This window comes from Muntiacus reevesi, chromosome 5 (assembly GCF_963930625.1).
Source record: "Muntiacus reevesi chromosome 5, mMunRee1.1, whole genome shotgun sequence".
Classification (NCBI taxonomy): domain Eukaryota; kingdom Metazoa; phylum Chordata; class Mammalia; order Artiodactyla; family Cervidae; genus Muntiacus; species Muntiacus reevesi.
The window spans coordinates 44,029,594-44,168,379 of NC_089253.1; the positions used below are offsets into that span (position 1 = coordinate 44,029,594).

General features: G+C 56.8%; 3 protein-coding genes and 1 long non-coding RNA gene across 10 annotated transcripts; 2 read left to right on the forward strand and 2 right to left on the reverse strand.

Moving 5' to 3' along the window:
* Nucleotides 1-13,891: 13,891 nt before the first annotated feature.
* MRGPRF (MAS related GPR family member F) lies at nucleotides 13,892-23,451 on the reverse strand. Of its 2 annotated transcripts, none has more exons than XM_065936601.1 (3): nucleotides 23,233-23,451; nucleotides 20,001-20,113; nucleotides 13,892-15,748 (listed from the first exon to the last, which is right to left on the reverse strand). In XM_065936601.1, exons 2-3 carry the CDS (start codon nucleotides 20,046-20,048, stop codon nucleotides 14,765-14,767), a joined length of 1,032 nt encoding a protein of 343 aa, XP_065792673.1. In that variant the 5' UTR covers nucleotides 20,049-20,113; nucleotides 23,233-23,451; the 3' UTR covers nucleotides 13,892-14,764. The 2 variants fall into 2 exon arrangements, with proteins under 2 accessions (XP_065792673.1, XP_065792674.1); XM_065936602.1 differs by lacking the exon at nucleotides 23,233-23,451 and adding an exon at nucleotides 22,423-22,444.
* Nucleotides 23,452-45,825: 22,374 nt separating this feature from the next.
* Nucleotides 45,826-76,174, forward strand: TPCN2 (two pore segment channel 2). Of its 6 annotated transcripts, none has more exons than XR_010663440.1 (26): nucleotides 45,826-46,002; nucleotides 49,389-49,469; nucleotides 50,174-50,238; nucleotides 50,970-51,046; nucleotides 51,422-51,599; nucleotides 52,783-52,899; nucleotides 57,109-57,215; nucleotides 58,729-58,801; nucleotides 59,977-60,076; nucleotides 60,912-60,977; nucleotides 61,292-61,356; nucleotides 61,901-62,001; nucleotides 62,564-62,645; nucleotides 62,813-62,899; nucleotides 66,729-66,848; nucleotides 66,934-66,993; nucleotides 68,078-68,206; nucleotides 68,968-69,017; nucleotides 70,194-70,293; nucleotides 72,033-72,104; nucleotides 73,230-73,303; nucleotides 73,787-73,868; nucleotides 73,954-74,036; nucleotides 74,344-74,479; nucleotides 74,750-74,844; nucleotides 75,394-75,435. XR_010663440.1 is itself a non-coding variant. In XM_065937955.1 (26 exons), exons 1-26 carry the CDS (start codon nucleotides 45,891-45,893, stop codon nucleotides 75,470-75,472), a joined length of 2,337 nt encoding a protein of 778 aa, XP_065794027.1. In that variant the 5' UTR covers nucleotides 45,826-45,890; the 3' UTR covers nucleotides 75,473-76,174. The 6 variants fall into 6 exon arrangements, 3 of the variants coding, with proteins under 3 accessions (XP_065794027.1, XP_065794028.1, XP_065794029.1); XM_065937955.1 differs by having other exon boundaries at nucleotides 74,344-74,425; nucleotides 75,394-76,174; XR_010663441.1 differs by lacking the exon at nucleotides 75,394-75,435 and having other exon boundaries at nucleotides 73,954-74,080; nucleotides 74,344-74,425; nucleotides 74,750-74,768.
* A 26,102-nt stretch (nucleotides 76,175-102,276) lies between these two features.
* On the reverse strand, nucleotides 102,277-110,341 carry LOC136169187 (uncharacterized). Its single transcript, XR_010663395.1, has 4 exons — nucleotides 110,103-110,341; nucleotides 106,140-106,319; nucleotides 104,033-104,130; nucleotides 102,277-102,962 (listed from the first exon to the last, which is right to left on the reverse strand). It is a non-coding gene; the product is annotated as an uncharacterized lncRNA (long non-coding RNA).
* A 22,087-nt stretch (nucleotides 110,342-132,428) lies between these two features.
* SMIM38 (small integral membrane protein 38) lies at nucleotides 132,429-132,584 on the forward strand. Its single transcript, XM_065936729.1, has one exon. It carries the CDS (start codon nucleotides 132,429-132,431, stop codon nucleotides 132,582-132,584), a length of 156 nt encoding a protein of 51 aa, XP_065792801.1.
* The last annotated feature ends 6,202 nt before the right edge of the window (nucleotides 132,585-138,786 follow it).

Here is a 138,786-nt window from a genome sequence, read left to right on the forward strand (position 1 = left end):
AGCTGGCTTCCCATAAGTATTTTTAATTTACACAAATGCTGTGATTTAGAATCTGTGCTGTTTTTTTTTTTTTTTTCCACTCAGCAGTATGTTTTTAGGATATCCCTATTTACCAGTGGGGCTGTTTTTGAGCTCTCCATTCTCTATCATTGGTTTGTCTGTCTCTACAACATTAACACACTGTTACTGTTTTTGAAGTGTACAGGGCTAGAGTCTCTTCGCTATTTACCTGAAACTACCACAGGAATGTTAATCAGTTATGTCCCAATACAAAATACAAAGTTTAAAGTTTGGGAAAAAATAAATACTGCTTTTGATAGAGAAAAACAACAACAACAACAAAAACTAAAGAATACTTGGCTTTGTGTGATCCCTGAGAGTTTCACCTGATAGCTGCCAGGTTCATGGGGCTTCATCCTACTCTCCCCAGTCAAGTTTTTAGCTAAGGACTCAAGGGGATTTTTGGAGTTCTTTCTCTGAGTAGCTGGTTTTCTTCTCTCTGGTACTCCATCTCACAAATTGCAGCCGCTTCCATCTCCCCAAAGTCTGACTTCTGTATCTTTAACTCAGGGAGACCACCACGCTCTGTCTGGTTTTCCCCATGTCCTACACCACTTTCCAGAGAGGAGCTCCAGGCAGAAAACTGGGCTGATACTAATTTTTTATTAGTCATACAAATGACCTCATTTAGTTCATCATACTTATCACTTGGTTGAATATTTTGATTGTCTATGCATCTCTCCTCATACCGCTAATTTCTTTTTCTTGTCTTATAGCATAGCCCAGACCCCTAGTATTATGTTTAACAAAGACTGGAATCAGGCACACTTCGCTTCTTCCTAATCTTAAAGATAATGTGTCTAAAGTTTCTCCATTAGATACGATGTTTGTTCTACGTTTTTGGTACTGTCTTTTTCCAAGGTGAGAAAGTTCTCCTCTAGTTGTTAAAAAGTTGTTTTTTTTTTTTTATAAATGAGTGATGGAATTTACCACAATTTTTTCTGTGATATGTACTTAATAATTTTCTCTTTTTTCTCCTTTAGTCTATTTATGTGGTGAATATGTATTGATACATTTTCTGGTGTTCACTCATCCTTATGTTTCTAGGATAAACTGTTTCTACTTTGCTCTGTTTTTTAAATTTTTTTTTCCCTTCTTGGTGCTCTGATTTTACTTAGAAAATATTCGCCCATGTTCATAAGTAAAATTGGCCCGTAATTTTCCCTTCTGGTACTACTATCCTTGTCTGTTTTTTATTTCAAAGATGTAAGATTATACAGGCTTCATAAAATGACTTGGAGAAAGAACTCTTTTTCTCTACCCTCTAGAACAATTTGTATCATGTAAGGATTATCCTTCTTTGAAGACTTGGCAGAAGGTAAAACCATCTGGTCTGGTGATTTTTATATGAGTGTTAGTGGATACACATGGCTTTAGGAAAAAAAAACCTACAACTACAATTTATTTAATGTTTTAGGTTTATTTAGATTTTTAAGCTCTTCTTGAGTTAGGGTAAGTTATGTTATTTTTCTAGAAAATTGTTCATAGTTTCTGGTTCCACATTTATTGGTATAATACTTTTCACAGTAATCTTTTAGTATTTTTAAAAACCTTGATTCTATTCGCCATTTAAAATTAGTGACTTGTTCTTTTTTTCTTTATCAGTTTGCCAGAGGTCTGTTTTTGGGAACTACTTAAAAACAAATTAACTCTGTCGTTTCTTTTCTTCCTATTCCCTTAGTTTATCCTTTTATTTCTTCCACTTTCTTTGGATTTACCTTGTGATTTTTTTCAGCTTCTTGCGTTGAATTCTTTGGTTATTAATTTTCAAATATTATTCTTTTTCTAACAGATATCCAGGGTTATAAACATGCTAGTGAGTATGTCCTTAGATGTTTCATGACTTATGTAGTGTTTTCATTGTTGTTAATGTCTAAATATTTTGCAATTTAAAACATTTAAAATTTAAGATTCCATGAATTATTTAGAAATACATTTTACAATGCATACTCTGACTATCTTTTGATATTAATTTCTAATATCATGGTCAGATAATGTGGGCAGTTATTTGATATTTGTTGAGACTCATTTGGTAGCATGGCCAGTTTTGTTTACTCATTTAGTTTAGTACTTTATATGCTCATTTGATAAAGCTTTCAAAATTGCATTGTTTAAATGATCTGTACCCCAATTAATTTATCTTCTACAAATATTTACCAATTATGATTGTAGTTTTGTCGTTTGTCTCTTTTCTTCACCTGTTTTGAAATGTTAAGTGTATGTAAATCCAAGATTATTATATTATCCTGGTGAATTGTACCTTTTATGTAATGACCCTCTGCATCCTTATTACCTTTTTAGTCTTAAAGTCTATTTGATCCGATATCATTTTTTAATGAACGTTTCCTGATCTCTCTATTCGTCCCACATGTGCTTTGTAATTACAGATTTTATTCTACAGGTATACTGTGACTTCTCACGGGAGACCCCCTGAGTTGCCAAACTTTTGCTGCCCAGATGTTTGGCGTTGGCTTTTGTTGGGCTTACAAAGGATTTCTCTGGTCCAAGATTGGTTTTTGTTGGATTTCTTGGCTTGGAGATTTGGTGTAAATTCAGATTCTATGCCTGTAAATGGTAACAATTTGGGGCTTGGTTACTCAAATTGGTGCCCAGCTCTACTCACTGCCTGCCCCCTGCTGAACCTTAGGCAGCAAGAAGGTGCTAACCGCATCTGGGTAAACTTTGCTTTTGTTAAGCAGCAGTGTCCTCCCAGGTTCTGGCCTCATGGAGGTCCCCTGATCAAGTTGTTTCTCTACTTATGCAGCTCCAAGACTAACCTTCCACCCCTCTCCCCTTCCTTGCCCCAGCCACACCTAACCTCTGCCCCCAGAGCCTCTATCCATCGAATGTATCGTGGGCATCGGCTCTAGTTGCAAGTCTCCTGGGGCACCTGGAGATTTCCCTTCCTGTCCTCCATCTTTCAGCTCTGTATATCATTTGGGCGAGAGGGAGGGAATTATGTTTTCTCCCAGGTTTCTTTGTATCCAGGGTAAGCAGATGGTACCACATCACATAGACACCAGCTTCCACAGATTCCCTGTGGCTACAGTCAGAAGTCTTTCCTTTAGGTTCAACAGAAGTTTAAATAACTTTTATCAAATTTATACTGTGTACTGCACATATACAATAGCATATATACGTGTATATGCACACAAAACCTATGCCTACATCTAACACACACAGTTTATATATATATGACATATGTGTGTGTGCGCTTAGTCACTGAGTCGTGTCTGACTCTTGCGACCCCATAGACTGCATGTCACCTGCCAGGCTCCTCTGTCCATGGACTTCTTCAGGCAAGAATACTGGAGTGGGTCGCCATTCCCTTCTCCAGGGGATCTTCCTGATCCAGAGATCCAGGATGCAGGTCTTCTGCGTTGTAGGCAGATTCTTTACCATCTGAGCCTCCAGGGAAGCCCAATATAGCACATATATAGGCACATATATATATGTAATAGCATATGTACATATAGACAGAGTAAAGATACAGAGGTAAACGTGGACACATACACAGCACATGTGCATCTACACACACGCACACACGTGTATTTAAGTGTACACAAGTGCACAAGCGGAGTCCATCTACAGCAGTGACTGACAGACAGAGCCCATCCTCACAGAACTCACAGTCGATTGGCAGAGGGGAAAACACTCAGTCAGACAATTGCCCCCGCCCGCCGGGCGTGGGGGTGGAACAGGGGTGGGGGTGACTAACAAGATGTGGGCTCGGAGCGTGGGTGGGGCTGGGAGGTTCTGAGGTCCAAGGGGCGGCCGGGAGAGGCCTGGTGAAGAGGGCTCAGATCCCACCAGCCCGGCCCCTCCCCAGTCGGCGGGACCCCTCCTCCATGCCGCCCGCCTAGGGGGCTCCGTGAACGCACTTTCATTCAAGCCGCACTGCATGAGCTGGGTTGGGCTGCTCTCCCAGGACCACATCCTCCCCGCTGCTGAGCGGGGAGGTGGGGGGGAAATGCACACAGAGGGCAGACCCCCACCCCACTTCCCCTGCCTGATCCGGGTCAGGGGCCCTCAGAGCACCTGCTCCTTCCTAACAAACTCTGCGAACGCTGATGGAGAGCAGACGGGGCAAGCTGCTGGGGTGCAGGGACAAGAAGACAGACAGGCGCTGCCCTCCTGGGAGGCGGCTCTGAGGGCAACTGGTGGGTCAGCAAGGAGAACGCAGCTCCCAGTGGGCTGGCTGTCCCCGAGCCGGTGGCAGCGGTGACCCGGGAGCTTAGAACTCCCAGCTAACAGAGCAGCAGGAACGGCTGGAATGGGCAGGGGTGGGAGGGGCTGCTGCCCCCAGAAGACCCCTCCCCGGGGGCAACACTCAGCCCCAGAGACCCCCAGGTGCACTGGGGGGCTGGCTGTGGGTCCAGGGAGTGTGAGTGGCCTTCTGAAGGAGTTTGTCCTATTGGGTGAGGGGGTGGGGAGAAGGCGGAGAAATGAGATCTAGAGGCAGAGGTTGTATTTATTTTAAAAGAAAGATATCGCTGCTTGGTAGTATGTGGATGGGAGTGATTCAGCAGGCAGGGGACAGCGGCAGGGGGGCGCTGATGGCCAGGAAAGCTGCAGGAGGGCCCCTGGGGGCTGAGAGGCCACGGGACCGGGCTCTGCCCAGGGGCTGGCCTGGCCCGTCTGGGAGCGGGGGCGTCAGCTCAGAGAGAAGCAGAGACTCCAGCCACGGGCAGGACACGAATGGGAAGACGCCGTTGCTCTTTTTCAGGCATCTTCTTTTTCAGTGAAAATGGTGGAGGTGGTGGTTTAGTTACTAAGTGGTGGCCGACTCTTTAGTGACCCTACGGACTGTAGCCTGCCAGGCCCCTCTGTCCATGGGATTTCCCAGCCGAGAATACCGGAGTGGATTGCCACTTCCATCTCCAGGGGATCTTCTGAATCCGGGGATCCAACCCAGGTCTCCTGCACTGCCCTGGCCTCAGCCACCTTTACCCACTGAGCCAGCTGGGAAGCCCCTTAGTGAAACTGGAAGGGAGGTCAAATACTGAGAGTGAGGGAAAGCAGAGGGATTTGGAGAGAGGAGGGGCCCTTATTCCCACTGATTACGGATGGAGTTGTGTCTCCCTCAAACTCATCTGTTGAAACCCTATCCCCAGCGTGACTGTGTTTGGAGCTGGGCCTTTAACGAGGTAATTAAGGTGAAAGGAGACCTCGATCCAATACGGCTGGTGTCCTTTTTAACAAAAGATCGATTTTATTTTTTGGTTGCACTACTTGGCATTTGGGATCTTAGTCCCCAGACCAAGAACTGAATCTGCTCCCCTGTGTTGGGAGCACAGAATCTTAACCGCTACCACTTAACTAAGGAAGTCCCATGACTCATGTCCTCTTAAGAAGCGATGCCAGAGTTCTCTCTCCCTCCCTCGCCCCCTGCCCTCCTGTCTCTCTCTCTCTCTCTCTCTCTCCCGCTCCCCCACGCCATGTAGGACACGCAGCAGCGTGCCTTTTGGCAAGTCAGGAGGAGAGCTCTCACCAAGCACCCAACTGGCTGGCGTCTTGATCTCAGACTTCCAGCCTCCAGAACGGTTAGAAAGTAGAGCTGTTCCTTCATGCCCTCTGCTTGAGGGACTTGGTTACGGCAGACAAGCAGACTCATGCCCCAGTGAAAGGAAGTACTGAACTGTGACTACTTCCTAATAAAAGGAAACAACACACACACACGGCTCGAAAATGGGCCGCGCGGTGCCCACGCCTGGCTTCTCCGCAGTGAGGTTCCCAGTACAGCGGGGGGAGGTTTGGCCACCCCTGAGTCAGATCCCGGCACGCAGTGTGAGCTCAGTAAGTGTGAGCCTCACACACTAGGTCAGCAGGTGTATCTGCTCCCCCAGGCTCGCCTTGGTCTGACTGGTCCCTCTCCACAGCCTCCTGGTCCCCAACACAATGCCTGCGGGACCAAATGCTCACTCGCGGCTTGTTGATGGATGATGGTTTAAACTATAGAACGGGACCACCCAGGCGGTCCCGTGGTTAAGACTCTGAGCTTCCACTGCAAGGGGCATGGGTTCCATCCCTGACCAGCAAACTATGACCCTGCATGGCATGCAGCAAGACCAAAAATTAAATAAAATAAAGCACAAAATCTACCGAGCTAGCTGTGGTCTTCCTGTTCTTGAAAGCCTTGTTTGATTTTTTGTCTCTTCCATGAAAGCCTTACGGAAATATATTATTTCCCACAACTGTCATGGCATTGTCTATTTCTCACTGCACTTTAAACATTTTTTAAAAAAATTACATAGATTAGATACCAAAGCAGTCTTACTTTTAAAAGATTCACATGGTAAAGAAAAAATAAGGTGTTGCCCCGTCCTTACCCCGGGTAATACCGTTTGCTGTGTGATTGTATCCTTGAAGGTTTCTTTCCAGTGCCTAATACACTACCAGGTGGTTTCATAAGCTGATTCTTCAAAAATCAATTGTATGTTTTCTCTTTAAGTTGGGTTTCCCCAGCATCGGCTGGTCTCACCTTTGTCCTGATCTTGCCATTACTATTGACGGGGCATCCCGGAGGGTGACAAGAACCCGTCACCTGTTTAAATATTTTGAAGGGAGGCTTCACGAGGTCATTTTGTTTAGAAGATGAGGGCTCAGAGGGGCAGCCTGTCCTTCTGCCTCCACCCAGAGAGGAGAAACCAGGGGCCTCTCACCTGCTCCCCGTCGTGGTGCTCAGTCCTCTGGGGAAGGCGGTGGCCCCCTCCTCGCTCCGCAGGTGCTTGGAGTCTCAGCAGTCCCCCTTGGGCCCAGCCCCCAGGGTTCGCCTGCCCCCATCCTGGCTCAGCGGGGATGCTCTGAACCGTCCGCTGCTCCCCACCCTGGCCTCAGAGGCGCCTGGCCCCTGGAGCCCCAGGAGAACCTTCTCCCGGCTCCCTCCAACGAGCAGGAAGGGGAGCTTGAGGCATAAATGCAGAAAGGGTGCTGCCCCACCCAGTGGGTGGCCTGCAGAAGAGCTGTCTGGGGGCTAATGGGCCTGGCTGGGCGTGGCTGCCCTGGCTCCCTGTCTGGGGGAAATGGAACACAAATCTGGGGGCCCACAAAGACTGATGGGGGCGTCACCCCTCTCCTCCACCGTCCCAGCCATGTTCCCCTTCCTGGAGGCTTTTTGGGACAGCCACGATGATCTCAGGGTATCAGCCAGACACTTGGGGGGGCGGTTAGGGCGGGGCTGTGGAAGGAAGAGGGCCCTTGTGGGCTGAGAGCATGGAGAGAGCCCATTACGTCCGCGTGGAGATGCTCTGGTTGATGGGCTCGCCCAGCGCTCTCTGTGTGGAGGGCGGGGTGGGGGAGAAGGTGTGCGGGGCCTGGGCTCCAGGACCTTGTTTTCAAGTCTGAGTTCTACCGCCTGTCAGCTGGAGATGTGTGCGGTTTTAGGGGACCTCTCTGGGCGTCCTGGGGGTTGACCATGAGGGAGCCCCATGCTCTGTCCTGGGAGGCAGGTCAGCTCTGCTCCCCAGGGCTCTGAGGTCTCACGGAGGCCACTCAACTGAGGCCAGAGGGCTGGCTGGGCCTCCGGACGGTGCCCGAGGGCTAGAGCATTGTGGACCTGGGTTTGGATTCAAGGAGCATGATTCAACTCAGAAGAATCTGCTTCTGGTTTCCAGCTCATGGAACTGACCAAGAGCAAAGAAACCAAACACCCTGAGGGTGTTCAGAGGGCAACCTCGACCAAACCAGGCAGCACTGGCTTGTCCTGGGGGCCATCCGGAAGTGGTCTCTGGAAGTGTCTCATCTGAAGGCTCAGTTGGGGAATGACCGACTTCCAAACTGCCACAGGTGTTGGTGGGACTGAGTTCCTTGCAAACCGCTGGACTGTTGCTGACCGTTAGCCAGAAGCTGCCCACAGCTCCTCACCATCGAGGTCTCCCCAGCATGGCAGCTCCCAACATAGCAGCTTGCGTCCTCAAAGCTAGCAAGGGGGAGAGTCTGCTGGCAAGGTGGGAATCACCAGCTCATGCCCTCCACTCCATTTTGTTGGTCAGAACTGAGTTACCTGGTCCAGCCCACACTCAGGGGATGGGATCACACAAGCGTGTGGATACCAGAGGTGGGCTGCCAGGGGCACCTTGGATTCTGGTGGCCATGCTTATTGGCTGACCAAGAACCTCTTCCGTTGCCAGTCCTTAATACTTCCTGTCCAGTGCAGAATATGCTATGGACCAGGACCATTGTGTGTTGTTTCTGTTTCCTCCTTTCCAGTTCAGTTCAGTCGCTCAGTCGTGTCCGACTCTTTGCAACCCCATGGACTGCAGCACGCCAGGCCTCCCTGTCCATCACCAACTCCCGGAGATTACTCAAACTCATGTCCATTGAGTTGGTGATGCCATCCAACCATCTCATCCTCTGTCGTCCCCTTCTCCTTTCCAAATGGGATTTAAAAAAAAAAAATCATAGTCATTCCCTTTGTCCTGTCCACCGTGAGTTGTGTGTCTTTTTTTCATATATTTACAAACACATATTTATTTGGCTGCATTGGGTCTTAGTTGCATCATGTAGGCTTAGCTGTCCTGAGGCATATGGGATCTTAGTTCTTTGACCAGGGATTGAACCTTTGTCATCTACATTGCAAGGCGGATTCTTAACCACTGGACAACCAGGGAAGTCCCTGAATTGTGTGTCTTGAGAGTGGTCACCATCATTTGGACGGGATGCATGGTACCCATCACTAGGTCTGGGTACCAGTCCTAGAGGAAGTGCCTCTGGACCTAATGGAGAGAGATGCAGAGGGTCTCTCTCCCAGATCCTGGGCTTGGTGCCGGGCAGGCGTCTCTGGGATTGACTTTAGATTGTCTCTCCTCTGGAGGGGGGAGGGGAGTGCACTTTCTGCTATGAATAATAGAGGTAGAGACCTGTGATAGGAACATTATAAAACCTTATGTGGGAGAGAAGTGGGTGTGTGGGTGGTGGGATGCGGTCTGCCTTTGGCAGCTTACCTGCTGGCATCTCCTGTCCATGCTTTCTGTTTGAGCTCACCTTTTCCCCGGGCTTCCCTTGTGGCTCAGCTGGTAAAGAACACGCCTGAAAAAAAAAAAAAAAGAACACGCCTGTAGTTCGGGAGACCTGGGTTCGATCCTTGGGTTGGGAAGATCCCCTGGAGAAGGGAAAGGTCCCCCACTAAAGTATTCTAGCCTGGAGAAGTCCATGGACTATACACAAAGAGTCGCAAAGAGTCGGACACAACTGAGCGACTTTCACTCACCTCTTCCCCACTCTCAGTCTGTTGGGTTTCAGCGAGTAGGTAGGCACCCCCTTACTCCCCAGGGCCTCCCACCCAAGGGGAGGACACGCGAACGGGGCCTGCCCGGGGAGCACGAGGGTCGGGATTTCATCAGAATTACCAGCAAAGGGATGCTCTCTTTCTGCTGAGATTGCTGAACTTGTCAAATGTTAACTCCGAACCTCTAGTTACTGGCCGTTTCGTTGATTCATTGAGGACAAAGGCCACATAGACCAAAGCAAAGGTGAGAAGCAGAGGAGAAGGGAAGTAACCTCAGGAACATCATTTAAGGCCCGGATCCAGCTATGTCTGAATTGAAAATCACTGTGGACCTTTGCTGGTATGTGAGTCAGTGAGTTCCTTTAACACAAGCACATGCCCCACCTATACCACCCACCCTCCCCCTCAGCTGATTAAACTGGGGGGTTTCTGGTGCATGCGTTCTCAGCTGCCAAGTCGTGTCCGACTCTTTGTGACCCCATGGACTGTAGCCCGCCAGGCTCCTCTGTCCATGGGATTTCCCAGGCAAGAATACCGGAGCAGGTTGCTATTTTCTTCTCCAGGGATCTTTCCAGTCCAGGGATTGAACCCACATCTCCTCTATTGGAAGGTGGATTCTTTACCACTGAGATACCTGGGAAGCCGGGGTTCCTATTACCTGTCACCGAAAGTTCTGGCTGATAAAAATTCTACTTATGAAACTAGTCATAATCTAGAACCTACAGCTGCATAAGGCAGAGATGAGTGGTTGCCTCAGGATTGGGGCAGAGGCCGGGGATGATGGGCTGGGTGCCCTAGGTAAATTTGAGGGGCTGGTGATGGAAATGTTCTTTTGGGGGGATGGAAACATTCTGTATATTGATTTGGTGATGACGTGAGCATACACACATGTGTCAAAGATTACTGAACTCTACATTAAATGGATGCAACTTATTGTATTAATGCATCCATTAGACTGCCATTAAATAATTATGAAGATAAAAAAAAAATCTGCCTGAGTAGGGAAGCCTTCTCCTGCATTGCCAGGAAACTTCGAGCTGGCATTCTGACTCACTGAAGCAGAGTTTTCCATGAGTTTTAGTTTTGTGGACTGTGTCCTGTTGTTTTCACCAAACCCCTACTGGCTACTCTCCAGCCCCAACTGGCTGAGAATGTGATATTTTTGTACTCATGTTCTCGATTGTCTTGGTTCTGGAAGATTCTGCAATAGGTTTGCAGAGCTGCCTGACCTTGTAGCCAGGCCACTGAGGGATAGGCTTCCTTGGGCCGGGGCTTCTTCCCAAACATTGAGAGGCTGGATCCTGAATGGACTCATATCTCCATCTTGCCTTCTAAAGGGAGCTCTTGGTTCTCAGGACAGAGGAATCCTCTTGGCTGAGACTTCTGAACCAAGCTTTGCAGAAAAGCTCTTGGGCTTCAGAAAATTCTGGCATAAAATACAAACCCCAAATTATCTCAAAACCACACTGGCAGGAGATAGGGGAAAGCTGGGCGGATGCTAGAGAGGCATTCCATTTCCTCTTCTTAGGATGGAAGATGAGACAGAGGAGATGTTAGCTTCCAGGCCGTTCACTGCCCCATCTGCTAAACACGCACGCCTTCGCATCCCCCACTTCATTCCGAACATCTGCAGCCTGAAATTGAGCTGAAATCCCCGCCTTTGGTAACTAGTGACCGTGGAATCCAAAAAAGCTGGTCCGGGTGTCCTTGGGTTGCGATGGGCTTGCTATGTCTTGCCATCACCCCTAAACCTCAACTCCCAGTGCTTGGCTGATGGAAAACACAGAGGTTCAGAGGTCTGAGCTTCCAGGGAAACAAGAAAGCCACTGTGCCGGACAGTTACTGGGGCTCCAGACAGGCTATCCAGCTGGCAGGACGGACCTTCAACAGGTGACCCCGTTTCTGAGCCCCGGCGTCTACAATGGCTGCGAATAGTCTATGCCGCGGAGTCCTGTCCTGAAGACTGATGGCGACTGATTCATGGAGCTCTCAGCCCAGGGCCAGCTGCACACAGTAGGTCCTCAATAAATGGTGGGATACGATGAGGGGTGGGAAGGAGCCTCAAGAGGGAGGGGATATAGGTGTACTTATAGCTGATTCACACTGACGTACAGCAGAAATTAATACATCACTGTGAAGTAGTTATCCTCCAATTAGAACTATAAAGAAATAAACAGCAGTCATCGCCCTGACCAGCAGGGCTGGGATTGGCTGTTCCCACGAATGTCCCTCCTTCAGTGGCCGCTGCCCTCCCCTCTGAAGTCCGTCAGTAATGCGGGGAAACCAGGGCACCACCCACCGAGGTCCAGCGGTTCGTGGAGGCGGCCCCCTGCTCATGTGTGTAGAGACAGCGGCGACAGGCAGTACGGAAAAGTGGAGAGGTCTGTCCTGCCCTAGGCCACTCCTCCCCCTCCCTTACGGGGTGGGGGGCTTGCGGGGGTGGGCGCAGAGAGACAAGGGTTCTTGCTTTGTCCTGCCACCAAGAGGCTGCCTAGTGGGTATGGAGACCGCACTCCCCAATTCTATGACTCTGTTGACAGCAGTTGTCAGGGGAGACCCAGCAGACCTCTTGCCCCAGGCAGTTTCAGGGTGGAAATCTGTGATGCTGGGTGGACCCTCGGCTTCCTGCCTTTATGGGACACCCAGAAAGGAGGAGGCTTGGGAGGGGACTGCTGGGGGCTGGGTTGGGCTGTTTCGGGGATGAGGATGGCTGAGGCATATCGCCCCACTGATGCAGTGGACTCTGGAGGCCCCTTTAATAATTAAACACCAAAGGAGGTAGGAGGAGCGTGGTCCAGGGCTGAGGCGTCTGCTAGAGGGCGTCCGTGCCTTTACCCACCATTAGCACAGACCCATTAGCACAGAAGCGAGGTGGTCGGGGTGTGGGCAGGTTATGCACGAAAGCTTTCCAGGGTGGGGTGGCAGGGGGCTGGGGCGGCAGCGGGGCAGAGAGGCCTGGGTCCTTGGCAAGATTGTGGGGAGAAGGGGCTAGGGGCTGGGAGAGGCCTCAGTTCTGGAATTTGCACCCCACCCCCCGCACTTTTTGGCTTAGCAGCTGCTAAGGGCACATGTGTGTTCAAATATATAGTTGCAGCCCTGCCCTGACCTCCAGGCCCTGCTGTGGGCCAAGGTCACCTACCCACCCACCAGGCCTGGGTTCTGAACCGAGGCAGCCGGCAGGGAGGCCCCGGTTGAGCTCCTGGGTGGGTTGCGGACAGCTTCCTACGGGGGACTCAGGGCTGGAGGCCTGGGGTGGGGGCTCCTGAGAAGAGGTGAACTCCAGGGATGCACTGCGCCCTGAGGAGCCAGTCCTGGTCGGCCTCCTTGGGCACCTGTAGGCCTGGAGGCCTTCCTGCCGTGTGGGGGCCTGAGCTTTCCAAGTGAAGGGTCCAAGTCCCGGCCCCGGTCCCCCAGTGCGTGTTGTCAGGACCCCGTCTGGTTTCTCCGGGTCCCCAGGAATGTCAGTGGCGCTGGTCCCCAGCTCTGCTCTCCGGGGGTTCCGTCTGGTGTGTGGAGGGGGTGCTGGGAAGGGTGCACCCCCGGGGCTGGGGCAGGGGATGCGGGCACCGGCCCCAACACCAGAGCTCCCGGAACCCTGGCCTCTGGGCCACACGGAGCAGGGGCCTTGCTGGAGAGGCAGCCGGGGCGGTGAGAACAGGGAGGTCAGGAGTGGGGGCCTGAGGGGGCCTGTCCTCGGGGCCATGCACTTGAGGGTCAGCCGGCCTGAGGGGGTGTTGCGGCCTGAGCTCCGGGATCGCCCGGGTGAGGCAGGAGGGCATCCAGGGTCTCCGGACAGAAGGCCAGCCGCCGGGCGGAACCACTCCCTTGGAGGGCAGTTCCCTCCATCGGCCGCCCTGCCCACCCCCACCCCCGTCTCCACAGAAGGGGGCGCTCTGCTCCAAGGGCCCCCGATGCCTCTGCCCTAGGTCTCTCCCTGGGGCCTGTGCGGTCAGCGGTTTCCTCAGATCTTCCCACAAAGGGGCGGGGGTCTCAGGTTGGATCCACGGGCTGTCAGGGGCGAGGGGCGGTCAGGGAGTCGGCCGGCCCGGCCCGAGTGGAGGCCGTCCCCTGGGAGGGGCTCGAGGCTCTGGTTGGGAAGTCGGGAGGTGCCGGGCACAGGGTCGCCAGCCCGCCCCAGAGACCTCAGGACAGAGAGTTCTGGAAGGCGGGAGGGGCACACAGCAGGAGATGCAGCGGCCCCCGGGGGCGGGGGTTGTGGGGGACCCCACGTGGACACGCTGTGTTCTTCCCGGGCTGGACTGTATCAGCCAGCACAGAGCCCGGAACTCAGGAGGTGTGATGAAAGCTAAGTTTCCAGAGGGAGCCGGGGGCCGCGGGTGGGTGGGAAGGGCACGGGGGTTAGCCAACAGAGGGTAGCGTGGGGATCACGCTCCCCCGGGCAGAGCAGTGGACACCGTCCCTGGAGAGGGAGCAATTGGGGTGTAGACAGGCCCGCCAGGAGCCGGAGCATGAGACCTGGGGTACGGAGCAGGCTGTGCGGGGAAGGGAGCGCGGAAGGGCAGCCCACCTGGGCCTCGGATGCCCGTGGGGTCCTCAGCGTGGGCACAAGCCCCCGGACAGGACAGAGGGCAGGAAGTCCTCCTCAGTGCAAGATAGAAAACGTTTATTGATACACATTTACTGTCTTTCATAAAACCTCCGATGACCAAGCTGGGCCCCGTGCCTGCAGGTGGGCTGGGGTGGCCAGGGAGAGCCCGTGCCCGCTCTCAGACGGCCCCCCGGAGCCCCGTGACGGCCTGGATGGCCCCCTAGAGCCCCGCGGGCCAGGCAGACGGCGGCTCGGATGCACCAGCCGGCACGGAGTCAGAAAAGACAGCGAGTCACTCAAGCCGGCCGCGGCTCCTTTCTGCGTCCAGCTACTCGGCAGGACAGAAGGCCCGCCATTTGGGCTGTCCAAGGGCTCCCCAGAGGCGGGAACGTCATCTGCAGAAAGACGGGACCCCGAGGTGCTTAAGGGCAGCTCTCGCCGGCAGCGCCCTTTCGTGGCCATCTGCTCGCAGGGTCACCTTAAGAGGACGAACGGAGCCAGGAGGTGTCTTCACGGCAGGAGGAAGCTGCTGGCCCGACGGGCGATGGTGCGGGCCGAGTCCTTCTCGGGGAGGGCTGCCTCACCATGGGGCAGAAGGTGGACAGGGCTGGGTGACGCCCTCTTCTCCCTTCCTGACCACCCTGGGGCCAGAAGGAGCCCCATACCCGGCTCGCGACGTGGGGGCGACTTTTGTACCGCGGCTCAGGGGAGGAGGGGGTGGCCGGGGGAGCCTGGAAGGGTCACAGGGGGCTGTCTGTCTCGCTCCCCCCTCCCCAGGGGAGCCTGTGGCCTGGGAGAAGGCGGCTCGCAGGCAGAAGCAGCTTTCTCTCCCTGCGCTTGGGCCCCAGGGCTGCTGCCAGCTCGCGTCCCTCTGTCAAGGGTCTATGGAGGCCACGTGGGCCCGGCCTCGCCTGCAGGCGCCCGGCCTCTCAGGAGGCGTTCCCCGAGGGACACTGCATCTCCAGGGTGACCGTGTTGGGCGTGCCGCCTCCTGCCTCCCCCGGCTCGGCCCCGTCCCGCAGGGCCCGCTGGAAGACCACCCTGAGAGGCTCCCACAGGCGCTGCGACTTGTCCCTGCCGGCCAGGAAGTAGACCACGGGCTTGGCGCAGCTGTTGATGCAGAGGCACAGGTCGGTGACGTACTCGGGGAAGGGCGCCGGGATCCGGAAGACCCAGAAGAGGAACCAGTCGATGCCCAGGTAGATGGAGGACACGAGAAACACCGAGACCACGGCCAGGATGACGTGGTTGAGCTTGGCCGAGCGCTGGCGCCGCCGGGCCCGGCACTCCACATGCAGGATGAGCGCTAGGCAGGGCAGCACCATGAGCGGGCAGAAGACCAGGAAGAGCAGGATGCCCAGGAAGGCGTCCATGTGCCCGCAGCCCGCCCCGGACGCCTGGCGGCCCAGGAACACGCAGAAGTAGTTGTGGACGCAGGTGACCAGCAGCGACAGGGCCCAGAGCAGGGAGCATGCCACGGCCGACAGGCGCTTGGGCCTCCGGCGCCAGTACCAGGCGGGAAAGATGACCGACAGGCAGCGCTCCGAGCTGATGGCTGGCAGGAGGCTCACGCCGGTGAGGACCATGCAGAGCGCCACGATCCGGGACACGGCGCGGACGTAGTCGGCAAAGGGGCCCAGGAAGCCCCCCGTGTTCAGAATGGAGAACACGGCCTTGCTAAAGAGGTAGCCAACGTCCGCGCTGGCCAGGTGCAGAAAGTAGACGGAGAAGGGGCTCCTCTTGATGGAGAAGCCGAAAAACCAGAGGACCAGCCCGTTGCCCACCAGGCCGCACAGACAGAGGAGCAGGAAGATGTAGTTCATGACGGCCGGCGGCGGCAGCATGGTGATCTGCTCGATGGTCAGGAAGCCGCGGCTGTAGAGCTCGGGGGCCTCGCTCACGCCGGGACACATCTGCGCAGGAGCAGAGGGGGAGGCGCAGTGAGGGGGCTGGTCTCCACTGGCTTCCAGGTGGGCTAGGTTCCACCCCCAGGGCGTCCCGCTGGCTCGGAATCTGCCTTTAATGCAGGAGACCCAGGTTCGATCTCTGGGTGGGGTAGAGAAGGAAATGGCAACCCACTCCAGTATTCTTGCCTGGGAAGTCCCATGGACAGATGTGTTGGTGGGCTATAGTCCATGGGGTAGCAAAGAGTCAGACAGGAGTGAGCGACTAAGCATGTATGCAGGCTCCACCCCCAAACCCGCGCCTGCCTCCAGCTGAGCTAGGCTCCACCCCCAAACCAGCACCTGCCTCCAGCTGAGCTAGGCTCCACCCCCAAACCCGCACCTGCCTCCAGGTCTATTGGTCCTGATGACAGACTTGGCTTTGGAGCAACGAATTGGCTCCAACTGGAGCAGAAGACACCCCTGATCTACCACTCTGTGCCTGAGTCTGGAGCTGGCAGCCTACCAGAGTGATGGTGAAAACAGTGAAAATGATCAGTCCCTCATCAAGGGACCTGACATCCCACGGCCCGGAAAATGTCCACATGGTGCAAGAAAACTGAGGAGCCTTTCTACACGGAAGAAAACTAAAGGGGCATGACCAATCATGGCAGGGCTGTAAGCCTGGATTGTACTGTGGGTCTATCCATCGCTGCGGAGGCTATTACGGGAATGACTGGGGAAGTGGGAATACAAACCATGTCTAGATAACGGTACTGGACCCATGTTGCGCTTTCTGAACAGCAGTGCACTGAAGATGCACTGGAGCTGCATGGGAGGGTCCTTGATCTTAAGAAGATACAGGCTGTTTGGGGGCAAAGTGCATTGGAGTTTGTAACTTACTTTCTTTTTAAAAACTTTTAAAATATTTATTTGGCTGTGCTGAGTCTTAGTTGTGGCGCATAGGATCTTCACTCTTCCTTGTGGCAAACGACGTCTTTAATTGTGACAGATGATCTCTTAAATGCAGCATGTGGGATCTAGTTCCCTGACCAGGGATCGAACCTGGGCCCCCTGCATTGAGAGCTTGGAGTCTTAGCCACTGGATCACCAGGGAAGTCCCTGTAACTTACTTTCAAATAGCTTTAGGAAAGAAAGTATCTTCAATGCACTTTTAAGACTCACAGACTTCCAGAACGAACTAGTGGTTGCTGGAAGAGAAGGGATAGTTAGGGAGTTTGGCATGGACATGTACACACTGCTACATTTAAAATGTATAACCAATGACATAGCACATGGAACTCTGCTCAATGTTATGCAGCAGCCTGGATGAGAGGGGAGTTCGGGGGAGAATAGATACTTGTACGTGTATATGTATATGTAAGGCTGACTCCTCTCCGGTGTTCACCTGAAACTATCACATTAGTTTGTGGCTATACCCCCATACAAAATAAAAAGTTTAAAAAAAAGATACTAGATAGAAAGTACAAGTGACGACAGGCTAACAGAGTCAAGGTTTAGGCAAATTTACAAAACTTGCAATGCTTCATACTAAAACATGAAAACATTTATTTAGAAGAGCAAACATCACTTGCAAGTTACCAAAACAAAAGTGAACCGTGACCCACAGTGGGATCAGAGAGACCTGGGGAATCAGGGTGGTCCCCTGCTGGGTCTGGGAGACCCTTTGGCTTTCTGGATCATGAGGGAACTGGGTCTGGCCAGGGGGTCCCTGGAGGGGGAGATGCTGGAGGCAGCGGCTATTTATAGAGCTGTGGGGGAGCGCTTCGGTGGTTTGACACTTGGTCTGGCTGTGTGAGTCCATCTGGCTAAATGTCAGTCTTGGCTGCAGGGTCTGGGCTGGCGGAGAAATGCATGAAGGTGGGCCAGGTGCCAGAAACCAGCGAGTGGGGGGACGATGGCACACTAGAGGGCACCTCTCCTGAGCAAGTGGGCAGCCGCTCTGCTCCAGCCGGGGGCTCCAGTGGGGACTGGTGGACTGTGACGGATCATCTTTCCCCCACTCTGCGGAGAAGGCAGAACTCGAGGCTGTAAGCTCTGTATGTGCGTGCTCACTCAGTCATGTTCGACTCTGCAACCCCATGGACTCCAGCCTCCCAGGCTCCTCTGTCCATGGGATTCTCCAGGCAAGAATGCTGGAGTGGGTTGCCATGTCCTTCTCCAGGGGCTCTTCCCAACCCAGGGATCCAGCCCGCATCTGTTGTGTCTTCTACATCAGCAGGTGGATTCTTTACCACTGAGCCATCTAGGAAGCCTTAATGTAAACTACCCCGATCTTTAAACATTCACATCTAAAAAAAACACTGTTTGGGCCAAGCACAACACGTCTTTAGAAGCTGATTCTGTTCTCAGGCTATCGATTTTGACCTCTCGTCCCAAGTGGCTGAGGCTGCCCAGAACACTGTCACTCCCCTGCCACACCCCGGCAGACATCACTCATCCTTCCCAGAGCTCTTTCCCACAGAGCCTGAACCTCACCTCCCTCTAAACGCCTGCAGGGTATCAGTTCCCACTGCTCATGACTCTCCCTCCAAAACAAAAGCAAAACAAACAAACACACAAACAAAACCCAGAAGGTTGTCAGATCAAGCCCACTCTGCTGCCTTCCAGATGGCCCCCCAGCTCTGGCAGAAAGCTGGGTCCTGAAAGATGGCTTTCTGGGTCTGACACCCCATAATAAAGGGAGAGCACTTTTGGCCTGGCTTTGGTCAAGGGGCATCTGCAAGCAGGGACTGGAGGGTGCTGGTAAACTTTGGGTTGACCCCGTGAGCTCAGGGCATGGGGTCCTAGCCACTGCCCAGCATTCTCTAAATACATCTACTGATGACTCCACATCTGTCTGTCTGTCAGCTCTCAAACCCTTCGTGCTGTGTGTGTGTGCGGTCGTGTCTGACTCTTGCGACCCCAGGGACTGCAGCCCGTCATGTCTCCTCTGTCTATGAGGTTTTCCATGCAAGAATACTGGAGTGGGTTGCCATTTCCTCCTCCAAGGGATCTTCCTGACCCAGGGATCGAACCTGCATCTCCTGTATTGGCCAGCAGATTATTTACCACTGCACCACATGGGAAGCCCATCAAACGCCTTAGCTTGCTCTAATCTCAGCCTTTCCTGTTGGTGGTTCTGACTACTCCAGGCCACAGAGTGGCCTCCTAAGAACCTCCTCTTAGCTGGGGAAGAGAGGCATAATCTACAAGACCACTGACTGAAGGAATCGGTGGAGGACCAGCTCTGCGCCCAAGGGAACGGGGCAGCAGGGGCTGCAGCTGACAGACCAGATCACTCAGAGCCTCTCGCAGGCTGGAAAAAATCTGCAATCCTCTCCGCAGAGTCAGAGCGGGAGGGCCGGTGAGTCACTGGGTGTGAGCTGCCACCCCGGCCACATACCACCTTGTAAAATGCCTGCCTGGAGCCTGGTCCCCTCCCTGGGCTCTGCCTCTTCTCCGGGGGTTTCTGGAGACTCTGGAGCTGGTCCCATCTCTGCTTCCCGTGGTGGCCACCCCACAGCGGTCACCATCAGAAGCAGGAAGGGGCTGCAGGCGTGGCGGGGAGGTGCCTGGAGCTATGGCTCAGGTCCTGGGCAGGAGTCCGGGCTCTGCTGGGCCTCTGGACTCACCCCCGTTGAGTCACTACACTGGCGTGAGCCTCGGTTTCCTCAAACATTGTACCCGTTAAACTCAAGAGGCCCTTCCAACTTGAGAGGGTTTTGCCCAGGATTCAGAAAAGAACTCCAGAGTTTCCAAGGGTCTCAGAGAAGTAGGGACCAGAGGGGCAAGGGCAGAAGGGGTGGGTCAGCCTGATGGACTGTCAGTCTCAGCTGCAGGATGGTGCCTGCGGGGGGAGGTAAGCCGTGGCGGCCGGACCCTGGGTGACACTGGTGGGGTGGGCCAGAGCCCCACGGAGCATGTGACTTCAGGGCCCCTTTGGAGCCAGTTTTGCAGGGCCTCCCGGCAGGGCCTAGCCATGAGAAATAGCTGACCACCCCATCCCCACAGGGAAGAGAGAAGACCTCTGGAGGTTGGTAACACAGGACAGGATTTGAGGGTGTCCAGGATGAAGGTACTGGGGATCCGAGGGACCTGGTAAGCAGCGCCAGGCCACACAGCCCAGGGGGCCCTGTCTGTCCCGAACTAGAGGATGGGTTCTGGGAGGCAGAGTGTGTGTGAGCAGGACATACCGGGGCGGCGTGCCCCTCCCATCACACCCATCCCGCAGGCCCCGGCGGAGGAGCCCCCTCTGTGCGGAGCTGATGGAGGCACTTGCCTTGTTCCAGTTGGTGGGGTGGGCCTCCCAGGAGCAGTTTCCGGCCATCTCCAGGCCTGGCCAGTCCACGTTCCTCAGGGCTCCGCTCACAGCTCACCGGCCTGCACAACCCACTGTGTGCGGCAGAAAGGGTCGCATCAGGGGGGTGGTGTCCTCCATGCCCGGGCAGACCCCTCCCCAGGCCCATAGGGCTGTCCCCTTGGAGGGCAGGTTCATGAGCCATTCCCTGGTTCCCCAGAGGCAAGGCCTTGTGGGAGGCATGGGGCTTCCTGCTGAGTCCAGAGTGGGTGGCATCCGTGTGCACTGCCCCCTCCTTCCCCGGGGAGGGGGTCCTCATTCACCCTGCTGCTGATACCTTAGTGACACCTCCTGGGGAAGAAGTCCTTCTCCTACCCAGCTCTGTCTGACATTCTGGAGCCAGATGGTGTCTGGGGATACGTTTGCACACATTTCTTGGGCACCACCTTTGTGTCCAGCCAGGGGTGGGACAGGGGTTCCGGGCAATTAGTTCCAGGAGGGAGCGTGGGAGAGAAAAGATCATTTCTGGCAGGAAGACTTCCTGGAGGAGGAGGCTTTCCCCTGGGCCTTGTGTTTGTATGGCATCACCAACTCGATGGACATGAGTTTGGGTAAACTCCAGGAGTTGGTGACGGACAGGGAGGCCTGGCGTGCTGCAATTCATGGGGTTGCAAAGAGTCGGACACGACTGAGCGACTGAACTGAACTGACTGGTCTTGCCCGTACACGTGCCTGGAAGGCAGGGCAGCATCAGCATTGCTGTCATCACCCACCATCAACCCCGGGTCAGTGAGAGCCTGCTCGCGGACAACCATCCTCCCGTCTGGTCCTGGGTTCCAGCGAGGAGGCAGGTGTAGTCACGCCCCTGTGATGAGGGCAGGGAGGTGAGGTCACCTCCCTGCGGGAGCTGGGGTGGGGGGCACTACGGCTTTGCAGATTTGTGTCTGCAGAGCCTAGACGGGCTGAAGAGGCAGGGAGGCTGGAGAGGCCAGCCCTAAAGTCGCTATGGTGGCCCTAGCTCCAGGCCGGAGGAGGAGTAGCTGGACTCGGCCGTGACTTCAGGTCCGGGTTGGGGGTGGGGGGCGGCTGGGAGGAGCGAGGGGTGGCCTGAGACTTGTCCATCTTGGCCCGGCAGAGCTCATCGGTGGACTTGCCACGAGTTTACTCGAATTGACCGCGGTCCCCAACTTGATCTCAGCCCCAACTTGGCAAGCACCCATCCCTTCCACCATACAGGTGGGAAACTGAGGCTGTGAGTGGAGGAGGGGCTTTGCGGGGGGGCCCCTCCTCCTCCTCCTGACTCCCCCGGAATTCCAACCCGGCTGCAGCCAGTCGAGGCCGCCCTCCATGCGCCCCTCCGCCCCGGGCCGGGAGGGTGGGCCCGGGCGGGCGCCGGTCATTGGCTGCGCGGAGAGGCGGTTCTTGAGAGCCGCCCGCCCTCTTTAACCACCGGCCTCCCGGAGCCCCCGGCGCGGGGTCGCCTGGAGGGGCCACCGGCGGGGCCGGCGCGGACGGCGGGACTTGCAGCCGCTGGCTGCGCGCGGGGTGGGAGCCCTTTTGCGTGATCCAGCTCGCGAGGCTTGAGCGGTGTGGGTCTGCAGATAGCGAAGGAGCGGGGCAGGGAATGGGTCGCAGGCATGCACATAACTGTGCCCCCCACCCCCGCCCCCGTGGCGGTCTTGACTCTCGTTGGACCCCTGTCCCCGTTGCCATGGACAGATCTCAACCTCCTTCACACGCTGGGACTTGTTGAAACTCTCCGGGTGCCTGCAGCCCTCAAACTGCCCGCCTCAGCCCATCTTCCGGGGAGTAGCTGCCCTTCCACCCTCTTCTTCCTCCACGGACCCTACTCTTCTGTTCATCCTTCCAGACCCACACCACCCCGAGGCCTGGGCCCCAGGCTCGGGCCCCAGGCTCGATGTCCTGACTTGGAGGGCCTCCACTGTCCCCCTCCCGCCAAGCTAGACGCCCCCCCCCCCCAGCACACAGATGCCCCCCAGGATCGCTGGCTGGGACCTGCCCGCAATGGGGCTGGGCACGCAGTGTTGACTCGAGGGGTGGCTGTCACTGTGTGTGTCTGAGCCCTTGCTGCCCTGCCACGGGCCATCGGAAAAGCTGTTACACTCACATGGAGGGACCTGAGAGCCGAGTTGAACCCCACGTGGGCCGTGGAAGGACATGTGTGTGACATGTGTGAGGGATGGATGCGCCTGAGTGCATGTGCTCCTCACACTGGGATCCGGCCTATGATAGGGCTAGCTTGCACTAACGCAGACAAAAGAAAATCTGCCAGCTCAGCTCACCGTGGACCCTCCCCTCAAAGCAGGAGCCCAGGGATGGGCCTCCAGCCACCTGCCTGCCTCCCAGGGCCCCAGGAAGCCCCGCATCTCTCACTTCCACCCACCATGCCCGGGGCTCCGAGCCCGGCCCAGCTGGCTATGCAGGGCTTTGCTCCAGGAGGCCTGGCTTGGAGGGAGCCAGCAGTTTCCAGTTTTGCCGTCTTCCCGGCCCCTTGTTTCCTTGGCTGGGGGGCTGCCGCCTGGGCTGGGTCTGAGACAGCTGGCTGTGGGGTGGGCTTGCGGCTGTCCCTCCCCACTGGACACAGGGGAGACCTTTTGGAATGCCTCAGGAACAGACAGCTTCGCCCAGCGCCAACACCCCACCAGGCACCGCCCGCCTGGGAGAAGGTGGGACGCAGCCGCCCAGCCTCCGTGGCTGAAGAGCCTCCTTCGCGGCTTATTCCTCGCTGTCTACCCCAGGGCCGGCCCCGAGCTGCCGGAAGCACAGTCTGCTTGCGTGACAGCAATGGGATGCTGCCTGCTGGGTGTTCCCCTTCCTGCCCTTCCAGAAAACTCACTTGGACGGCTGGAGGCTGGCAAGAGTAGGGGAGGCAGGGAGGGGGAGCCCCCACCCCCCGGAGGACAGAGCAGGAGCTGGAAGCCCAGGACAGATGGCTTGGGGGTCGGAGTGCCAGGGCCTGCTGCACAAGACGGGGGCTCTCAAGTGGCCCCGTGTCCTCGGGACTCCTGGGGCCTCGGATGCTGACAGCACTGCTCTGGGGGTCTCTGGGGGGGCTCCTGCTTGGAGCCATGTGATTTCCATGGGCTGCCAGCCTCGAAGGTGCCCACCTCTCTCCCCTTCCCTGCCCAGGCCTTCACCCTGCAGCCCCGGCTGCCGAGATGCCCTCCCCTGGACCCCGGGCGTGTGGCACTACCTGCAGCTGCGGGCCTGATCCTCGGAGGCCTCCCCTTGGCGGAGGGCTCCTCCCGCGATGCCCACCTCTGGTCCCGAACCACCGGGGCGGGCAGACCAGCCCGGGGCACTGCCTGGAGGCTCAGGAAAGGCAAGCTCGGAGTGCAGGAGAGCCTCGCCTGCCTGCCTGCCTGCCTGCCTGCTGGAGGAGATGGCTTTGGAAGTGTAACCCGCCCCAAACCCAATTCCAGGCCCGGCAGGAGGGGCGGGGTCGGGGAGGAGCAGGAGGGGCCGAGCCGGGATGAGGCTTTGGGAAGGAATGCCCCGCTCCGGACCCCCCCCCCCCAACCCCACTCCCACCCCGAGCCCCACTGGGAACTCAGCTCGCAGCCTGGTGACGTCACGTTGGCCCGAGCACTGCGGCCCGAGTCCAGCTGTGAATCTGCAGCTCCGAGGGGCTGCCCGCGGCACGCGGAGAGGGAGCGCCAGGCTCTCCGCTTGCCCGGTGCCTTCTCTTGGCCCCTCCCTGGGCATCTCTGGGTGTGCAGGCCTGGGGTGGAGGTGGGGGGTGGAGTGAGCCCCTACCGGTACCCAGGCACTGATAACGGAGCAGCCAAGGAGGCAGAGGGCGAGGGTTCCGGGGTGGGGCGGCGCTCGGACTTCGGAGAGGCCCACCAGGTGACTGCACAGCAGGGCCACCCAGGCGGCACCCCACAGCCCCTTCCACCCCGGACCCTGCCCAGGGCCCCCCTGCGGGCTTCTGGAGCCAGGAATTCCCTTTCCCCAGCCCTAATAGCAATCAGATGGCGCAAGTGGAAAATCACAGCGCTCGCCGGGGGCCGGACCGAGCAGGCAAACGGGCGGGGCTGCGGTGCCTGGTGCGTGCGCTGCTCGGCGGGAGGATGAGTCCGCCTCCCCCCAGCCGGGCGAGACCCCGCGGGGTCCTGGGGCACCGAGCCAAAGCCTGGGGGTGGGGGCGGCAGCGCAGGGGCCAGAGGGGGGTGGCCTTGAGGACGCGGAGGGTGAGGAGCGGCTTTCCCAGGCAGCCACCAGGGAGGGCTCTGCTGCCCTGGACCGACTTTCTCATGGCCCCGCGGAGCCCGGGGGAATTCTGAGCACAGCCTCTGCGGAACACACGGTGCCCACGCTGGGGGTTGCCTCGGCGGGCCTCGACTCGGCGACAGAACCCAGACACGGAGCTCTCCTGCACCTGCCCCGCGCCTGCAGCACCTCCGCGCCCAGAGGAGCACGATGTCCCTGCCGCCTGTGAACCTCCTAGGGGGCGCGGATTTTTCCCTACCGGGTCCGGCAGGCCAGGGGTGGGGGCGCCTTTTAGGGCGGGGTGGGGGGAGGAGTCGAGAATGCTGCAGTTCACGGCCACGCCCGAGGAGGAGGGGGAGGAGAGGCTGGGGACCCTCCCCTCCTCTCCCAGGCCGGCCAGCTGGGGCCCAGCTGGGCCGCTTGTTTACACGCGGAGGCCAGGGGGTGGGGGTGGGGGGCCCATCTCGGCCAGTTCCAAGTGTAATTGCGCTTGGACTCTTAAAAGGAATTGTGTGAAGTGGGCAGCGGCTCTGAAGTCCACCGCCTTATTTGGTATGGAAATCTGTTTCCCTCAAAACTAAGAGAGGTGCTTGTAAATGGGAAAGCCATCCTTTGCCTGGGTGCTGCGTCCCACTGCCACCCAGCGTCCTCCGGCCTGGAGGCCGGGCTCCCGCGGGGACTTGGAGGGAACCCCGGCCGCACGTGGGGCTCCCCTGGCTGCCTCCAGTCTTGGGTGACCCTGGGCCTCCTGGAGTTGCAGTGAGGAGGGAATCAGGGTGCTGGTGACCCCAGAAACATGTGTCCTTCATCCCCCTCCCCCTTCAGCGAGGCCCCTCCCCCTTCAGCGAAGCTTAGGGCGACCTGGAGGTGACTGGCCCAGTGCTGGGCACCTGGAGGCTGAGACACGGTCCCGACACTTCCCACCCTCCTCTTCTGTCCTCACTCCGAACAAGCCACCACCCTGCCAGCCAATGTTCTCTGCCCCTCCCGGGAGAACAGGACTTAGTTTCAGTGGTCGTGTGCTGTGGGCCTCAGGTGTCACACCTGCCCTAGCCCCCTGCAAGGGTGCAGGCAGGACCTCCTCTGCTAAGCCGTCCTGTGGTCCCTCACTGCCTGATGCTCCCTGGATGGGAGATCGGCCCCTCCGCGACCACGGGGAAGGTGCAGAGACCCCAGGCAGGCCCCCACACCCACCAGGGCGCCTGCCGGGCACCAGGCACTGTGCTGTGAGCTGATGAGCTGGCAGGAGCTGCCGTCGAGCTGGGAGGCAGACCAGAATTAGAGGACCCAGACCCGTGTAAAACCACCCCTGGACAGAAGGCCCTGGGGCTGGGCATGCCAGCGAAATTAGGATGGCTTCTTGGAGGAGGTGATGATGGAGCCCATGGAGAAAGTTGGGAAGGAGTGACTCAGGTGAGGAGGGGAGGAAGGCATCTCCAGCAGAGGAAACTGCATGAGCAAAAGCCCTGGGGCAGGGATGCGAGCTGCACGAGTGACCAGGGGCTGGGTGAGGCCGGGGGAGGAAGGGAGGGCAGAGGCGTGGATGAGGCCCCCAGGCCGGGCCGCTCTGAATGGCCCTTCCTGGCCCGGGATCGCACCCTCTGTGTCCTGTTCTCACCTTTCTGCTGCCCTTTGTCCCATCTGCTCAGGGGACAAAGGCAGTGGCGATGATGACAGTTGCAGCTGGTCCTCTCAGCCAGGTGGAATGACTTCATCCTCACAGCACGCCCTTTCAACATGCTTGGGCAACACACATTTACTGAGCACCTACTATGTGCCTGGACTGTTCTGAAACCTGGGAATCCACTGAGGAAGGAACAGATAAAGACCCCTGTGTACAAGGTGTCCAGATTCCGGAAATGAGGAAACTCAGACCCAGCGAGCATCTCTGTGTAGCTACTGGAGCCCCCCCCCCCCCCACCCCGCGCCCCATCCAATGGCAGGACTCGAGCTGGGGCGCTGGGAGCTCTCTGTATCTACAGCTCTAGCACTGGGCACGGAGGTGTCCAGGTGGGAGGGGAGCTCCAGAAGCCCACGTTCTGGTCCTGCCCTGCCTCTGATGAGCCAAGAGAAACTGAGCCTCTTTCCCAGTGATATTGCGGAGGAAGGTGGTGGGGTTTGAGACGCCCTGTCCCCACTTTCTGTTCCAGCTCTGATAGGTTAGCGCTTCTCTTTTCTCAACAGGTCTTTTGAGATACACTTCACACACCAAACGATGTTGTTCAGTCACTCAGTCGTGTCTGGCTCTTTGTGACCCCACGGACTGCAGCACGCCAGGCTCCTCTGTCCTCCACTATTTCCCAGGGTTTGCTCAAATTCATGTTCATTGAGTCGGCAAGGCCATCCAACCATCTCATCTTCTGTCCTCTTCTCCTTTTTCCCTTAATCTTTCCTAGCATCAGGGTCTTTTCCAATGAGTCAGCTCTTGGCATCAGGTGGCCCAAGTATTGGAGCTTCAGCTTCAGCATCAGTCCTTCCAATGAATATTCAGGGTTGATTTCCTTTTAAGATTGACTGGGTTGATCTCCTTGCAGGCCAAGGGACTCTCCAGAGTCTTCTCCAACACCACAATTTGAAAGCATAATTCTTCGTCAGTCGGCCTTCCTTATGGTCCACCTCTTACATCCATACGTGACTACTGGAAAAACCAAAGCTTTGACTATATGGACCTTTGTTGAACAAGTGATTTCTCTGCCTTTTAATACGCTGTTTAGGTTTGTCATAACTTTCCTTCCAGGGAGCAAGCGTCTTTTAACTTTATGGCTGCAGTCATCAGACAATTCACATCTTTAAAGTCTATGATTCAGTGGTTTCACTGGATTCACAAAGTTATGAACCGTGACCGCAGTCTAATTACAGAACATTGTTGTCAATGTTCAGAAGAACAGAAGAACCTCATACTTGTTAGCCATCTTTCCAGCCGCCCACACCCCAGGCCCAGGTCACCACTCATCTAATCTCTGTAAATTTACCCATTCTGGACATGTTGTAGAAATAGAATCACACAGGCCTTTCGTGTCTCGATTCTTTCATGAAGTGTAAAGTTCTCGAGGTTTTTACATGTTGTGGATTCACGTATCAGTGCTACATGCGTCTTGGTGGTGACAGGCTGGCTTTTCAGGGTCCAGGCCCCCCCTTCTCTTGACTAAGCTCCTCTAGGAGATGACGCAAATGTGTGCATGGTCTGGGTCTCCCAGGTTAGTTCCTGAGGCCCTTTGGTTTCAACCCTTGAGATTGAAAAAGTCTCTCCAAGATCTAGCTGGTTTTCCTAACAGGAAGAGAGAGGAGGACACTTCCTCCCTCCTCTCACCCCTTCTCCAGCTGGAGCATCTGAGATGGAATGTGCATGTGGGGAATCTCTAGAAACCTGCATTCTCCTGTGTTCTACATGTGGAAGACTAATCATTTGTTCATTCATGCATTCATCATCCTATCTGTTCATCCATCCATCATCCATCAACCACCCATCCATCATCCATCAACCACCCATCCATCATCCATCTTACATCCACCCATCACTCATTCCATCCATCACCCATCCATCCATCATCCATTTATCCATACATGCATCCACCATCCATCCATCCATCCATTATCCATCCACCCATCCATGCATACATGCATACATCATCTATCCATCCATTATCCATCCATCCATTCTTATCTTCATTCAACACATATTGAATGAACACCAACAATGTTGGCATTGGGGAAACAACTGTGGACAAATCAGACATGAAGGGAGAGAAGAACAGGTGATAAACAGAAACACGTGAACTCAAGAATTCCAACTGGAACCAGTGCAGGTAGGATAATGAACAGGTGTGGTGATAGAAAATGATGTGGTAGGAGAAGAGAAGGTGTGATGTAGTCTGGATAATGCCCCCCTAAAGATGCTGACATATGTCCTAATCCCCAGATCCTGAGACTAGAGGAACTTACATGGCAAAAGAGACTTTGCAGATATGATGAAGCTAAGGATATTGAGATGGGGAGCTTACTCAGGGTCATCTGGGTGGGCCCTGTATAATCTCAAGGGTCCTCATGAGAGGGAGACAGGAGGGTCAGCATGAGATGTGATGACAGGAGCCAGTCAGGAGATCAGGCAGGAGATGTGATGAGCAAAGAAAAGAGGTTGGAGGGATATGAGAAAGGGGCCATGGGCAAGGATGCATTATCCTCTAGAAGCTGAAAGAGGCAGGAAATGGATTGTCCCCTAGGGTCTCCAGCTCTGCCCACACTTTTATTTTAGGCTTCTGGTCTCTAGAACTACAAGAGAACAAATGTGTGGAGACGTCCTTGGTACTCTCACTGCAGTGGGTTCAATCCCGCAGGAAAGAGAGAGAAAATAAGTGTGTGTTGTCTTAAGGCACCCAGTTTGTGGTTACAGACACCCACTGGTTACAACAGCTATAGGAAGCTGGGGCAGAATGGTAGAAAGGTCTTTCCATCAAGGCCAGGCTGGAAGCTCTTTCTGCTCAAGCCAAGGCCGGAGGAGGGGAGGGAGAGGAGCTAGTTACTCACTGGAGTTCACAGGAACAGTCTGGGATCAAGAACAGCAGGTGCAAAGGCCCTGAGGCTGGAAGAAGTTTGCTGTTGTGGAAGAATGGAAAGAGCGGTAGAAGGGCAGGAGGGGGAGGGGCGTATGATGAGGCTGGGGAGGTGGCTGGGCCCTCCAGACCCCCTGCAAGCCCAGCGCGGAACCCCTCCCTGAGATCTGAGATAGGGTGTCCCGGGAGTGGGGCCTTGGCTGTCTCCCGTCCTCCTAGCTTGAGGCTCTCTGCCCAGTTCCTCACTTTCCTGCTGCCCAGACATTTCCTACCTGTGTCCGCTTCTCTCCCTCTGCATGGCCACTGCCCCGGGGCAGGCCCGTGGTGTGTCCCACTCGGACTCCTTGCTGGTACCACAGCCTCCCACCATCACAGTGTGCGTTCTGCCCATTCATCAGACTCCTTAATGTGGGCTAGCCCTGGGGACCCTCAGCATCGTCACGCTTGCCTGCCTCAAACTCCTCGGCCAGTCTCGACTCCAGCTCTGGTCCCCCTCTGCTCATCTATACCCCTGTTCCCCTCCCTCCGCACCTGTATCCTGGGAGCAAACCCCAGTCATCGCATCATTTGATCTGTGGCCATTTCAGCACGGGGTTGAAAAATAAGGAAACCTTTAAAAGACCACATTGTCATTTTAAAAGTCTACCACGATCATTTCTAAAAGTCATGGAGGATAATTCCTTAAAAGCAACAAATATCCAGTGTCCACATTTATTGATTTATTGACAGGATTGTGTGTGTGAATCAGAATCCAACTAGATGCACGGGTTGATCTGCTTCTTTTTCCTGTTTTAAGTTATAGGTTCCGTTGCTGTGCGACTTTCCTGTTGGTGCAGTGGTAAAGAATCCACCTGCCAATGCAGGAAACGTGAGTTCGATCCCTGGATCAGGAAGATCCCCCAGAGAAGGAAATAGCAATCCACTCCATTATGCTTGCCTGGGAAATTCCATGGACTGAGGAGCCTGGCGGGCTGCAGTCCATGGGGTCGCAAAGAGTCAGACATGAGTGAGCAACTGAACAGCAGTCCCCTGCAGCATTTCTCTCTCTGTTTCTCTGTCTCTGAGCTAGATCAGGAAACAAACACATCACATGATCAGGGAAATAATCAGGGGTTTCATACAGGAAAGTGGGTGGGGCTGGACCATGGACATCTCGAAGGCTGGGACCACAGGATGTGAGAAGCAGTCACTGCCCGTCTGGACCCCAGTCACTCACCCACCGGTGTGGGTGCAGATGCTGGGGAAGCGCTTGATCCAGTGTCACCTAGGGAGGATGCATTGGGATGGGTCAGACGGCCCAGTACAGCCCACCCCACCCCTTTAACTATGCTTAACTTCTTGGGGGAGCCGCAAGTAGTTTGTGTGAGAGGTGGTCCCAGGAAACACTACCCAGAGATGGGGAAGTGAGACAGAAAGGAAAAGACTCTTGAGAATTCGCTTCGGCCTGGCTTTGAGCCATCTGGTCCTCAGCTCGCCAGCCCCCAGCCTCCATCCGTGGGTTACCATGACAATAGCAAGATGTTTGCAGGTGCCCCAGAGAGGGTGACCTGAGGGGGTGGGGACAGGCTGGCAGTCAGGGTGTGGGAGGGTTGGTGTAAACCTTTTGGCTTGGAGAGGGGGGCAGGAGGGAGGCAGGCGAGGAATGATGTTGCACCAAGTACTGGGGTCACTTCCTGCGTTTCCGCTGGGCCCGCTATTGGTGCAAGTGGGACACACAAGACAAAAATATGCCTTGATCCCCACATGGAATTAGTCACAGTTTTCCATGGGTCTAGTGCAGAATTGGGGAGTTGTTCTCCAGTCTGAGTGCTCCGTTGTCTCCTCTTTGTGGGAGTCCATGTTTCTGAAACTTTCTGGCAGAAGTAGCTGTTTTCCAGATAACACTCAGAATTGTTTAGCTCCTCGTAGAGTTGTTCGATCTGGAATTTCCCCCCCCGAGGCCTGAGCCAGCTGAACAGATTATGCTGATTGGTATGTGTGTGTATTTCAAGTCATTAAAAATTAAAGAAATAAAATTCCAGTATCTTTTTAAATAAATGATGGTAAAATGCATCTAACAGAAAACTTGACGTTTTAATTGTGGCTTGTTTTTTTTAATACATTTTTAAAGTTTTGCTGTTCTGGGTCTTTGTTGCTTTGAGTGGGCTTTCTCCAGTTGTGGTGTGCAGGCTTTGCATTGCGGTGGCTTCTCTCGTCGCTGCCGAGCAGGGGCTTTAGGCGCGCGGGCTTCAGCAGTTGCAGCACGTGGGCTTGGTGGTTGTGGTGCGTGGACTTAGTTGCTCTGCGGCACGTGGAATCCTCCCGGGCCTGGGATCGAACCTGCCCATGTGCCCTGCATTGGCAGGTAGATTCTTACCCACTGGGCCACCAGGGAAGTCCCCATTTTAACCACTTTTAAGCGTACAGCTCTGTGGCCTTAAGTACATTCAGCGGTGCTGGGCAGCCATCTCCTCCATCATCTCCCAAACTCTTAATCTAGTAAAACTGGAACTCTGTCCCCATTAAACACGAACTCCCCGCCCCCTTCCCCAGTCCCTGGCCCCCACCATCTTGTTTTCTGTCCCCATGAATGTGACGACTCTAGGGACCTCATATGAGTGGAGTCATGCAGCTTTCGTCCTTTCAGAACGTCCTTCCTCTTTAAGGCAGAACGACATTCCACTGTACGGATGGACCATATTTTGTTTATCCATTCATCTGTCGATGGACACTTGGATTGTTTCCATGTTTGGGTTGCAAATACCTGTTTGAGAGCTTGCTTTCCATTCTCTTGGGGAAATACCCTGAATCAGAGTTGCTGGATCATGTGATCATTTTATTTCTAATTTTTTGGGGGGACCATTTCGCTCCCCATCTTACGTTCCCACCAACACTGCACAAAGCTTCCAATTATTCCACAGCCTCACCAACACCGGTTATTTTCTATGCTTTTTTCCACAGTAACCATTCTAATGGGTGTGAGGGGATCTCTTAATTTAACTTTTGAATACAGAAAATAATATCTTTCTACCTAACAGAACCCCATTGTCCCCTGTACAATCAAAGACACACTAATTCTCCATCCGAAGAAGGAGATGCAAAGGTCCACCTCTGGGCAGTGTTTTCTAGCTGAGCTGCAATCCCCTTCTATATCTTGTCACTTAAAATACTAGATATTGGTTGAACCAGTGTATTTTTTATTATTTAAAAAAAAATTTTTTTTAATTAAAAGAATTTATTTAATTATTCAGTTGTTCCGGATCTTACCTGCTGTACCCAGGATCCTCAGGTTTGACATGTAGGATTTAGTTCCCTGACCAGGGACTGAACCTGGACCCCCTGGTTCAGGGGGTGCAGCATCTCAGCCACTGGACCACCACGGAAGTCCCTTGAGCTGCTATTAACCTACTTTATAGTCGTTGGACTATCAACTGGATCTGGGGAGAAAACACAGACAGCTTTAGCCCTGTCATTCCAGCTGGGTGGACACATCTTCTTTTTCCTCTATTCATTCTATACCCAGTCCCTTTGCCCCATCTCAGCTCATCCTGGTTCTTTGCCTGGTGGGGTGCCCAACTCTTCATTCCTGAAGGATCTATGCCCTTCACGGGTCATTTAGGCTTCCCCTAGGTTTGTACTGCAGGACACAGAGTTCTCAGGGATGCCCCAGAGAATCTTCTGGACTCCAGGCATAGGCTCTCTGTGGCGTCCCCCCTTGGAACCAGGACCAGTCATACCTACTGGTACAGTAACCCCCTACGTCATCTCTTCTTTAGGAACATAAACGGTATTCTGGAAACAGCAAAGCATCATCACAGACAGTAAAGGGCCATCCCTTTGTTCAGTGATGCTTAGGACGACGGGGAATGTGGTGAGATAGAGGAGCCGGCGGGCTTAATCCTGATGATGCCCTTCATTTGTGGAGTGTGAGTTTCTTGATGAGAAGCAGTGTGTGTTGTGGGCATATAATAATGGCCAAGGAGCTTCCAGGTGTCCACAGATGGAGGTTTCCTCAGAAAACCTGCTGGTAGGGAAGGCACATTCCTGTTCAGAGCAAGTGGTTATTCCAGGAAAATCGAACCGCTGCCCCTTCCATGATGGAAGTGGTCCAGTCAAATCAACACGCCACCAGTTGGCTGGCAGGCCCCCAGGGAATGATGTCCTCCTATGGGGTATCTGGGCATACGGCAAAGGTTGGGGGGTTTGCTGGTCAGTTTTGGTGCAGAGAAGCTTAGGCTGCTGGGCAAAGCAGGGTGGCTGGGGACACAGGCTAGCTGATGCCGTCAGACAGACCATCTTGTCCCTCTGATGACAGACAGCCTCCTCCGTGAAGGTGGCCTCTGGTCAGCACTTACATGGGACACAGACACCTGTCCAGCTCCTTTGCGCCCACTCCGAGAGGTTCTTTCTCTGGCCTCTTCTCCTGACCTCCTGTGACTAATCGTCCAATCTTGCTCCTTCGGAGTCACTGACCATCCATTCAGCCCTGCTGACAAGTCAGTGTGGATGCACATCTCTGACCTTCTCTCCTTACAAATAAGAGGAAAAACCAGGTGTGTGTCTGAAATTCTGTCCCCACTCCTTCAAGATCACCGCCCTGGAGCTGCAGAGTTTCAGCTGTCTACTCTCAGGTGATACCAGCATATCATTCAAGCCTGAAGTCTTTCTTCCTGGTGCTCTGTTCATTTTTATAAGGGAATTGGGGGTGATCAAAACATGATAGCATCACTGTTCCATCTTCCCCAAACTGCCTTCGAGTCCACTTGAAATAGAAATGGTCTGAAGAACTGATGCTTTCAAATTGTGATGCTGGAGAAGACTCTTGACCTTGGACAGCAAGATCAAACCACTCAATGCTAAAGGAAATCAACCTTGAATATTCACTGTAAGGACTGACGCTGAAGCTGAAGCTCCAGTCCTTTGGTCGCCTGATGCGAAGAGCCGATTCTCTGGAAAAGACCCTGATGCTGGGAAAGATTGAAGGTGAAAGGAGAAGGGAGAGGCAGAGGGTGAGATGATTGGATAGCCTCACCGACTCAATGGACATGAATTTGAGCAAACTCCGGGAGATGGTGGAGGACGGAGGAGCCTGGCGTGCTGCAGTCCATGGGGTTGCAAAGAATCAGACATGACTTAGCGAGTGAAAAACAACAGCAGCAGAAACATCTGTCCTGAAAGTCCCGGGTTGACAGCAGCTTGAGGCGGGCTCTTCAGCAGAGACACAGAGCGGAGCAGGAGACCCGCAGGGACCTGCGTCTTTCCGGCCCCCACTGCCCGGCCGCCAGGCCCAGGGGGAGAGCTGTGGGCAGGGCCGCCAGCACAGCCCTCGGTACACTTGACTGGGAGGGCGAGCGGGGCTGGGTTCCAGCTCCCGCCTGAGCCCTGGGCCCCACGCTGGTGCTGCCGCCCTCCCCGCTTCTGTGCCGGCGGGCTCGCTGACCATGGGGAGGGCGAGACGGCCAGTCTTGAAGGCCGCTCTCTGCGGTGGGATTCCCTACCAGAGGGTCTGCTAAGGGGCCTCTCCCTGAGATAGTTAGAGCCATCCCAGGCGAATGCTTGCCCTCCTGGCTCTGAACCGCCCCGAATCCCTCCCAGCAGAAATGTGGGGTTCCCTCACCTCTGTGGTCACCCATACCACCTGCAGCCTCGCATGGGGAAGGGCCTCGGGGAGTGAAGGCAGGTGGAAAAGCAGAGCCAAGAGAGTCAAAGGAATGTAGCCAGTTATGGAGCTGTTGGCCTATCCTAGCTCAGCCCAGCTGGAGGGGCCTCCTGGCAAGAGACACCAGGGTGAGGACCCTCTTGGAGGAGTCCCCCCAAATTTCCAACCTCCGCCCCAGACACAGGCTGCTCAGTTCCCCGATTGATACCTCTGTGCTCATGAGTTCTCCCTACCTGCTGGTCCCTGGAGGAGTTCCACCATATTCAGGGTCCCTTTTAAATGTCACCTCCTCCAGGAAGCCTTCCCCTGCAGCCCTGCCAGGCCTTGGCACACGTCCTGGAGCCACTCGATGCAGGATGAATGGGTCCAGTGTGGCTCCCTCAGCCAGCTCTGAAGGGCAGTGAAATTCCCTTCCCAGCCCTGGGATCTTGCCGGCTCTCCGCGGAACTCACATGTTCCTGAGTGGTGCGGGGACTTCCCCTCCACCCACAGAACAGACCTTGACCGTGACCTGCCAGGTCCGCTGGCCTGACTTAGATCCCTGGCAGGACCCGCCGTCCTCAGCCTGGATGCCTTCCAGTCCCTCCCTGTCCGGGGACGGGTGCCCTGCTCCTGGCGGCCTCTGTGCCTTGGGCCCACGCCCCAAGAGGACCTGGGCAGCTGGGCTGGCAGCAAGTTCAAAGTCCGGGCTGCTTCCAGGCGGCTGGGGGGGTCTGCTCCGTCCCTGCCCCGCAGTCTCCCGCTCACCTTGCCTGAGGCCTGAGGCCACCTCCCGCTCAGCCCCTGTTCTTTCCTTCTTTTCTCTTGCTCTTTTAATATTTACTTGTTTGTTCGGCTGCCTCGGCTCTCAGTTGCTGCACGCGGCGTCTCCCGCTGACCCTGCCCCAGAGGGTGGGCTCTCCAGTTGCACTGGGGGCTTAGTTGCCCCTTGGCATGTGGGATCTCAGTTTCCTGACCGGGGGTGGAACTCGAGTCCCCTGCATTGCAAGGCGGACTCTTAGCCCCTGGACCACCAACCCCTTTTCTGCGCTGTGCCTTTCCTTTCTCCATTCCTCGTCTGAGGGCAAAGGGGCCTTTCAGATACTGGAGGGCTAGTTTTGCCTTAACCTTTGACACTCTGCTTGCCCTTGGGTAACTTGCTGGTGTGTGAAGCGTGTTTCGGTTCATACACGTTTCCAAGGGCAACTTCTCCCGAGAGGATCAAGCCTACTGGGTCTCCCTGGGCTGTGCGGTAGTAGTTGGCACTCTTGGAGACCATGTTGGCAAAGGTTTAGGCAAAGTTATCCCTGACCTTCGACTAGTATCACTATGGACGGTGTGGAGGTGACTTTCAGGACAGGGCTTCCACCCGGAGTGAACGATGCCTGTGTACTGTGTATCCTGTGCATCGCCTACGATATTGCCCAGGCCCATCTGAAGTATCTGCAGAAGCTGAAGTATCTGCAGAAGCTGAAGTTCAGCCTTAAGACGGTGGTGAGCCGTGAGGTGTGCAGCCTGGGGACTGGTGTGAACTCACCCGATGTGCTTTGCTGGGACTGAGCAGGTGGAAACCTTGGCTGAGATGCTGAGGCATAGTGGCTTCACTCAATCTCCTTAGAAAGGATTTTACGTGAACGCTTGGTCACATGTTCAGTGATTTTTGCAACTTTTCAAATCCCTTGCCAGCCATAACCCTGGCAGGTACAACTGACAATAGAGGAAAAGTTGGGGAGGGTCTTACTGTGTCTAGACTGGTCCAATAAAAGCGTCTTGCAAGCCACGTTAGAACGTCTGCCTTACTGGTTCCCTCCGGGAAGGAAAAAATGATCTTCTACCCTTATTTCTAAGTGTTCATCTTTAGTTTTGGAAAAACATTAAGCATTTATTTTGAAGTCAAAATAAAAACTAATTTCTTTTTTTTTTTTTCCTTCTTACTTACTTTATTTTTTTTTTTTTAATTTTTTAATTTTTTTTTTTAATTTCTCAGTGGGTTTTGTCATACATTGATATGAATCTGCCATAGAGTTACACGAATTCCCCATCCCGGTCTCCCATCCCACCTCCCTATCCACCCGATTCCTCTGGATCCTCCCAGCCCAACAGGCCCGAGTACTTGACTCATGCCTCCCACCTGGGCTGGTGGTCTGTTTCACCACAGATAATATACATACTGTTCTTTCGAAACATCCCACCCTCCCCTTCTCCCACAGAGTTCAAAAGTCTGTTCTGTACTTCTGCGTCTCTTCTTCTGCCCTGCATATACGGCCATCGCTACCATCTTTCTAAATTCCATATATATGTGTTAGTATACTGTAATGTTCTTTATCTTTCTGGCTCACCTCACTCTGTATAATGGGCTCCAGTTTCATCCATCTTATTAGAACTGATTCAAATGAATTCTTTTTAACGGCTGAGTAATATTCCATGGTGTATACGTACCACAGCTTCCTTATCCATTCATCTGCTGATGGGCATCTAGGTTGCTTCCATGTCATGGCTATTATAAACAGTGCTGCGATGAACATTGGGGTGCACGTGTCTCTTTCAGAAACTAATTTCATACTAAAACAAAAAAAAAAGAAGATACTGCAAGATACAAATGGAGCCAGGTGACCCCACCCACCGCCCCTTTTAAGGCATGGGGTTGAGACATATTTGCACTGCATCACCTCCAGTCCCAAGGGATTCCCGGGGGGCATCTGGTCTCCTGTGGGGGGGAGGTGTCTGCCTCCTCCCCCTCTAATCCACTGCCTCCAACCACCACACTTGAAAAGAAGAAATCTCATCGTGTTTGTCTCCCGAGCTTCAGACCGTCCAGATGTACCCTGTTGCTCTCAGAAGAAGCTACCCCTTAGCTTGGATGCCAAACCCTGTGGGGTCTGCTCCTTCCCCCTCATTCTACCTTGGCCCCTCCCCTCCAGCTCACTGTCCTCAGCCTGCTCTTGCTCCCCTTAAATGCCATGCCCCCTCCTGCCTTGACCCATGGCCAATTCCTCCTCATCCTTCAGACCCCAGCTAAAATGTCACCTCCTCCCAGAGGCCCTCCCAGACCGTCCCATGTAAAGACGGTCTCTCTGTGTAGGTTTTTTAGAGTCGAGATTTTTGTTTGTTTGTTTTGCTTTATTAAGTTTTAATTAATTGATTTATTGAGTTGAGCCGGGCCTTAGTTTAGGTATGTGGAATCTTCAGTCTTCATAGTGGCACGCAGGATCTTTTAGCTGTGACATGCAAACTCAGTTGCGGCTTGTGGAATCTAGTTCCCTGACCAGGCATCGAACCCCCAAAGAGCACAGAGTCTTAGTCACTGGCCTACCAGGGAAGTCCCTAGAATTCAGATTTAATGAATTTTCTTAACATAAAAATCCCATGTACAGAGGAGCCTGGCAGACTACAGTTCATGGGGTTGAAAAGTCAGACACGACTGACCACACACACACACACATACACACACACACCCCCCATAAAACTCACCCCTTTAAAGTATACAACTCAGTGGTTTTTAATATGTTCACAAGGTTGTGCAACCGCCCTCACCCTCTAATTTCAGAACACTCTCATCACCCACAGAAGAAACCTCCTACCCATCAGCAGTCACTCCCATCCTCCCATGCCCCAGGCCTTGGTAACCACCAACCTGCCTGTCTCATCTCTGCGGGTTTACCTCTCTTGAACATCTCATATGGATGGAATCCTACAATACAAAGTCTTATGCATCTGATTCTTCCACTTAGCATAATTGTTGTCAGGAGTCAGCACTTCATTCTTTTTTATGGCTAAATAATATGCCCTTGTGGGGCCTTCCCAGTTGGTGCAGTGGTAAAGAATCTGTTTGCCAATGCAGGGGATGAAGGAGACCTGGGTTTGATCCCTGGGTCAGGAATATCCCCTGGAGGAAAAAAAATGGCAACCCATTCTAGTACTCTTGCCTGGAAAATTCCGTGGACAGAGAAGCCTGGTGGGCTACAGTCCACGGGGCCCAAGAGTCAGACACAACTGAGCGACTAAGAACACAACATGCTCACCAACTCCCAGAGTTTACTCGAACTCGTGTCCATCGAGTCGGTGATGCCATCCAACCATCTCATCCTCGGTCGTCCCCTTCTCCTCCCACCTTCAATCTTCCCCAGCATCAGGGTCTTTTCCAATGAGTCAGTTCTTCCCATCAGGTGGGAAGTATTGGAGTTTCAACTTCAGCAACAGTCCTTCCAATGAGTATTCAGGACTGATTTCCTTTAGGATGGACTGGTTGGATCTCCTTGTAGTCCAAGGGAATCTCAAGACTCTTCTCCAACACCACAGTTCAAAAGCATCATCGTCCCAACCCACCGCCCAAACCCTGTCTTGGGTTCCCAGCCCAGGGGGACCTAGGTGTGTTCGCCTGCCCTGGAAAGGCCTCGGATTCCTCCCAGCTTGACACGGCCCCCCATCTCCCAGGCTCTCATTCGGGCTCCCCACGGGCCTTCTCTCCAGCAGGCACCCCAACCCCGAAGCCTTCTGGGCTCTGCCCTCCTGCCCCCGCCCTGCCAACCTCCATCACCCACAACCCTTCCCTTGGCCGCCAACCCAAGCCTCTCGGTTCCCAACGAGACCAACGACCCGGGTCTCCCCAGATTCCTGCTGTTCGTGTCATGTGTGGGAGAACTCAAAATAGCCAGTGCAGCCTATGCCCAGCCTGGGAAGTGGATGGCTTTCCCAGGGGCTGGTCCCCAGGGCACACATGAGGTCTTGCTCACCAATGCCCCAGCTTTTGGCCCCATGCTCAGCTGACATACTCTCTTCCCAGGCTCAGGCAGGCTTCATGTCCACTGACTCCCTCACTCACTGTGAAGCTGTAGACAAAGCACGTGGCCTCTCTGAGCCTCAGTTTCCCCAAGTGCAAAGGTAGGATTGTTGATTTGCTAATCTTGGTGGTCGTTTCAGGACTGAAGTGTGACAAGGGCCTTGGGAATTCTTTCCGATCTTAAAACACTCAGTTAAGTTCCTCCCAGAGACGGTGGAGGGAGGCAGGGGAGGAGCAGGAGCAGGGTCTGAGGCCCTTTGTGTGTCCTTTGTCTCTGCAGATGGGCGTGGCCACTCGCGTTGTTTCCATTTTATGGAGATAGAGATGGAGGCTTGGCAAGGGGGTGGGGCTACCTGAGCTCAGGACAGTGATCATGGACAAGGATATGAATTCAGAGCTGAATGATTTCCCCTTTGAGGACAGGTGATTTAAATGTTTCTCTACATGTTTTTTTTTGTTTTTGGTGTTGCCTTACTTGCATATGGGATCTTAGTTTCCTGAACAGGGATTGAACCCGTGTCCCCTGCTTTGGAAGGGCTGAGTCTTAACCACTGCACCACCAGGGAAACCCTTTCTCTGTGCTTTTAGAAATCATTTGTTCTCAAGAGCAGGTTTTGTCTTATTCAATCAACAAGAAATGATTCCTGGCATGCAGAAGGCACTCAATAGATGCACGGATGAAAGAGTGACTAAATGAATTAAGTCATAAAGCTACGTTGGCTTTATGGGCACATAAACCATGGACAGAGGAGCCTGGTGGGCTACAGTCCGTGGCGTCATAAAGAGTGGGACATGGCTGAGTGGCTGAGCACACATATACACGCATGCACAAACCATGGGTGTCTGCTCTCCGCTCCTGCAGTTGACAGGGGAGACCCAGCCCCTTGGGGAACATTGGCCTGGGGCATCCGGGAAGGAAATGGATGTGGCCAAGCAGTGTCAGGACCAGGCCCAGGGTGCTGGTCATGGCCCCAGGCTGGGAGGGCGTCTGGGCCCCTCTCAGGTCTCCTACATGTCCTGGCAGCCTCCCCAGGGCAGCTCCATCTGTTGTTCAGTCGCTCAGCTGTGTCTGACTCTTTGCGACCCCATGGACTGCAGCATGCCAGGCTTCCCTAGCCTTCACTGTCTCCCGGAGTTAGCTCAAACTCGTGTCCATTGAGCTGGTGATGCCATCCAACCATCTCATCCTCTGTCGTCCCCTTCTCCTGCCCTCAACCTTTCCCAGCATCAGGGTCTTTTCCAAAGAATCAGCTCTTCACACCAGGCTGCCAAAGTATTGGAGCTTCAGCTTCACTAGGGCAGAGGTTCCATTATTTCCCTGTAAAACAATGTGGGAATGAGACACAGAGCTCGATGCCCAAAATAACAAGGCTGCAAGCATGCATTTGGAAGCCCGGGGGCATTTCTGTCATTCAAACCAAGTTTGGCGTGACCTGCGCGAGAGAAAGTTCTCTGTTGACAGAATGAGCCTCCAATACAGTGTGAAGGATGCCCAGGCTGACCCAAAGTCGCTCTCCCCACCAAGAGGACGCCTTCTTCCACTGCAGGTTCCAAAGGACGCAGACGACAAGAACCACACAGGAAGGGCAGCTTTGGACGGCGGGTGGGCTCCTCATTCATTTATGGTGTGTGTGGGGAGGGGTGGTTGGAGACAGGACACTGGCCCCTGATGCCTCTCAAGTCTGTTTTATTGCCTGGGGGCAGGGCAGGAAATGGAGTTTATGACAAGGATGCTCTTTCTTGTCTGCTTTGCAAACCAGGGATTCTGTGACTGCCTATGGCTTCTTCTGGGTTGGCCTTGTTTGCAGGGGAAAAGTTGCTGCTTCGTGGCTTTGGAGGGTCACCAGAGCCCATGCCAAGGCCCCCTTGGCCCTGCCCCAGGCCTGGTCTGATGTGGCCTGTCCTCTTGGGCGGCCTGACTCTCTGGTCTGCATTCTATCCTGAGTGGGTCTTATACTCCTGGACGCAAGTAGGCTGGATCTGGTGACTTGTTCTAACCAACAGAACACAGCAGGAGTGATGGGTGTTGCTTCTGAGATTAGGTTCTAGAAGACGGAGATTTCCATCGTGTGAGTCCTCTCTGACTTTTCTCACTTGATCTGATGAAGCTGGCTGCCCTGTCATTGGCAGCCCTATGGATAGGCCATCAGCCAGGGAACTGAGGCCCTGGGTCCATCAGCCCGTGGGAACTGAACTCAGCCTACAGTCACTGAGTGAGCTGGGCCCCTGCAGAGATCTGCAGCCTCGGCCACACCTTGATCACAGCCTGCAAGAGATGCAGGGAGGCAGCCAGATAAGCTGCCTTCAGATTCCAGTCTTGGAAAAGCTGGGAGACAACAGACCTGGTTTTAAAATGTGACATTTCGGGGTTATTTGTTACGCAGCTGTAGATAGCCATTATATGTATTTCAATGAATGTGTCTTAAAAAACACATAAGCAGCATGTGAAATTGGGACATTTATTGCTTGTCGTTGTTTAGTCACTAAATCGTGCCCGACTCTTTGTGATCCCATGGACTGAGGAGCCTGGTGGGATTTCCCAGGCAACAATACTGGAGTGGGTTGCCATTTCCTTCTCCAAGGGAATCTTCTTGACCCAGGGATCAAACCTGTGTCTTCTGCAGATCCTTTACCTCTGAGCCACCAGGGAAGGCAGTAAGCAGCACAGGAAATTGGGACATTTGTTGCTTGCAATGACTCTGAGCAGGGAAAAAGCAACCCATTTAAATCCATTTGAAGAGACCTGTAGGATAAATAAGCATACAGAAGGGTGTGGGATGGCAGGAGTTGGGAGGAGGCCAATGGTGACTGAAGTTGGGTGAGCACGGAGATGTTGACAGGATGGTCACGGAGGCCACAGCAGGAGTGTTCAATGTAAGGGGTAACTCCAGGCTGTGTCTGGGGGGTGCTGCCTCTTCCCTGGCTGGGTTCTGCTCCGCTGAGCGGGTGGGGATGCATCCAGGTTATCACCCCTCCCTGGCTTCTCCCCACATCACAGCCTACAGGGAAACAGTATCCCTTAGTTGTGGGGGGCTGACTCTGTGCCCTCTTGGCTCTAGCCCAGTGTCCAGTGTTTGAGGGGCCCAAGGATCTGGGAGCCCTGGTTCTAGGGCAGCTTCTCAATGTGGCAGAGTCACCTCCCTTTTGCGGGTTTGTTGCCAAAACTTTGGCTCTCTGAGCACCAAGGCCAAACAGGAATATGGAGATGGAGTCATGGAGGAGAAGGGAAGAGTGTCTTGTCATGCAAAGCGCGGACACAGTAGGCTAGCGCCTCAAGACCTCCCTGGTGAGTAGGGGGAGGTGAAACAGTCAGGCAGGGGGATATGATGAGGTGCTGACAAGACTAGGGAGTGTGCAGGGTCTCAGGTAATCTTGATGAATCTCTCTGGTCCTTTAGTTTTGCCTCAGGTGGTTTCACTGGTCTTCTCCTTTGATTACTAACTGTTCTGCTCCTTGGAACTCAGGTAGTGGAGGCTGGAGTCTTGCCTATAAGAAATGGGGGACGAAAAGACCTCCGTGCCCAGGAGACCCACATAGCCCTGCTCAGCATCAGGCTGAGGACGAGGGCCAGCAGGTCCGTGGCAGGAAGAGGAAGGAGAGAGGAAAATGGGGGTAGGGGGTGTCAGCTGACACCCCGGGTCTCCTGCAGGCTTGCTTCCCAGTCTGGGGCACCAGAAGGACCCACGGACAGAGCTGGTAAGAAGCCTGGTGATCTCCTACAACCTCACCCACAGACGGCAGGAGACACTGGCAGAGCTTCGTCACCTCTGGCCTCAGTTTCCCCATCCCATGGTCTTTTGCGGGGGGTGTGGAGAGAGCCCACTGAGTCTGCCTCCCTCCCTCCAAGCTTGGGGAACGCCATCACAGCACCCTTTTTAACTTTTCTGTTGGCCTCCGCCACTGGACGGACAGACGGAGCTCAGAGGGCCGGCGGGCCCTGTCACTGAGGGCCTCCCTCTGTCCAGCGCCTGACACGCGTCACTTGCTTGAACCTTCTCAACAGTCACGTGTGTATGATAGTCGCTCAGTCATGTCCAACTCTTTGTGATCCCAAGGACTGTGGCCCGCCAGGCTCCTCTGTCCATGGGATTCTCCAGGCAAGAATACTGGAGTGGATTGCCATTTTCTTCTCCAGGGGATCTTCCCGACACAGGGATTGAATTCCGGTCTCCTGCATCGGAGGCAAATTCTTTACCGTCTGAGCCACCAGGGGAGTCTAACAGTCATGTGAGGCTGCTGTAAGTCTCTCCCCGCTTTATAGATGGGGAGCCAGGCAGACGGGGGTGTGACATGCCCTCAGATGCTCTAGCAGCAGAAGCAGCAGTCAGAATGTCCGCGTCCCCGGCACCTGTTTTGTTCACTGCTGTATCCCAGCACCCAGCCTGGTGTCTGCAGCACAGTAGGTGCTCAGTACACTTGCTGGGCAGGACTGGCTGAGTGACGGCTCCTGGTCAACCTCACGGAGTGGCTGGGCTTGGAGGAGGCAGCTCACCCCAGGACTGGACCTCAGCCAAGGTGACATTGCCTTTGACGGGTGGGGGGTGGGGTGGGGAGCTGTGAGTGCCCAGAGACTCCTGAGGGTCAATGCAACCCCCTTCAAGCTTCACAGCTGTCTTGGTTTTGTTTTGATCCTATTTCACAGAAGAGGAAACTGAGGCACCCAGAAGAGCCATGACTTGCCTGAAGCAGTCACATGGAGACCAGGCTGGTGTCTCTCTGGTTTCACTCCTGGGCCAGCACTGCTCCCTTGGCCCTGCCCCTCTTAGCCGGGGCCCTGGGTCCCAGGAGGTCCACACATGGGACCACCAGCCTACCCAGAGGACCCTCCCAGGCTTTACTCTTCCCCACAGTCACCTCGAAGCATGAGGCTGACCGACTAACTGACAGCTAGTAATGGACATGGCCCAGAGGCCATCTGTCTGCACCCCAGGGACAGTTTGGTTGTACCAAGGACATACATTGGCATCTGAGAAGCCTTGCTGCTGCCTCTCCTTTTGCTAGAGCTCCTTCTGTTAACCCTGTGTTCAGCATCCAAACCAGCCTTGCTTGCACCAAAAAGTCCATGTAAATGCTTACTCAGCACTGCATTCCACTCTGGCCTCGTGAGTTTGTACAAACATCAAAGGAATTCTTTAACTGCAATAAAGACGAGTCCTTGGGGGATGGGCCATTTTTGCAAAGTGTTAGTTGCTTAGGTGTGTCTGACTCTTTGCAACTCCATGGTCTGTAGCCCACCAGGCTCCTCTGTCCATGGGATTCTCCAGGCAAGAATACTGGAGTGGGTTGCCATGCCCTTCTCCAGGGGGGTCTTCCTGACCCAGGGAACAAACCTGGGTCTCCTGCACTGTAGGCAGATCTTTTACTGTCTGAGTCAACAGGGAAGCCCAGAGCTGTGTGCATCTATTATTTGCTTTTTCAGAATAAAGATATCTTAGTTTCCCCCAGATTTGAAGATACAAACTGATTAAAAAAAAAAACAAAAACCCAAACCAAACCCACAAACACATCCTGCGATTTCTCTCTACCGTCCTGGGATAACTACAGTCTTGTCTGCCAGGGCTGTATCATCTTTAAAATACTTGCCAAGTGATGGGCTCACTGATTTCATTGTTATTGCAATTTGTGTATCTTTATTTTGATAAGGTGGAGCTTTGCTTCAAGCACTCATTATTCATATTTCTTCTTTCGTGAGCTTCTGGTTCTTATCCTTTGACCCTTTCCCATGACCATGATGCTGGGAAAGACTGAGGGCAGGAAAAGTGTGGGACAGACGATGAGATGGTTGGATGGCATTACCGACTTCAATGGATAGGAATTTGAGCAAATTCTAGATAATGAAGGACAGGGAAGCCTGGTGTGTTGCAGTCCATGGGGTCACAAAGCATCAGATATGACTTAGCGACTGAACACCACCACCTATGGGGAATTTAATCTTTTTCTTATTGATCTTTCAGAACTCTGTGGGAGGCAGAATTTTAGGTCCCATGACCTCTCCCTCCCCATCATGCTTGTGGTTGTGGTGGGTTAGCTGGCAAAAGAGATTTTGCTGATGTAATTAAGGATACTAATCAGGTATTATTCAGTTGTGTCCAGCTTTTTGCAACCCCACGGACTGCAGCACGCCAGGCTTCCCTGTCCATCACCAACTCCCAAAGCCTATTCAAACTCATGTCTGTTGAGTCGTGATGCCATCCAACCATCTCATCCTCTGTCCTCCCCTTCTCCTCCCACCTTCAATCTTTCCGAGCATCAGGGTTTTTTCCAATGAGTCAGTTCTTGGCATCAGATGACCAAAGTATTGGAGTTTCAGCTTCAGCATCAATGAATGAAGCATCAATCCAATGAAGGCGGGTCGAGCCGGCCCAAGGATGAGCATTCCTAACCCGTGCCCACGTGGGGCGGACTGAGCCGGCCGGACCACCGGTTAGGAACGCGCTTCTCCCTGCCCTTAGAAGGCCTTTATAGCCCCTCCCACCAGGAAGCGGAGCCCCGCCCACCAGGGGGGCGTGTGGTCGGGTAAGTCCCGCCTCCACGAGCAAGCTCTCCATCCTTACTGGCTGATGGGAAGGGACGCCCCTTCATCACAGTGCTGTCCCCGCCTCCGCCCGAACCCCCGGGCGGGGGCACTGCGCCTGCGTGGTGGAGCTCGCGTTTAGCGCCTCTGCGCGGTCCGGGTGGCTGGCGGAGACTCTATGGCGGACACCCGGGAAGAATCGGAACCCCTTCTGAGCCGGGCCCGCGGCGGCAGCGGCCGCGACTGCCCAAGGGGCGTACCCACTTGCAGCAGCGCCCAAGAGGGCCCTGGTGAGCCGCGGCCTGGGGAGGGGCCGGGCCGCGCGGGGGCGGCGCTTCGGGGTCCCGGCGGCCGGTGTAGCGTCCCTGCTGTTGCTGCGGGCGCGCCCCCCTCCCCCGGCCGGGGTCCGATCGGGCCTTGCGGAGGGCTGGACGGCTGCGCCCTGCGGACCCCGATCCCGGCCTGGGCATGGAGCTGGGAGCGCGGGGTCGCTGGGGAGGGGGTGTCTCGCCCTGCTCCCCCGACCGGCTGGACAGAGAGGCCTCGCTCAGTCCGGGGGTAGCCAGCCCAGTCCCCCCGCCCCACCCCCCCAGTCCCCTCTGTGGGCCCGGGGCCTCCTACTTTCCGTGGATCGCCTTGGTGACCCCTAGGAGGAAGTACTTCGGTTTTCCCAGTTCTTATCGGGGAAAGTGAGGCACAGAGAGGGGCGTTCCCCTACCCAAGGTCACACAGCCAGGAAGTGGCCGAGGTGAATCTCGAACCTAGCTGGGAGTGAATTGTGAGGCTTCCCAAACCGGGGCGGCTTCCTGCCTTTGCCATCTGCAGCCCTGGCCTGCCCTTCCTGTTTATCCGCAGAAAGACTGCTGATTCCTGGGGAGGCCTGGGAGGGTGGAGGCCTTCTGTCCCTGTTCATCCCAGGGGCACTGGGTGCTGGATTTGGGAGGGAAGGGCCTCAGCCTCCTTTTATGGAGGGGGAAACTGAGGCCCTGAGAATGTCCACAACTGGTGCAAGATCACAGCCCTGGGACCTTGTAGCAGCTGCTGCTGTCCTGCACGGGGTGCTCCTTAAGGGGCCACCTGGGTTCCTGCTTGCGGGGAGTCTGTACTGTGTGCCTGACTGTTGGGGTGAGTGCCTGACCGGAGATAGGAAACATGCCCACCTGCCCATCTCAGAGCCTGTCCCAGGACAGTTCTCCATCCAGCCTGTGCCAGGCCTCCTAGGGCCCTGGACAAGAGACACAGGACATGGTGGTGTCAGGGGGAGCAGACTTTGTGTCTGGAGGTCCGGGTGCCTTTCTGGTGCTGCCACTTCCCGGCTGTGTGACCTTGGCAGGTGTAAACTTTCTGTTGTTGTTCAGTCACTCAGTTGTGTCTGACTCTTTCTGACCCCATGGACTGCAGCACGCCAGGCTTCCCTGTCCTTCACCATCTCCCGGAGTTGGCTCAAATTCTCATCCATTGAATCGATGATGCCAGCCTTTCTGAGTCTCAGTAAAACGGAGGTGGTCACTAGGGCTGCCCTGGAGGGGGGCCTTGTGAGGATTCAGAGAGAGTCTAGGTGCCCGGCCACGTGGCGGAGCTGGTGCTCACTGGTGCCGATAGCCGTTCTGGGCAGGGAACTGTGATCACTGCATGTCCAGCCCTGGGAGAACGCACGGCCAGGCAGATGAGACCCTTACTGTAGAGGCAAGAACTGGGGCAGGCAGTGTGGCTGGTGTGGGGGGGATTCTGGGGAGGGCTCTTTGTCCCGACCCTGTGGCCTTGGTGAGGGCTTCTGAGAACACAGACAAGACACTCTGTGTTCTGGATTTCCCTGGCCGGGCTGTCCAGCTAGGCTCTGGGGACCCTTGCTGAGTGTCCCCCCAGCTCCCGTGCGGGGCTGCTGAATAGCACCCTGAGCTCAGGCTCTGTCTGGCCCGCAGCCGGACTCTCCTAGGAGCAAATGGGGGCCCTGTGGTCAGGTCCTGATGCAGCCCTTCCTCATGGACCACGACTGCAGGGTTGGGGATAGTTGTTTTCTCTTCCCCTTCCTGGTCAGGGAATGACCCTCTTACTGGTTATGGAAAAGTCAGAGGACAAGGGATCGCTAGGCTATAGAAGGAGCTTTGAGAAGAATACTGATAGCAAGTGTTGCTGAAGGGCTTACTGTGCGTAGCACGTTAGCTACAGTAACCCATTCAGCCTGCACATCAGTCCTGTTGTGTAGGGCCTGCAGGAACGGAGGCACAGCGAGGTGAGGGGACTCGCCAGGGTCACGCAGGCCCAGCCAGGGAGTGAGGGGAGCTGGAGCCAGCGGGGAAGGGGATTTATCCTGGGATGTTGGGGAGGGGAGGCCTGGGGCAGGGGAACCAGCGCGGGGCTGACATGGGGCACAGTGTTTGAACCGTCTTGTCCTCTGTGCTCTGACATCCTCCCCTGGTGTGCCCAGTGGGGAGACGGGGGTGTGGACAGGTGATTGCCCACCCCCCCAGCCCGGGGCAGTGAGTCCCTAGACTGCTAAGCCGCAGGATGGTGCTCCTGGTAGGGCCGATGGGGCCTGGGCGAGGGCGAGGAGGCTTTGGAGAGCTTGGCCTTGGTGGAGCCACGTTCAGGGTGAGTGGCGAGGAGGGCACAGGGTGGAGGAAGCGGCAGGGGAGGAGATGGGCGGGCGGAGCGTGGACTCTCTCCTGGGGCGGGGGACCCAGGGGGAGCTGCGAGGTGCAGGTGGAAGGCTGCTGCAGGGGTACAGGGCGGGAGGGACCCCGGGAGGTCTGGCGCTTCGAGGGCCGGGTGGTCAGAGTTGGGCGAGCCCCTTCAGCGGCCCCCAGTCCAGGTCCTGGAGCGAGCTCCGGGGCCTCTGACTGCCTGTCTTTTGCAGGAAGCTTGTCTCCTTGGGTCCCCTCAGGGCAAGCTCCGTCTCTTACCTGGGTTGTTGTGACACGGGGCCCTCAGGCCGCTCTGCCTCCCCTGGCTCCTCTCGGCTGTTCATTCATTCAGTGGGTCGACAGGCGTCCCCAGCCTCTGTGTGCTGGGCCCTGCGCCGGCCTGGGCTCAGTGGACGCAGCAGGGAGCAAAACCGAGCGCCCTCAGATCGCAGCGTGCCCGGGAGGCTTTCCGGGGAAGCAGCAGTCACCGCCCTCAGAGCCTCTCCGGGGGAACTCCTGGGCCCTTTGGGGTGAGCGTGGAGGTTGTCCGTGGGGGGCCCCGAGATGCTGACGGCCATGGTGCTTGCTGTCGGTGACACGGGAAGGTGATGGCAGAGTCCCGGCCCCTGTCCACGGTCCCCCACGTCCCCCACTGGTCCCTAGACCCCGCTGCACGGGCCCGGAGGACAGCGGCATGGCCTCCCTGGGGACGGCAGACAAGAGTCGACAGTGGTCTGAGCGCTGCCCGGGTGTCCAGCGTCCCCTTTCCCGGGCACCTCTCTGCCTGCCTGTCTTCTCTCGGTACCCGTGAAGGGTGGTTTTGGCAGCCACTGACCTCCAGGGACCAGACGTGAGAGTAGAGTCTTCGGCAGGAATGGTGACCAGCCAGTTCAGCTCGTCTCAAAGCCCCCGAGCCGCTGGGGGGGCTGCATGCCGGCTCTGCTGTCCTGGGTACCTGGGCAGCACCCCGCCCGCCCCCCGCGGCATCTCCGGGGGTCTCCCCGTCGCCCTGGGCTGCGGCTCCTCACGCCTTTCTCACTTCCCTCTGTCAGGGAGCAGCCCCGTGCAGAGTGGCAGCGGCGCCCATGCTCACCAGGCGGCAGGCAGCACGCCCAGCCAAGGGGCCCGACCAGGTACGCAGCCCGGAGCTCCCTGATGGGGGCCTGGGGTGCCGGGCTGAGGTTGGAGCCGCCCGGCTCGTCCTGCCCGAAGGCCCCTTGTAGTCGGTGCCCCCTGACCCCCGAGGACCCCCGTCTCGGCTGCGGCTGCCTGGGCCCTGCGGGCCTGTGACAGAAGCCGGGGGTGGGGGACACGATGGCCCCAGAAGGCCCTTCTTAGGTCTCCGTATCCGGTGCAGGGTCAGGCAGCACCTCGGGCTTCTAGACGTGACGCTTGTGCGTCAGTGTGGGCCCCGTGCCCTTGTCTGGCGGAGGGCAGGCTGGGAGCACCACCCCGTCTCACAGCCGAGGCAGCTAGGCCGCGGTGTCCTGACAAAGGCCGCCCGGAGCCCTGCGGTGGGATGGGCGGGGAGGGGGACCATGAGCACAGTCCGTGCCCCAGACCGGCCCTGGGGGGGGTCCTGCACTCGCCTGGGGGCCCAGCGGGGCGGCTGTTAACACCCCCATTGGATAGAGGGCGATGGGCACAGTGGGGGCCGCTCCTATCCTGGGGCTGGAGCCTGTCGTTCAGACCCTGCCCCTCCTAGGGCGCAGGCATCTCATTCCAGAGCCTCAGAAAGGTCGCCGCCAGGTCCTCGCCATGATCTCCCCAGGAGTCCTGGGGTGGGTGAGCGTCTCCCGATCCCACTCCTCACCCGCTGTGTCCCCTCTGCCTGCAGGCGCCATGGCCAGGCGGGATCTGTGCTTGGACCAGGCTGTGGTCCTCATCGAAGACGCCATCCAGGTGGGTGGGCCTGCGCTTGCCCTGGGGCTCGTGGGGGCTGGGCGGGCGCTGCCCCGCTGGCCCCTTCACCCTGCCGTCCTGGGGCCAGGCTGCGGTTGCTGGGCTGTGTGGTCATCGTCCCCATGCTGACCGGGATTTGGGGCTTGGTCCTCTCCAACCCTCCTTAGGAGACGTGTGCCAGGTGCCTTTCTGGGTCCCCGGTCACTCATTTCGCCGACTCACCTTCTGCCCAGGGCCTGTCGTGTGCCGTACTGTTCTGAGTTTTTTAAAGACGTCCAGAGGTGGCACGACTTTCCTTCGCCTGCAGACGACTCCCCGGGTTAATCCGGGAGATAGACTGTGGGAGCCAGCAGTGCTCCATGTGGGGGATGGGGCTATCCTGCACGGTGGCCCAGCTGAGGTGGGGCGGGGTCAGCCTTGCACAGACGTGAGGTGAGCCTCACGGGCAGACTCGGCTGTGTGCACAGCTGTGCGTTCAGCAAGCCGGGGTCCGTCCACCGGCTGGCCCCGGAATCCGGCCCCCGGGCGTCCTCCCTCTGCTGGGAAACCTCGGAGCTTGGGAGGATCTGACCTTGCTGGGCGTCCACGAGCCCCCAGTCCCCGTGGAGCCGACTCTGTGACCCCTGGGCCATGTCCCTACCGTGGACGTGTCGTGGGGTGAGGGGCTGCCCTGCACGGGCTGTCTCAGCTCCGAGGGGACCCTCACTGCCCCGTGTGACCCCCGCTTCCAGTATCGCTCCATCAACCACCGCATGGACGCCCGGTCGCTGTGGCTCTATAGGTGGTACTATTCCAGCACCAGCCAGTGGTAAGCGGGCACGTGCCCCATGGGGCTCCTGCGGCCGGACCCGGGGGGGGTTTCGGGGGGCAGGCAGGCTCCCCTCCCTGGGGTGGACGAGGAGCCGCCATCTCCCCTCCTTACTGGAGCAGAGGCAGAAAGGGCCCCTCTGTGGTGAGGGCTCCTTGCCAGACTCTTCCGACCAGCCATGGCACCTGAGTTTGGACCCGGTGTGTGTGGTCTGACCACACACGGGTGGCCCCGGAGCGGGAGGTGTGGGCCCCGGCCTTTGGACCCGCGGAGTCTGCCCTGCTGCCTTCCAGGCGTCCCGCCTGTCGGTCTGCTCTTTGGGCCCCCGAGCGTGGCTGGTTCGCGCCTTCTAACCAGTTTCGGTTCATTTTCCAGGGTTCTGAGCTTCACCATTTTCTTGATCCTGGCTTTGGCCTTCGTTGAGACCCCTTCCTCGCTCACGCGCACCTCGGACGTGCGCTACCGCCCAGCCCCCTGGGAGGCGCCCTGCGGCCTGACCGAGGGCATCGAGGCGCTCTGCCTGCTGGTCTTCGCGGCCGACGTCTCCGTGAAGGTGAGGGGGCATCTCGCCCGCCTTGCCCTCCTGCCCGGCCGCGGCTTCCTGGGTTCATTCTTCTCCCTCCTGGAGCCAGCTGCCTATCCCTACCATCACTTTGACCCGCAGGGTACAGACCTGCCTCTTGGACAACCCCCCTCCGGCCCCCGCCCAGACCGTTGATGGGGGTCGGCCGAGCCATGGCGGGTGCACGGCCTCGCGGGACCCGGGGAGGGCGCAGCTGAGGGTCCGCAGTGCCACCCCGGGGAGAGACCCCTGCTGAACAAGAGGGCGCTGGAGGGGTCTTTCCACAGCCCTCACTGCCCCCACTGACCGAGGAGAAGCCCAGAGGGGCGGGGCCGGCGTTGGGGCGGGGCAGCTGCCCCCCCACCCTCCCTGTGTGCCAGCCTGACTTCCGTGACCCGGATCCTTCCAGAAGCCGGGGGTGGGCCCTGACCTGACGAGCAGGCTGGGCTGTGCCAGGGCGTCAGAGCCGCAGGGACTTGCCGCTGCTGGCTACGCCTCCCGTCACTTCTGATAAACAGCGGTGATGCTCCAGGGGCTGAGCCAGCTGCACCCTGCCTACGGGCCCTTCAGGGGGCGGTTCAGCTTCTGTGGTCCGACCCCGAGGGGCACGGGTGAGCCTCAGTGTGACCGAGAGCCCTGGGCAGTGTCTTAGTTCTCCTTTTTTAGCCTATAATGTGGTTAGGAGGTCTGGGGGTTTTAACCTGGAACTGAAACTGCTGAGTCTTCATTGGCCTTTTTTGAACAGCCGGTCCGTTTGGGAAGTCTCAGAAGGTGGGAGACGGCGTGGGTTTTATCTGCAAGCGGTGACCTCTGGGGGGTCAGTGATAGAAAGTTAGGTGCCGGCCACCCAGATGGCAAACCCACGCTCCCAAGGCCGGCCCTTGGGCCGCTGCTCTGGTTCCTGGTCCTTTCCGGAACTGTCCCCACGCACAAGCCGCAGTGGTGACCGGACAGGCAGGACAGCCGTAAGGACAGGCTGGAGCGGGTCAGAGCCGCGCCCGTGGGCACGAGCAGGCGGGGCGAGGCGTGTGGCCTCCCGCCCGCTGGGCGCCCAGCTTCCTGCTCCGAGTCACGTGGGGACCACGCGGCTGCCTGAGGCTGCCCAGCGTCCCCCGTGTCCACACGGCGCAGGCCCTGTGCCGCTGCCCCTGCTCAGCCGCCGTCTGCCTTGCAGAGCTACCTGATCGGGTGGGCCCAGTTCCGGAGGAACCCCTGGCTGCTGGCTTACCTCGTGGTGTTGGTTGTGTCTCTCCTGGACTGGATCGTGTCGCTGAGCCTCGTCTGCCAGGAGGTGGGTGGTCAGGCGGCTCCGAGGGGGGCGGGGAGCTCTAAGGGGGTGGGGGGTGCAGATGAACGGTGTGGGGTGCGGGGAAGAGCCCTGGGGCCTTGCGTCCCTCTGGCCCAGCTCTGCGCCATCCGGCCCACGTCGGTCACCCACAGGCCGGAGCGTTGTCCCCACCTTCAGGCCCAGGGAAGGCGTGAGGCCCTGGGGGCGAGTTCCAGGGTCCTGATGCCCCTGCCATCAGCAGTCCTGCCCCCAGGCGCACTGCCTGCCGGGAACACTCAGAGGCGCCGCCCTGTGATTCGATAGATCCGAGCTCGCGGATGTCGGTTTGGGGGTGTCTGTAGCCCTCAGGGCCGGCTGGGGGCACAGAAGTCCCGTCAGGTGCTTTGGTCGAGAGAATTTACCGCAGGGGCTCAGACAGGGCTTGAGGAACCAAGAAAGCGAGAAGGGGACCGGCGACCTCAGCTCTGAAGGCAGCAGCGCCCCCGCACTGGGGCGGGGGGAGTAAAGAAGAGACTGGGGCTGTGGCACTCGGGGGGTGGGGCCCCCGCCCTCTGGGGGGTGCTGGTGCCTCCAAGAGGCATGGCAGTGACTTAGTGCTGGGGGCTGGAGGCTGGTTCGGGTGCTGCCAGCGGGAACGGCACGTGGACGGAGGCCAGCGGGCACCCCCACCCCTCCTGCCGCCCTCCCGCCCAGCGGAGCAGCCGATGCGGGTGTCAGGGGTGGGTCCCCAGCTCACAGCAGGGCTGCAGGGTTGGGGGGGCACGGTTCCCCCTGCAGCCCCCCCTTCTCGTGCCTCCTCCACGTCCCTGCATGAGGACCCTCCCTGAGGAGCTGCCGCCCCCCCCTCCCCACCGAGGAGAAGGGGGCTCGCCCCCTCCCCGGACAGGGCAGAGGCCAGACCAGCCACTGCCGGCTCCATTTCTGAGCGATGGTCATTGTGTCCATCGTGTCACCGAACATTCTGGGTGAGGGTCTTCGGTGAAATCGGGGGAGAGGTAGGCACGAGGGCCGTTCCAGTGCACACCGCCCATGTGACCAGCGGGGAGGACCGCCTGGCTTGTGGGCTGGGGGGCCAGGGACCCGGACTCACACCTGCAGTCTCCCTGCCCCAGCCCCACACCCCGGGTCTGTGTACACAGGGACCTTCACTCCTAAGGGGCCCAAGTCCGTGGCGATCCTGCCTCTTTATTCTGGAGTTTTGGGACAGTTGTTCATCCTGGACGTCCCTTGGGGGAGCTGACACAGACCTCCCTGTCCCTCTGGGCGGCAGCTCCCCAAGCCTGCCGTAGTAACTGGAGCTCTGCGCCCTGCCCACCAGCCCCCAGTCCTCTTCACAGTTGTGGTTCAAAAACACCCTCCTCAGGGGTGGTCCTGGGAGAGGTGGGGGGAAGGGGGCAGAGTCCACGCCTGCCTGCCCGCCTGTCTGCTGAGGACAGCTGACTGCCTTGCTTGGGGAGGGGCTGGCGAGTCCCCCCAGGGGCCACATGGGGGCTGGCACTGGGCTTTGCCAGTGGCCAGGGTGGGGAGGTCTGTACTGTTGGCCCCGAGCATGACCCCCATCCCCATCCACCCCAGCTGCAGGGGGCAGGCGGCCGGCTGAGCAGAGGTGGGGGTGAGGGTGCCCAGCATGGCCGCCAGCTGGAGGTGAGGGGTGGGTGCCCCGGGCGTCCAGGCGGCCGTGGAGGGCTTGGGCAGGGAGGGGAGGCCATCAACTTTGTGTTTGTGAGACCAGCAGGTGTCTGCTAGGACATGTCTGGAGTTGACAGCTTGGGTTGTAGGTTGAATGTGGAGGGGCCCTTAATGCTGTAAGGACAGACCAGTTCCCTGGGCCATGAGGCCAGCGAGACGGGAGGAGGGGCTCGGGGCGTCCAGCACGTGGTCGGGCAGAGAGTGGGTGACCCAGGCGTCAGGTGGGGGGAGGCGCCTGCCGGCCAGGCAGGAGGACAGGAGGTGATCTTGGGCTCAGAGACTCAATGGTCACCGCGGGCCGGTCCAGAGCCCTCGGGCAGGAGGGTGGATCGGCTGGAATAGGGACAAGGAGCAGATGAGCAGAGGGGAGCGTGGCTTTTTTGTTGTGAGTGGAAGGTATTGAAGCACATGGTGGTGTGTGCACGTGGGGATGGGTAAGAGCTCTGGGGGGGCTCTGAGGGGCCAGGGTTCTGAGCACAGGGAGGCGGGCCCTCGGGTGTGACAGGAGGGGGAGAGGAAGGGGTGGGCGTTGGTGTGTGTGTGTGCGCGTTTGTGTGAGCGTGGAGGTATAGCGTGTGTGTGGGCATGGGGGCGCAGGTGTGTGTGTGTATGTGTGAGTGTGGAGGTATAGGGGGTGTGTGTGTGAGCATGGAGGTGTGGGTGTGTGTGTGCGTTTGTGTAAGCGTGGAGGTATAGCATGTGTGTGGGCATGGGGGTGCAGGTGTGTGCCTGTATATGTGTGAGTGTGGAGGTATAGCATGTGTGTGGGGATGGGGGTGCAGGTGTGTGCGTGTATGTGTGTGAGTGTGGAGGTATAGGGGGTGTGTGTGTGAGCATGGGGGTGCAGGTGTGTGTGTGTGTGTGTGTGAGCGTGGAGGTCCAGAGTGTGTGTGTGTGAGCATGGGGGTGCAGGTGTGTGTGTATGTGTGAGCGTGGAGGTATAGCGTGTGTGTGGGCATGGGGGTGCAGGGGTGTGTGTGTGTGTTTGTGTGAGCGTGGAGGTATAGGGGGTATGTGTGTGAGCATGGGGGTGCAGGTGTGTGTGTATGTGTGAGTGTGGAGGTATAGCGTGTGTGTGGGCATGGGGGTGCAGGTGTGTGTGTGTGTGTTTGTGTGAGCGTGGAGGTATGGAGGTGTGTGTGTGAGCATGGGGTGCAGGTGTGTGCGTGTATGTGTGTGAGCATGGAGGTATAGCGTGTGTGTTTGTGGGCATAGGGGTGCAGGTGTGTGTGTGTGTGTGTTTGTGTGAGCGTGGAGGTCCAGAGTGTGTGTGTGAGCATGGGGGTGCAGGTGTGTGTGTGTGTGTGAGCGTGGAGATATAGGGGGTGTGTGTGTGAGCATGGAGGTGCAGGTGTGTGTGTGCGTTTGTGTGAGCGTGGAGGTATAGGGGGTGTGTGTGTGAGCATGGGGGTGCAGGTGTGCGTGTGCGTTTGTGTGAGCGTGGAGGTATAGGGGGTGTGTGTGTGAGCATGGAGATGCAGGTGTGCGTGTGCGTTTGTGTGAGCCTGGAGGTATAGGGGGTGTGTGTGTGAGCATGGCGAGGCAGGTGTGTGTGTGTATGTGTGTGAACGTGGAGGTATAGCGTGTGTGTGGGCATGGGGGTGCAGGTGGGTGTGTATATGTGTGAGTGTGGAGGTATAGCGTGTGTGTGTGTGAGCATGGGGGTGCAGGTGTGTGTGTGTATGTGTGTGAGCGTGGAGGTATAGGGGGTGTTTGTGTGAGCGTGGAGGTGCAGGTGTGTGTGTGTGTATTTGTGTGAGCGTGGAGGTATGGGGGTGTGTGTGTGAGTATGGAGGTGCAGGTGTGTGTGTGTATGTGTGTGAGCGTGGTGGTATAGGGGATGTGTGTGTGAGCATGGGGGTGCAGGTGTGTGTGTATGTGTGAGCGTGGAGGTGTAGGGGGTGTGTGTGTGAGCATGGAGATGCAGGTGTGCGTGTGTATGTGTTTGAGCGTGGTAGTATAGGGGGTGTGTGTGTGAGCTTGGGGGTGCAGGTGTGCATGTGCGTTTGTGTGAGCCTGGAGGTATAGGGGGTGTGTGCGCGTTTGTGTGAGCCTGGAGGTATAGGGGGTGTGTGTGTGAGCATGGGGGTGCAGGTGTGTGCGTGTATGTGTGTGAGCGTGGTGATGTGGGGATCCTGCTCAGCTTCTGCCGGTCTGGTCTATGTGGGAGGCTGTGACCCAGAGCGTATGAGGGGCTGGGGACCACAGATTGAGGAGGCCTGGGACAGCCCCTGGAGGGCACGACAGCGGCTTCCCAGACAAGTCCAGGGGCACCCGCCCTCTGCGAGAGCAGGGGTAGGGCAGCTGGGGAGACAGGCTGGTCACCCCCCGGCCCCAGTGCTGGCGCGTCTGGGGGCCTGGGGGCCCTGGGTTCCGACCTGGGCTTGGAGGGATGTGGAGGTCAAGGTTGGGCGAGCAGGCGGCCTGGGGACAGCCGGGGCCGGGGCCGTCCTCACGGAGCGCCGGGTCTCTGGGCCCGTCCTGGGGGCCGTGCTCAGGGTCGCGGGTGCGGGTCTCTTGCAGCCCCTGCGGGTGCGGCGGCTGCTGCGCCCCTTCTTCCTGATGCAGAATTCCTCCATGATGAAGAAGACGCTCAAGTGCATCCGGCGCTCACTGCCGGAGATGGCCAGGTGGGCGCTGGGCCACGTGGGCCCTGGGTCAGGTGGGCCCTGGGGTCAGGTGGGCGCTGGGTCAGGTGGACGCTGGGTCAGGTGGGCGCTGGGGGACAGGTGGGCGCTGGGGGTCAGGTGGGCTCTGGGTCAGGTGGGCGCTGGGATCAGGTGGGCGCTCGGATCAGGTGGGCCCTGGGCCAGGTGGGCCCTGGATCAGGTGGGCCCTGGGGTCAGGTGGGCGCTGGGCCATGTGGGCCCTGGGTCAGGTGGGCGCTGGGGGACAGGTGGGCACTGGGGTCAGGTGGGCGCTGGGTCATGTGGGCGCTGGGGGGGGACAGGTGGGCGCTGGGGTCAGGTGGGCGCTGGGGGGGAGGGGAACAGGTGGGCGCTGGGTCAGGTGGGCGCTGGGCCATGTGGGCCCTGGGTCAGGTGGGCGCTGGGGGACAGGTGGGCACTGGGGTCAGGTGGGCGCTGGGTCATGTGGGCGCTGGGGGGGGACAGGTGGGCGCTGGGGTCAGGTGGGCGCTGGGGTCAGGTGGGCGCTGGGGGGACAGGTGGGTGCTGGGATCAGGTGGGCGCTGGGTCAGGTGGGCGCTGGGGTCAGGTGGGCGCTCGGATCAGGTGGGCCCTGGGCCAGGTGGGCCCTGGATCAGGTGGGCCCTGGGGTCAGGTGGGCGCTGGGCCATGTGGGCCCTGGGTCAGGTGGGCGCTGGGGGACAGGTGGGCACTGGGGTCAGGTGGGCGCTGGGTCATGTGGGCGCTGGGGGGGGACAGGTGGGCGCTGGGGTCAGGTGGGCGCTGGGGTCAGGTGGGCGCTGGGGGGACAGGTGGGTGCTGGGATCAGGTGGGCGCTGGGTCAGGTGGGCGCTGGGGTCAGGTGGGCGCTGGGATCAGGTGGACACTGGGATCAGGTGGGTGCTGGGGGGACAGGTGGGCGCTGGGGTCAGGTGGGCGCTGGGATCAGGTGGGCGCTGGGGGGACAGGTGGGCGCTGGGGTCAGGTGGGCGCTGGGGTCAGGTGGGCGCTGGGTCAGGTGGGCTGACAGGGCGGGGCGGCGATTTCTGCTCCCTGCTGGGGGCTGGGGCTCACTTCCTCTGGCCGGGGAGGGGTGTGCTTGTGGGCTGGCAGGCACTTGGGGGTCTCTGTCTCACACCTAAGGCAGCCCTCTTAACGGCCTTGCCTTGACCCCTGCCCCATCCTGCACATGCTTCCTGCCTTGGCTGCGACTGCTCACTTCCTGTCGTCCCTGGCCCCCCACCCTCTCCCCACACCCCCGCCCCCATGACTCACGTGGCTGACCCCTCACCACTGGCCCAGGTTGATGCAGTGGCCTTTCTCCTCTGCGAGTCCCGGGGGTCCTTGGAGCTGTCTCTCCTGGGACAGGCTCGCTCGGGTTGCATGTTTCCTGCCAGAGGGCACGGAGCGGCTGAGCAGGTGGCGGGTAGCGGCAGGGAACTCCCTGCTGGGCCGGGTCAGCGGAGCCGGGACCCCGTCTGCTTGCCCTGAGTGCCGATCTCCCCACCTCCCCCAGCGTCGGGCTGCTGCTGGCCGTCCACCTGTGTCTCTTCACCGTGTTTGGAATGCTGCTCTTCACCGGCGAGAAGGTACGGCGCTCTCTGCTCTGCGCCACCAGGCAGCACCCCGCACGGTCACCCACAGGCCGCCCTCCGTCAGCCCCCCGGCTCGTTCTCGGTCGGCAGAGACAGGTCCCGTTAGGATGCCTGCCCGCCTGGTCCCAGGAAGTCCTCCCGCTGTGTCCTGCCGGGCATCTCTGCCCCCGGCCTCCAGGCTCTGGCTGCTCCCTCCACGCCCTACTTTCCCCGGCTGTTCACGGACCCTCCTCTGCAACCCTCTTAGACGGAGGCCTCTCAGACTGGCCATCAGGGCGGCCCCTCTCAGCCCCTGCTTGTTTCTCCAGACGGGACCCCTTCCTGCCTGGACCCCTCCGCTCCCAGCCCCTCACTGCTTCCTGGCCCCCGGCAGCTTCTTGCTGGGTGGGGGTGTCGTCTGTGTCACTGTGTGTGTATGCTGTGTGTGTGTTTCTGTCTCTGTGTGTGCACGCATGGGGGTGTCTGTGTGTGTGTGTGTGTGTGTGTGTGTGTGTGTGTGTGTGTATGTGTGTGTGTGAGTCTGGGTGGCGGGGGCAGCTAGGCTGGGAGGTGGAACCAGTAAAGGTATCTCAGGACCCACGTGTCTGTCCAGTGTCGCTGCTGTTTATGGAGTGCCCAATGGGTGGGATGGGCGAGGGTGCACCCCCGGGAATGGGGGGAGGAGTGGGCCTCTGACCTGGGAACACGGAGGGTCCCGAGGTGTCCGTGGAGGGCTGACCCTCGGGCGGTAGCTAGTGGCCTTGCGAGGCTCCTGAGTGATGAGGTGGTTTTCTGTGCCTGGGCAGGCGCCTCCTGCCCACACTGTGTCCAGGGCACACGCACGGCCATGGAGTCTGGCTGGGAGCGGGCTGGCCGGCCCCCGCCGGGCCCTCTCGGCCCAGGCTGTGATGCTGCCCCCAGGCTGGTGAGAGCTGTTCACTGTGGCTCCAAGCAGGCCTGCCCCCGTGACCGGTGTCCGTGTGGGGCGTCCCTGGACACTGGCTCTAGGGCCCGAAGGTCCTGAGTGCGGTCTGCCCGGCCTGGAGCTCGGAGCCCCCTGGGGGAGATGGAGAGATGGGCCCTGAGGCTGCGCAGCCGTGGTGGGAGGTCTGGGCTTGCTGGGTCTGGGGCCTGGGCTTTGCGGCCCGAGGCCCGGTGGCTCCTCAGTGCCGCCGCGTCTGCTTCCGCAGGACGCCGGGCAGGACCGGGAGCGGCTGACCTACTTCTTCAACCTGCCTGAGGCGCTGACCACCCTCCTGGTGCTGCTGACCACCGCCAACAATCCCGACGGTGCGGGGGCCGGGGGCAGGGCGGGGGCACGGGGCTGGAGGTGAGCCTGACACTGGGCGTGGGGCCCCCAGAGCCTCTTTGTCGAGAGCTGGTGATTAAAGGTGGAGCCCCCGCCTCCTCTTCCCTCTTTCTTTTTTCTCGTGTTCCTTCTCTCCCCTGCTTCCACCCTCTTCCCCTTTCTTAGTTTTCTTTCTCTGTTCCTTCTCCTCTTCCCCTCGTTTTCTGAGTCCTGAGAAGCTAGAGGTACGCTCTTCTTTGTGGTGATGGACGGCCTCCTCCTCTTCGAGGCCCAGCCCCGCCGTGTGTGAGGCCCCGGTGTCTCTGGCGGCTGCGACGTTGTCTGGGTCAGGGTTGCTGATGGGCCCTCTGTCTGCTCGGGCCGGGCGTGTGGCCCGGAGGTGGGGGGGTTGCGGTTTTTGGGCTCAGCTGTGGCCTGGACAGCCTGGCTGGGGCCTTTCGTCTTGGGCTGGTGGTGGTCACCAATTATAGAAACCCTCCCAGGAGGTCAGCCACTGGCTTCCATACCTGGCGAGAGCTGTGCCCGGGACCCTGAGCACTGCCCCCACATGTTCTGTGTGTCCTCTGGCCACCGAGGGAGGGCTGGGCTTTGTCTGCAGGGAGTGCTCACACGGAGCATCCTCCGAAGGTAGCAAGTTCCCCGTCCCCACGGGTGTGCAGGCAGAGGTGTGAGGGGGCAGAATTTGGGCAAGAAGTCCTCCCAGGTCCACCGATACAGGGCCCTCCTTTCTGTTGAAAAGACAGTGACATAAGGCGATGAAGGGGATCAGCTGGACGTTGGGATTGTAAGTGTTTTATTTTCTCTGATTTCTTTCAGTGATGATTCCTGTGTATTCCAGGAACCGAGCCTACGCCATCTTCTTCATAGCCTACACCCTGATCGGTGGGTCTGGGCGGGTCTGCGGGGGTTGCTGGGGCAAGCTTCTGGGTGTGTTCCCCAACCCCGTGGCCTCCCCTCTGCGCGACCACCGGTGATCTGCCCTCAGTGCCTGCTGGGCAGGCCAGGTGGCGCCCCCTTCCGTACACGAGGGCCTCGGGTCCCTGCTCTGCTCACTCAGCCGGCTTGCTGCTGATGGGCTGGGCCCGTCTCGCCCCTCGGGGCCCCGGACGCTGCTGCTCCTCCAGACCCTGCCCCCTGCCCGCATGGTCCTCACTGACCGTTTGGTCCCTGCTGACCGTGGCCTTTCCTCTCCCAAGGGAGCTTGTTTCTGATGAACCTGATGACGGCCATCATCTACAACCAGTTCCGGGGCTACCTGATGGTGAGCTGAGCTGCCCCCCTGCCCGGCTGTGCCTGGAGCTGCCCTGGAGGCCTGGCAGGGAGCTGGCCGGCGGGGTGGCCCTGGGGCTGTGTGCGTGTGTACGTGGGGGGGAGGGCGGGGCCTGTGGTGGCCTCAGCACTGCCCCCCGCCTCCCTTCTGTGGGTGAGGGGGACTGGGCCCATCTGCCCTCTCTGCCCCCCAGGGGGTGCTGGCCCCACAGCCATCCCTGGCCCCTTCCCTGCCCCACCTCCTCTGGGGGGAAACTGCAAGAAGACTGAAGCTCCCGGGGCAGTGACCACACCCCCACCCCCACGTAGGTGGGCCAGGGACCCCGAGTCCACTGAGAAGACCTGCGTACCTTAGTGACTTTCACAGCGGCGGCTGCTGGCAGGGCCTGGCCCTTGTCGTCTGTGACTGCCCCCCGCTGCCCACAGGGCGACGGGCTGCTCCCTGGGCTGCGAGTGAGCCGGGGCTGTCTGGGGCCAGGGGCAGGGTGGCCGGGGACAGCGCTGGGCCAAGCCCCTCAGCCCCATCCCCTTTTCAGGTGTCTCTCCAGACCTCACTGTTGCGGAGACGGCTGGGGACCCGGGCTGCCTACAAGGTCCTCTCGTCCGTGACAGCAGAGGGAGAAGCCCACCCCGAGCGGTGAGAGCGGAGGCTCCCGCCCCTCCCCCGAGGCTGCTCTGGGAGGGGTGTTCATGGGGGGTGTTTCCCAAGCTCCCTGCTGGCAGTGGGGCAGAAGGCTCCTTTGGAGTCAGGCATCCCTGGGCGGGTTCCACCGTCCTGGTGTCAAGAGTTAACTCCCGTCCTCGTGACCCACTGGAGATCCTGGTTCAGCGGGGGCCACGCACTCCGGCCTGTCCCCAGGTGCCTTCGCACACCCGAGCTGTGACTTGGGGTCCAGGACGAGAAAGGCCTGGGACACACGTCCACTCTGCCCCCCACTCTGTGACCGCTTGGAGGCAGTGTCACAGAGCAGCTCCGGTCCCCACCGGCCACTGGCCCTGGGTCTGTGGGTCGCACACTCTAGCATCCTCAGCTGCTCCCCTCTAAGGCAGGATCATGGCGTCTTGGGATTTTGGAGGCAGGAAGACCACCAAGCGCTCCTTCCTGGGGAGCCTGTCACGGCCCGGGTTGCTCGGGCCAGCAGTCAGGGCACCTTAGGGTGATGAGTTGGCTGGGCTCACTGAGGGCATCTTCCCCACAGACTTGGGGTGAAGCCTGAGGATTTCCTGCAAGTGCTCCAGAAAGTCCAGCTGGACAGTGACCACAAACAGGCCATCACGGAGGTACTGGTCCCCCCTCCCCCCACCCCTCCTGTGCCTCTGGGCTCCCCAGGTGACGTGGGTGTTGTTTCAGATCAGCCCGGCTGGCCTGGTCCTGATGGGCCTGGGGGCGGCGCCCTTCCCGCCCTTGGCCTGGCTGCCCGGCACACCTGTGCGTCCCTGCTTTGCAGAAGCTGCATTCCCGCAGTGATGGCCCGCTGTCAACTGACGAGTTTCAGAAACTCTTCGACAAGTTTGATAAGAGGGTGATTAAAGAGGTAACTGTGCCCGGGCAGGGGCTCCTGTGGTTGGCGGGGAAGTCCTTGGTGGCTCTTGGCATTGATCACCTGGTTCACTTTTAGTGCCCGGCGCTGGGACTCGCCATCCCAGGGACTCTGGCCCCTAGGGTGTTCGTGGGAGCAGAGCTGGTGCGGCTCTTGGAAACTGGGGAGATTTTGTGACCTCATGAAATTCCCAGACCACAGGGACTATAGTCCTGACCCAGAGGAACTTCCCAGTTCTCTCCATTCTTCATGATAGACTCGTCTCCTCTTCTCACATGTCCTAACCCGGGAGGTTCCTGAGTTGTCCAAAACCTTTGTCTGTTGGCCTTGACACTGAGTTTTAAAGTTAGCAGGTGGGCTTCAGCATCCAGCTTAACACTGTGTCCACAGGACCCTGGCCCGCCTACACTTTATGTGGCAGGTGTCTGGGAGGCGGCGGGGGAGGAGGTGCAGGGAGACAGCCGAGCTGTTCCCAGGCAGAGTGGGGCAGCGGAGGGGGCTGCCACTCCAGCCACCTGGCCTTGACAGGGCTGAGCTGGGCTCGCATGGGGATTGAGGAGGTGGTGTCCGTCGCCTCCTGCCGATCGGACCCCTCGCAGCTCAGTGTCACCGCTGAGTCAGTCGGCTCAGCTGCTGTTACAAGTATCACAGCCTGTGCGTGTGTGCGCGAAGTCTGGAGGTGCTTAAATACCAGGGCTTACTGTCTCCAGTTCTGGAGGCTGGAATCTGAGATCCAGGCGTGGGCAGGGCTGGTTCCTCTCCTCGGTGTGTGGACGGCCGTATTCTCCCTGCGTCTTCATGTGGTTTTCCCTCTGTTGTGTGTCTGTCTCCTGATCTCCCCTTCTTATAAGGTCAGCAGTTCCTGTGGGATTAGGACCCACCCCAGGGACCTCATTTTAACTTACTTGCCTCTTGAAAGACCCAGTTTCCAAATACAGTCACATCTGAGGTCCTGGGGATTAGGGTCTCAAAATAGAAATTTGCAGGGATGCACCTTAGACCACAGGTGTCTTCTCCAGGTCTATGGTCAACCTCCATGGCCTCAGGCCCCAGTCAGAGGTGGTTTTCCGTGAGAACATGAGGCCTTTCCAGGTCCCCCAGAGGCAAGTCCTGTTTGGCCTGGAGCTGTGGGTGCTGTATCCTCGGCCCCTGGGTTGTCAGCAGCATCCTCATTGCAGGACCCATGGGGTACGGGAGATGGTTATAGGGACAGACAGGTGGACACTTGGTATGTAAACATGCATTACACCATCTGTGTTCAGGTGCCTCGAAGGAAATAGTAAGTATGTGCCATCAGGTGCAGGTTTTATAGAAACTGTGACGATGGTTTTCAAAGGATAGTAAACCCGGAAACACCTTTCTAGATGATGGTCTTGGGGCAGGAAGTTTGCCAGGCCCAGGAGGCAGCTCTTGGCAGTTGTTTTGATTTGCTGTGATCCAGCCCTTTTCTGGGTGCAGCCTGACCTGGGTGAGAAAATGTTGGGAAGGTGGGCTCCTTTTTCAGGGTTCGCTGGGCCAGCTAGACCCTCCCTGGGCACTTGCCAGCTGGCCTGTAGGATGCTGCTGGGTCCAGGTCGTCCAGGACCAACTCTCCCTTTGTCTTGAGTCAGGATCTGATATCAAAAGGAGGTGCTGTGGTTGTGTTGGTGGCTGATGGCGGGTCGCACGTGCAGGCCACGCCCCTCCTCTGACCACACCTTCCTCTGGCCCCGCCCTCCACGGATCACACCCTCTGCTGGCCACGCCCCTCCTCTGGCCTCGCCCCTCTCAGACCACACCCTCCTCTGCCCATGCCCCTCTGGCCACACCTTTCCTACTGTGGTTCATGAGATGCTCTCTCTTTCCATATGCTCTAGATCTAAAGTCCAGAACTATGATTTGAGGTGGGAGTTTGGGTCCTAGAAGCTTGGGGAGCTGTGATGACCTTGTCTTGGTTTTATGATATCCTCCTTCCTCCACCAGGGCTGACTGCAAGCCGGCAGGCAGGTGCTTCAAGGATTGTTCGCATATTAAGTCTTGTCCCAGGTCCCCTGACAGGCTGTGGTTTTAGAATCACCACTGAAGAGAGGTGTTCTCTAGGTGGCTGATAGCAGGAAATCATGAGCCTTCATGAGAGCCCTCCCATGTATGGTCACCTTCTGTCCATCAACCAGGCCTTGGTCCAGTGCTGGTCAGTTCGTGCTAATTGGCTGCAGAGAAGGTACCATGCCAGCTTCTGAAAGCCTGTTTCTCTTTTACTTTTTTTGGCTGCGTCACACGGCATGTGGGATCTTAGTTCCCTGACCAGGGATTGAACCTGTGACCCCTGCAGTGGAAGCCCGGAGTCCTAACAACTGGACCATCAGGGAAGTCCCTGTTTTTCTTTTAGTAAGATGCTTTCGAGGTTAAAAACATAGTGGGCATTCATTATAGATAGTAGAGAAAAATAGAAAAATCCACCCACCCAACTGTCCATCTTCCAGGAAATCATTTCACGGAAATCATTTCAAGGCTTGTTATTTCTTAATAATGATGTGATATATGAATTCATTCCTCTTGTAATAATTCAACCTAACAGATAATGCTGACATCTCTTTTGGCCAACATATCAGTCTGGGTTCAGGCAGGAGACAGAAATCACGTAGAAATTTAACATCGATAAGTATTAACTGTGATAAGAGAGTCACTGTAACATATGGGGAAGCTCTGTGGTCCCCGAGGGTGGAGGAAGATGCCTGGGGAAGAACAGACCTGGGAGGGGACCCCTTCCCCAAGGCCAGGGTCCGGATGCCTTTGGAGAAGTTGTGGTCCAGACCCCAGGGGGACAGAGATGTTTGCTGGTTTACCTGGGCTGGAGCTGGTCTGTGGTCACTAGGCAAGCAGGATACCACCATCTAGGGTGCAGCAGGCACTGGCCATGAGCAGAGCATGTGGAGTGCAGAGGAAATTGGGCACTGGGGCCGGCTGGCGGCCTCTGGGCACCAGCACCCACGTGGAGGATGTTCTTATGGGGTCAAGCTGCGGCTTCAGGTCCCCAGGGAACCTTGCGTCTGAGTGTGGGGCTGGGTCAGAGCTCCACAGGTGTCCTTCCCCCACTTGAGGTGTGGTTATTGTGACAGAGGAGCCAAGTGTTCAGTTTGATCAGATTTAAATTTGAATCAAGTGGCCACGGGCAGTGAGTGGCCCCCACGTGGGATGGCCCGTCTTGCGCTGCAGTGACTGCTCTCCGCCTCTGTCCTGGTGCACAGGCGGGGGCCTCTCTGGGGGAGCAGGCTGGTGTGGGTCCCTGGGGGGGAGCGGGCTGGTGTGGGTCCCTGGGGGGGAGCAGGGTGGCATGGGTCTCTGGCGGGGGGAGCAGGGTGGCATGGATTTCTGCCGGGGGGAGCAGGTTGACATGGGAGTGCAGGGTCTCACGGGCATCTTCACGGCCTATTTGTTGCCCAGCTGCCCTCCTCTGATCAGGCTTCACTCCAGTCTGGTGGCGGTGTGTGAGTTACCCCCGTTCTTTGCTAAGTTTTCATAGATATTAGCAAGTAATTTATACGTATACTTTCACATGACACTTGGCACACATTTAAGACGACTACGTGCTTGTCCGTCTCGGGCTGCTTGCAGCATCAGTGCCCTTCTGGGTTATTTCCACGTCTCTCAGTGTTAGACAACTGTGATGATTATCTTCATGCATAAAACTGACACCATGTTTGAGAAGTTTTCCTGAGGCTGGAGAGTCTGGGTTGGGAGGCGAGGTGGGAAGACTGAGTCCCAGGAGAAAGGGGTTGGGCGTCTCGGTTCCCCGTGGCCGAGGCCGGCTCCATCGTGTTTCTGAGCGTGCGTGTCCCCCCAGCACCCGCCGCGGCCCGAGTACCAGTCTCCGTTTCTGCGGAACACCCAGTTCATCTTCGGCCACCACTACTTTGACTACCTGGGCAACCTCATGGCCCTTGGAAACCTCGTGACCATCTGCGTGAGTGCGGGTTTGCCCTGGCGCCGCTGCCCGCCGGCTCTCTCACCAGCCCCCGGCCGAGCCGCTGACCGCTCTGGATCCGCAGGTGTTCCTGGTGTTGGACGCGCACGTGCTGCCCAAGGACCGCGACGACTTCGTGCTGGGGGTGAGCTCTGCAGCCGCGGGGCTGTCATCCAGGGTGATGGGGGGTGAGGGGGCAGAGGGCACAGCCTCCCCACCTCGGGCCCGGGTCCCTGGGAGGCAGGGCCATCCTGGTGCTTCACAGTGGAGTCTGTGGAGGAGGGAGATGTAGGGCCTGGGGGTCGAGGGCCTGTCTGATGGCCGGGGGAGCCTGGATTGGGGGGTACAGGTGTGCCAGTTGTGGTTGAAGCTGTGCCTGGGGTACAGGTCCCCCGAGGAGAGGATGTGGACCAAGGAGGGGGTGCTGAAATGCCCGCGTCTGGGGGTAGGGGGCTCGGGAAGAGCTGCCCAGAGGGGTGTGAGGAGCAGCAGAGAAGTGGGAGGGGAGGGTCACGTGGCCCCAGCATGGGAGGGGGGTGTCTGTGCGCCACGGGTTTCACCTTGTGCAGCAGGGCGGACCCACGGGGCCCTGTGGACAGAGGCGCATGGATCTCGTTGGCCCCACTGTGGGCGGGGGACGTTGGGGAGCCGGGCGGACCCACGGGGCCCTGTGGACAGAGGCGCATGGATCTCGTTGGCCCCGTTGTGGGCGGGGGACGTTGGGGGAGGTCGGGGAGCCGGGCGGCACCCACGGGGCCCTGTGGACAGAGGCGCATGGATCTCGTTGACCCCGTTGTGGGTGGGGGATGTTGCGGGAGGTCGGGGAGCTGGGCGGACCCACGGGGCCCTGTGGACAGAGGCGCATGGATCTCGTTGGCCCCACTGTGGGCGGGGGACGTTGGGGAGCCGGGCGGACCCACGGGGCCCTGTGGACAGAGGCGCATGGATCTCGTTGGCCCCGTTGTGGGCGGGGGACGTTGGGGGAGGTCGGGGAGCCAGGCGGCACCCACGGGACCCTGTAGAGGCGCATGGATCTCGTTGGCCCCGTTGTGGGTGGGGGATGTTGCGGGAGGTCGGGGAGCTGGGCGGACCCACGGGGCCCTGTGGACAGAGGCGCATGGATCTCGTTGGCCCCGTTGTGGGTGGGGGATGTTGGGGGAGGTCGGGGAGCCAGGCGGGACCCACGGGTGGCACGGGGACTGAACGCTGGGCATGCTTCTCCCTTTCAGATTCTCAACTGCATCTTCATCCTGTACTACTTGCTGGAGATGGTGCTCAAGGTGTTTTCTCTGGGCCCGCGGGGCTACCTGTCCTACCCCAGCAACGTGTTCGACGGGCTCCTCACCATCGTCCTGCTGGTAAAGTCTGAGACGGCTGAGGCACAGCCTCTTGGGCGGGCGGTGTGCACTCCACCTGTGCACAGGTCTCTCCGCTGCCCCTGGACCCCAGGGGGCTGCAGGGCCTGGGGCTCCCGCCTCCGGTGACAAAGGGGCTGGCTCCCCCAGGCTCAGCTGCCTGGCGGGGGGCTACAGGAGGCTGGTTTCCGCTGCCTCTGTGGGTCGTCGGGGCTGGGGCAGGGTGAGGGCAGGCTGCCTCTCCTGACACCCCAGGGACGCCTGCAAGGAACGTGCAGACCCCGCCAGTCAGCCCAGCCCCACCAAGGACAGTGGGGCCTCGGCGTGTGTGAGGGACGGGTAGGGTCTCAGGCACTGGGGGTCTTGGGAAGTGTTTCCCCAGATCCTGGGGGAGTGAGGGGTCACTCCTGGTTTGCACGTCACAGTAGTGATATTAGTGTAATATGTACTCGAGTTTGATGGATCAGAGCTGTGGGCCGCCAGCAGCAGCAGGGAGGCAGCTGAGAGGAGGGCCTTCCAGTCCATCCTTGACCACAGTTTCTCCCGAGCCCGGAACTCCGAGGCCCTGTCCCAGCTCTGCCCTCTGCACGTGCAGCCCCACTCCCGAGGCCAGGGCATCCTTCTCAGCAGCGGGACATCCCCACGTGGCACCAGCCGAGGGGACAGGACCAGCTGTGGTTCTCCCCAGATCCCCTCGGGGCCTGCGTGTTAAGAGCCACCAGTGGGCCTGCCGTAGCGAGCCTTCTTCTCTTTTGTGATTAAAGGTTTTGGAGATCTCCACTCTGGCTGTGTACGGCTTCCCACACCGGGGCTGGTATGTGTCACGGAGAACCCGGGAAGGCCTGGCTAGCGCCCTGGGGAAGGGTGTGTGTCTGGCCTCCAGCCGCTGGTGCGGGCTGCTCTAGGGCTGAAGGCCTGACTCTCAGGCGAATGGCCACAGCTCCTGCCCTGCCGAGGCCTGTGGGGTCAGGTGCCTTCTCTGCTCTTGGGGACTCTGCCTTAAAGGCCTTGTGGCCACCTTCAGGACGATCGTGTTCCCAGAGCTGGGGTGGGAGGCTCTGGAGGTGCCCCTGCGATGGGATCCGAGGCCCAGGTATGCCGGGGGCTGGAAGCAGGGAGGCCCCCGCCATCACTTCCCAGCCTGGGTGCCAGTTCACCTCCGTATAGACGTCAGGGTGGCTCAGGGCTCGCTGAACTCAAGCTGCCCCCAGTTTTGGCCACGTGGAGGTATGGCCATTTGGCCAGGGGTCCCAGGGCGCATTGCGGCATGGCGTGTGGCAGCCTTGGAGTCTCGCTGCCCAAAGCACAGCAGCCCTGGTGAACTAGCGTGCTGACCTTGCGCCCTCAGGGGGCCCTGGCCTCGGTCCGTCGGCTGGGCTGCCTTCATCTTCGTGAAGCAGTTGGGAGTTGTTTGACGAGGATGGGCTGGATGAGTCCTGCCCCTTGGGGTCTCGGGAGGGGTCTGTGTCGAGGAGGACGGAGACGGGGGCAGTGGAGTCTCGGGGCCCGCCTGGCGGCTGTGGGGCCCGCTCTCCGTGTTTCTCACGTGTGCTGAAAACCCACAGGGCGCTTCTGGTGGGAGGTGGTGAGGGGTGCGTCCTGGGTGGGAATCAGTTAAATTTAAATAGAGACGAGAGCACAGTAAGGCCCATGAGGGACAGGGTCACAGCCAGGGGCAAGGACGTCTCCGCCAGCTCTGCTGGGACCGGAGCTGGGCGTCTGGACCCCAGGGTTCTCCCGTGGGAGATGGGGCCATGTAGCCCTGCACCACGCGGGCGGCTGTGCCCTGGGAGGTGTTGCTATGAGCGCCTGGGTCGTGGGCGTGGGCGGCTCAGGCTCTGCCCTCCAGTCTCCACGGAGCTCTTCCGGTCGGCGGCGCCTGTGGGGCGACTTCCTGGCACACCTGGTGGCTCTCTCTGCATCTGTCTCTGGACCACGCGCTGTCTTGGCGTCTCCTCGCCGGCCAACCCGTGTCTGCGTTTCTCTGCAGGAAGCCGGCGATGCTGGGCCTGCTGTCGCTGTGGGACATGACGCGGCTGGTGAATGTGCTCATCGTCTTCCGCTTCCTGCGCATCCTCCCCAGCATGAAGGTACCGCCCGCGCCTGCCGGGCCTCCCTCTGGGGGCGGGCGCGCCTGGGGGGCAGGGACGGGGGCTGAGCACCGACCCACCAATACCTGGGGTCCCTCTGCATGCGCCCCAGCCTTGCGTCTTGGCTGGGCGATGCTGGAGGCGGTTAGGAGCATAAGGGCATCCAGCCCAGATGGCAAGGGGCTATGGGTGGGACCCGGGGGAGGTCTCGTGCTCCTTGGGGTCCCTGGCCTTTGTGGGGAGCCAGTGTGCCCCCAGGCATCCTGAGTTTCTGAATGGCCTTGGCACGGGCTGCCGGCGACTACTGGTGCGCCCTCCGAGGACCCCCAGTGCAGGAGTGGAGTAGCCTGTGACCACCGTCTCTGAGCCCTGGTTTCTCATAATGTTCCCCCCAAGAGTAGCCCCAACTTTGGGTGGGGGGGTGCTCTGGGTGTGCAAGCCCAGTCCCTGCCTGCACGGGGCGGGGGTGTCTCTCCCGTCTGCTTTCCTGAGCACTTCTCAGGAGAAAAGAACCCGAGGACACCTACGTGCCCCCTTTCTGAGTGCCCAGGTCCTTCCCTTGTGTGTGTCCTGCCAAACTGTACACCTCGCCTGGCCGGGGGTGACCCATCGTCACCCAGCGCTACTTCCCATCTGAATGGGGTCCTGGGTGCAGAGGACTGTGGCCCTGAGCCCTCCATACGTACACACACCTGTGTGACCCTACACATGCAGTGCACACTGGCACGTTTCACACACACGCAGAGCACACACAAAGTCATACACGTGTATGTATAATCACACCCCCATATGATCACACACATCGCCTCACATACACACACACACGCATGCACACACCAACAGATGCATTTGCGTGTAACTGCACAGTTATACAAACATGTTTGTACCACAGACACAGACAATCATACAGTCGGGCACAATACAAGCACAAGTGTATATATACATGTGTGTGTGCTCATACACACGTGATCATCTACCTACATGCATGTACACATGTGCATATAATCACATGTGCCCACACGTACAGTGGAGCTCCCGCCTGCTAGCGTCCGGTGCTATTTCTCCTGACTTACCAAGTGGGGAAACTGGCTGCTTGGAAAGCTGGTCTCTGGGGCTTAGATTCACATGTACCATGGTCCCCGGCTGGGTCTCTGCGGCCCCATACCTCAAACCCCGTCACCCAGGGCTGACCGGCCGTCTCCAGGTTGGCCTTTCTCCAGAGCCTCCAGACCCGCTTTTGTGGGCCGGTGGGCAGTGTGGGCTGAGGCCCTGCACATCATGGCTTCACCATCGGTTGTGGAGGTGTCTGCACATGTAGGGGTGTGTGTGTGGGGGTGGGTGGGTGTGTGTAGTTGTGACAGAGTGAGGGTCGGTGTGGGTGTAGGTACAGGTGAGGCGGGTGTGCATGTGTGTACAGGGGAGGTGTGTGTGGATGCATGTGCAGGTGTGTGTACAGGGGAGGTGATTGTGTGTGTGTGTCTATGTACAGGTGATGTGTGTGTATGTGCAGGTGCGTGTACAGGGGAGGTGGGTGTGCATGTGTGCAGGTGATGTGTGGGTGTGTGTGCAGGTGATGTGTGGGTGTGTGTGCAGGTGATATGTGGGTGTGCATGTGTGCAGGTGATGTGTGGGTGTGTGTGCAGGTGATGTGTGGGTGTGCGTGTGTGCAGGTGATGTGTGGGTGTGTGTGCAGATGCGTGTACAGGTGAGGCGGGTCACCCGCTCTCTTGCCGTCTCAGCTGATGTCCCTGGTGGCCAGCACCATCCTGGACCTGATCAAGAACATGCGGGCCTTCGGCGGGATCCTGGTGGTGAGTCTGGCCGCCCGCGCTGGCCTCTCGGGGGAGTGAGGCTGGGCCACTGGGCAGGCAGCCGGAGCTCCGCGTGAAGTGGCGGCCTTCAGAAGGAGGGTCTCTGCGTTCGGGTGGCAGCGGGTGACTGAGGCCCCAGAAACCCAGGGCGGGGCGGGATGCTGGAGAGAGGAGCTGGGGTGGTCTGGCGGGAGGCACGGCCTGACCACACTGCCTTCCTGGGCCAGAGAGCCTCTTGGTCACTTCTGAATCCCTCGTGTGTCCTGGGCTCTGGGCCACACTGAGAAGATGAAAAAGGTTAGAGGTACCAGGGGCCCCTGAGGGCCACAGAGGCCCCTGAGTGGTCAGCCATCCTCGCTTGACGATTTGGGGAACTCACAGCCACTTTTGCTGAGTCTCGATGTCCCCTACCCTGGGCCAGGCCGCCTGCCCCCGCCACGTGGCCCCGCCGGAGCTGGGCCTTGAGCAGGGGTCCTGGGTGCTGCTCCAGGCACGAGGCCTGGCAGGAAGGAGAGAGGGTGATGAAGCCCTGCTGTTGTGGACGCCAGGGGGCTCCGTGGTGCCCGGGGCTGTCATGGGATGCTCAGGGGACCTGCTTCATGCACTGCCCACAGGCCCCAGTCTGCCTCGTGGAGGAAGCAGCCCTGGAGAGGGCCTGGGTTAGCCTGGGGGTGCGCCTCGTCCTCTGCCCCCTGGGCACATTAGTGATGGGTCAGGGGCGGCAGGCAGCGCCTTCTCTGTGGCACACAGCTGCCCAGGGGTGCGCCTCAGACGCCTGCTGATGAATGTGGGGAGGGCGGTGGGCTTCTCCCAGACAGACGTGGCTGCTCCCGGCCCTCTTCCCAGGACCTTCTGCAGGCCCCGCTGCCCAGCTCTCCGTGGGGTCCACTTCCTGCCGCACCTGCCCTGGAGGAGGGCTCACAGCCCCAGTTCTGCCCCCGGGCCCCATGTATCCCCAGGGCTTCCCTCTGGGACAGATTGGTGGCCAGGAGGGGTGCCTGGGAGCAGAGTCCCCGTGTCCCCTGGGAGGAACCCCTGCTGGCACACGGCCCCTAGCAGACCCTGCCTGACTGTGTGGGGTCCCCCCACAAGCATGCGATGCTGACGGCCCGCCTGCCCTCCCAGGTCATCTACTATGTCTTCGCCATCATCGGCATCAGCCTGTTCCGGGGTGTCATCGTGGCTCCTAGAAATAGCAGGTGAGCTGGGGGTGTAGGGGGAGTGCCTGCGGGGATGCTGGAGCCGGGGTGAGGCCTCGGAGGTGGTGTGGGTCAGCTCCCCAGGAGGGACCTCCTGGGTCCTCTTTCTTCCTTGGTCGCCCTGCCTCTTCCCCCCACCACCCTTGCTCTAGCAGCCCTCTCTACAATCTGCACTGAGGGTGATCCCTGACCCCGTGCCCCTTTATGGACCTGCAGCCCAGGCTGCTTGCTGCAAAAGGGGTGTCTAGGGCTCGGCCTAAACTGTGTGGCCCTCCCCCAGCCGGCCTCTGCCCATGTGTCCACAGCACTGGCCTCACTACCCTTGGAACCTCCTCAGTTGGAGGGAACGTCCTCTTTGTCCCCCTTTCTCAAGGGCCCGCTGGGTCCATACGGAGCAGGGGCTGAGGCTGGGCTGGGCACCCGACGCGTGTCCCACCATGGCCCCACACTGACCGGGTTGTGCCTTCCCACCCCTCCCGGCAGCCTGGCCTCTGACAACGGTTCCGCGCCCTGCGGGAGCTTCGAGCAGCTAGAGTACTGGCCCAACAACTTTGACGACTTTGCAGTGAGTCCCGCGCCCCCTGCCCCTCGTACCCCACCCGCCGCCCCTGTTCCCTGCGGCCTCCTGGAAGCCCGTCTGCCCCCCGCAGGCTGCCCTGGTCACTCTGTGGGACGTGATGATTGTGAACAACTGGCAGGTGTTCCTGGATGCCTTCCGGCGCTACGCGGGCCCGTGAGTGACCCGGCCTGGCCGCCCTGACCGCGGCTCTGCGGGGGGTGCGCGTCTGGGTCTTACCTCCTGGGGTCGCAGGGCGTGTGGGGCAGCCGGTGGCTTCTGGGGGGCCTGTGACCTGGGGTGGAGGGGCTCAGCCCGGCGCGCTCAGACGGCCCCGGTGCTGGGCTGGGTCCGAGCCCCAGCCCCGCGCTTCCCAGCGGGGCTGGGCCAGCCTGGGGCCCGGGTGGAAGCAGCCATGTGGAGCGGGGAGCGCGGGTCCCGACGAGGGCTGCGCTGGGCTCACGGGTGCCCCCGGCCCCCACAGGTGGTCAGAGGTCTACTTTGTGGTGTGGTGGCTGGTGTCGTCCGTCATCTGGGTCAACCTGTTCCTGGCTCTGATTTTGGAGGTAGCGGACACCCCGGCCCAGGCTCTCCTCAGCTGGCGTTTCTGACTTGCTGAGGTGGGGTCCGCCTGGAACTTGGTGGGAGAGCCTGTGTGCTAGGTCCCCGTGGCCCTGGGGCTCGTCCTGCAGGCTCCTGACCTTTGAGCTGTGGGGTGGGGCTGGAGGAGGGCCTTCAGGGACCGGCTTCTGTAGGGGATGGGGGCCTTGTCGGGCCTCGGTCCCTGTCGGGGGGGTGGGGCGGCTTCTCAGCCAGGTCGGCACGGGAGGCGTCCACGCAGGGCCTGGGCCTACCTGCCACCCGTCCCTCCCCTCCCTCCCTCCTGCCAGAACTTCCTTCACAAGTGGGACCGCCGCAGCCACCTGCAGCCCCTCACGGAGGAGCTGGAGGACACCTCTGAGATGACCGAGGAGCTCCCTTTCAGGTGCGCGGGGGTGGGCGGGAGGCGGGGTGAGAGGGAGGGCGGGGCATGGGGTCGGAGGCAGGGCCGAGAGGGAGGGCGGGGCGTGGGGCCAGAGGCGGCAGAGAGGGAGCGCAGGGCGGGGCGAGAGGGAGCGCGGAGCGGGGCGAGAGGGAGCGCGGCAGTGGGGAGGCGCTCCTCTTGGGACCTCTCGGGCTGCCGCTGCTCCTGCCGCGAGGCTGAGTTCCTCTCACCATGAGCTTACGTAGGGAATAAGGGAAACCTCGGCCCCTCTTCCCCATGGTAACCTGGAACTTGTTCCTCCGCTGGCTCAGAGAGGCGGCCGCACCGCCCTCCCCGAACTGTGTGTGTCGCAGCTGCACAGAGTGGGCTTCTCCCGGCCTTTGAGGGACTCCCCGTAAACATCCCAGAGGTGGACCCAAGCCCCCTGCGGGTGGTTCCGCGCAGCTCCTGGTCCTGAGAAGCCCTGACGAGGCCTCTCCGTCAGCCCTGCGCACCTGCTCCCCTGCAGGCGCCCAGGGCGCCCCGTCCATCGTCTCCCCCGTTCCGCAGGGACGTCCTGGAGGAGCCCACGGAGGAGGAGCTGGTGGAGAAGCTGAGCCGCCACCCGCACCTGCAACTGTGCAGGTGACGTCCGGACGGCGGCCAGGCGGCCTCGGGAGGCTCTCGGGCCCGGGAGGAGGCGGCCGGGGCCCAGAGGAGGGGCCTTCCCCTTGGGCAGACCCGCTGTGCGGACCGAGGCTGGACAGGCGCAGGCCCTGCTTCGCAGCCGAGCAGGACCGCTCCGCAAGCCCCTCGGGCGCTGTTCGCGCCACTTCCCTTTATGAGCTGCTTCCGAGGGACTTCCTTTTCTAAATACAGCGGGGACCACTGATACATGTGAAAGGAGACGCAGCGGCCTTTGCCTCGGGCCCTGCCTTTTCCGTGGTGCCTTCGCTGCTGGTGGCCTTCAGGGACCAGGGGCCCCCGCAAGGCCCACACTGGCCGACTGGCAGCTTTCCGGGGCATTAAGCTTGGGATCCTGGTTTTACACAAGAATCTGGACTGTTTTTTTATTTTATGGCTCGTGTGAGTGTGATCGAGTGTGTGTCTTTCTGGGTGAGAATGCCAGTCATCCTTGTCAGTAGGCCTCAGGAAGCATGAGGTTGTTGCCTACTGGAACCAGACTGCTTCTGTGGCGTGGGGCTGCCAGGGCTCAGCCAGTCGGAAACCAGTGCTGTGGCTGGACCAGTCCTCATGGTTCTTACTGTGTTTGCAAGAAGCCTTTCAGTAAAGGCCATCAGGAAACTTTGAAAAAAATAAAGATTTATTACCTACAAGACCTGGAAATTGCCTATTGCACCTGGGCCCATACGGCGAGGTCACAGATAGAGAGAGAGACACAGTGGGCCTGGGGTTCTGCTTTTATTGGAATTGAGGGTTTCAGGGGACTCACTCTTGATTGGTGGATTTAAAACATAACAGCAGGAATTTAAAGTGAAGGAAGAAAAAAAGTGGCCCAAATGGTCAGTTACCAAAATCACAGATGTCTAAAACAAATCTCAGCAGAAAGGTGGGCAGTGTGTTTGAGATACTCTGTTTGAAGTGGATGCCTCTGCAATCAAAGCTTAAGAGAACTATTACCCAGGCTTTTGCTACCCCAGGTACGGTTGTATAGGTTGTACACTGCACAAGAGTACCCAGCTACAAAGGTGTGTCCTGACATTGGCTGTCTACCCCGTAAGAGGGACCCTCCCTCTAATTTGCATAAAGACCCATAAAAGTCAGAGATGGCCCTGCTTTGTGTGTGCTCAGGGAGGAGGGGAGGAGGAGGGGAAAGTGAGCAGTGTGCGCAGGCCACGTAGATCTGGATTGATAAACGGGATGCTCATTTCAAGGGCCACCTCCAGTGGTTGGCTGGTGGTAGCTCCCAGAGGGTCTGTTGAGAAGGATTGGGATCTTCCTGGGAAGGAGTGCTGGGATCTATTAGTGATGTCTGCCATGAGCCCCGGAGAGGAAACCGGGGCGTGGATGCTGACTCCACTGCAGGAAGGGGTCCCAGTCTTCCCCAGCTCGTCTGGGAAATGGGATGAGAGGAAAGTTCAGCTAAAAAAAAGGGACTTCTAAGATGTCTGCAAACCCCAGTGCTTGAGGTGTTCTAACTCCTGGTAGTGTTTTGCGTATTCAGCTGCATTGTGGTTCCTGACCCCAGAGTTTATCTGAAATTTTGGGTATTCATCTGATGCTCCTCAGGTTTGGGACCTTTGGGGGTAGTGAGGTCTCTCCCAGGCTTGCTCCTCGTGCAGTCTGCCTTCCTGGAAGGCTGTTTTGGGGTGGGGAGACCTTTGCAGTATGACTTTTAGAAGTCATACCCCGCTTGGTCGGCTGCCCTGTTTGCTGGCTGTATTTCCACCCCACCTCAAGGTCTGAGCGCCATCTAGTGGTGGGTTCAGGTTCAGTCGACGGTCAGCTTGACACCGTGATCCCTGGCTTAACCAGGTGGCGCAGCGGTAAAGAATCCACCTGCCAATGCTGGGTTTGAGTCCTGTGTTGGAAGATCCCCTGGAGGAGGGAATGGCAACCTACTCCAGTATTCTTGCCTGGAAAGTCCCTTGGACAGAGGCGCCTGGCAGACTAAAGTCAGGCTAGAGTCAGACACGACTAAACTCACTTAACATGCACACACACGTGATCCCCAGGGGATAGCTCATTGTTTTCCCCAGACCCCTGGAGACCTGCTTCCTCTTTGACCCTCTCATGGTACAAGGCTGGGAGCCTGGCCTCACTGGGTTGCAAGCCTGTGCACCCAGGCCTGGTTCTAGTGGGCGGGGTGCCCGCTGTCCTGTCCTCAGGCTGGTCCCAGCCCTGAGGATCTGCCACCTCCCCACTCCACGGCCTGTGTGCAGAGAAGCCCCCTGTAGTTATGCTGTCACACAGCAGATAACTCCAGACAACCCACGCTGGGCTCTGGGGGACAGTGCTGTTCAGAGAGGCTGGCTCTGCCCAGGGAGGGAGTGACTGAAGCTGGAGCTGGTCCCACTGTGCTGGTACCTTGTGACCGCTGGCTGGGGCGGTACATCGTTTCCCTACGTCAAGTGATGTCAGCTTCAGAACATTTGTCCAGAAGAGAACTAGAGCTGACGTGAAGGCTGATCTGGGACCAGAGTCTTGTCCAGCTGGCACATGCAGCCCCAATGTTGGGGGCGGGTCTCACTTCTCGCCCCACCCAGCTTGGGACCACCAGCAGCCTGGAACTTTGGCTGTGAGCTGCTTTCCTGATCTGCAGGGAAGGGCTGGGATTGGCAGGATCAGGTTCACACCTGGGCAGCTCGCTCAAGAACTTCCTGTGATCCCAGCTTCCTGCTGGAGGTGCTGAAGTCATGTCTGTGATCTCCCAGGACAGACGACTTCAACACTTTAAAAATATTTATTTATTTGGCTGTGCCGGTGTTAGTTGTGGCATGTGGCATCTTGGTTCCCTGACCAGGGATCAAGCCTGGGCCTCCTGCATTGGGAGTGCAGAGTCTTATTCACTGGACCACCAGGAAAGTCCCCACCTCAAAAGTTTTGAAGAGCAGCTAGTGATAATAGAATGGCTCCCAAACTGGGTTGTTGTGAGGTTTCCTTATGCACTGCAGGTTCTGCGGTCTTTGCAGGAATATCACAGAAGGAGTGCATCCTGGCAGCTGGAGTGCAATTGTTGTTCCACAGCTGATGGCCAGTCTTCCTATTTTTGGGGTGGTGGATGCTAGGCTGCCTGGTATAAAGTAACTCGTTCTCTGTTTGTGATGAATAAGTGGGGAGGAGCTTTGACCCCATGTGAATATCCTGTTTCTCACTCAACTTTCTTCTCCCGCCCTGCTTCCATCTGTGGGGGTCATGGTTTCTTTTATTCAGTGGGTTATAGTCTGTTACTGGATTTTATTTCAAGCCCAAATCATCATTTTGGCCGGGGGAAAGGCCTTTGTCCTAGATTTTGTGTCCGTTGGCTATGTACCTACCATCCTTTGAACATTTCTTTGCTTTCTGGCATGAAAAGGTGTTTCAGGCCTATCTTGTACCTTCTTTCCCCCATCCTTGGTATGAGCCATTTCTCCATTTCTCCCCTGTTCCTTTAAGTGAGAAAAGCTTTAGGAACCAGGGTGTGGTTCTGAGATGTGCTCACTGCTGTTGAGGTGTTGCTGCACCCAGACTCCCTCAGTGGACAGAGCTAGGGAATTGATGCGCTCATCTGTCTGCCTGCCTGTCTGTTTCTCTATATATATTTGTCTCTCTCTCTCTATCTCTCTTTCTAATCTATCTCTATCTCTATATATCCATTTCTCTGTTGTACTGACCACTGAACTACACCAATCCCTCTGATTTCAACCAATATCTCCGATTTATCCCCTTCCACAGCTATCAAGCGTTTTTCTCTAAATGATCCCCATTTTCCTTAATCTGTGCACTCACTCGATCAGCTTCCCGGTAAATAACCAGTCTCCATCGCCACTGCACCCTGTCCCCCGGAGATATCCTCCTTACCCCACCTAGTGCTCTGCGGACACCCCCGATCAAAAACCTCCAGGAAGGAGCTTTCCTGATGGCTAAAAAAGTAATAAATAGAACTACAAGAAATGTAACTTTATTCACGAATAAGATTGTCTACCTAGAAAATCTAAAATTATCAAACATGGTAAGAATTCTTCAAGATGGTTTGTAATAAGATTAATATACTGAAGTCAATTGCTTTTCTAAATACTAGCAACAAACTGTCCTAAGTTTATTTTAAAAGACACCATAAAAAGTACCGCTTGAATCAGAGTAAAATCTTCAAGGTCCTTAAAGATGAACTGAACAAGAGATGTTCAAGGCCCGTACAGGAAAACTATACCATTTCTTTAAAATCCGTGAATGTAGGCTTGAACTGAGAATGTGCTGGTTTTCTTTTGCTGGGAATCTAATTGAAGAACTGATTGAAAAACTGACATGAAACTTTCATGCAAAAAACATCTAAGTTGCTTCTGTATGTTTCTCCTGGGGCTTCCCAGGTGGCGCTAGTGGTAAAGAACTAGCCTGCCAATGCAGGAAACACGAGACCTGGGTTTGATCCCTGAGTTGGGAAGATCCCCTGGAGGAGGAAATGGCAACCCACTCCAGTATTCTTGCCCGGAGAATCCTGTGGTCAGAGGAGCCTGGCGGGCTACAGTCCACGGGGTCGCAAAGAGTAGGACACGACTGAACGACTAACTCAACAACAGCAACAACAACATTCTTTTGCTTGGAAAACACTCAAGAGAGATAGCCTGCCCACATGAGACAGGGGGTAAAGTGTCCAACAGAGCAAAGTGAGTCCAGCAGAGAGCCGGACACAACATAGATGCCCCCAACAGCATGTGCACACGCCATGGAACATATAGCACTGAACCCGGATGAACTCCAGCCACAAACAACCTCATGACCAAGTCTTAGAAACTCAGTGTTGAGAAGACTCCACGCGGCATCATATTATTTATAAAATTCAAAACTACAGTGAAACACTACAGTATGGGCATGTACACATGGGCAGTAGGATGACTTAAAAGTGAAATGTGAGGGCCCGGGGAGGTTGGCTGCAGGGAGACGGGCAGGGCGAGATGGCCCATCTGGATGACATGGGCGTGTAATTGAACTTAAGTGCAACCTGTCAGATTCCTCTGTCCATGGAATTCTCAGGCAAGAACACTGGAGTGGATGGCCATTCCCTTCTCCAGGGGATCTTCCCAGACCAGAGATCAAACCCACATCTCTTGCATCTCCCGCATTGGCAGGCAGATTCTTTACCATTGAGACAGCTGGGAAGCCCTTTATAATGGACACACATTTACAAATATTCTTTTTTTAAAAAAAAAATTTATCTGTTTGGCCGTGTTGTGTCTTTGCTGCATGCAGGATCTTTTTATTGCAGCACGTGGTCTTGGTTGTTTTGCGGCATGTGGGATCTAATTAATAGTCCCTTGACCAGGGATCCAACCACATCCCCTACATGGCAAGGCGAATTCTTAACCCCTGGACCACCAGGGAAGCCCCTACAAGTATTCTTTTATATATGTGCCACATGTCATGTTAAAATATGATGAAGAAAGAGTGAAAGAGGAGGGCAGTGGAAGACACAGGGTGGAGGAGGCTCCCCCCGGGGATTTTGCTCCCAAGGGAGTAGAGAGAATGGGGTGACATTTGGAGGGCAGTGTGGTCAGCTTTCTTTTTTTTGTATAAAGAAACCTGAGCGCCGAAGAACTGATGGTTTTTTTTGAACTGTGGTGTTGGAGAAGACTCTTGAGAGTCCCTTGGACTGCAAGGAGATCCACCCACTCCATCCTGAAGGAGATCAGTCCTGGGTGTTCATTGGAAGGACTGATGCTGAAGCCAATACTTTGGCTATTTGATGCGGAGAGCTGACTCGTTGTAAAAGACCCTGATGCTGGGAAAGATTAAGGGCAGAGGAGAAGGGGACGACAGAGGATGAGCTGGTTGGATGACATTACCGACTCGATGGACATGAGTTTAAGCAAGCTCTGGGAGTTGGTGATGGACAGGGAAGCCTGGCGTGCTGCAGTCCATGGGGTCGCAAAGAGTCGGACAGGACTGAGCGACTGAACTGCACTGAAGTGGGGTCAGGAGGTCAGTTGTTTATGTGGGGAAATTGTGTGGTCAGTCGGGGAGCACCCCACCCAGGAGTGAGGACGGGAGCGGCAGCTGTCTTGGCTGTGAGTGCGGGACAGACCTGCCCCCTGGACGCGGGCAGAGGGAGGCGGTGAGGGTGTGGGGGCCAGCCAGGTGTTCTGTGCGCCTCGGGGGTCCTGGGCAGCATCAGTGAGTGTCCTCCAGTCCTGCAGGCCCAGGGTCCTCGTGGGAGCCACAGTGGCCACGGGGGTCCTCTCCCGGGCCCCTTCCACAGGCCGCCCCTCAGCCCTGGCAGCTGGAAGGGGCCTGAGCACAGGCCCGACCCGCCGCTGGGACCTCAGAGGCCAGCCCCGGCCGGCGGGCTTGGGGGGCCTGGAACCTCAGGGGCCAGCCCCGGCCGGCGGGCTTGGGGGGCCTGGAACCTCAGAGGCCAGCCCCGGCCGGCGGGCTTGGGCCCTTCATGTGGTCTGCACTGAATCTTGTCTTTCACCAAAACAGCCAGGGTTTGGTTTCCTGCCTCTCTGATAATTGGTGGTTCTTATCAAAACGTCAGACCGATTCCTTGCTTAAAACAAAAAAAAGTGGAAAGGCAGGTACCCGCGCTGCTCTTAAAAACCAAAGAAGGGGGCGTGGGGCGTGTGCCACCCCTCACATCAAAGTGGCCGGCAGAGGCCACGTCACCCAGCTCCTCCTCCCCGCCCCCCAACATGCGGCCGAGCTGTTCTCCTGGGAAGCAGAATCGGAGCCTGCCCGGGCAGCCGGCCCACACCTGCGGGTCCCAGCCTCGGCCCTGCATCCCACAGCAGTTGCCTAATCCCCACCTGGGCCCTGCAACACCTGTCGCCAGGTGAGCCGGACTTGCCAGACACGCCCTCCAACTTTGCTTTTTCATCGCGGTTAACGGGCACGAGGATGTGTGGGGAGACGGGAGCCTTGGATGCCCGCAGCCACGCCGAGCGGCACCCGTTTCTGAAGCCTGGTGCCTGACGAGGACTGGGCATCCGTCAGGGGTCTCGGCCACCGGCTCGGACCTCCTGAGGTCTCAGAATCCCCTGGAGGAGGCCTGGTTACACCAGTCCTGGGCCCGCCCACGTGCCATCTGGGGGCCTGGGAACTGCACTTCTAACAGTTACCGGGTGATGCCGCTGCCAATTCGGGGACCACACGTAGAGAACTCTCCTCCCCCTCTCCAGTTTGCTTTCTTTTAGCAACAGGCACCCAGAGCTGTTGTTGATCAATTTTTATTTTTTTAAATTAGAAAGTTATTTATTTATTTGGCTGCGTCTGGTCTTAGTTGAGGCACACGAGATCTTTATTGCGTCACGCGGGATATTCTGTTGGAGAGCCTGGATCCTCTAGTTGCAGTGCTTGGACTTCAGTAGTTGTGGCGTGTGGGCTTCGTTGCTCTGAGACAGGTGGGACCTTCGTTCCCTGACCAGGGATTGAACCCACGTCCCCTGCATTGCAAGGCAGATTCTCAACTACTGGTTGCTGTTCAGTTCCTCAGTCGTGTCTGAAGCTTTGCCACCCCGTGGACTGCAGCACGCCAGGCTTCCCTGTCCTTCACTGTCTCCTGGAGTCTGCGCAAACTCACGTCCATCGAGTCGGCGATGCCCTCCAACCATCTCATCCTCTGTCGCCCCCTTCCCCTCCTGCCCTCCATCCTTCCCAGCATCAGGGAGGTCTCCTGATTTTTAAAAAGCAACCTTTTGGGAGGGGGCTGTTATAGAGAGAACCTCTTCCTGGGTGGTCAGAATTGCCCAATCCGTCCTCTTTGGGCAGAGGGCTCAGGGAGATTCCAGCTCAACCGGACGTGTGTCCTGGTCGGGAGGGTCCAGGCTGCCCGTCCTTGGCTCAGGCCTGTGTGCAGACTGTGGGCAGCTGGCTGGACTCTGAGGGCCCCGCCCAGTCTCGGGGGGTGCGGTGGGTGGGCAGCATCCCCACTAAGGGCCCCTGGGCGCAAAGTGGGGAGAGATGGGGTCCAGCCTCACGCCCCAGCTCCGCAGTCCTGGGACCCCCTTGCAGGCCTCCCCCTGCCCACAGTGGGGTGCTTCCACTCTCTCCTCCAACCTCAGGGCCTGATGCTCAGGCTGGCTCTGAGCCTCCTGGCAGCCTGTGGGAAAAGGGAAAAGGTTTCTGCCGGAGGAGGCAGTGGGCTTCTTGCTGGTGAGCTGGGTCCCTCACCAGCCTGGGGGCGGGGGAGTGGCATGCTGGGCAGGGCTGGGCTGGGTGGGAGAGCTGCCGGGTACCCACTGACTCCCAGCTTTGGACCAGAACCGTCTCCTGGGAAGCGAGCCCCTACCCGCAGTAGCCTCCCCAGGCTTGGTCTGGTCAGCCGTGCATTTCAGGGCTCGGGTGGGAGCCCGCGCTGTGACGATGTGCAGTCGCCTCCCATCAGGTCTGTGAAGCAGCACGCACAGTAGGTGTCAGCCTCGCGTGTCCCTCAAGGGACCCTCCCAAGAACCAGTAACCGCGATCATCAGGAGCCAGGAGAACCGCCGTTCGGGGGCTTGCTCCCTGCAGACGCTTTTCTGAGCGCTGGCTTGCTTAGTCCTCAGACGCCCTTGGCTGTGGCCCCTCTGCCCCAGGGGGGAACCTGAGGCCCAGAGAGGTTGAGTCACTTGCTGCTGGCCACACAACGGGTGACGGTGTCGCCTCTTCTCCTGGGCTTGTCTCTGTTTCCATCCCCGCATCCGTCAGCGTGCCTGCTAAGTCGCTTCAGTCGTGTCCGACTCTGATCCACCCCGTGGACTGCAGCCCCCAGCTCCTCTGTCTGTGGGATTTTCCTGGCAAGAATACTGGAATGGGCTGCCAGGCCCTCCTCCAGGGGATCTTCCCGACCCAGGGACGGAACGCGCGTCCCTTGTGTCTACCTGCATTGGCAGGCGGGGTCCCTCCGAGCCGCGTGGGAAGCCCACACATCACGGGGAGGATTCAGAGAGCCAGTGCTGCAGCGTCAGACGCGATCTGCAGGGCCGGGAGGGTCAGCACGGCCGCGGCGGCCTCCATGTGTCCCCACAGCAGGCAGGAGGTGGCTCGCAGGTGACAGGGCGAGCTCCGGGGCACAGGCTGGGTTACTCGTGACTTTCTCCTGTCTTGGCCACCATTCAGGGGAGCCTGGGGCAGCCGGAGTCTCAGCCTGGGTGTGCGCCCCCGGCAGCTGCCTGCCGCGACCTTGACCCTGGGCTGCGCTTCGTGGGGCCCTGGTTCCCTCACTAGGAAAGGAGGTGGGCGGGCGGCGGGAGGAAGCCCCTGCGCCAGCTCTGCTGCGGGACTTACCCCGCAGGCGCATGGCTCCACCTCTGAGCTCCTTGGAGGCGGGGCTCACTGTCGCTCTTTGCAGGTGGGGAAACTGAGGCAGAGTGCATGCCCACTCACTGGGGGCAAGGCAGAGCGTGGGCCCAGGGCTGGCCTGGAGCCCAGGTCCCCTCAGTCCTCTGTCCTCATAGCTGTGGCCACGGTTTCCCCAGCTGTTGGCTCCCGGGTTTCTAGCCCTTGGCTCAAGCGTAGAGACTGTGGGTCTTGGTGGATGCCTGACTTCTCTCGTGTCCTCGGCTGTCGATGGGCGGCTTGGTGAGCACCCTGTCACCCTGAGCTCGGGGGCGGCCGAGGCAGGGAGGGGCTCGGGTGTGCCCCGCCCGGAAGGGCTGAACCTTCCATCCGGAGTCCCCCTGGCCCAGTGCTGGGCATCTGGTCTTACCTGGGGCATCACCTGTACTTGGATGCTTCCTCGCCTCCCCTCCACCCCCTGGGGGTGGGTCACCTCCACTCCCAGGCTCCTGGGATGGGTCACCCAGGCCTGCGGACAACTGAGCCTCTCCAAGATGTCACGGGCCCCCCGTTTAGAAGGGATGGAAGGTAAGACTCTGGCTCTGAGGGTCAGGCTCCGAAGTCCTCCTGGGTGTCCCACCATTCAAGGCGGGGGGCACGGAGGACCTTGTGTGTGAGGGCAGGATGGCACGGGCTGGCGTGCCCTCCTTTCTCCTGCCCCATGGCATCACAGAGAGGGAGGGGGACACTGGGGTGCGCCCAGCACCGGGGCCTGAGCCCCGCGGGCGGCAACTGGAGCTCTGCTGTGTTTTGCTGCTGTCTCCCTCCCCGGCTCTTCCTTCCTGATTCGTGGATGGAGGCCAGACCCCGAAGGAGAACCAGGGCAGGGGGCGTCAAGGTGAAGGGCACGGTTTCCCGGGGGTGACGGTGGCACCAGCCCGGTGCTGACGTCCTGGGGGCTCAGCTGCGTCCCTCCTCCCTGCCCGCCGCCTCCTATGACAGGCGCCCTCCCTGCCTGTCCTCCGATAAGATGCTCGCTGCCGGAGACTCTTGTCTTCCCAGGGGTGCCTTTGGACAGGTCTTCAAGCACTTTCACCCCAGGGTCCCCGCGCCTTCCCCCATCCCCCACACCTGGCCCCGGAAAGCCTCAGGTGTTCCCACCTCCCCCACCGACCCCACTGGAGTCTGCGGTCACCGCCAGACTGCCTTGGCCTCAGCGCACGGCCCTCAGTCATGGGGTGCAGCCCTCCAGTGGCCCCGAGCCCCGGGACAGGAAGTGGTGTTGGCAAATGGGGGGAGGGTGCGAATCCCACCTCTCCCCCCGCCGGGCACTTTCTAGTCTCAGGTGGACAAGGGGGCGTAAGAACCCGGGAGCTGGCTCATCCGGCACCTTTGTCGATTCTGTGTCCAGAGTGCTGTGGCCGTGGGAGCCCCAGCTCTCGGGTGCAGGTGGAAGCGGCATTTGTGGCGTCCACTGCAGATGTGTCTGCAGAGATGCAAACTGGGAAATTCTTGGGCCGGTGAGGCTGTCCTTGGGCTGTTCAAACACAGGGCTGAACGCCTACCTTTCCCCGCTAATTCTGCCCCGGCTGTGGGAATGTAGGTGCAAACTGCTTCAAAATGAACCAGAAAGTTCTAGGTTTGATAGAGGGTTCCGGTCTGTAGCGCTTGTGGTGCCAGGGCCCTTGGGCGCCTGCTGAACCCATAGCCTAGACAACAGGGGGGCGCCCCTGGTGGCCCAGTGGTTAAGACTCCACTCTCCAACACAAGGGGCACTAATCAGATCCCTGACTAACTAAGATCCCACATGCTGCACGCGCAGTCTTCAACATGTCTCAGGGGATGGTCCTGGGTGACACCCAGTGCAACCCCCAGCGAGACTTTTTAAAAAAAAGATTTATTTATTTTATTTGACTGAGCCGGGTCTTGGTTGCATTGTGTGGGGCCTTCTATCTGTGTTTCGGCCTGCAGGATCTTTAATTGTGTCTTGTGAACTCTTAGTTGCGGCATGTGGGACCTAGTTCCCTGACCAGGGATCAAACCTGGGCCCCCTGCGTTGGGAGCTCGGAGTCTTAGCCAGCTGGCAGAGGACACACAGGGTGGGTGACTTTCGGGGCTTCCAGGTACTGGGAGCCCCCTGAACAGCCTGCCCTGGGCCCAGGGACGCAGGCCCCCGGGTCAGGCACGCTGTTGCATGGTGTGGGTGAGCGTTCCAGCCACCCGTGGGTGACCAGCCATCCTCTGTGATCCCTGAAGCCACGGGGGGCTGGGCGGCCTCCCAGGGGGTCCGCTGATCGAGGGGGAGGTTTGCCCATCCACAGTAAAGCCCAGGAGACGGCCTGGACTGGAGGTCACACAGGCTGTGGCTGGACTCCAGCCCCGCAGGACCCTGCTCTGTGACCAGGCCCCTTCCCTGCTCTGGTCTCAGCTGCCTGGTGTGTGAGGTGGACCTGGAATGGGCTCCTTGTCCATCCACCGGAAGGTGGCTGAGCTAGCTCAGGTGCCAGGAAATGCAGGTTTCTCCTGCCGCCCCTGCCGGCGGGGAGCTGGGGGCCCCACGGGTGATTTGCATACAGGTGAGGCCCTGGGTGCTCGGGGCAGGGCCAGGTAGGACACACCTGGAGAGGTGGCAGTACCAGAGCTGGCCAGCAGAGGGAAGCAGAGCCCCAGCAACAGGGGTCCCTGGAGGCCAGGCCTGGACCACCCCCCAGACCCCAGCCCAACTCCAGCCCCAGGCCCGGCTTAGCCCACAGCAGGTTCCCTGGTAAGGACCTCCCCCGCCCCATCCCCCCGCCTTCTCCACAAAGGGTCTCCTCTCGCAGCCTTCCTGGCCCCAAGGCCTGTGCTGGGGTGGACGCTGCCTCCATTAGGGCTCACATCACTATTTTAACTCGTCTGAGGACCAGTGTGGTGGCAGGGATGTGTCGGGGCCAGTGCTGGGCACACAGGAAGCAACTGCTGAATTGCAGGCCGGGGGGCCTTGGCCTGAAAGTGGGGAGATGTGTGACCATCCTCAGGGGGCCGGGACATAGCCCAGGCCACTCTGGCTGCAGGGACTCCTCTGGGTGTGTCTGGAGTGACCCTGGTTCCAGCCCCACCTGCCAGCCCCTGTGGAGACACCTGGAACCCCGCTTCCCTGGTGGGGGAACGAGAGGGGGCACCTCTGTCGCCTGCAGCGAGAGTCTGGGTGCTGGGGCGGGGACAGCGTGGGTCCCTCTGTCACGGCTGGGAAGACCTTGTGCTTCTAGGGATGCTCGATTCACGCAGCCCCATTTCCCCAGGAACCTGGGCCTCAGGTGGGCTCTGCCGTGACCCCTGGCCTTGGGTGTGACCCCTCCCCCCGGAGCCTTGAGTGTATCTTGGGGCCTTTGCACACGCCATCGCGTCCCACCCGTCCCTGACTCTGACTCTCTGTGGCATTCCTCACCCTCTGGCATATCTTTGGGGAGTGTCTGTCTGTTGCTTGCCTTCCTTACTGGAATGTAAACTCTGTGAGGGCAAGGATGTTATCGTATCCACGGCTGAGTCCCCAGAACTCTACTCGGCGCAGAGCGGGAACTCCGTAAGTCAGCCTCTGTTGACGGAATGGACAGAGAATGAATGAATGGACGCCTGACCCTGTGCCCCGCGCCTGGGGCTGCCCAGTCCAGCCCCCGAGCTGGGGTGGGGGGTGGGCGGTGAGGTGGGCTGGGAGCACGAAGCCCCCTCTTTGCACCGCTTGTTCTTCCCGGTGCCCCTCTGTTGGGTGGGTGGGGCGGCCACCCAGACCAGGCAGGGTCAAGCAGGGTCGGGGGGCCAGGAGGGGACAGGTCCCTGGTTGTACCAGAGCTGCGTGTCCGGTGCTTGGCCTGGGCTCTGCTCATCTTCCTGCCGGAGAGGCTAGCTGTCCCCTGGGTCCCGTCACACCTGGTTGCCAGAGGGATTCAAGTCTGACTACTCCAGGTCCAGAGGTGCAACCCAGAGACCTCGGTCGGGGGAGGGCTGAGCGTCTCTGGCTCAACTCTTGTTCCTGCCCCTGGAGCGGGGGAGGGGGCTCTGAGGGGCGGGGGCCTGGCTCAGCGGTGCCAGAAGGCACCCAGGGTGCAGCCAGGACAGCAGGCCACGAGGAAGCGAGGGGACCATCCCTCCTCTTCTCCGTACAGCGCCTGCCCTCCAGTCTGGGCGAGGTTCTGGCTCCAGGGACACGGACAAGGGGGCCAGTGACAGGGTCCAAGCTCATGTCCTTGGAGAAACTGTGAAATAAGCCTCTGGGGACTGGACCTGCAGCAAGGCAGACCAGTGCTTCCTGGGGGCGTCTCCCATGTGCTTGTGTTCTCATTTCTGTCTTATAGAGGAAAAAACAGGGGCTGAGAACATTCCAGAACTACCCCTCTCCACCTCCAGCATTAACACCCCCAGCTCCTGTGTGTGCCTGGCCGGCTGCTTCCAGAAACCAAAGTGTTGGCCACTTACTTCGGGGATTGTCCAGGGTTAAAGGTGACCCCAGTGAGACTGATTTCGGCTCAGGACGAGGCAGACATTGTCACCGTCAGAGATGTTTGAGGGCGCCGTGAGGCTGGACTTGGGGAAAACGGGCCTATTCCCGTCCAGGCTCAGGGGCTGGCAGCGGGTACGGGACTGGCCGATGCTGGGGCGCCGGGGAAGATTCCAGAGGGCAGGGCGTCCCCGTTCTGGGAGCAGGCTCACTCATTAGAGGCCTCTGGCAGTGCTTTGAGACGCGAGGAATGTGTTTGGGGGCGCTTGGGCCTGGATGGTCTTGCTTTCCACCGGGCACATAGTTCTCCTCGTTATCTGAAGGGCAGAGACCGCGGGACTATGGCCGCGAAGCTTCGCAGGACCGGAGATTTGCCCCGGCCTGTTGGGGGACCGCAGCCGGGGTGGGGGTGGCCCCAGGCTGGACCCCGAGGAGGGCGGGAGGCTGGCGCAGGCTGGAGAAGGGCCCCTTCGGGCCTCTGGTGGGAGGAGCGGGGTCCCTGGCTGCATCCTGGGTGCCTTCTGGGCACCGCTGAGCCAGGCCTCCGCCCCGCAGAGGGCCCTCTCTCGCTCCAGGGGCAGGAGCAAGAGTTGAGCCAGACCCTCCCCAAGGGCCTCTGGACCGCCTGTGTGACTCGGCACCTCCGGGCTCAGAGTAGTCAGACTCACGTCCTTCTGCCAACCAGGTGAGACTGGGCCCAGGGGGCAGCAAGCCTCTCGGTTAAGAGGATGAGCAGACCCCAGACCTGAGGACCGGACATGCAGTCCTGGCCGATGACCAGGGCCCTTCCCCTACTGACCCCGCCCAACCCTGATCCTGGCTGGGCTGGGTGGTCACACCCCCCAGCCAACAGTGGGGACCTGGGACCCAGGCTCCTCAGTGCAGAGTTCTGACACCTGCTCCTCTTTTTCCAGAACAAACCCCACTCACGTCCCCCATCAAGGGTCACGTGCAGGGTGGGAGCTGCCTGGCCCCTCTGCCTGGAACACAGGGTGCTGGGGTGCTGGGGGGGGCGGACTGTAATAGAGAGCCACAAGAGGGTGGCTTCAAACGACAGAGGTTTATCCCCCCACAGCCTGGAGGCCAAAGTCCTAGATCAAGGCCACGCTCCCTCTGGATGTTCGGGGGGAGGGTCCTTCCTGCCTCGTCCAGCTTCTGCCCTAGCCATCCCCTGCAATCCTTGGCTCTTAGCCGCATCCCTCTAAACTCTGCCTCATCTTCACGTGGCCGTCCATCTGTCTGTGTCCTCTTTTCTTGTAAGGATGCTAGTCATCGGCTTCAGACTTACCTGACCCAGGGTGACCTCATCTTATCTCTGTTTTCAGATACGGTCATATTCTGAGAGTCGGGGGGACATGAATGAAACCTGCAGAGCTTCTGGTGGCCACGTGTTGGTCACGAGTGGACACAACCTGGGGGCCTGCAGGAATCAGGGATGGAGTTCGGTGCCTGAAGTGGGTTCCAGCGCCGGCCTTGCCTTTATGTCTGCTGTCTTCCTCCTCCATCGATGTCGGGCTTGACCCTCTGAAGGAAACAGAGAAGACGGAGAAGAAATCGTGTCAAACCAGGAACGGCATCCTCGAGAATGGCTGAGGGGTCCAGTCCTGCCACTGGTGGCCACGCAAACCCCCTGTCTTATCTGCATGATGGGATAACAGCCGTGCCCTCTTGGCCAGCCCGCAGGGACGACAGAGCAGAGACCAGTGGGAGGACCCCCGTCACCAGTACCTGCGCTCGTCCCCTCGGCCCCCCTGAATGCCTTGGTCCAACATGGGTTTTATCGGCATCACGAATGGTGAGTGCCAACAGCTCGAACCTGGGTGACTGTGGTAACGCTCAGCACCTCTGGAGTTGGACTGTCCTGGATGGGTGGCACGGGAAATGAGGGAAGGGGGAAAGGCAGGGTTTCTGGCATCAGCAACATTGCAGAGTCTTTCCTTGGACGTTGGACTGCGGGAACGCTGGGCCACGTGGCGTCCATGCCCTCCGAGTAACCAGCAGAAGGCGAACGTGGGCCCTGAGACTGCCAGGCTGCCCCCACTGCACGAGGAGATGCAGGCATCTGTTTGCACCCAGCCTCCTTGTTCAGAAATGGGGCCCCGTGAAGCGGAGCTCACTTTGTGTCGGGTTCCTGGGACCCCTTCGCGTTCACATGACTGTCTTTCCTTCTGGTGAAGATGCCTCGTCAGCTGGCAGGGCCTCCCTTCTCGCTGGCGTCCCAGCCCCTCACTCTGGGGCTCTGTGTCAAATAGCTAATGATCCCAATGGAGCAGTTCTAGGGGAGCTCTTGTTTGCAGGAACCCCCTCCGTGGGTCTTGTGTGATGGGGGTTTCGTGGGATCCCCATGTGGTCACCGGGTCAGACATCCCTGGCCTCACCCAGCCCCTGGTGCCCTGCGGCGTGCTTACCTGGTCTAGAGAAATGGGGACGCATAAGAGGGGGACTTTTGATCTCAAGAAGGCTGGTGTTCTTGCCAAGAGCCCCCGACGGCCCCGCCTGGCTCAGGCCCAAGCCAGCCTCTCAGAGGGCAGTCCCTTCCAGAGACATTTGGGAAACACCTTTGACAAATGGCTTCGTGCAGGGGCTGGGAGGGCCGACCCCGCCCCAGGGCTCCTCCTTGGCTCCCCGCCTTGGGTCCCAGGACACAGGACCATCTGGCGGGTTCGGATGTGCGCCAGGCCCCACATTCCTGCGTGGCGACCCTGAGACCCCCTGCCTGCAGCCCCTGCCCAGCCCTGCCAGCCCGAGCCCTCAGGGGCTTCACGGCCCTTGGGATGGGAGGGGCTGGGCTTCCCCAGGGTTAAATTTGGAAACACGCTCGAGTGAAAAAAACCGAAAGAAAGGCCCCGCCACCTGCTCTGGGGGCCGTGAGGCTCCACCCAGTGGCTTGTGGGCTCTGGGCGTCCGAGCTGCGGACAGGGCCTTAATTTACTTGCGTCCCGTTCAGCCCAGTGGACAGTCGTCGCCAAGGCCATCGTGACCATTTCCTTATGACTGGCTTTAAGGAAGCGTTTGCACAGGAGCGCTTTCCCACAGCCCAGGACAATGTGGTGGCCTTGCCAAGGATCACTTCTGCCATCCTCGGCTTTCCTGTGGCTGGAGGTGGGCCTGGAGCCTGGCCAGGCCCGCGCTGCCAAGCCGCCTCCATTGATCATGATCAGGATGCGTTTGATTAATATCTGACGTGGAGAAAGAGGGGCCAACGCCTGGCTGGCACTCAGAGGCCCCCACTCTGCGGGCAGGGCCCGGGGGCCGCCGGCTGGCGGGCGGCGGGAATGACCGCTCCCGTGTGACCCGGCCGCCCGACCCTGCTCCCAGGCCTTTGAAGCATTTCCAGGCCCGGCTTGGAACGCCCTGTGCGGAGCTGTGCATTTCCAGTCCATCCGGATCCACGAAGCCAAAGCGACCTGGCCAATCCCCCGGGGCCTGCTGGCCCGGCCGCCCGGGGAGGCTTCTGTGGGAAGCCGCCTCCGGGCGATTCTCGGAGCCTTCTCCGGCCTCCCGCCCTACCCCCGCCAGGAGACTCAGGCCTCCTTCTCACTGCTGTCCAGCCTGGGGCTGCCCAGAGGCCAGCTCCCGGGCCAGCCCTTGCCCACAAACGATCCGGAAGGCGACAGAGGCAGCGTCTGGCCACGGGGAGCCTGGCCTCAGAAAGGCAGGGGGGACAGGGGCCCACGGTGACAGGGCTTTCAAGGATCACAGCCTCCGGGCAGCAGCAGGACCAGGACCCTATGGACGGTTCAAAGGGAAAGTTCAGGGGGAGAGGGGCAGGCTGGGGCTGGCCAGGGTCCCCGGGACGCCTGGAGGCTCACGCGCAGAGCACGAGCTCTCTGTTCCATGAGCCGGTGGGTGACGCCTTGAGCAAGTGGGTTTCTAGACAAGTCGAGCCCCACGTGTCCTTGGAATCAGAGGACTTGAAGCAGGAATGGCCTTCGGGGGCCTCTGTCGTGGACCCCTGCAGTTCGGGAAGCCGAGACCCAGTGAAGGAGAGAGTACCCCAGGCCACGCTGCTCAGGAAGACCCTGCCCCATCTGGCCAGAGCTCATTCGGGGAGGGTCCTCGGGCCCCCCCACGGCATGTGGCCCAGGGCCTGGGACACTGTGTTTGTGCTGGGACTGCAAGGAAGGCTCTGCCATCGACACTGCAAGTGTGCGCTGGGCCTGGGGTTTGCTCAGCCCCACGTCAGCACCACGGAGACATTACTTTGCTGACAAAGGTCCGTCTATTCAAAGCCATGGTTTTTCCAGGAGTCATGTATGGATGTGACTGTTGGACTATGAAGAAGGCTGAACATCGAAGAATTGATACTTCGAACTGTGGTGTTGAAGACTCTTGAGAGTCCCTTGGACAGCAAGGAGATCCAACCAGTCCATCCTAAAGGAAATCAGTCCTGAATATTCATTGGAAGGACTGGTGCTGAAGCTGAAGCTCCAATACTCTGGCCACCTGATGCGAAGAACTGACTCATTTGAAAAGACTCTGATGCTGGGAAAGATTGAGGGCAGGAGGAGGAGGGGACGACAGAGGATGAGATGGTTCGCTAGCATCACCGACTCGATGGACATGAATTTGAGCAAATCCTGGGAGATAGGGGAGGACTGGGAAGCCTGGCATGCTGCAGTCCACGGGGTCACAAAGAGTCAGACGTGATTGTGTGATGGAACAACGATGCGTCAGCACCGCGCCCGTCTGGGATCTGTGGTGAACGCGTCCGGCGTGGCCCCTGCCCGGATGCTCCTCTGGGCAACTTGGCCTCCTTTACCTCAGGCCGCATCCATGGGGTGGGCCTCCTGTGGCCCCCACTTCTCAGCGCTGTGGGTGGGCCCCGCCTGGTGATGTCTGCCCCCACCACCACCCATGTACCTGTGAATGTGACACTATTTGGGTCTATAATGGGTCTCTGCAGAGGTAACCAAGTCAGCAAGCGTCCTTATAAGAGACAGAAGAGGAGAGAGTAAAGGGGGAGGCGGCCCTGCGAAGACGCGGCCGAAGCTGGACGGACCAGGCCACAGCCCAGGGGGGCCTGGAGCCCCCAGAAGCTGGGAGAGGCAGGAAGGATGCCTCTCCGGAGCCTTTGGAGGGACCCAGCCCCGTCTACACCTTGATCTCAGGCTCTGGCCTCCAGGTTGGGAGAGCATTGGTTTTCTGCTGTTTCAAGCCCCTGGTGGGCTTCCTTGTCGCTGCCACACTAGGACCTGTACATGCTCCCTCTCACCTGCTTTTCAGGCTGCAGCTTCACCCCACTTCTGAGAGAGGGGCGCCCTGCTGCCCTCCCAGCTCTGCACCTACCTAGGCGCCCCGCCCCCTACCCCGAGCGGCACTCTGGTCACCCATGGATCCACGGGGACTCACGTCCTGGTCACTATTTGTCCCTGCCGTTAAGCCGCTAAGTCATGTCCAACTCTTTTCAACCCCATGGACTGCAGCACGCCAGGCTTCCCTGTTCATCACCAACTTCTGGAGCTTGCTCAAATTCACGTCCATTGAGTTGGTGATGCCATCCAAGCATCTCATCCTCTGTCTCCCCCTTCTCCTTCTGCCTTCAATCTTTCCCAGCATCAGGATCTTTTCCAATGAGTCAGCTCTTTGCATCACATGGCCAAAGTATTTGAGCTTCAGCATCAGTCCTTCCAATGAATATTAAGGGTTGATTTCCTTTAGGATTGACTGGCTTGATCTCTTTGCTGTCCAAGGGACTCTCAAGAGTCTTCTCTAACACCACCGTTAGAAAGCATCAATTCTTTGGCACTCAGCCTTCTTTGTGGTTCAACTCTCATATCCATACATGACTACTGGAAAAGCCACAGCTTTGACTAGATGGACCTTTGTTAGTAAAGTAATTGATGGCTCTGCTTTTTAATATTCTGTCTAGGTTGGTCATAACTTTTCTTCCAAGGAGCAAGTGTCTTTTAATTTCATGGCTACAGTCACCACCTGTAGTGATTTTGAAGCCCAAGAAGATAAAATCAGCCACTGTTTCCATTATTTTTCATCTATTTGCCATGAAGTGATGGAACCGGATATCATGATCTTAGTTTTTTGAATGTTGAGTTTTAAGCCAGCTTTTTGATTTTCTGCTTTCACCCACATCAAGAGGCTCTTTAGTTCCTCTTCGGTTTCTGTCATAAGGGTGGTGTCATCTGAGGTTATTGCTATTTGTCTTGGCAATCTTGATTGCCAGCATTTTGCATGATGTACTCTGCATATAAGTTAAAGAAGCAGGGTGACAATATACAGCCTTGATGTACTCTTTTCCCAGTTTTGAGCCAGTCTGTTGTTCTATGTCCGGTTCTAACTGTTGCTGCTTGTCCTGCATACAGGTTTCTTAGGAGGCAGGTAAGGTGGTCTGTTATTCCTGTCTCTTTAAAAAGTTTTCACAGTTTGTTGTGATCCACACTGTCAAAGACTTTAGCATATGTAGTTCATGAAGCAGAAGTAGATGTTTTTCTGGAATCCCCTTGCTATCTCTATGATCCAATGGATGTTGGCAATTTGATTTCTGGTTCCTCTGCCTTTTCTAAATCCAGCTTGTACATCTGAAAGTTCTCAGTTCATATATTGCTGAAGCTTAGCTTGAAGGATTTTGAGCATTACCTTGCTAGCATGTGAAATGAGCTTTCTCTGGGATTGGAATGAAAACTGACCTTTTCCAGTCCTGTGGCCACTGCTGAGTTTTCCAAATTTGCTGGCATACTGCGTGCAGTACTTTCACAGCATCATCTTTTAGGATTTGAAATAGCTCATCTGGAATTCCATCAGCTCCACTAGCCTTGTTTGTTGTAATGCTTCCTAAGGCCCACTTGACTTCACACTCCAGGATATCTGGCTCTAGGTGAGTGACCACACCATCATGGTTATCTGGGTCAGTAAGACCTTTTTTGTATAGTTTCTCTGTGTGTTGTTGCCACCTCTTCTTAATATCTTCTGCTTCTGTTAGATCCTTTTCTGTCCTTTACTGTGCCCATCTTTGCATTAAATGATCCCTTGGTATCTCTAGTTTTCTTGAAGAGCTCTCTAGTCTTTCCTACTCTGTTGTTTTCCTCTATTTCTTTGCATTGTTCACTTAAGAAGACTTTCTTATCTCTCCTTGCTTCTCTTTGTAACTCTGCATTCTGATGGGTGTATCTTTCCTTTTCTCTTTTGCCTTTCACTTCTCTTCTTTTCTCAACCATTTGCAAGGCCTCTCAGACAACCATTTTGCCTCTTTTTCATTTCTTTTGCTTGGGGATGATTTTGGTCACAGCTTCCTGTATGATGTCACGAATCTCTGTCCATAGTCCTTCAGGCACTCCATCAAATTTAATCCCTTTAATCTATTTATCACCTCTACTCTATAATAATAAGGGATTTGATTTAGATCATACCTGAATGGTCTAGTGGTTTTCCCTACTTTCTTCAATTTAAGCCTGAGTTTTGCAATGAGGAGCTAATGATTTGAGTCACAGTCAGTTCCCTGTCTTGTTTTTGCTGGCTGTATAGAGCTTCTCCATTTTCAGCTGCAAAGAATATAATCAATCTGATTTCGGTATTGACCGTCTGGTGACGTCCATGTGTAGAGTCACTCTTGTGTTGCTGGAAGAAGGTGTTTGCTGTGACCACTGCATTCTCTTGGCAAAACTGTGTTAGCCTTTGCTCCGCTTTATTTTGTACTCCAAGGCTAAACTTGCCCATTACTCCAGGTGTCTGGTGATTTCCTAGTTTTGCATTCCAATCCTCTCTGATGAAAACGACATCTATTTTGGGGTGTTACTTCTAGAAGGTCTTGTAGGTCTTCATAGAACCGTTCAACTTTAGCTTCTTCAGCATTAGTGTTTGGGGCATAGAATTAGATTACTGTGATGTTGAATGGTTTGATTATTAAATTAATGAGTGAATGAATAACTACCTCACCCATCCATCCATCCATCCATCCATCCATCCATCCATCCACCCATCCACTTAGCTATCCATCCATCCATTTTTTTATCTACCACCCATTCATCCATCCAACTATCCATTCACCGATCCATCCACCCATCCATTATCCATCCATCCATCCATCCATCCATCCACCCACCCATCCATCCATTTATCTACCCACTGATCCATCTACCTACCCATCCATCCATCCATCCACTTCGCCACCATTTACTGAAGCTTCCACTGGGTGCCAGGGCTGCGGATACAGCTGAGAAGAGGACAGACAGGCGTGCCCGCCTCTCCCAGTGTCCTAGCGGGGGTAGGCGGGTGGAGAGGAGGAGAGGAAGTGTTCAATGTGTCTAGCGGTGGGGGGGATTCAGGCCACGGGCACTGCTGTTTTCAGTGGGTCAGCAGAATCCTCTCTGATGAAGGGCTATCTCAGCAAAGGCTTGAAGGAAGCATGGGCGGGAGCCAGGTGGAGACCTGTGGAGAACCAGAGCAAGCAGCCTGTGCAAAGGCCCTGAGGAGGGCTTAGCGGGTGCGTCCAGGCTCGCCCAGGGGGCTGCGTGGGGGGCAGAGGCGCCCAGGGGAGGGAGGGACTGCAGGCCGGCACGGGGGCTTTGTGGGCAAGGGAGGCAGGGAGCCCATGCAGTATTTGAGTGAAGGGGGGATATGGACCGACGCACACTTTAATGCTCACACTGACGGCTGGCAATCCATGGTCCGTGAGCTGGGCAGTCAGAGGTGAGTGTCCATGGGGCTGCTCATGACCCTGGGCTCCAGGATTTTTCTGAGGTATCAGAGCAACCCCTTTAATCAGGCACCGTGAACAACCAAAAGCAAAGCTGGGAGCCGCGTCCATTTCCTTGTTCTCTTCAAGGCGGGATCAGGCTCAGCACCAACCAGCAGCTGAGACACAATGATGGGATCACGGTCATTGTGTTTACAAGGCTCTGCCATGTTTAAGGGCGTCTCTGACCCAGCCTCCCTGAGGAGCAGCTCTCCCTTCAGGGTCTCAGACAATCAGTGAATTGGCACGTGTGTTCCCTGTGTGTTGAACATCTCCTGGGTATCAGGCACTGCATTGGCACATGTTACCAGGCTTAATCCTCACCACTTCCCTATGGGAGGCCCTTCTTACAGATGAGGAAACAGAGGCGCAGAGGAGACCATCCACCTGTTCATCTATCCATTCATCCATTCATCCATCCACTCAACCGTTCATTTAATCATTCATCCGTCCATCTATCCATCCCTCCCCCTGTATTCTATGGCAAACAATCTTCTAGATACTGAGGATACGGGACAGACCTGATCCCTGCTCTCACCACTGAATGGTGGCTGGAGACACGGAACACTTTATCACACAAATCGTAATTGCAGTGGAATTCAGATGCTCACCAGGTTGGAAGATGGAGCCCGAGCTCCCACTGAGTGGATAGCCATGGTCTCACCCCCTGCAGTGGTCAGGGTGGGCTTCTCTGAGGAAGGGGCCTGTTAGCGGGATGAGTCAGGGGAACCTGGTCAAGTGAGTGGAGCCGGCAACAGAGTATGCAAAGCCTCAGGAGACAGAAGGCCTTGGGGCGGTGGGAGGGGGTGGGCAGCAGGGGTACCGGCCCGGCCTTGGATGGGGGAGCCACCTCCTGCATCTTCTGACCATGCTCACTTCCTCAGGGTCCGTCAGCCCCTCTGGGGGCGTGGGCATCTCCAGGTCTGTTTCACAGTCTTTGTTCTCTTAGCAGGTTACTCTGAAAGGGGACCTTAAGGTCGAGATGGACACTTGGAGGCTTCAGATGCTGAAGCAGTTTCTTTCGGGCCAAGTCAGCTGAAGGAGCACGTGGGCCTAAATTTAGGCTGAGCCGGGTTCACACGCTCACAGCTCCCCTGTCTGTTAATGGTACAATCTGTTCGGACCTTTGGAACATTCCTCAGCTTTTATTGAAGGTAGGAAGAGTCATTTCTGAAATTAGCATTTAAATTGGCCCAAGTCAGCAGCTCTGCGGGAAGCCCTTTCCTCAGGTGTCTGCTGCTGCAGAACCAGAGGTTGGAGGATGCCCCACCGTCCTGTCCAGGGACCCCATCCTGCTGCTTCCCTTCAAGGGACCACGTGCGTTCTGTTTAAATGACTCCAGGCCGTCTCCCCAGGACGACAGCCTGGGAAAGGATACGTGTTCGCAAGCGGTGCCCGCAGCGGAGGGGTTCTCGGCTGGAGAGGGGAGGTGTGAGCCGAGGGCCTGGGAATCTTCTCCAGATAAGTGGTCTGCCCCCAGGCCCTGGACCCACACCTCCACCAGCGGCTTCTAGCACAAGGCTGTCTAAAGGGGAGACTGGGCAATGTGCACTCCCAAGCTATCACTTCTAGTGTGGTCCGGGCCAGACATTTACACATTTTATGGCCCTATTAGTCCTCAGTCTTTTGGAGAGGGGTGACTGGTTGATCATTAACTCTTTGCTACGTGTGGCATCCACATTCTGGCCCAAGATAGCTCAGGCCAGCATGCTGATTCCGCCTACCCATTGGGCCATGGCTGGGTGAGCCTGCCTTCTTGCAGCGGGTGGAGCAAATTCTCCTGATGCCAGGGCCTGGGGCCCTGGCCGTGCCCTCCCTGGCTCCCTCGGGCACTGGCATAAAAGTGTAATTTTACTTTCTGGCAGTCCCCCGGCCCTATGAACCCTCCCACCCCCTCATCTGCCCAAGGGTGTGAGCACCCAGCCCTGCGGAGGCACAGACGCTCCGGTTTGGCGGTCCCCACTTCTGCTCATCACATCCCGCACCAGGATGGGGCTGGCGTCTTCTTTGCAAGAGCTCATCCTGGGGGTCTGGTCTGGGACACGGCTCTGTGTTCCTTGAATTCCGTCTTAGATGTTCTTTCCCTACAAGAAATTTCTGCCAAAGGGCAAGCTTTGGTTGTGCCTCCCAAATCGGTTTCTTGAATATCAAGAGTTGGGCAACTTGCCGGGGGGCAGGTGGGAGTTAGGGGGTCACGCTCGTAATCAGATGCTCATTTCTTACAGCCACTGAACTTTCTAACGACCGTCTGGAAACATCCTTTTCTTGCAGAGTCCAAAGGCATGGCAAGGTATTAAAACACGCACCACAGTGAGGGAGATCCCAGACCATGCCAGCTTGTCTGCCAGCCCCGCCTCCCAAGACGAGCGCCCCCAGCTCAGCCCCACTCCGCATCCCCTCCTGGCCTTGGGACCCACCCCCGCTTCCTCTTCTGGGCACTGTGCCCTCCAGAGACACTTCTAAATGGTAGATGGCCTCCCTTACCCCGTGCTTAGAACTTTCTACGTTTCCACCAAATGAAAGTCTAAGAGAGGTCTCAACTCCTGGCTTGGTCCTAGATGGCCCCTCCTTTTTCTGGCCTGGTCCCCGGGCGGCTGTGAAGACATCCCTGGACGTGGCGTCTCCCTCCCTGCCCTGCTCCCCCCTGGCCGAGCCAGACGCCCTGTCTTGGGGCAGGTGCTCTGATGTCGTGGCCCTTCACTGACCTCCTGGCCCTTCACTGGCGGACCTCCCTGCAGAGCTGTGCTCACCACGCTCTAGGCTCCTTCCGCGGATCTTCCCGTTGTATGGGGGGTCCCCGATGCCCTCCCGTTTCTGTGAGTTTCAGGCCCAGAGTCGGCTCCGAGCACTGCTGTGGAGAAGGGGCGAGCGCATGCGTGAGAGGCAGTGTGCAGGGCCCCGTCCTCAGCCTCTCGATCTCCTTGCAGCCCGAGGGACTCAGGCTCACAGCGTAGATGGTGCGGACCGCACACACACCCCCTCCTGTGGGAAGACCAGCTCAAAGGCAGTGGTGCCAGAGGCGAGGGCGCACAGGCAGAGGCAGACGGGAGTGGCCAAGAGCGGAGGCAAGGGAGCGGCCGGACGTAGGCTGTGTGGCTTTGAGCAAGGTACCTAACGTCCCTGTGCCCAGCTTTCTCCTCGTGGAGGCGGGAGATACAATAGCATCCCTGGAGGGACTGGCAAGTCCCTGCCCACTCTGAATGGGGAGTCAATGAGGAGGCCTGGGTGGTGGAGGTGAGGGCCCAGATCCGGAGTAAAGAGACGAACCTGACACCTGGCAGGGGTGTGATGTCGCTCAGTTGCGAGGTCATGTCTGACTCTTTGCGACCCCATGGACTGCAGCACGCCAGGCTCCTCTGCCCTCCATTATCTCCCAGAGCTTGCTCAAACTCAAGTCCATCAAGTCGGTGATGCCATCCAACCATCTCATCCTTTGTCATCCCCTTCTCCTCCTGCCCTCAATCTTTCCCAGCATCAGGGTCTTTTCTAGTGAGTCAGTTCTTTGCATCAGGTGGCCAAAGCATTGGAGTTTCAGCTTCAGCATCAGTCCTTTCAAAGAATATTCAGGGTTGATCTCCTTTAGGATGGACTGGTTGGATCTCCTTGCAGTCCAAGGGACTCGCGAGTCTTCTCCAACACCACAGTTTGCGAGCATCAGTTCCTTGGAGCTCAGCCTTCTTTGTGGTCCAGCTCTTACACCCATACATGACTACTGGAGGACCACGGCTTTGACTGTACGGACCTCTGTCACAGGGGTGTTACGGGGCAGTGCCGTTTGCTTCCTGCTTGGCCCTCACGCAGTACTGGGAGGGCGACTGTGTCAGCCATGGGGTTCCCGTCTGGCTCTCCTCACTGCTTGCTTGCTGGGTGACCTGGGGCAGAACCTGCCCCCCCTGGGCCTCTATCCCCACTTTCCCTGTGGGGGAGGGGGCTGCCTCTGAGCTACTGGGGGGCTGCCTGGAGCTGCCCTTGGTGACGCAGCAGGATTGCTCGGGCTTCTTCTAGGGCCTGGGGCTGGGTGGTCTCCGGGGCCATGCCCGTCAGCCACTTTGCGACTGCAGCGTGTGGCCGTCACTCACAGCCTCCAGTTCCTCTGGAACCGATGGCCCTGATTTACAGAACACTCCCCACCTGGAAGTGTGGTCTCCACCAAGGGTCACTGGTGCCGAGAGAGACCCAAAGCATTTCCTTTTGTAGGCACCAAACTTTGGTTAAGAGACAAAAGACCCTAAACAGAAAGGCTTTCATTAGAAGGGCCCTCAAACAGGATCGCCCCACAACGAATCCAGGGGGCTGCCTTCCCGGTTTCCAGCCTCAAAACATTGCTTTGAGTTAGAAACACATGTTAATTACAACACACCAGAAATTCATACCTTGACAATTTCTTTTTTTTCCCATTTGCGTGAACAAGAGGAGTACTTTCGTAATTGAGAACATGTGCTAAAGAACAATTTTGTCAATATTCACATACTCTGCTCTCTCTGGGGGTGATTCACTCTCACCAGCCATGAGACCCTGCAAGATTGTGGCAAAAAAATAAAATGCAAAACCAAACAAAACCAAGTACTCTGTGCGTGGCCTGGCCATAGGCAGTTCACCTCCAAGTGTCGCTGGAGAAACCTGGGACCAGCCTTGCTCTAGACAGACGGGACCGAGGGGCACTGAGTGGGCAGCCACAACGTGGAGAAAACAGGAGTGCCTGTGACCTGTCTTTATCAAGCGCTTTTACCAGGAGGCCGAGCCAAGGGCGTTATCTTATTTGCGTCCGTTATCTTATTTAATTTAAAGGCGGCCAAACACCCCAGTCTGCCCCACAGTCCCAGTTGATGCCGGTCACTGGGCGTCATCATGAATTGTCCCCCTGAAAAGTGAAAACTCCAAAGGGTCCCAGTTTGGATGATAATGACCATGTGGCCTCGTGTGTGCAGGGTCCCATCTTGTGAAGGAGCCCTCGGATGGTCGGCCGGTGGAGGAATTTGCCCAAGGTCATCTGTTGACTTCCGGGAATTCAAGTCTCAGAAATGTTCATTCAAGTCTGTTCTCTATGTCTGCATCTCCTTTGCTGCCCTGCAAATAAGTTCATCAGTATCGTCTTTCTAGATTCCATATATATGTGTTAATATGCAGTATTTGTTTTTCGCTTTCTGACTTGCTTCACTCTGTATAATAAGTTCTAGGTTCATCCACCTCATCAGAAGCATATACTCTACCAATATATAAAATAAATAGCCAGCGGAAGTTTGCTGTATGCCTCAGGGAACGCAACCTGGGGCTCTGAGATAACCTAGAGAAGTGGGATGGCGTGGGAGATGGGAGAGAGATTCAAGAGGGAGGTGTACATATGTACACCTATGGCTGATTCATGTTGACGTATGGCAGAAAAGAAACCCATCTTGTAAAGCAACTATCCTTCAATTAAAAATAAATAAATTAAAAAAAAGTCTCAGAGGTGGGTTCTGAAGCTGGGTGGGGCCGACCCTCCAGCCTTCCCTGTAACTTTGGCCAGCAAGTCCTTCCCAAACGAGGGGGGCCTCCGAGGGCCCTGGTGTGGGAAGAGCCTAGGGCGGGGTCCCCCACTGAAGCCCCACCTGCCCGGGAGCCCAGTCAGCAGCCAGCAGCCAGCAGCCGGGGTCCCAGGAAGAATTCTGCAGAGAGAGAGCTTTTTCCCCTTGAAGGAATAAAAAGCGCACACACACACATTCCTGCGAATCAGAGGTGTGCCAAGCGGGGAGGGTGGGCAGGGCCCCTTGACCGGCTGGCCGCCAGCAGCCCAGGCACATGACAGCTCTGAGAGCCGCCGGCACCAATTCAGGCCGGGCGGGCGGCGGTGCCAGGGGCGCGAGCGTGGCCTTCCACCGGCTCGGCACCTCGACCACGTGACGGCCGCTGCTTCGGGGCAGGCCGGCGCGGCCGAGGCCCGGTGCCTGCACACTTGCCATCTCTGGCGGAGAAGGCCGGGGAGGCAGCATCAGAGAGGAGTTCAAGTGCTGGGTCAAGTTCAGGAGCTAGGCTCAGGGCCCTCGCACGGCTCCCAGCGCGCCATGGGGGAAAGGTGCTTCACAGTCTCCCACGCCGGGCCGTTTCCAGCGGCCCCACGGGGGAGGCTCACCCACTGTTCCCATCTGGGATGGACTTACTTCTTGGGGTGGCATGGGACTCTACCCTGGGGCTGCGTTCTAGAGTCCCGGCCTTGATGACCCGTCTTCCAGGCCCCGCGGCTGCTCTGTGCTTTGGTCTTTCAGAAATAGTAAAAGAAAAGCAGTGAGCCTTCGTGTGTGTATATTTAAAAGATGGGAGATGTGTGACTGTCCTGGGTCAGCCATACATGTCAAGTGACCACAAACTGGATGGCTTAAAATAACAGAAATCGGTCCTCCGCCAAAGCCGGAAATCAAGGTGTGCGAGGGTTGCACTTGTTTCGGAGGCCCTGGAGGAGGCTCCTTCCTGCCTCTTCAGCTCCTGAGGGCTGCAGGTGTTCCCGGGCTTTCCGGGCATCCCTCAGATCTCTCCCACCATCGTCACATGGCCGTCCTTCCCACCTCTTGGCCTCTGTCTCTCGTATGGACCCCTGCCAGGATGGTCTCATCTCAAGACCCTTCACTCTGCTGGGCCCACAGGGGATTCGCCCATTTCACACCCCAGCAGCCCTCTGTAGTAGCTGTTATTCCAATTTTAAGGCTAGAGAGGCTGGAGTCTTAGGAAACTCATGTAAGTTCAGGCCATCCAGCCGTGGAACTAAGATTCAAAAGCACAGAGCAAGATCTCACAGGGCCTGGCTCTGAGCCTTTGGACTTGATTCCAGTTCATGGGAGGCTGAAGAGGCTGGTTTGGAGCCACTGAACCAGCTCATTCATTCATTCAATTGCTCAACCACATACACATTCATTCCTTCATTCGTTCAGACACCTCCCACCTGCCAGGCACCTCTTCTTGCGCTGGGGATGGCGTGGACAGGATAGACTGAGTTTTGTTCTTGTGGCTACGTTCTCACAGGCCTGGGGACCCGTCCATTAGCGAAGCCCTCCCGAGGGCACTCAGTGCAGAAGCAGGACGGGAGGAGGGCAACCTATCTGGAGGGTCTGAGGGTCCCCCGTGGCAGCGAGTCCCCCTGTGGACTGGCTCTGCATCCGGCAGCCACGTGTTCACCCTGTGACCTTGAGCAGAGGTGCAGGGCTCTCTCGGCCTCAGTTTCCTCATCTGTACAGTGGGGACACTGGGTCCTGGCTCAGGACCAGTGTGAGGATGGACTGGCCCTCACGAGCTCCCCGGCCTTGGCCTGACTTTCTCCTCGTCGCTGTTGTCGTTGTTGCTAAGTCATGTCCGAATCTCTGTGACCTCATGGATGCCAGGCTCCCCTGTCCATGGGATTCTCCAGGCAAGAATACTGGAGTGGGTTGCCAATCCCTTCTCCAGGGGTCTTCCTGACTCAGGGATCGAACCCACGTCTCCTGCACTGCAGGCAGAGTCTTTACTGCTGAGCCGCTTTCTCCTTAGTTGACTTCCAGCTGAGGGATACCAGAAGTGGCCTGACTTTCCCAGTGGGCAGGGGTGAGAAAGGCCACGGCTGGGTGGAAATAGGCTGGGTGCACTGGCCAGGGTCCCAGGGCCGGCCACGAAGGCGGCTCAGGGACCAGCAGGGACCCTCAAGTCCGCTCTGCCGCAGGGCCCTTGGTTGAGTGGCCTCACTCTCCTGCCCACTAGGGGAGGGTGAATCCCCTGAGCTGGCGGGGCTACCAGGCCATCCTGGGGTCTTCTGAAGGCCAAAGTCTGGGTACCCGGCTGGCGTGGGGAGGTGGGCACTGGGCTGTTTGTCGGATGGCAGCTGGCATGCTTCCCCTTCTGATCAAGCTGGGACCATGGACAGGGGTTTGCCTCGCATGCGCTGGGTTAGTTCCTCAGCTGCTCTAACCGACTTCCCACAGGCAGGAATTTCTCCCGGTCCCCGGAGGCTGGAAACTGAGACCCAGGTGTGGGCGGGGCTGCTCCCTGCTGAGGCCTCCCTCCTGGCCGTCTCCTCCCCGCGTCCTCACAGGGTCACAGGGTCGTCCCTCTCTGCGTGTCTGTGTCCTGACCTCCGTACCAGGCCCCCAGTCCTGTGGGATTAGGGCCCACCCAGTGACCCTGTTTGACCTTCATTACCTCTTTAGTAGCCCCATCTCCAAATGCACTCACTTTCTGAGATCCTGGGGGTTGGGATCCTAACACACGCATGTGGAAAGGGGCTCAACTCAGCTCAGAACCTACCTTTTGGAGGGAAGTCATCAGGATGCAGAAAGGGAGACGCTTGCCCTGGAACTGTGGTCCGGGAGGCCTCCCCCAGCCACTCGCAGGGTGCAGGGTGGGGGTGAGCTGCGTGTGGCCCCTGCGGACCCACCAGGATCATGCGTGCTGCCATGAGCTTGAGCCCCGTTGGGGTCGTGGGTCCTGTTTGGGGATGTAGAGGGAAGAAAGTTAACAGCAGAGGATTTCTTGAGTGGTACCCCACTGTGGACTCGCCGGAGTCCCTGCCACCTGCTGGGGATGCCCTCCGCCGCTCTGTGGGGGTCGGACACCAGAGGGGGTGGCACCAGCCTGCAGGCTGCGGGCGGCTCAGTGGCGGGCAGGGCCTGGGAGCCAGGACTCCAGGTTCAGCCCCCTGCGGCCACTCCCTGGCTCTGCAAAAACCCTTTGCCTTGGTTTCCTCATCTGTCCAGTGAGTCTCAGTGGAGGGTTGGATGGGGTGACGCCTCGAGTCTCTGAACGTGGTCTGCCCTCAGGTGCGGGGCAGGGGAAGAGGGGCGGTCCTTGGCTGTCCTGGAGCAGTGTTCAGACACGCGGTCCGGTGTGGACGTGGGCACCTTCAGCTCACTGTCCTGCCCTCTGCCTTCACCATCCCTCCTCCTCCCGGGGGGCCTCCAGGCGGCCTCACTGCGAGCACAGGTGAAAAGTTAAACTCAAGGTTCGGACCACAGGCACCCAGGTGGCATGTCGGTGTGCAAGCGTGTGCATGAGCATGAATGACAAGGTGAGTGGCACACACGTGTGCATGCACAGTCACACGTGTGCTTGTGCGTATGCACATGTATGTGTGCAAGTTTGTATAGACTTGCAGTGCATGTGTGAGCACACGTGTATCTCTTTTTAAAAAAATATGTGCTTGTTTGGCCGCATCGGGTCTTAGCTATGTCCTGTAGGAGCTTTCTCTGCTGCACGCAGCCTCTCTAGTTGTGGAGCATGGGCTCAGTGGTTGCTACCTCAGGGCACATGGGATCCTAGCTCCCTGACCAGGGATTGAGCTTCCATTGCCTGCATTGCAGGGTGGATTCTTGACCCCTGGGCCACCAGGGAAGGTCCACGTGTGTGTCTCTTCACATGGGCGTGCGTGTTGCTGGTTGCGTGTTCTGTAAATCGTAACAACCCTCGGTGCGTGTCACATCTTTCGTTGCTGCAGTGCTCACGTCCAGAGACTCGTGTGTGGCAGGTGTGGGTCGGCTCTGCCTCACAACCCTGCTGGGCAGACGGTATTCCCACTTTACAGATGGGAACACCGAGGCTTGTGGAGGTGAGGGGCCCTACCTGGGATTCACACCATGACTCCAGAGTCTGCAAACACTCTAGTTCAGTGCCTCCTCCCCTCTGGAAGGTGGGTCTCTGGTTCAGCTCCCCCGCCCCCCCCCCCCCCCCACGGAGGAGACTTGCTCCTCTTTGCAGATTTATGCTCCCACATCCTCCACTGGTCCTGTGGGGCTTGGGGGGGGGGCTTCTAGGTGGCTTGGTGGTCAGATGGGTCCACACACCTGCCAGGCCCTGCCTGCAGACTCTTGGCTGTTTCACCTCCTCTTGCCGTGGGCCTTGGGCAAGCTGGCCAGTTTCCACACCCATCACCTAGATCTGAAATCCGGTGACTCCGGCAAAACCCCTACGCGGTGCCAGGTGCCCAGAGATCTTGTCTCACTTGATCGTGGGCTCAGGGAGGTAGGGATCATTGTCCTATTTTCCAGATGGGGATGCTGAGGCTCAGACAGGTGAGTGGCTGCCCTCAGTCACAGAGTCAGGTGGTGAAGCGGGTTTCTCTGACCCCACGTCTGGTGGGGCTTGTCTCGTGGCCTCTGAGTAGCCCAGGCCACCCGGGAAGTTGCAGCGCTGAGCAACAAGCAGAGTTCAGTTTGCGCACCAGAGCGGCCGAGCCAGCAGAGCACTTGGCTGGGAGAGAGCGCGCCGCGCTGGGAGCCCTGTGTGACCTTGCGGAGCACCTTCCCTCCTGGCGAGCGCCTGTCCTCCTTTGCGGCAGCTCAGCCCGTATCTGGCTGGGCCTGGGTGATGACGCCCGAGGGCTGGTTCCGGGCTGCTGTTTACCCCGGTTCTGCATGGAGGGTTTGACCTCAGGCCCGCTCCCCGCCCACTGGCCTGCTGAGCCCGCCTCCTCTCGGCCCCAGCTGACTCATGGCCCTGCTATGTATGCTGCAAACATTCTGGAACCCTCACCCTGCAGCGGGGCTCTCGGAATTGGCAGACGACAGGGCAGTGCTCCGTACCCCAGGTGGGAGGCGTTTGGGTCCCCTGAGAAGCGTCCATCTCTCTCCCTGTGTCTTCCCATGACAACAGCGTGCTCCTGTGTCTGTGACTGCAAAATGCTACTGATGGCGACTTCCCTGGTCCTACGACTCCACGCTCCCAACGCAGGGGGCCCGGGCTCGGTCCCTGGTCAGGGAACTCGATCCCACACGATGCAGCTAAGGGTTCTCACGTGGCAACTGAAGATACTTTACAACCCCCTGGACTGTACGCGCCAGGCTCTTCTGTCCATGGGATTCTCCAGGCAAGAATACTGGAGTGAGTTGCCATGCCCTTCTCCAGGGAATCTTTCTGATGCAGGGATTGAACCAGCGTCTCTTATGTCTCCTGCATTTGCAGACAGGTTATTTACCACTATCACCACCTGGGAAGCCCCCAAGACAGGGTTTAACCTTCAGGTCAAGACGATTCCCTGGGGAATGAATTGCCAACCCATTCCAGTGTTCTTGCCTGGAGAATCCCCATGGACAGAGGAGTCTGGCGGGCCACAAAGAGTTGGACTTGACTGAAGTGACTTGACATGCATTCATGCACCTATCCAAAATACTATTTTTAGCACATCATCAATATCAAACTCATTAGCAAAATATCTTGCATTCTTTTGCACACCCTTAATTCTCCAAAACCCTGTGTTATTTTTACAGACTGGGCTTCTCAGTTCGGATGTTCCATGTTCAACATCCTGCCAAAGTAGTTGAGTCTAAAAAAATCCATGTTACATTGATTGGGTTTTTAAATTTAAACTGATTGAAGTGAAATAAAATTTAAACAACATTTTGAAGTCTCACTAGCCATGTGCCAAGTCCAGGGCCACGTGTAGCCAGAGGCTGCCATGTTGGTGGCCCTGGTCTGGATATCGCCTGGTCCTCCTCTCACTCATCCAGATCCCCTTTCCTGTGACCTGGGTGACCTCTGGCTCACCCGTGACACTATCTGTCAGAGGTCTGGGTCCCAGGGACATTTGAGGGGTGATAAACTGGGATCTTGGGACGCAGGCAGAGAGGGAACTTCACCCTTTGGAGCCTGATCTCCCAGCTCCCCATCGCCCACACCCCCTCCCCAACTGTGGCTCGGGATCTGGGTCCTTGAGCACGTCACCTCCCCTCTCTGGGGCTCGGCGTCCCCTCAAGCCCTGCTTTTCCATCACTGACACCTACAACTCAGGGACAGCAGCCTTCCTCGGAGGCCCGCATACAGATGGCGCTTAATAGTGGCTTAGTGCCTGAACAAGGCAGGTGCTGGTCTTGCCGCCCGAGCTGCCCACCACTGCCTTTTCTTTCTCCCGCCACAGGCGCCCTCTGGCCTTCCTCGAGGACCCCTGCATCCCGCTCGTGGGTGACGCTGACCGGACCCCGGGGCCGGCCTCTCCCTATGCCCAGATGCACTCCCGTCATCCCGACGGCTCCCCTGGGAGGCAGGGGCCACGTGACACCACTTTGGGGGTGAGCAGACCAGGGCACAGAGAGGTGAAGCCACTTGCCCAGAGTTGCAGAGCTCGCAAGGAGCAGAGACGGGACTTGACCCCAGCGGAGCCAGCTCCCACCCTCCTGGGAACCGCTCGCTGAGCTGGTGTCTCCTCCGACAGCCGGGGTCCTGGTTCTAGTCCTGTCTCCGCAGTCTCCCGGTTCTGGCCTCAGATTCCCCCAACCATACTGTGGGTGGGTCGGACCTTCTGATGATCAAGTTTCTTCTGGCCTTCAGGGTCTCTGCCTCACTTCTTACTTTATGTTTTGTGAGTTGATTCGGCTTTGGTGATGGACCCGAGGGAGGGCCAGACCAGGTGGCCGGGAAACCACATCCCACAGCCCGGCCCCTGTGGGGGGTGAGGCCCTGCTCACGGCCTGCTGAAGGCCGGGCCAGGAGGCTCACCCGGCTGGATCCTGCGGCTCTGCCTCTTGGCACCGTGGCCGTGCAGCTGTCGGGGCTGGCCGCGTGCGGTCACCGGGCTGGCGCGGGTGGCCGGGCGGGGTGGGGGAGTGGGTGTGTGTGCCGAGCGGCCCCATCACTGCCAGCGGCTCTCGCGGGTCCTGCCAAGTGGCCGTGGAGCCGGGCCCAGGTGCCAACGTGCTTGGTAACCGGATTGCTATTTGAAAAATTAAAGCGGTGTCAAGACAATCTCACCTCCGCGCTCCTATCGGGAGGCTGGAGCCGGCCGGGTGGTGGCCTGTTTGTGCAGGGCGGCCTGTTGGAAGGCGCCCTGGGGACGGAGCAGATTATCCGGAGAGTATTATCCAGCCAGTGCCTGGGCGGAGGCAGAGGCAAACAGAATAGCACGCTCGGGCCGGGCCTGACCCTGCACAGCTGCTGGACCAGGCGCTGGCCAAGTGCTTGTCCGGGACCTACTGTGTGCCGGGTGCTGGGGGAGGCAGCAGGTGCGAGGGTGACGTCTCTAGGGGGCGCAGGGACCGGACGCAGGAAACCATTCCGATTTCTTTTAAAATCAGAGTTTAAAAAAGAAAATGAGCTGTTAGGTTGAAGAAAATGTTTAAATATATGTACTGGGTTGTGCAGTGTTTTGTGAAATTCGTGTCTGCCTGGAACTTCAGAATGAGATGCTATGTGGAAACGGGGTCTCTGCAGAGGTGATGAGTGAAGACCAGCTTCGGCTGGAGTAGGGTGGGCCCGGATCCAATGACTGGGGTCCTTACAAGAGGAGAAAACACACAGACACACAGCGAGGCAGGCTGGAGGGGTGCAGCCACAGTGGGGGCTGCCTGGACCCCCAGAAACTGGAAGAGACAGGAAGTGTCCCCCCATGCCCCCGCCCCAGAGACTTCAGAGGCAGTGAGGCCCTGTAGACACCTTGATTTCGGACTTCCGGCTTCCACACTGTGGGGGAATAACTCTCTGGTTTGCAGTGATTTATCGCAGCAGCCTTGGAAAAGTAACCCAGGGGGTGCCAGTGGTGAAGAATCCACCTGCCAATGCATGAGATGCAAGAGACACGGGTTTGATCCTTGGGTCTGGAAGATCCTCTGGAGGAGGAAACGGCAACCCACTCCAGCATTCTTGCCTGGGAAATCCCATGGAGAGAGGAACCCGGTGGCTATAGTCAATGGGATCACAAAGAGTCAGACACGACCGAACCCTGAACACCGGGAAAGTAACAGAGTGCATAATATTAATTTGCTCTTAGTCCAACAATGTTGTAAACAGAAATTGTTCTTATTATTTTTTAAGGAAAGAAGGAACCCTTGAAAGCAAAATTCCCTGAGGCCCTTGAAAGTCTTAATTCAAGGTCACAAGACTTGCCCTTCTTCTGGGAACTGAGGGCTGTGAACTGTGAACTAGGTAACGCGGTGGCGATGGGGCGCCTTGATCGAGGGTGCGGGCACGGAGCGGGAGTGAGGTTGAGGGGCGCAGGCGGGACCCCAGAGGGAGAATTTCCAGCCCCTGCTTGGCTGTCTCCTGACTGTGAGACCTCAAGGAGGGGTGTGACCTCCCTGCCGACGTTAGCACCTTATCTGTTAGCACCGACTTCAGAGTCTGAGTAAGGAGCCTTCTGAGCCCCGTCACCACGGCCCGGGGTGTTCCTTCTGCAGAAGCGCAGGTTTCAGAGTCCAGGTCAGCGGGGCCTGCGGCCTTCTCCCCCGCCCAGTCGTGGGAGAGGAGCCGGGAGGGCGTTCCATCCGGGCCGACCCGGCCGAGAAAGAGCCGCCCTCCCTCCGCGCGTGTCCTGCCGTTCAGCTCAGGGCCACTGTCTTTGCAGGTTCTCCTCCTCGTGGTCAGCTCAGTATCACGCGGGTCCTCGTCGGAGGCCCAGGAGGCCAGCCCTTGCTTCTCCCACCCAGACGGCCCTTCCTCCAGGGTGCCGTGTGTCCAGATCTTATGTCCCCCAACCTGCCAGCCATGGGGACCCGAGCAAAGAGAGGCCAGTTGGACCCAGCATGAGCTGGATGAGGCCCCAGGACCGTCCCAGCCACCAGGGTGGTTCGGAAAGGTCCCCACACCGGGCCAGCTTGGCGTCTTGGGACGCCAGCTGTCTGGCCGTCAGGGAGAGACACCGTCCAGTCCCAGAGCCACTGGCATCCGGGCAGCGAGCCGCAGGGACAGGGGCGCTGGCCGCACCCATCCCACGTCCCTGCGCTTTGCCCGCATCATCGCCATGAAGCCGCTCGGAGAGACTCGGGTGTGGACAGGATTTCAGTTCTCACCTCACGGGGAGGGAGGCACAGACGGGTGGCTGCAGCAGGTGGCGCAGCCAGGGTGGGAAGTCCAGGCAGAGGCCACTCAGAGGGAGCGGGGACGGGCCGTCCTCTCGCCCAGATGTCTGGACCTGCCTGACGGCTGAGCCCGCAGGGGCCCCGGGCTCAGCGCTGCATTCTTGCCTCTAGGTGGGGCATTCTGCCTGTGCTATTCCTACGGCTTGGAATCAGCTGAGTGTTCATGGGCCTGCTGCTCAGGGGTTCCTGATGCCCGGAGGAGCATGGATCAGGTTGGGTTGGGTGCAAGGTTTTAACTCCTTCCTACAGATGCCTCCTGCATGCTGCGAAATGCAATGTGGACCCTCAGATGCTCCAGGTTGGAAACACAGCGCCTTCTCTACCCCGCCGCCACCCACCCCACCCTCCCAAATCCCTCCTGGGTGGACCTGGGATGCCGTCCTGAGTCCCCTCCCTCCCTCCTCTAAACCTTAGCCCCCTCGGGACAGGGCAATGCTGACCTCCGTCACCTCTGGGGCCTGATGGGTGGTTCTCAGGAGGAATGGGCTGCGCTCTGGTCTGGGACAGGGTCGTGGGGTCAGGGGAAGCCGGGAGCTTCCTGGGGGCAGGGCGCTGCTCGGTGTGGGGTCTTGTACCCCCCAGTCCTCCTTTGTGCTCACGTCCCGGGGCCTTTTCTGTTTTCGTGGCTGTCATTGGAGGAGCGAGCGTTCGTGGATCAGTGAGACCGGGTTCCCTTCTGCCTCGTCTCCTCTCCTTGTGAGCCTGGGCAGGTCAGTTCCTTGCAGCGTCCTTCCAGAGCGCAGGCTCAGCTGCTCCTGGGGTCGGCCTGACGGTGGCCTTGGAGGTCTGGGGTGAGGAGGCTGACTCTCAACTCCATGGCATCCGTGCTGGGGGATGCCAGTGACTTCACTTCTCTAGGCCTCAGCTTGCTCACCTGTAAAATGGAGAGAACACAGGACCCATTGGAAACCTGGGCAGAGTGGACACTGCCGTTCAGTTGTAGCATCTGCTGCACAGGACATGCTCGTCCCCTCTTCCCACTTTATTCATTTCAGTGAGAGGGCGATGACTTCTGGAGGGGATGTCATTGGGCTAGAATTTTGCCAGTTCGATGCCTTTTGATAAAAGTATTCAGGGTACTCAACCACCACTGCAATCAAGGCATAGAGCTGTCCCATCACCCCCATCCTTTCTGCTGGTCCTTTGCAGGCAACACTTTCCCCACCCCAGCCTCTGGAAAGCACAGATCTGGTTTTTGTCCCTATGGTTTTGCCTCTTCCAAGGTGTTTAAGTGGACTGTGCAGCAGACAGCCTCTTGTGTTTGGCTTTATCACTTAGCCTAACACATCTGAGATTCACCCAGGATGACATGTGTGTTTGCAACTAGTTCCTTCTTATTGCTGAGTATTACGTGATTAGAGCATGAACACTGAGTTGTATGAACAGACTACAATCTGCTTTTCCATCCACCAGCTAATGGACTTTTGAGTTACTACCGTTTGTGGCTAATACGTATAAAGCTACTACAAAGATTTGGATCCAGGTTTTGGGTGGATATGCCTTCTTTTCTCTTGGATGTATACTGGAGTGGGGTTACTGGATTGTACGTTAAGTGCTATTGTTGTTCCGTCGCTGAGTTGGGTCTGACTCTTCCAACTCCATGGACTATAGCACGCTAGGCTCCTCTGTCCACCATCTCCCAGAGTTTGCTCAGACTCCTGTTTATTGAGGTGGAGGTGCTATCTAACCATCTCATCTTGCACCACCCCTTTCTTTTGCCTTGAATCTTTCCCAGCATCAGGATCGTTTGCAATAAATTGGCTCTTCGAATCAGGTGGCCAAAGTATTGGAGCTTCAGCGTCAGAAACAGTTCTTCCAGTGAATATTCAGGGTTGATTTCCTTTAGGATGGACTGGTTTGAACTCCTTGCTGTCTTACTTTCCTGGTGAAGAATCTGTTCAAATTTCGCTCAGTAAAAAATTTAGGATGTTTTGTCTTATCATTGAGCTGTAATATTCTTTCTTCATTCTGGACATAGACTTTTATCAGACATGTATTTTTCAAATATTTCCTCTCAGACTGTGGCTTTTTGCATTTTATTAACAGTGTCTTTGGAAGCTCAGAAATTTTTATTTCCATGAAGTCCAGTGTATAATTTTTAAATGAGCTTTTTTTTTTTTGCATTTTAAGAATTCTTTGCCTAACCTAAAGTCACAAAGAATTTCTGTTTTCTTCTAGATGCTTTATAGCTCTAGGCTCTACACTTAGGACTGTGACCTGTTTTGACTTTGCCTAAGCTGAGCTTTGTCTTAGGTGCCTCCCAATGCCCACCTCACGTGGCCACCCAGCACCTGGCCTGGCCTCTCCCGTCCTGCTTTCCTTCTCCACGTGGGCAGCTGTTGGCCGAGGCTGCTCTGCCACCTTGACCACTGGATGAAAAGTCTTTGGGCCACACCGGGGCTGGCAGCACTGGTGCCAACCTCTGCCGAGACTGTTTATCTTCTGGACTGGGGGATGGCCTCTTCCAGGGGACCCAAGGCTGGAATCCTGCCCACGGCTCAGAAGACGTAATGGCTGGGATTCAGCCTTCCTTTGTAGCCTGGGGCAGTTGCTGCCTCCGCGGACCCCAGAGTAGCTTCACCCTCCTCCCCGTGATACCTGGGGCATCTTTTCTCATCAATGTGCTGAGCTCAGCCACCTCCTTATCATATTCCACCAACTCCCTTCACCATCAAGGGGTTACTGGCCCCATTTCTCAGATGGGGAAACTGAGTTTAAGGGGACTGCATTATGTGTCCAGGCTGGAGAGCAGCAGCAGAGCTGGGAACCGAACTAGAACTTGGCACCATGTTGCTTCCCCAGGTCCATCCTCTCCACGCAGGGCAGCTGTGAACTCCTCCACGCAGGCACTTGGGAATGATTTATCCAGGGAGGCTTGGCACACCTTTTTTTTTTTTTTTTCAGGGAGAGTGTGCTGTCTCCCCCATAGGGTAAGCTTCTCCTGCCCAAGGATTTCTTATATTTTGCGTCTCTTCCCCCAAAACGTGGCCTAGTATGCCCAGGAGAATTTCACACAGGGACACCTATGTGTGAGTCCGACTTTTAAATATGGCCTCACCTCCCCACAAAGGTCCTCATGGTGGCTGCTAGCCTGGCCAGGCTGACGGACTTGGGAATCACACCATCCTTATGTACAGTGTCTGGTATACATCAGGCGCTCAGTAAATGTTTGTAGCATGAAGGAATGAACTTAGAACCATCTACCCAGTGCATATCATCAATTATAACAAAACCCAGTGGATCACGACCATCAGAGTCAAGGCTCAGTATCTAAGACCCACCCAAGAGTCGAGTGGTGGGTTTTCTGGGCTGTCCGGGTTCGTGGGCTGGGATCTAGAAGGGACATGGCAAGACCCAGTGGGGTTGGCTGCCCGCAGAAATGCTTTGGAACCCAGGTTGGCTCGGCCAACCCGTCCCCTCCTCGGAAATGGCCCCAGGATGACTGGGGGCTGGCTGGCTCAGCGTTCTGGCCAAGGCCCTCTGCAGTTGGGAGATTTTTTTGCTGATAAAGATGGGATCACTCCGGGATGGGGCCTGGTGGAGCTCCAGACTTCTGTCCATTGCAGCCTCTTAGTGGTGGTAAGGGGCCTCCAGCAGGAGCTGGCCTGGGGGCAGGCCTCCATCCTGGGGACGGGGCTCACACAGGCTGGGGCCTGGGACCACGGACTGAGGTGCTTGCTCCTGGACAAGCATCTCCTTGAGCAACAAAACTCGAAGAAACTATAGGAGACTAAAAATAACGGTGTGCTCGCCTGTGCATGGACAACAAAGAGACCAAAAGTGGGGCTTCCCTGGGGGCTCAGCGGTAAAGAATACACCTGCCAACGCAGGAGACACGGGTTTGATCCCTGATCCGGGAAGATCCCACCTGCTGCTGAGCGACTAAGCCCGTGCGCCACGACCTTCGAGCCTGTGCTACTCTGGAGGCTGGGAGCTGCAACTGCTGAAGCCCGTGCGCCCCAGAGCCCTGGTTCCACAGCAAGAGAAGCCCACACACTGCAAGGAAGACTAGCCCCCACTTGCTGCAACCGAGAGAAGCCCCCGGGCAGCAGCGAAGACCCAGCACTGCCAAAAGTAAATAAAGACGAAAACCCAGTTGCCGCTTCCAAAGAGCCAAGAGCAAAAGCAGGAGTTCGGGAGCAAAAACAGGGTACTGAGCATGCGCCCTGCACAGTACCACCAAAGGGTGGGCAAACCACCTAAGCCACTGTGCCCCACCTGGCCTGACCCCTGGACACACCCCTACCCTCACCCTACGTAAGGAAGCAGTTAGTCCCTCCCAAACCCAGGGAGGGAGCCAGGGAACCTGTTACTCATTCTCACTCCTCCCTGCAGCAGCAGGGTCCCTGATAAAGCCTGGCCTGAATTTCTTGTCTGGCCTCTGATCAATTTCTATTGGTGAAGGAGGCCAAGAACCCTGATCGGTAACGGGAGACGAGAGCTGTGAGCAGACTCGTTTCTGGTCCACGGGCAGGAGTCCTGCTGGGACCCCTGTATCTGACATTCATGGTGATTTCTCTGCAGAAAAAGCACGTGGATCTCCCGTTTTGCTTTTTCCTTGGTTGGGATCGCATGAAGTACCATGGTTGGTGTTCCTGAATTTAAACTGGGTGCTCCTCACCTGTGTGTCCCTTTTGTTCCCCTCCACACCCCCAACAAGGTCAGTGACCCGTGTCAAGGCTGGAGTTGTTATGACTCCTGGAATAAGGGGAACTCAGTCCTGGAAGGGAGGACATTTGTCTCGGGCCACCCAGTTCCCCACTGCAGACCCTGCTGTCAGCTGGGAGGGCCAGGGAGGGGTGGGCGGCAGTGACAGAGGAGGAGAGCCCCGGAAATGTCGGCTGGATACAGCCTCGGTGTGACTTGGCCAAGGAGACGTCCGTGAACCCGGGGCCAGCAGAGCTAAGGCCATGCTCAGGGTGCTTGCTTGGACTGCAAGGAGATCAAACCTGTCCATCCTAAAGGAAATCAACCCTGAATATTCATTGGAAGGACTGATATTGAAGCTGAAACTCCAATACTTTGGCCACCTGATTCGAAGAGCCGACTCATTGGAAAAGACCCTGATGCTGGGAAAGATTGAAGGCAGGAGGAGAAGGGGACGACAGAGGATGAAATGGTTGGATGGCATTACCAACTCAATGGACATGAGTTTGAGCAAGCTCCGGGAGACGGTGAAGGACAAGGGAGGCCTGGCACGCTGCAGTCCATGAGGTTGCAAAGAGTCGGACACGACTTAGCGACTGAACAACAGCAGCAACAACTTAGTGTGACACCCCAGAAAGGGTCTCGATAGCACCAAATGTCCCTCGGTGGGCAAGTCGCTTCTGGTGAGACCCACTGCTTCCAATTGGCCCCACTTTACAGAAGAGGAAACTGAGGCTCAAGAGCAGCCAATGGCTGCCTCAAGGGCGACCTGGGGTCACTGCTCTGCCCACCTGCTGTCGGCGCCTCCAGCTTTGGGGGTGCGGGGTGGTCCAGACTCTTCCGGCCTCTGCAGCCTCCTGTCCATGCTTCCTCAAGCCCAGCGCCTAGGTGGGCCATGAGCGCTGGTAGATTTGGGGCTGATGCTCTCGTGGGAAGAGACGCCCAGGGCCAGGTCGGAACCCAGGTGTGTGCTCGGCAGGAAGGATCACTGGAGAGATGGGCCGCCCTGCCGAGGGTTATCTTAATCCCTGGTTTCCTTTGCTTCTCCTCCTGGCTCTCCTCCTGCTCCTGAAACAAGTCTTAGAGATCACCGCCCCTGCCCAAACACACACACACACACACACACACACACACACACACACACACACACACACACACTCACTCATACAAAGGGATTTTCACACCTGGAAGTGCTCTGGGCTTCATAGACTTTGCGTTGTGACCGAAGGGGTTCATTTCCTGATAGAGGAAAACCATCCTTTGGCCTTTATGCAATAGTGGCTTGGCTGGGGAGTCTGCATTGTCCTGCACCCCCAGCCACCGACCAGCATCTTAATGCGCCGATTTACCTGGAAACACGAGACGCCTCATCCAGGCTTAGCTCCACTGACGACATCTGAGTTCAGATTATGTGGTGAGAAATGTCGGAAATAAGCTGGGGGTTTGTGGGTGGTGCTGGGGGAGATTGAAACCCCACTTGGCTGGCATCTCAACAGCAGTGGCTAGCTTCCCAAACTATGGGGTTGGCCAAAAATTTCGTTTGGACTTTTTCTGTCACATCTTGCAGAAAACCCCTAACGAACTTTTGGCCAGCCCAGTACGATGGTGACTTGTCTTGTGAAGTGTCTGTTCATATCTGCAACTTTATCTGTGTGACCGGCCCTCCCGGGGCATTGCCCGCAGCCCCACTACGTTCTGGGAAAAGCGACAACACGTGACAGTGTGTGACTGGCCCACGGGGTCCCCCAGGCTGCTGCTTGTGGTGTCCAAGCCCCTGGGTGGCAGCAGGAGGGGGCTTTTTCTGGGCAGTGATCGAACTCCATGGAAGCAGCTGCTCTGAGCTCTGCCAAGGTCAGATGGGACAGGATGGCCATTTTACAGGGTGATTTAAGAGGAAACTTAAAAGGAACATCAACTTCCCCTTTGAAGAAGTGGGCAGAGAGGGGTTTGGAGAAAGAATGCAGAGACTCCTTGGGTGGGGCCAGCCAGGCTTCTCTGTCCATGGTATTTCCCAGGCAGGAATGATGGAGTGGGTTGCCATTTCCTCCTCCAGGGGAAATTCCCTACTCAGGGATCGAACCCGTGTCTCCTGCATCTCCTTCTTTTCAGGCGGATTCTTTACCCTCTGAGTCACCAGTGAAGCCTAAGTTCTGTAGTTTGTTAAAAATATCTGCCCCTCAGGAGCCACAGTGTCATTGAGGGCCGATCATGCTTGGTTGCTGACCCCCTCTCTGGTCTCCCTTCTCCCTCTCTGAGGAAACAGCAGAGGTAGATCCGATGGAAATGTGCCCAGCCAGAATTCCTGACCTCCTGGCTGCCTCGGAATCCAGGGCATGTGACACCATTCTTGCCAAAGGGATGTAAGCAGAAGTCAGCCAGAGGTTTCCCGCTCAGCTTTTGCTTCTCTGGTATAGGCATCACTGCCCCTCCTGAATGCTATTCTTCTTCTTGGACTATGGGTTAAAGGCTGGAGGGGCAGCAGCCACTTTTGTGCATGAAGATGAGACTTCATCCTCGGGAGGCTGGAGTCAGAGGCATTTGGATATTGATGGCACACTCTCCCAACCCTTGTTGGGGAGAAAACTAAACTCCACGGGTTAAGCCTCTGTTGGGAGTCTCAAACTCCCTTCGACTGGTGCATACATTTCCCTCTGGTATATGTAGTTCCATTCAGTTGCTCAGTTGTGTCCGACTCTTTGCCACCCCATGGACTGCAGCACGCCAGTCCTCCCTGTCCATCACCAACTCCCAGAGTTCACTCAAACTCATGCCATTGAGTCAGTGATGCCATCCAACCATCTCATCCTTTGTCGTCCCCTTCTCCTCCCTCCTTCAATCTTTCCCAGCATCAGGGTCTTTTCAAATGAGTCAGTTCTTCACATCAGGTGGCCAAAGGATTGGAACTTCAGCTTCAGCATCAGTCCTTCCAATGAATATTCAGGGAAGATTTCCTTTAGAATGAACTGGCTGGATGTCATTGCAGTCCAGAGGACTCTCAAGAGTCTTCTCCAACACCACAGTTCAAAAGCATCAATTCTTCGGTGCTCAACTTTCTTTATAGTCCAACTCTCACATCCATACATGACTACTGGGAAAACCATAGCTTTGACTAGACTCACCTTTGTTGGTAAAGTAATGTCTCTGCTTTTTAATATGCTGTCTGAGTTGGTCATAACTTTTCTTCCAAGGAGCAATCTTCTTTTAATTTCATGGCTGAAGTCACCATCTGCAGTGATTTTGGAGCCCAAAATGATAAAGTCAGTTACTGTTTCCCCATCTATTTGTGATGAAGTGATGGGACCAGATACCATGATCTTAGTTTTCTGAATGTTGAATTTTAAGCCAACTTTTTCTATCTCCTCTTTTACCCTCGTCAAGAGGCTCTTTAGTTCCTCTTTGCTTTCTGCCATAACGGTGGTGTCATCTGCATTTTTGAGTTGTTATTGATATTTCTCCTGGCAGTTTTGATCCCAGCTTGTACTTCATTCAGTCCAGCATTTCGCATGATGTACTCTGCGTGTAAGTTAAATAAGCAGCGTGACGATACACAGCCTTGAGGCGCTCCTTTCCCAATTTTGAACCAGTGCCTAATGTGTGGGCACCTTGCGGACTCCTCAGCTTAGCATCTCAGCACTAAGATGGGGGGGGGGGGGCGAGGCGTTTTGAGCAGCAATGTAACCAACAAAAAGCACAAAAATGGGCTACTAAGTAGATCATGAAAAGTGAAAGTGAAAGTTGCGCCCGACTCTTTGCGACCCCATGGACTGTATAGTCCATGGGATTCTCGAGGCCAGAATACTGGAGTGGGTAGCCTATCCCTTCTCCAGGGGATCTTCCAGACCCAGGAATCAAACTGGGATCTCCTGCATTGCAGGTGGATTCTTTGCCAACTCAAGCTACGAGGGATGCTAGTTTACAGTATGAGAGAGGGAACCAGAGGCAGATGGTGGCTTTGCTGGACCTCGGCTGGGACCCTGTGTGCCTCAGGTAACTTAGATACCTTATTGCTCTGCACATGTGTGCACATTTCATGAAAGTATTGGTTCTGTTGCACATTGACTTTGGGGATACAGGGACATTTCAGCGCGTAGGTGAATTTGCAAACATAGGATCTGTGCATAACGAGGATGAGCCATACTTATCAAACGGGACTCCAGCAGCAAAGAGGAAATAGAAGGAGCTGCTTGGAGACTGACCTTAGATAGAGAGGTCAGCGGAGACCTCCTCGAGAAAGAGGAATTAAAGCTAGAATCTGAAGGTGGGGAGGAGTCAGCCTGTGAAAGCGGTGCAGGGTTCAGCAGTGTCTTTTCTCAAGGTCAAGTTCAGAGTAGACACGGCTTCATCTAGCATAACCTTGGGGCAGAGGGATTTACCTCTGTCTTTTCTTTTGAGCTGCCCTGTGGCACGTCTTTTCTCTCTTTGTAGCTTCTTTCAGGTTGTTTATTTTTCTTGTCATTTTATTCTCTCTTCCTCGACAACTTTGAAACTTAAAGATTCAATTTCTATTCATTTAACAGTGACCTTGGAGACTTTTACCAGGCATATTGAACTTTGAAGTGTCTAACTAATACTCCTTCCAAATGAAACGAGAGTTCACAATACGTCACCCCCCTTCTGACTTACATGTGACTGGGTCATGTATTTCATTTCTAGTTTTAACTTCCCCAAGTCAGACCTGACTTTTCTTGTTTTATGCAGTCACAGTTTGTTCAGATTTACCCAGATATTCCCCGCACACTTTGCTCATGATTTTTTTTTTTCATTTTGAATCTTCCTTCAGCAGTTATTCCCCTTTGGCCTGAAATATGTCTTCTGGGATCGCTTTTACTGGCAATGTGTTTGTGGCAAGCATCTACATTTTTTACTTGTCTAAAAATAAGTTGATCAACTTCTTCTTGCGTGGTTTGCGCTTTTTGTGTGAAGACAGCCCTGTCCCAAGGCTATGGAAATATTATCCTCCAAGGTGCTCTGAAACCTTTATAGATCTGCTTCTCACGTTGAACAACAAATCCACCTGGAGCTGATTTTCGTGTGAGGCGTGAGCTGGGGGTCTGTGTCAACCATCAGCGTTCTCCACCTAACATCTGTTGTTGTTGTTCAGTCGCTAAAGTTGTGTCTGACTCTTTGTGACTCCACGGATTGCAGCACCCCAGGCCTCCCTGTCCTTCGCCATCTCCCAGAGTTTGCTCAAACTCACGTCCATGGAGTTGGTGATGCCGTCCAACCATCTCATCCTCTGTTGCCCCCTTCTCCTCCCACCCTCAGTCTAACCCAGCATCAGAGTCTTTTCTAATGAGTCAGCTCTTTGCATCAGGCCAAAGTATCAGAGCTTCAGCTTTAGCATCAGTTCTTCCAGTGAATATTCAGGGTTTATTTCTTTTAGGACTGACTGGTTTGATCTCCTTGCGGACTCCTCTCAAGCGTCTTCTCCAGCACCACAGTTCAAAAGCATCAATTCTTTCGTGCTCAGCCTTCTTTATGGTACAGCTCGCGCATCTGTGCATGACCACTGGAAAAACCATAGCTTTGACTATACAGACCTTCGCTGACCAAGTGACGTCTCTGCTTTTTAAACATGGTCTTGGTTTGTCATATCTTTTCTTCCAACATTTAGTGGTCTAAATATTTCAGGTCCATGGTGAGGGTGCAAGTCCCCACGGAGATGAGTATCAAGTGTCTATGCTACGTAACCAATCACCACCAACATGGCTTAAAGTCACACCTGCTTGTAAACTCAGAGTTCTTTTAGGCAGAAGTCCAAGTGGACTTCGGTGTGTTCTCTGCTTAGGTTCTCATAAGAGACCAGAGCTATGGTCTCACCTGGAGGCTCTGGGGTGGAATCCACTTTCAAGCTCACGCGGGTGTTGACAGAATTCAGTTCTTTGCAGTTATAGGACTGCATCGGTCACTTTTTCTCACTGGCCGTCAGCCAGGGGTCACTGTCTGTCTTGGTTCCTGGAGGTGGCCCTCAGGCCCTAGTCATGTCTCCCCACTCTTACTCCCCACAGTGTGGCAGCTTCTCTCTTCAAAGCTGGCAGGACCATCTCACTCGTCTCTGCTGCCACGGCCTTATACGGCATAACCTGCCCCTTTGCAGGAGTGACCATCTCATCACGTCTGTGCTGGCCACAAACACGGACATGCGTGGGAGGGGGCATCTCTCCCATCACACATCACTTCCTGGGAGAAGCTCTAGGAGCCAACTGTGACATGTCTCATGATCCTCTGTCTGCCTCCTTAATTGGGGAATACTGACAGCATCACAACTTCTTTTCCAGTCTTCTTACATTTAACTTATCTTTTCTTGCTTCACTCTCCCTCAGGGCCTTTAGTGCAATTGATCCATTTGACTGCAATACTTTTAGAACTTACGTTCCTCAAAACACCATAAAAGGCACAAAAAGACAAATTGCAAACTTAGAGGAGAGGCTGCAATGCATAGAAATGGCAACGAATTCGTATGGAGAAAAGGTCAGGTTTTAAAAAATTACTTTGTTTAGTTATTTTTGGCTGTGCTGGGTCTGAGTTGATGGGCAGGCTTGTATCTAGTTGCGGCGAGTGAGGACCTCTCTGTAGTTGCAGCGCGGGAGCGTCTTCCTTGGCTTCTTCTGTAGTGGAGCACAGGCTCTCAGCTGGTAAAGAGTCCGCCTGTAATGTGGGAGACCCGGGTTCGATCCCTGGGTGGGGAAGACCCCCTGGAGGAGGGAAAGGCTACCCACGCCAGTATTCTGGCCTGGAGAATTCCATGACTGTACAGTCCATGGGGTTGCAAAGAGTCGGACACGACAGAGCGACTTTCACTCACTCTCAGGCTCTAAGCACGTGAGCTCTAGAGCCCAGGCTCAGTATTTGGGGTGCACAGGCTTAGTTTCCCCGTGGCGTGTGGATCTTCATGGACCAGGGATCGAACCCACATCCCCTGAGTTGGCAGGTGATCCTTTACCACCGAGCCACCAGGGAAGCCCCCAAAAGTAAGTTTTAAGATAGAGTTTACTATGATTTAGGTTTGGCAAGCTCAACTGACCAGGAGATGACTGCCGTTGGAAGTCGTGGAAGGATGCCATTGGAAGGATGGTTTGTCACTCACAGGTCTCAAGAGAAGGTAGCGACCAGCCAGGGAAGGACCACTGCTGGTCAGGAGGGGACAACATGGTTAAGAATCTTTATTGTGGGTTCCCCTGGAAGGAATGTGTGAGAAGAGGAAGCGGGCTGAGGGTGGGCAGGTGGGATGATTTCAGGTGGCTCTGGGGCACAGCGGCTGTCCCTAGTTGCCTGTCCTGGGGTGATTAGTGCAGGGGATGGCAGCCCTGAGTCTGGGAGCCCAGTAAAGAAGGTGGTCAAGTTTTAGGCTCTGGATGGTTGGCTTGTATTTGAGAAGCATGCTCACGGATGATTCGTTTGCCCCCTGTAGGCACTGGCTGACCCTGGGAGTGGCAGTCCCCCCAGGGTCAGGAATTCCTAGATGGCGAAGTGCCAGCACACAGACAGAAGGAGTGGTTAATATAATCACGCTCTGGCGCAGCCGTGTCCGACTCTCTGCGACCCTGTAGACGGTAGCCCACCAGGCTTCTCTGTGCATGGGATTCTCCAGGCAAGAATACTGGAGCGGGTTGCCATTCCCTCTCCCAGAGGATCTTCCCGATCCAGAGATAGAACCCGTGTCTCCTTTGTCTCCTGCCTTGCAGGCGGATTCTTTACTGCTGGGCCACTGGGGAAGCCTGGTTAATACAACAAAGAGCACCTGAAAAATCATCAAGAGAGAGAAACAGCCCTGTAAGCAAAAGACTCAACTGTAACTTCATAGCGGAGGAAATCTAGTACGAGAACTAAAAACAAAGGTGCAAATCAAAACCACAATATGGCACCCACACAAAAAGTCCCCTACAGTAAGATACCGTTTCTTATCCATCAGATGGGCAAACATTACAAAGCGGCTGCTGGAGGTGGAACTCGGTACCACTACTTTGGAAAACAAGTCGGCATTTTTATCATGAAGTTAAAGATACGTGTTCCCTTTAGCCAAGCACGTGCATTCGCAGATACATTCCCCAAAGGAAGCTCTAGCACATGTCTTTATTTAAATGCTTTTGGGTGAATATATAACTTCAAGTAGTCATTTTACTCCAACAACCTAGAGACGTGATCCCAGGGGACACACCTGGGCCTGTTGGAACACGTGGGCTAGTCCATGGCTAGGGATACACCTGGGCCAGTCCACAGCCAGGGGATACACTTGAGCGAGTCTATGGCCTGATAAAACACCGGGGCTAGCCATGGCCTAATGATACACCTGGGCCCACAGCCCGGGGACACACCTGAGCCAGCCTGAGCAGACTACTGTCCCTGATAACTGACGTGTCACCCGCTGGTGACGATGGAAACTCAGGAAGAGTGTGGACAGGAGCCCTCGGGTGGTTGTCAGAGGGTGGTGTTTCTGAGAGGACAGGTGATTCTCCCTGAGGTCACACCTTGGAGGCAGTGGGGCTCTTTCTTGTGGCTCAATCCAGTCTCGAGAGCCCATGAGAGTCCCCAAGTCCCCAGCCGGCTGCCCCTCAGCACGAAGCCTGTTTCTGAGGGTCACACACTCATGTCAAAAAAATCATTTTGCACAGCAGGCCTCCCCAATCCTTGTCCTCCACCATTTCCTTTTTTTTAACTCCCCTTTAAATTTAGAAATTGAGAGAGAGAAAAATCTAGGCTGGGTCACGCTTGGGAAAATGCTGAGTTTTTTTCCCCTTCTTCTGCTCAGTACATTTCTTTTATCTTAAAAAAAAAATTAATACCATTAGGTCATCTCCTCCCCCCCCCCCCGCTCCTTTTTTTATTTCTGGGAAAAATCTTCATTTTGTGTATTTCTCAAGCATCTTGACATTCCGTCTGAGACTAGCAGCCGATCACTTCCTCCCAGTCCCTCTCAAAATTCCTGCTGGTTTTATCTCTTGCAAATGCTTTAGTGTTGCAAAGCAAATCCCCCCTCGCTCTGTCTCTCTGCCCGCCTCTCTGTGAAAAAGAAAGGGCCCCAGGCTCTGAGTGAGGTCCTCGGGCAGCCCAGATGCCTCCCCCAGCGCCTTCAAAGGTGCCTCCTCTGGGCCCACCAACCTCTGCCTATTAACTCTTTCAAAGTGCATTTGTCAGCAAGTGAAAGCTGTCTGGGTTCATTGATAAAAAAGGTATTGTTTTTTAGGACTGTTTTGTATTAACAGGTTGCATCGGGGACAGTCTGCATTTACAAAGGGCTGTAGGTGCCTTTCACCTACTTGTTGTTGTAAAAGATGAAAGGATTGGGTTGGAGACCCCCTCCTGCCGCCCCCGAACCCTTGCCAGAACACCCTTCATGGAAGAGATGGGCAGCCTGGAGGTTACTTCTTCCCAAACCCTAAAGAGTTAATGTGCAATGGTTAAAACTCCTCTTTTGGCCCCTGGTCCCTTATTCTAATGTATGAACTCTCATTCAGACATGAGCAAGCTGCATGTGCGTCTGGGGCTTGGCGACAGCTTGCCTCCTCCGGGTGACAGGATGGTCCCTGCCGAAATGTTTGTAAAAGCACAATGTTATAAACACCCCGGGCTCACTGAGACATAATCGCTTCTTTTGCAGGCAGGTCTCTGCAGCCCCCACGATCCAAGAGGGGTTCACTTTGTCTCGTTCCGGCCCGGGGTCTCTGAGCCCGAGGTGAGAAAAGTGAACCAAGGTTATTAAGAATTCTGACAAGGTAGGCTGAATAAATTGTGTTTTCTTTGTGAGCCTTAATCCGGTGTTGTATTGGCTTCTCGGACATGGCTAATTTATTTGGAATTTCATTCTGTTCCTGACAGCGTCCTTGACTAGCTGTTTGATCACCCCCGAGCAAAGTTACATACCAGCTTTCAACTGCTGGCGGGGCCCCGGTGTGATTTTTCTCAAGTGCGTTCTCCTGGGCTCCGCTTTATGTTTGCAGGAGGACATTTCAAATGGCGGGGGCCATCCCTTGTTAGAGAGAAACCCGGCCGGCGCAGGGCTCTCCCTCAATGAGGAAGCTTTCCACTCTTCCCCACTCGTCCCTCTGTTTGGGATTCTAATCTGCCTTTGTGGAGCAGGCAGAAAGAAAATTAATTTTCTCCCCGTCTGCGAGGAGCGAGCGTGGCAGTGGAGACCTGGTTTGAAATGCAAGTTGTATTGATTTCAGAGGCTGCACCCGCTGGGTCTTTGGATGCAGTATTCTCAGGGGAAGAAATGGATCAACCACAAACCTCCTTGGGGAGTTAGCTCCAGGGCCTCCTTCGAGTTTAGGGGCCTCTGGCTGGCATACCCCCCCACCTTCTGGGCAGAAACAGGAATTGACACCCACTCTGTAATCACTGCAGATGGTGACTACAGCTATGAAATTAAAAGACGCTTATTCCTTGGAAGGAAAGTTATGACCAACCTAGATAGCATATTAAAAAGCAGAGACATTACTTTGCCAACAAAAGTCCATCTAGTCAAGGCTACAGTTTTGCCAGTGGTCATGTATGGATGTGAGAGTTGGACTGTGAAGAAAGCTGAGCGCTGAAAAATTGATGCTTTTGAACTGCGGTGTTGGAGAAGACTCTTGAGAGTCCCTTGGACTGCAAGGAAATCCAACCAGTCCATTCTAAAGGAGATCAGTCCTGGGTGTTCATTGGAAGGACTGATGCTGAAGCTGAAACTCCAGTACTTTGGCCACCTCATGCGAAGAGCTGACTCATTGGAAAAGACCCTGATGCTGGGAGGGATTGGGGGCAGGAGGAGAAGGGGATGACAGAGGATGAGATGGCTGGATGGCATCACCGACTCGATGGACATGAGTTTGGGTAAACTCCAGGAGTTGGTGATGGACAGGGAGGCCTGGTGTGCTGCGATTCATGGGGTTGCAAAGAGTCGGACACGACTGAGTGACTGAACTGAACTGAATGGAACTGTTAAATCACACATGCATGCAATGTTTGCTTTTTATTTTTTTGGTAACAAGTGTGTCTTGCTTTTACCAGAAGCAAAAATGAAACATGAGTTTCAATAAGACTCCAATACTTTGGAGAATCTCACTCTCAGCCCTGCTGTAGCTGGTGATTTGACCATCTGGGCAGAATCTGGTCTACTAAAACTTGGGCCTGCTTTAATTGGGCTTCTTGACGTCAGCCCATGAAGATGTCCTTCCTGAGAGCCTTCTAGGAGCAGGAACTGTGCTTAGCCCTGGGGGCTCTGGTCGGAGCGCACATTCTGTGAATACATATAGGATTTCAGAGGATGGTGGGTGTGTGATGACAGTAACTAGCCAACCAAGTACCAGGGTGAGATGCCGGACTCAGCTTTGCTCACCGGGCCCCGCCTCTGAGTCAGGGGAGTCCACTGGGTCTTTATGATATTTGAGCAGTGCTTCCATCTCCTGCAGAGGGCTCTGACCCCTGGCCTGGCTTGCAGACCAGGCGGGAGGGGCTATTGTCCCCTTGGATGGAGGAGGAAGCTGAGGCCAGAGCAATGTTGAGACACCCTGATGGAGGCACAGGTTGTTTCGGGCGAGCGGGATGCTTGGGGCTCGATCCAGGGTCGTGACCTCCAGGGACAGCAGATCCCGGCTGGGGACACAGCTGTGCGTCTACTTTGTCCATCTAAAGCCCCTGGCGCCTGCACTGGGTAGACCTTTCCCAGGAGAAGGCAGTCCTGGGCCGGCTGCACCCCGCCCAGGGGAGGGGGACCACTTGCTTCCTGCCGGGACCTCGCCTGTGGACTGGGGTCATCTGCTGGGTACTCTTAAGCGGGTGATGAGAGAGGACTTGCTGGTTGCTGCTTCAGTGCTTGGACACGGTGTGCATGAAGTCTCTGGCCCTTTGCTGTCCTGAAAGTAACCTGGGTCCCCCAGTCTGTCCTCAGCGACCCAGGTGGAACCTCCACTGGCTGGGTCCTGGAGTCGGGGCAAACTCTAGCTCCCGAGGCCAGGATGCTCACTGAGGCACGGGTCATGTTCGGGAGGTGGTGCAGGCACCCTGGGGATCCGGGAGGGAGGAGGGGGTGGGCGGGAGGCTGGAGGAGGGAGGGAAAAGCCAGGGGGAGCTTCAACTTAAGGCACAGTCCTGAACTCACTGTGATCTCAAGGGGCGATGTGAGCGCTGTGTGACCTTTGAACTTGTCCTGACCCCCAGCAGGGGAGCTCGCCTTTCATCCCTCCCGGGGTCAGTCCCTGGTGAAGGGTGGCCTGGGAGGGTGTAAATCCCTGGGCGCTGGGGCAGCTCCTGTAATCCAGGACGTCCCTGGAGATGGGTCGGGAACAGAGGGATGTGGGAGGCTCCCGGGGGCCGGGGAGGAGCCCACCCTCACTGCTAGTGGGGGGGTGACTTGGGGTGTTTCCTCCCTGAATCGGGGTCCCTGCGCCCACCCCATGGGACACTGTGGGTGCAGGCCACTTGCTGCCACCTCATTACCTCCCGCTGGTGGGTGAGGGTCACCTTGTCCATCGTAGGTCCCCCGCACCTGCGTCAGGTAGACCTCACCCGGGACAAGACCGTTCTGGGCCGGCTGGACCCCGTCCAGGGAAGGGGACTGTTTACTCTCTCTCCTGAAGGGCTTGTTGACCTTGGCCTCCCCAACTCCAGAGGCCCGGGGACGTCTGAACAGGAAGGGGAGGACTCCGTGACCCTGGAGAGGCTCCGGGCGTGGAGGTCACGTGGCCCAGGCAATGTTGACTGTGTGCTCACAGAAACGTTTATCTGAGGCTAAGGCCACCTTGTCCCCACTGCCAGGTCAGGGCCTGTGGGGTGGGAGGCTGAGGACGGGCCACCCCTGTCCAGCGTGCGCCCCTGCCTCTGGCCACCCAGGACGCCCACCAGGAGACGCCGACCTCCCAGATAAGTGAGAAGCTGAGAAATCAGCCTCTCCTCCCTCCCTGCGCTCAGCCACTTCCCCCGGGACCCTCACTCCGTGTGCAGGTGGGTTCTCCCAGCAGAGGGGTGGGCGGTGCTTGTGAAGGCCCCTGGGGATGTTCTGCAAAGTTATGGAAGCCTTTATCTGGTCTCCACACCCCCGGGGTGCTGTTTGATTAATGACTTCAGGTCAGGCTCCTACGAACTAAATTCCCACATGGGTTTGAAGAGGTCGTCAAATAATGCTCTGCGCAGAGCAGATGAGCCCAGGGCTGAACATTACCTGAGAGTCTACTTACTCTGCAGACTCGCTGGACACCCGGCCAGGCCACCGGCTGGCAGGTCTCTCTGTGGATGGAGGTGGAAACGGGTGCTTACCACCCAGGGCACAGTTGGGCTTGGAGCACTTTCGAGGAAGCCTTTGGGGGTCATGGTGATGCCTGGGCTCCAGGGCGAGGCGGGGAGGGTGCAGGTGGGGAGCTCACCATGGGTCTGGCCAAAGGCTGGATCACCCAGGAGGGACCACAATCAGCTCTTCCACTGCTCATCTTACCCTGGCTCCCTCTCAAAGTCTCTGCCTTTACTCCTTAGCTAGAACCTTCCAGAAAGGCTGGGCGGACTCACATTCTCACTTTGTAGATGGAGGACAAGTTCAGGAATGGAGGTTCCTCAGCTTTCTCCCTGGCTTGTGTCCCTGGGGGTGGGCCATCTCCTGGTGAGAACACAGCTGGACTCCCAGGGTCTGGCATCTGGGGACCAGGGCGCCTCATGACCTCCAGCTTGCACCTCTGCGTGTTATGGGACCAGAGGACTGGGGGTGGAAGGAAGAGCCCAGGCTGTCTCTTCATCCACGAGAAACCTGGCTGTGGAAGGCCAACGACGGGCTTGGGGATGGCAGAGTCTGCGGAGGTGTGCGTGCCCTGGTGTGTGCGTGTGTGTTACAGGTGCAGGCGTGTGTATGCATGTACCTGTGTCCTCCTGTGTGTTACGGGTGCAGGTGTCTGTGTGTGTATCTGTATTCTCGTGTGTGTGCATGTGTGTGTGTTACAGGTGCAGGCGTGTATGTGTACCCATATTCTCGTGGGTGTGTATGTGTGTGCCTATATTCTCGTGTGTGTGTGCACGTGTACCCATATTCTCATCTCTCTGTGTTTGTGTGCGCGCGTGTGTGTTTGCGGGCGCGCGCAGCAGGCAGAGAAAGGCGGGAGGAGGATGCGCTCACTCCAGCGGTGTGGTGGAGACATTTCTGCCCAGGGCCTCTTCGGGGACAAGAGCCAGTGATTCCACGCCCAGGCCCCTTGCTGGTCCCGTGTGGACACTGTCCCTTGGGCCTCCCCACGGCCCTTCAAGGCAGAACAGTCACTTGTCCCCTTCCCCGGACGGTTTGCACCCCGAGGATGAGCACCTTGCTCGGTCCCTTCATGCCTGCGGTGGGCCCTGGACCGGGGCCCTGAAGGGTGTGAGGGGAGGGCCGCGGGCCGACCATCCAGCCCGGGCTGTGGGCGACCCCTGTTGGGCCGGTGGGGGGTGATCCGGGGACCGGCCCGGCCCTTCCTGGGTGATTAAGCGGGTTCCCCCCCGGGGCCGCCAGCGCGCGGCGCACCCCGCGGGCGGGCGGGCGGCTTTGAGGCGCTGGCGGCCTGCGCGCTAGCTGAGCTGCGCCGGGGTCGCCTGCGGGCGCGGGGCGCCGGGCCTCACCTTCGCGCCCCCGGCTCCCCTTTCATCCGCACAGCTCCCGCCGGCCCTCCCGCCGGGCCGCCCGGCCCCTCCCGCCCGGCCTGCTGCGCCGCGGCCCGCGGCCGCCGGACAGAGCCGGCCTGCAGAAGCGATAGCTAATTGGGCAGAGAAAGGGCCCGATTGTCTGCGGGGCCGGAAGAGCGGGCGTGGGCGGCTGAAAGCGCCGGGGAAGGTGGCCGGCTTCGCCCAGCAGCTGCCGCCGGAGACGTTTGGAGATTACGTCAGCGCCGGGCCGCGAGCCTCCCGCCGCCGGACAATGCGGCCCTTGTCGGCCCCGAGCGCCGCCCGCGCGCGCTGAATGGCGCGGGGCCTCTTCTCCAAGGAGGCCGCCCGCCGTCCGAGCTGTCCTCTCCCGCCAGGGAGGGCCCTGCGCCGGGGCGCGGAGGGGGCGGGCTCGCTGCCCTAGGGGCGGCGACCCCCGGGCTGGGCGGCGCGCGGGGGGCGTGGGGGCTGCTCCTCTGGGTGGGGCCGGGCTGGGCGGCGCCCGGGGGGCGTGGGGGCGGCGACTGCCCTCGCCATGGCCTCCTGGCTTGGCGGCGGCACGGGCCCCGACCCGCTCCTGGTCCTGCTGGTCATCATCTTGTTGGCACGCTTCCTTCTGTGGGCCTGCCTGGGCACCTACATCGATTACAGACTGGGCCGGCGGCAGCCCCGCAAAGCCAAGGAGGACTAGGGCCTCCGCCGGCCCGTGGCCTGGAGCTCCAGGCACCCCGGAGCCCTCCCTCCGGGATGGTGTGTCCCAGAGAGGATCTGTCCTGGGACCCAGGGTGGGGATGGGGCGGGGTGCAGAGCGGGGAGACCACCCCCGCAGCCCCCTTGCGGGGCAGAGATGGCCCAGCCCCACCAGGACTGCCCTGGCCACCTCCCGCATCCCACGTCAGCGGGTGGAAGGGCCCCCCTGCCTGTCCACCAGGTTGTGGGGGTCCCTGTCAGAGTGAGTGATCCTAGGGGTGGGTCTCACTTTTAACACTGTCTCTACTTCCAGTTCTCTATAAATCTGTTTGCTGGAAGAGGCGGGGGATGAGCCAGAGGGGCTGGTCCAGGGGGAGGGCAGTGGTGCAAGGACAGGTGTGACCACATCACAGGCCCGCCCTACCTCCTAAAGCTGCCCTGGACTCTGCCTCTGGCAGGGAGGAGACTGACCGCAGACTGTGCCTTGGTTTCCCCAGAGCAGACCCCTGGGGGGAGTGTCTCAAGACAGACTTGTGACTATGAGTCCAAGTCCAGCTCCAGTTGACCGTGGGCAAACTCACTTTCCCCATCTCTTAAGTGGGCGCACTAGTCCCTAGCCCCCCCTCCCCCAAAGAAGGTTATTAGCAGGAGGGTCAGGTGAGAGGTGGGCTGAGCCATCCCCCTCCCCCTGCCACCATCCCCCTCCCCCAGCCACATCCCGCTCCCCCTGCCACATCCCGCTCCCCCTGCAGTCTGTAACCTGCAGGACACGTGGAGGATGGTTTAGTGAGAAGCCACGGGACCCAAGGCCCTCTGCTCCTTTGTGCTTTCAAGGATGTGGCTGAGACATCCCTAAGAAGATGGACAGGCAGGGAAACTCGACTGGAGCCCAAGAAGCCACTGCCCTCTGCACCATCATCCCGTCACACCCTGAACTAAAGGGGCAGCATGAGATGGCTCCGTGCTTCTCGATCTGGCGGCAGATTCGAATCACCCAGGAGGTGTTGGCAGTGCCAGTGGCTGAGTCCCCCAGACTGAGAAGCATCGGCTGATTCGAGATGTTCCTGGCAGGCCAGAGCCTGGTGACACCGTGAATTCCAAAAGGGCTTGGCTCAGCTGGGAATCTTCGGCGGCCGTTAGAGGTCTGGAGTCACTGACCTGGGTGAGCGGACGCTTGGGCCCTGGTAGCTGGGAGCCATCCGCCTTGCGGCATCCTGGCAGAAGGGACCACAGCGTGATCCATCCAGGCCTATGTACATGGCTGTCCTCTGGGCAGTCGTATAGCCAGTGGCTGAGCAGAACCCGTGCCTCGTTGTAAAGACAATTGGTCATGGGGTGTCTGAGGGCTCTGATCACTGGGTTAGGGGAGGGGATGTTCTTGTTCTCTTTAGGGAAACTGTCATCCAATTTCTTTAAAATGATCATGTGTGATTTTGCTGATCTTTCTAAGGAAGGGGAATCACATTTGTTGTCATGAGCATCTACTAGTGGAGGGAAGTTTGCTGGTATTGCCAGGTTTTAAAACGGAAAGTCCCATGGCCTGAGAAACCCCTCCATCCTGGGTAAAGCAGCCCCTTGGATGGAGGGAGAAGTCAGATGTTCACATGACACACTCAAGTCTGCCCCACTGTTGAGTGTGTGTGACCTGTGTGTAGCCTGCTTGGGACCTGCGTGTCTACATGGGCGTGCCGATTTGAGGTCCACCGTTTGGTACGTGGGGTTTTCCTGGTGGCTCAGTGGTAAAGAACCCGCTTGCCAATTCAGGAGATCCAAGATGTGGGTTTACTCCCTGGGTCAGGAAGATCCCCTGGAGGAGGAAATGGCAACCCACTTCAGTATTCTTGCCTGGAGAATTCCATGGACAAAGGAGCCTGGTGGGCTAAAGTCCAAGCGTCACAAAGAATCAGACACGACTTAGTGGCTAAACAACAATAAGAACAACAGTTTTTGCCCGTGAGCTGATATTCCAGAGTTTTTGCTGGAATTGGGGAGGGGACTCACTCTTCTGTTGGGCTTGTCTAGTGGAGGGATGGAACCATGAGAAGAGACAGGATTCTGCTGGCATTGTCTGAGCCTCTTTCCAGTTTCATTGACCCATAGATTTCTCATCTCTTTTCCTTGAACCAGTTCACACTGGTTTCTATTACTTGCAACTGACAAATTAAATGCAAATATGATGCAATTAGTCATCAGAATTTTGTCAAAATTGCTCATCAGAGTACAAGTCTTGTGTATCTACACATCGACAGTTTACAACCTCCTGACATGGGCCTGACTCAGTGTAAGCACTTGAAACACTGTGGCTGGGTGAATAAGAGACTGTGCTCTGGTCATACATAAGCAGTGGTTGCGTTCAGTGCAAGGAACAGATATACAAGAGAAGCTTTTTTTTCCCCTTTCTTTCCATTTTTCTTTTACATGGAGCAAGAAGTCTGACATTTGGTAATCCTAGGTCCATGATGTCATCAAGAACCTACGCCCTTCTGTGTTTCTACTCTGCCATCCTTAGGATGTAGCTTTGGTCTTCATGGTTACAAGAAGGCTGCAGCTACTCCAGGCATCTTGAGTGAGTTCCAGTTACAGAAAGAAAGGAGCGACAGAGAGGGAAAGGTATCTATATCAGAGAGACAAAGCTTCCTAGAAACCCTTAGTTTCATGCTATAAACTAGAATTACGGCCCATGGCATCTCTAGATGCTGAGAAATTGTTTCTTGGCCACTCTTTGTAATTGCAGCCTATATCCAGAACACTGTTCAGGGGTCTTTGTGTGTCGTTAGTGGCATCCTTATGTGCTAGTTCTTCCCTTGTCTGCCTTTGAGAAATGTCACCTGTACTCAGCTGTCCTTGGCAGCTCCACCCTGGAGTCAGCGCGTGGAGCTTCTCATGGCTCCTTGGGGGCTTTTAAGAGTTTGGTCCAGCAAGGAGTCCAAGGATGAAAGAAACTTATTCCTTCTTAGAGGTGCTTGGAGATGCTTCTTTAGTCACACCTGGTGGCAACAGATAGACTGCAGCACATGGAAGGTGGGCCGTGAGTAGCTGATGGCTGGGTGAGTGACAGTGAGGGGCAGCAGGTGGGTAAACGGAGGCGCATTGCCAGTCTTTAACTCAGAAAGTGTCCCTGGGGCTCACAGTCTCAACGTGGGAGGCACCGCGGATACCGTGTTAAAGGTAAAGCAGAGCTTGCCCTTCAGGTAGCTTGCAGTCTGGGAGCCACGAAATGGGCAGCTAGACCAGAAACAGGAATTAGACCTGCGCAAGGTACATGAGGCTCTCAACCACTAAGACTGTGACCAGTGTAAATTGAAATGTCCTGTAAGTGTGAAACACACCAGATTTTGAAGGCTGGGTGCAGAAACTAATGTAAAATCTAATTAACAATGGTTTTCTATCGATTGTATGTTGAAATAATATTTTGGACACTTTGGGTTAAATAAAACATTGAGATTAATCTCACCTATTTCCCTGAATGCACTTTAGTGTGGTTACTGGAATATTTAAAATTATATGTAACTTACATTATTTTTTATACTGCATGGACTGCAGCAGACCTTTATAATGCAGTGAGAGTGTTATGGTGTGTGAATGGATTCTGTGGGAACACAGAAGGGCAGTTCCTGGAGGAGGGGTCTTAAGTGATAATGTAAATACATCAAACTAGAACCTGTGAGATGCAGCTAAAACAATCCTTGGAGGAAAAGCTATAGCCACAAATGCATTTATTAATAAACATGAAGTGAAGTGATGTCAAAGTCGCTCAGTTGTGTCTGACTCTTTGCGACCGTATGGACTGTATAGTCCATGGAATTCTCCAGGCCAGAATACTGGAGTGGGCAGCCTTTCCCTTCTCCGGGGGATGTTCCCAACCCAGGGATTGAACCCAGGTCTCCCGCATTGCAGGCAGATTCTTTACCAGCTGAATCACAGTTCAGTTCAGTTCAGTTCAGTCGCTCAGTCGAGTCCGACTCTTTGCGACCCCATGAACCGCAGCACACCAGGCCTCCCTGTCCATCACTAACTCCCTGAGTTCACCCAAATCCATGCCCATCAAGTCGATGATGCCATCCAACCATCTCATCCTCTGTTGTCCCCTTCTCCTGCCCTCAATCTTTCCAAGCATCATGGTCTTTTCCAATGAGTCAGTTCTTCGCATCAGGTGGCCAAAGTACTGGAGTTTCAGCTTCAACATCAGTCCTTCCAATGAACACCCAGGACTGATCTTTAGGATGGACTGGTTGGATCTCTTTGCAGTCCAAGGGACTCTCAAGAGTCTTCTCCAACGCCATAGTTCAAAAGCATCAATTCTTCGGCGCTCAGCTTTCTTTATAGTCCAACTCTCACATCCATACATGACCACTGGAAAAACCATAGCCTTGACTAGATGGACCTTTGTTGGCAAAGTAATGTCTCTGCTTTTTAATATGCTGTCTAGGTTGGTCATAACTTTCCTTCCAAGGAATAAGCCTCTTTTAATTTCATGGCTGCAGTCACCATCTGCAGTGATTTTGGAGCTCAGAAAAATAAAGTCAGCCACTGTTTCCACTGTTTCCCCATCTATCTGCCATGAAGTGATGGGACTGGATGCCATGATCTTAGTTTTCTGAATGTTGAGCTTTAAGCCAACTTTTTCACTCTTTTCTTTCACTTTCATCAAGAGGCTCTTTAGTTCTTCCTCACTTTCTGCCATAAGAGTGGTGTCATCTGCATATATGAGGTTATTGATATTTCTCCCGGCAATCTTGATTCCAGCTTGTGCTTCTTCCAGCCCAGCGATTCTCATGATGTACTCTGCATATAAGTTAAATAAGCAGGGTGACAATGTACAGCCTTGACGTACCCCTTTTCCTACGTGGAACCAGTCTGTTGTTCCATGTCCAGTTCTAACTGTTTCTTCCTGACCTGCATACAGCTGAGTCACAAGGGAAGCCCAAAAATACTGGAGTGGGTAGCCTATCTCTTCTCCAGTGAATCTTCCCCACCCAGGAATCAAACTGGGGTCTCCTGCATTGCAGGTGGGTTCTTACCAGCTGAACCATCAGGAAAGCATGAAAGAATAAAATTGATGAATTAAGTGTATGACTCAATACATTTAAGAGAACAATAGAAAAAGCTATGAAAAAGAGAAGGCAGAAATAGAGAGAGGAAACTGATGTATTACCAATGATAGAACAAACGAATGTATCCAAGTCCTGTATTTCCTTTCTTTTTTTTTAGAGAAAACCATTTCTTCTACATACTTCGTCTTCCCCGTGTGTTTTTTGCCTGTGGTGGGTCTTGGTGCTACTAATGGGCTTTGCCTAGCTGCTCTGAGCCGGAGCTGCTCTCTGCCGCCAGGCGTTGGCTTCTCACTGTGGTGGTTTCTCTCGTTGCGGAGCGTGGGCTCAGGGCATCCCAGCCTCACAGCTGTAGCACGTGGGCTCAGTAGTCGTGATGCAGGGGCTTAGATGCTCTGCGGCATATGGGATCTTCCCGGACCAGGGACTGTACCAGTGTCCCGTGCATCGCAAGGCAGATTCTTAACCACTGAACCCCCAGGGAAGCCCTTCTTCTTCTTGTTGATTGTGTTGAAACACACATGACATCAGCTTTACCATCTAACCCATTTTTAAGTGTTCGTTTCAGTGGTGTTTTTGAGGGGAAGAAACTCAACAGTAAACGGGACACGATTAACCAACCCAATCCAGAAAAAAGGAGAAGAAAACACACAAAATTTAAAAGTCTGTGGGAAAACAACTACAGAAACATGGAAAATTCAGTTCCCAGCAAACAGGTTCTGGTGTATGTGGAGGATTTGGGGAATTTGAAAATATAAGGAACACATTTTATTTTAAAAAAATGACCCAAAGAGATGTAAAAGTCTGTACAGATGGATTACCCTTGGAGAAATAAGTCATCCAAGTCTACCTTCCTTAAAAAAAAGTATAAAGGCCCAGAATGTTTCAGAGGAAGACCTCGTACAATACCCCAAAAGAACAGATGACACAGTACTACTTAAACTGCAATTGTGCCTAAGACGACGGCTCCCAATTCTTTTTTATGTTGTTGTTGTTCAGTTGCTAAGTCATGTCCGACTCTGCATAGTTTTATGTAGTAAACATTTATTGAGCAAACTCTGGGAGGTCGTGAAGGACAGGGAAGCCTGGTGTGCTGCGATCCATAGGGTTGCAGAGAGTTGGACACGACTGAGCGACTGAACAACAATTTAT

Excerpts from the sequence above, each read along its gene's own strand:
- MRGPRF (XM_065936601.1), bottom strand. The coding sequence starts at position 20,048 with ATGGCCGGAAACTGCTCCTGGGAGGCCCACCCCACCAACTGGAACAAG. Across the intron at positions 15,749-20,000 it reads ACCCCACCAACTGGAACAAG|ATGTGTCCCGGCGTGAGCGA; the intron begins GCAAGTGCCTCC and ends GCTCCTGCGCAG.
- TPCN2 (XM_065937955.1), top strand. The coding sequence starts at position 45,891 with ATGGCGGACACCCGGGAAGAATCGGAACCCCTTCTGAGCCGGGCCCGC. Across the intron at positions 57,216-58,728 it reads TCACTGCCGGAGATGGCCAG|CGTCGGGCTGCTGCTGGCCG; the intron begins GTGGGCGCTGGG and ends CACCTCCCCCAG. Across the intron at positions 73,869-73,953 it reads ACAACTTTGACGACTTTGCA|GCTGCCCTGGTCACTCTGTG; the intron begins GTGAGTCCCGCG and ends TGCCCCCCGCAG.
- SMIM38 (XM_065936729.1), top strand. The coding sequence starts at position 132,429 with ATGGCCTCCTGGCTTGGCGGCGGCACGGGCCCCGACCCGCTCCTGGTC.